General features: G+C 43.2%; 2 protein-coding genes across 2 annotated transcripts in view; both read left to right on the forward strand.

The window, feature by feature from the left end:
• Positions 1 to 45823: 45823 nt before the first annotated feature.
• Rxfp2 (relaxin family peptide receptor 2) lies at positions 45824 to 117653 on the forward strand. The gene is made up of 18 exons (XM_040751414.1): positions 45824 to 46500; positions 62303 to 62449; positions 64857 to 64934; positions 69998 to 70103; positions 71070 to 71141; positions 76641 to 76712; positions 77371 to 77442; positions 79760 to 79831; positions 81051 to 81122; positions 84846 to 84917; positions 85669 to 85740; positions 95329 to 95400; positions 95511 to 95582; positions 98470 to 98541; positions 101300 to 101529; positions 102193 to 102603; positions 107262 to 107480; positions 116439 to 117653. Exons 1-18 carry the CDS (start codon positions 46458 to 46460, stop codon positions 116696 to 116698), a joined length of 2214 nt encoding a protein of 737 aa, XP_040607348.1. The 5' UTR covers positions 45824 to 46457; the 3' UTR covers positions 116699 to 117653.
• A 25058-nt stretch (positions 117654 to 142711) lies between these two features.
• Positions 142712 to 144179, forward strand: part of Fry (FRY microtubule binding protein) — a 380830-nt gene continuing 379362 nt past the window's right edge. The window contains exon 1 of the mRNA XM_040751422.1: positions 142712 to 142855. The gene's annotated coding sequence lies outside the window, so the exon portion shown is untranslated. The remainder of the gene's footprint in view (positions 142856 to 144179) is intronic.

Here is a 144179-nt window from a genome sequence, read left to right on the forward strand (position 1 = left end):
AAAGACATTGTGTGCAAACAACCGGAAAGCAAAGAGGAAGAAGACATTGACTTTAACAAGGAGTGGCTTAGAAATAACGTCTCTGAGGGGCCGATCTTGCCACACACATTCCAGAGAAGATGCTTTCTGATGAACTTTGCAGACCTACTCACTAGTGAAGCAATTGTAACGCCAAAAACGAAAGTAGAAAGCAATTACTGTCTTCTCCATCCTATTGACATATAGAACAAAAGAGTATTTTCAAACAACCTCCTGTGTCTGGATGAAAACAGCAGAAGATGGTCACTTAATTCATACCCTACTCAGCAGGATATGAAAGCCACTCTGGGTGGGCATGGCCAAGACAAGAGTCCTCCCCCTAGAGCCCTCAGTGAAGACCGGTATGTCTATAAGAGGAACAAGAGTCCTTCCCCTAGAGCCCTCAGTGAAGACCGGTATGTCTACAAGAGGAATAAGGTACCAGTACTTTTTCATTCACAGTTTCATGTTGGCAGATGCTGAATCCAAAGAAATGTTTTAATAATGGCAACATAGACACTGGCTTTGCACACACAATTCCCACTAGAAGATTTATTCTACTGTTAGGTCTCAAACCCTGGAACAAACAGCTGAGGTGCCTATTTAACATATCAAAGCAATTGTGGCTTCCAGGTTCTGTTACAGGGCTCTCCTGGCTAGGTACGGATCCCTACCCTGAACTCTCCAGTCCAGGGGTGGGGCTGCCTTTTCTATATAATTCAGCCATCCTGGTTACCCCTTCTCTTTTGGGCCTCCTGGTTGCTGCACCTGGCTCCTATCTTTCCCCTCTCTCTTGCCCTCCCCCTTGATTATGGTTCGGGATCACGTCCATTCTGGACTCTCCTAGATGTTCCTGCCTCTGGCTATGCTCTCTCTTTTATCTACAATAAATTTTCTCCTCCACCATACCTAGGAGCAGCCATGTCCTTTACTTTTTATTTATTTTTCCATTCATTACCACAAATGTATTAGAGAATCCTGAGGCACAACTATCTGTGTGCCAACTTGTTCATAGTATGACCAGCCTTAGGCTCCCGAGTCAGTAGCTGGAATTTACTAGGTAAAGTACATACTTAGAATTGTGAGTATTGGAGCTGGAGAGATGGCTCAGTGGTTAAGAGCATTGGCTACTATTCCATATGTCCTGAGTTCAATTCCCAGCAACTACGTGGTGGCTCACAACCATCTGTTATGAGATCTGGTGACCTCTTCTGGCAAACAGGGATACATGCAGGCAGAATACTGTATACATAATAAATAAATCTTTAAAAAAAAATAAGAATTGTGGGTTTGCATTTTTCCCTGGTGGACCACGCCTTTTAAACATCCTAGTTGCTTTAATTGGTCATAAATGGTTTGACTGACACTAAATTCTTGACAGCTGCCATTTATGCCTCACCCTTCACCCAAATGTTGCAATAAAAAAGTCAACCAGGATGGATCTCACCCTGTGGCGAGGGACAATTGAAATCAAGCCAGCAGGTGGATAGTCAGCAGTGTTGAGAGGCTGTGGTGATTTAATTGGGAATTGTCACCTCTCCCCCACATAGGCTGTTTCGGTACCTGATCCCCAGTTGGTGGCCCTACTTGGGGCGTGGTTAGATAGTGTGGGCTTGCCAGAGGAACTGCATCACTGGAGGCGGGCTTTGAGAGTTTAAAACCTCATGCCACTTCTGGTTTGCTCCGTGTGCTTTGTGCTTAACAGTTCAAAACAGGCTATCTCAGCTCCTGCTTCCATTTCCGCTGTGCTGTGGTGCCCTCAGGAAACAAAGCCCAGACAAACCCTTCCTTCTATAAGCTGCTTTGGTCGTGGGGTTTTATCACAGCGGCAGAAAAGGAACTCATACACTGGGAAGGGAGAACTTAAAGGAAAGAATTGCCTCCGTCAATGAGGCCCATGACCGTGTCTGTGAGGTCCATCCCACTGTGGCCGGGATGTCCTTATGCTGGCAGGAAGGAAGGTCGCTGAGAAAGCCCGAAGGAGCACACCAGAAAGCAGCCTTCCTCCCCGTGTCTGCTTCCTGCTCCAAGCTTCTCTTTAAGTTCCTGCCTTGGCTTCCTTCGGTGGTGAATTCTGACCCAGAAATGTAAGCCAAACGAACCCTTTCTCCACTTGTCGCTTTTGGTCAGAGCGTTTTATCAATGCAACAGAAAGAAGACTAGGAAAATTACAAACCCATGTGTGGCCTTTGGGAATCATCTTGAAATTTAATTTTTCGAACCACGGATTATTTTCCATACTTATCACATCCTTTTATGTTCCCATGAATGAAGCAGAAAGGTTTCTATTTTTCCATATCCTCTCCAATGATTAGTATTTTTTTCTCTTTGATAATAACAACCTTAATAGTCACAGGGTGGAATATCTTTGTGGCTTTATTTGCTATTGTCCTCATGACCAATGACAATGTGCATCTTTTTGAGTGGCTACTGATCATTTGCTTATCTTCTTTAGGAAAATGTTTATTTAAGTCATTTGTTTCTAATTGGGATATTAGCTTTTTCTCTATTTGAGAAAGAGGTGTTATGCATATATTTTTTATTTTAAACTCTCCTAAGATATATGACTTTTAAATAGTTCTTATTGAGGGGTTGCTTTTTACAGTGTTAATGATTTTTTGGGTGCACATTTTTAATTTTCATGAAGTCTAATTTGTCTGTTTCTTTCTTTTCCAGTGTTGTTTGTGATGTCATTGCCAAATCCAATATCAGGAAAAATTTCTCCATTTTCTTTTAATATTGAAAGATATAGGTTAGTGTAGATATTTATTATACAGATAGAGATATATAATATACAGAATTATGTTTTGAGATCATCATTGTTTAGTAGCTCAATCAAGCAAACTAAACTCTGTTCTTTCAAGTGCTCTCATTTTTTTTTGTGTGTGGTAACAGCAATTTAAACTGTTTTAAAAATATTTAAATATATCATACATTGTTATTAACTATAGTGATTATGTTATACAATATTTTCAGTACTGAACTTTTGAATTCTTTGACCAGCATCTCCACAACCCATGTTTTATACACAGCCTCTGTCTCTGCTTCCCTTAGTTTGACTTCTCAGAAGTCTACAGTTTCAATTTTTATCCGTACCTGTATGATCAATCCACTTCAGTTATAGTCTTGGTTGTCTCAGATTATTGGCTATTTAATGTCCTTTGAGATTCATTACAAATTCTAAGCACATATTTTATTTCTGTAACATTATCACACTGATTTTGAAAATAAAGTAATTGAATCTCTAGATTGCGAGACAGTGTTGACATTGTATTACACTACATACACCTACCTGACAGCTTGAACTGCCTTGATATTTGGTAATCTCTTTCAGCACTTTTTTGCTTATTTGTTTGTTTTATTATTTTTCTTTTAGCTTTCATTGTACAAATCCTTCAGGTCTTGGCTAACTTAATCATTGGGTATGTCATTCTTTTTACTGCTACTATAGACAAAAATATTTCCTTAGTCTTCCTTCCCTCTCATTCTTTGTTATTATATAGAAAAACAAGTAACTTCTGGGTGTTAACTCTGGATCCTGAACAAATGCAAATTTTAAAAATTTACTTTTTTATGGATATGAGTGTTTGCCTGAGTATATGTATGTGCATACATGCATGTCATGCCCACAGAGGTCTAAAGAGGGCATCTGATCCCCTGGAATTGGAGTTATGGACAATTGTAAGCTGCCACATGGGTACTGGGAAGTAAATCCTGGCCCCCATAAGAGCAGCAAGAACTTATAACTACTGAGTCATCTCTCCAGTCCCTGGCAAATGCGTTTCCATGATTGCTTTTTGGTGTGTTTGTTTTTCAATAGTCCTACCATAAAGTGGATATTCTGCTGGTTTTATATTAGTTCCTAGATCTAGTCTAAGAAAAGCTACTCATCGTCCCATTACACAGATGGTCATGAATAATTGAGTAACCCACTTCAACCATTTCGGTTCTTAGTGGGACAACTGAGAATCAGACACAGGGTTGTGAAACCTAGAGTTGATGTTCTATTCTCTAAGCCACGTTTCCTTTCTAAGCATCAAGCTCACAATGAGTACCGTCTCATGTATATGTAGTGATGTTCAAACAAATAACAGTCCTGGGATTCAAATGTTCAGATGTAGCTGGAAGTTTTTATTCGTACCCCCCAGTCCCACAGCTCTTATAAAATAATCACTCTGAGGCTTAATATTAATTATAATTACTTGGCCAATGGCCCAGGAGTATTACTAACTAGCTCTCACAACTAACTTAACCCATTTCTTCTAGTCTGGGTATCGCCACGTGGGCCTGGCTTATTGTTAATGCTCTGGCATCTAACTCCTCCAGCAGCTGCATGGGATCTCCCCTACTCTGCCTTCTTTCTCTCTGTATCTCTGCTTGGATTTCCTGCCTACCTACATTCTGCCTGACCACTGGCCAGATCAGCTTCTTTATTAACCAATGGTAATAAAATATACTCATAGCATACAAAAGGGCATCCCACATCATTCAGATGTTACTAGTTCTTCTCACCTCCAGAGCTGGGACTGAAATGTCTGGACAAGTGTGCATGAAGTAAACTTTCTCTGAAGTTCAATCAATAGAACATGCTGGAGCAGAATTGACCAAGACACAGCTACTAACAAAGATCCTAAATTTAGAAGCAATCCAATCTAGTCAGTCATCAAGTGACTACTTTTGATGTGATGCTGGTGACACTAAGAGCTCCCTAAGAGATCCAGACCTGGGTTTTGCTGTCCCTGGAAGAGATATGGGGAATGACAAAATCTTTAGAGTTGTTTTCTGATTGGCAACTGGCCTCTTCTTCACACCTCCACCCCCAAGATGTCTTTAAATTCATCCCCAAAGATAACGTGAGGCTCCCCAAAGCTGTACTCTTAAATTAGACTTTCTTCCACAAACTCATTTGTTTCCTTGTATCTAAGAGACAGTTATGTTCCCAAGGAGCACAAACATGTGCTTTATGGAAGCATTTTCCACAGCTGTTCAAACACTAGATACGACAACATGAATAGAGTTCTTGCAATAGTATTAATTCTTAATTTAAAAATATGGAGTAATCTGTATGATAATTTGAAAAAAAATATATACCATTAAGTGAAGATGTGGTCTACAAAAGAAATATATTCATACTGCATGAATCCATGCATAAAACCAAGCATGGAGATGAAACTCCTCTCTGGACATTTAGGGCATCAACTCTACTCTTGCCAATCAGCATCATCTATGTCACCTGATAATTCCAAATCCCTGCCTTGTTTCTATTTTGTTGGCCAAAGGACATGAACAGATCAGATGACAGCACCATCTTCCACTCAATAAATGGTGGGAAAAGTCCTGAGACATATTGCCAAACCTCTGTTTCTATTACCCGAAAATTGAGGTTTCCCAACCGTCAAAGCTCTAGGCAGAAATTCCAGAGTCATGGCAATTCGGGAGACAAAGCCAACACCACTGGAGAGCACAGGGAAGTGTTGGAAATGTATTTGGAGGTGGAAGACTTAGAGAAAAGAAAGGAAGGTTGATTGGAGGGTTGATTTTTTAAGGTTGATTTAATGTGTCAGCTCAAGTGTATTGATTGGCGTTACTGCCTGAACAGTCTGCAGGTTTCTGGAATCAATAATACTGGAATCTTACAAACCAAAGTGGGTTGGAACATGAACAGTTAACAAAAGGGAAACATTACCAGAACCAGTGTCAAATGTGTGACCTCTGCCATCATGGCCTCTTTGCTGGAAAGCCACTGAGAATGTCTAAGAAAGACCAGGGAACAGAACTGATTGACATTCACCAAGTCAGTCATTTGCCTCCCTGATTCGGAGCATTCCCTGGGCTTGGGGGCTCTCAGGGAAGCACATGTGTGGAACTCAGGCTCTTACACTTTGACCTTTTCAAATATTCCATCCACATAACTATTCCCCGGCGCCCTTGTTACCACACTTCCTACTTCATTCCGTGTGCCGGTTTCCCAAAAGGGCCATTAGAAATAGAGTCACGATTCACTGGAGATCATTTGGGGCAAAATAATTTAAATTTCTGTGCACAAGAGGATTTGCACTTGCCATTCTCTTCCGTGTCACCCCAATTAAGTCCAGTATTACAGAAACCAGTTCCTGGAGTTCACATATCATTTGGGGGTAATTCCTGGAGGATCTACAATTAATGATAAATTTACTTACAGCCCAGCTGGTGATAGATAATGCCCTAAGGTTCTCTGGGAGTGGGTTGATAAAGGAGTGTGGGTCTCTGGGGTTTCCAGGGTGACAGTCGCTGAATTTCATAGATATTATTACTGTATTACTTCTCTGCAGTCTCCGGTTCTCCCTTTTACTCAAGATAATTTAGATCTTTGAAATGACTAGGAACAACTGTGACTACCATGCTAGTTCAAATCAGTCCTGTACAACCCAACTCAGGTGATTTTCCATGTTCAAAGCCCCTTTGGTTTACAAAATGTTCAACTTCCTGATTCTAGAAACTCCCAAATCATTCAGGTGCCACTAAGGCCAATCAATAGGTGTGAACTGACATATTGAATCAAGCCTAAAATCTTGTTCTTTTCTTCCATGTAGGCAGAAGTTTCTGTCCCACATGCCACATCCAATTAACCACACAGAGGCTTAATATTAACTATAAATGCCCAGTCAATAGCTCAGGCTTCTTACTAGCTAACACGTATATTTTAAATTAACCCATATTTCTTATCTACTTTGCCATGAGGCTTGGTACCTTTTCTCAGTATGGCATCCCCATCTTGTTTCTCTCTGCATCTGTTCCTCAATCCAAAAAGGCTTAGATCCTCTCATCCTACCTTCCTGTCTCTTATCTCTCCTCAGTCCTCCAAGACCTCTATGGTTAATTTTGGTTGGTTAGTGACTAGCTCCACCCTTCTGACTCAAAGCAAACTTTATTGCCAGAATGTGATCAAAATATCACACAACATTTCCATTTCCAAATCCATTTCTGGTACTTTCGGCGTGCTTTTCGGTGATGCATGAGCACATAAGCACTGTTCTCCCTAGTAAAATTTTGTCACATTCTCTCCAAGCCACATTGATGTTAAACTATGGTGAGTGATATAAAGAGAAGAGAACACAGAATGTGTTGGCTTTGCATTCCAGAGTGCCATGTCTCTTTAAAATGCCCAGCTATAGTTTCAGTAGATAGAAACTTAGATTTCAGGTTCATACAAGTAAAAGCTTGGGTGGTACATCTCTGGTCTCCCCCTTGCCCTCTCTTGTAGTCTCAGGCTCCCTTGTTCTTACTCAAATGTGAAGACAGAGTTTCTTTCCCACCTGGTTTGGTCTCGCAACCACTTTGCCCCAAATAAACACACAAAGACATAATTATAAAATGTTTGGCTAGCTCTCTCTTAATTATTAACCCATTTCTATTAAACTAAGTATTGCCACGAAGGTGTGGCTTACCCATAATCTGGCATGTTACTCCTTTGGCAGCATGGCATCTCTTTCACGACTTCTGCCTTCCTCTCCCCAGAATTCTCCTCATCTGGTAGCCCCGCTTATGTGTCCTGCCTGGCTACTGACCAATCAGTGTTTTATTCATCAATCAATAAGAGAAACATTCATACAGAAGGACATCTCCCATCACAAAGCTTAGACCTTAGTGATTCAATAATGGCCTCATAGATCTTCAGTCCAGATGAATAGTTTTAGATTTTTTAATGTGTCTTCATGGCCAAAAAATACTCTATTGCTGTTGAGTGTGGCAGGAACTATTATTAGCATAGACATAGGACTCCTGTGTTTTTAACTCAGTGGTAGCTAGATCTTAGGAATAAGCTGGAATTCTAGTTCTTAAGCTGTAGAGAAACTGTATCTATAGGTACAACGACCAAACCAATATAAGACTAGAACTCTCACCCAGAATCTATGTATCAAGTCTGAGAAATTAAATCATAACTTCTACAGCTACTGAGCCAAAGAAGACTGGGTGTGTTCATAACTTACAGCTCCTGGGTTGGTTTGTTTCCTGTTTGGGATTTGCTAGGAAAGGCCAAACCTGCTCTGCTTCTCACGTGCCCTCATCTGAGAGGCTTCATGACTTTCATACTCTCCCATGACAGCATTGTGGCCCTCCAAAGTCTAACTTCAGGTGGAATTTCATCACATATGGATACTGTTGATAGTTTGTGTTTTGTAAATTACTGTTTTAAAGGTGTATGAGTATTACACCTGCATGGATGTGTATGTGCCATGTGTATGCCTGCTGTCTACAGAGGCCAGAAGAGGACATCAAATCTCCCAGAACTGGGGTTACAGATGGTTGTAAGTTGCTGTGTAGGCACTGGGAGTCAAACCCAGGTCCTTGGGAAGAGTAGTCAGTGCTCTTAAACTCTGAGCCACTTTTCTGGGATCAACATTTTGCTTTTTTATTATTGAGAGACATAGTAGTCAGATTTCCATCCCTGAATACTGGATGGGATGTTACGGCCTTCAATTATAAACCAGCTAGATAATCTCAGGTCGCACAATGTTCTTTAAAATGTAGTGCCAGCAATCACATCTGTTACTGTGTGTCTCCATCTCATTTGGGGAGGAGTGGGAGAAGCTAAAGAGTCAGAAGATGATGAAGAGAGGGGAGACAGCAGAAAGGAGAGAAGATAGAGAAAGGAAAAGGGAGAAGACAGGGAATGAGAAAAGAGATATTACAAAGAGGATATTAGCCAGGCAGTGGTGGTGCATGCCTTTAATCCCAGACAGAGGTAGGCAGATCTGTGAATTCCAGGTCACTCTGGTCTACAAAGCAAGTTCCAAGACATCCAGGACTGTTATACAGAGAAACCCTGTCTCCAAAACCCAAAAGCCAAAGCAAAACAAAAACAAAGAGGATATTGAATCATTGTCAATCGACTAAAGACAACAGGCTTGGAAAAATGGACAAAACTGAAAAAAGCTCAAAGCAAACAAACCTCTCCTTCCAAGAAGGAGATGGGAAGCACACCATTCATTCCCACCATCAGTGGACAGGGATGGCTCAACGCTGCTGCGTGCTCTGTGATGGAAACCCCAGCGTGATGATTCCCATTGCTTCCTGCCTCCAGAACGATGCTCCTGCCTCTTCATCTGTCTGAATCCTAATCCAACATTTGAAACTGACGTTTCTGGTTGAAGAGTCAGTTTGAGCTCACCTACTCATGCCCAATCTACATGGGTAAAAAAAATATGTCAAAATGGGATTTTTAGTTTCCACAGCAGGAGGCTAGCTTCTAATGGAAACTTAGGAAATAACCAGAAAAAAAGAAAATCACGACAAATATCTATTAGAATATGTGTCTAGTGGGCACTTGATTTCTTGTGTTGGAAAAAAACCAAGGGATCAGGGCTACAGATGAATCCTGTCAACATCCAGTAATTTGGGTCTCTACACACAGGCATAGTTACCTTCAGAGAGGAGAGAAAGATACCCAGTTACAGCTACAGCTGAGGGTGTTTTTACTATTATATTTATTTATTTATTTTCATATGTGTGGGCGTCACATGCATGCATGATACCCACAGAGGCCAGGAGAAGGTGTTCCCTCAAACCGGACTTATAGACAGCTGTGAGCCACCACATGGGCTTTGTAAACCAAACCGGGGTCCCCTGCAAGAGCAGCCAATTCTCTTAACCCCCGAGTCACCTCTCCAGTAACTCCTGCTAGTTTTAAACAGTCGGGTTTCGTCCATACTGTGCAACGGTCATGGTTTAACTGATGTCTTCAGGCCTTCCCACAGCATTTCTCAGTTGATGACACAGATGAGACGCCCTGGCCTTTCTGTGTTAGTGTGACTTCAGGTGACCTGTCTGTCATTTCTCTCCTTGCATCTTTTGCTTTTGTCCTCGTTGCAGAATGGAGTTATATCTTAAATTTATTGCTTCTGCCTTTAAGAGAACTTCACACTATTTGGTTTTACTTATGAGAAAAGGCAATGAACTCTCCAGGAATGTGCAAGATCACTCTGACAGTTCAGAGGACCTGACTTTTTACTTGTCTTGCTGACAGCCAGTCCTCCTTACAGAGACCCTTCCCTGGATCTTTCTATTTCAGACCAGAGGACACTAGGGGACAGATTTCTAAATAGGCTCTTCATTCAGAAAAAGCACAGGCATTGACTTCCTACTTCCACATCTCTGCTGTTTCTTATTTTTCCTTGAGCTTTGCAACCATCTGTGCACGTATCAGGCTTTCTCATTACAATGCTTGCATTTACATAATATTCTACTTTGTAGTTTTAAAGATAAAGAAGCAGACAGCCAGAAAGACTCAATGACTTGCTCTAGCCTGTGTATCTAGAGTGTGGTGGCATCAAGACTCATTCTTGCTACACGCCCCTACTCTTCCTGGGCTCACATAGACTATGTATTAGATGCATGTTGTTTGCAAAAGTAACTTGAAAGTCAAAGAAAGCTGCACCAAAATGTGCCTTATAGTCTCTAGCTACTTGGTTATAAAAGCCTAAGATATGTAAATCAATTAATTAAAATTCACTATTGATAATTACAAAGTGCTAATTTAACACCTTCATTGTCTTGAAGGTCTGATGCGTTGGTAATTAACTCAGAGCTTTGAGAGAATTACCTTAAATTTCTCAGTGTGTTGCATGCTTGAAAAATGCAGAGGCTGTTTTGACTGCTGGTATTTAACATCGAATCAAGGAGTGTGAATGAACCTTTAAGCTCAGAGCAGATGTTCATTAAGTCTTATCTTGAATCCTAAGAAGGAGGATAACCTACACATGGATTAACTTAGCAGATGTACCAGGCTCTTTTCTTTTGGACCATCAACCAGCTTCCAAATCATGACATGGAGACTGACTGTCAGTTTCTGAATGCTCATCCCAGCTTAGCTCTTTTCTGGTTAGCTCTTTTAACTTAGGCTAACCTGTTTCTCTTCATCTGCCTTTTTGCCTTGTCTTTCTGCATGTCTTACTTTCACTGTTTCTCCTGTCTGCCTGGCTGACTGGCAATGGCTGCCTGGCTTTTTGGCTCGGGTGTCTCCTCCTCCTCCTTCTCCAGAACCTCAGTTTCTCCTCCTATTTATTCTCTCTGCCTGCCCGTCCCACTTTTCCTTTCTTCTACCTAGCTGTTTAGCCCTTTATTAGGACAATCAGGTGCCTTAGGCAGGCAAGGTGAAACAAATACAACCCATCTTTACATAATGAAACAAATGCGGCATAAACAAAAGTAATACAACTTTACAAAGTTAAAGTAGTATTCTGCAGCATAAACAAACGTAACATATCTTTGCCTAGTTAGAACAATATTCCACAACAGTGTGATGTATTTATTGAGTGACTACTGCATTACACATCTCTGAGCGAAACAGAAAATGGAAAGCAGGGGAGGATTGGTCATAAAGGACGCTGTAGGAAGTCAGAGGGAGGTAAATGCTGCAGGAAAATTAAAACAGAACAAAATGAAAGTGAATGGGTAGGAGCAAGATGTGACACGATTTTTAAATAGGTGACTAGGCTAACTAAGAACAGCTATCACAGAAGTATGGCCTGACAGTGACAAGAAGCTGCAGGAAGCCTGGAGATTTCCCTTTGTCTAGTTGCAGCTAGGACATCTGACTCATCCTGACTCGAACCAGGATTTAGCCATCTGAGCTCTTGCTTCTCAGGTCTTTGATCTCGGGCTGGAATTCATCCCCATTTGCTTTCTTGGGTCTTTAGTTTGCAAATAGGAGATGATTGAACTTCTAAGCCTTCGTAATACAAGTGGCAATCCCTCCCCATAAATCTTATCACACATCACACACACACACACACACACACACACACACACACACACACACACACACACACACAATAGCAGCCCCAAACTCTTTCCTTCATAACCATAGTAGAATTAATTGCATCCACATTTTTCTAGAGGTAAAAATTAATGATAAAACAATGGGATCTTATATAATAAATGCTGCAGCATGTTTTAAATTTTTTTTTAAAAAATCGATCCTACAGGCTATACAGCAACTATCTTTTGCTAGAGCTTTTGCAAAACTTGCTTGCCCTTCAAGCATTTCCAAAAGGTTTGTTTGAAACTTTGCTTAGGGAGTTTTCAGGTCTTTTAAGCAGCGCTGGGTAGGAGCTGGGGTAGACAGCATGGCTGTCTCACAGGGATTGGTGTCTTGAAAGCAGAGCAAAGCCCCAGGCATCCAGGAGACCCAAGTGGCAGAGGGGGAATCTGTACAAGGCTCTTGTTCTTCTATAGGCTTGCAGCAGAAAGCATGGCCCAGATTAAAGGTGTGCCTTCCTGCCTCAAGATCTGGACTGAAGGTATGTATCATCCCACCTCAGAATCCGGATCACAGGTGTGCCCTCCATTTCTGGATTGTAGTTCATTCCAGATATAGTCAAGTTGACAACCAACAAGCCCCTCCCTCAGGAAGCAGGCCAGATAGAGTCTGCTCTAGTAGTTCCCTACAGAAAGATGTTCTTGGGTCCATCCGGTTCCCCATCAGCTCTACAGCCCACTGACAGCTACTATTGCTGCACAGGCTGCTCCTGTGGAGTTCCTGGGCCCCAGTGATGCTGAGGGTCACTCTGCCATGGCCAGAACTGGCAGTTCGGCATACATGGCATGGATGAAGCTGGGTCCTGGGCTGGGATTCACACTTTCCTTAAAATAGCCAAAATTAGTTAAGATGGAGACAGAGTCTACTGTAGCTCTAGTGTTCTATAAAAACAAAAACCTGCGATTGTTTGAAATGGGAAAACAAGCAATATAATGTTTTTATTTATCCTTTTGTTGGTGGTGATGGAATGGCTCTTTCTAGGCTATTCCATGCCTGTGCCTCACGACACTTTTTAGCCGTCTTTCTAATCTTAGAGAAACAAATTATTCGGAGGCAGCTGTATCATTAGTGATTTAACTTTAAAAAAAAATCCAGTTGTTGTTTTAACTCTGCTTCTCCACCCAGTGTGAAATAACTGAAATGGGGGGGCCCATTTGGAAGTAAGTGGCCTTTCTTACTTTAAAAACAAGTCAGAAGCAAATGAGGGGGGGGGGGGGGGTACAAAGCCTAGTTCATTCACCAGCCTGTGAAAACAGCTCAATTCAGACCCATGTTCCACAGTGCCACCCAGTGGTCTTGAGGGGCAGGTTTCTGAACAGGGGCTGCATGTGACATTCTCAGACACCTGATGGGCAGAAAGCAGCTTTAGTGAGGAGGACAGGGGTGGTAGGCGGCCTGACGGACTGGACTGCTGCGGGGGCACACAGGTCACCCTTCACATGCACCTCTCAAGACTGGACTGCCTGAAGTCAGGGCTGTGGAACTGGATTGTCACCTGCCTGTTATAAAACTGCCCAGCTGATTTGGAGATTTTCTTGTCTGACGATGAGACAGAGAAAATAACAGACCAATAGATAATGTAGTTTTATGCACACATCATTGCCCAGTCCATGGATAGGATGTGTGAAGACCTGGCCTCATTCTCAAATTACGCTTCGTGTTTCAAGTGTCACTTGGTTATGAGAATGTGGCATTGCTGTTTGGTTCACAAGTTGCCTGTAGTTTCCAGGACTGCCACATGCCCTTACCCAACATAGTTAATTGCAGCCTGGACCCTTCAGAAAGCATCCCTCACTGTTAGGAGCCTGAGTTCTAAAACAGTTAAACACCAGTCCTGACGTAAACTATCTGTCTCCCACCCAGACCAACCTGGTGAGTGGAAATTGTCCACCTTGATCCACCTTCCTACCGGAATATTCTTTGTCAGGGTTCGATTTCATGGTCAACTTCACACAGCCCAGAGTCACCTGGGAAGAAGGGAACATCAGCTGAGGGATCTCCAGATCACACTGGCCAGCAGTCATATCTGGGAAAGATTGTCTCAGTTGATAATTGATGTGGGAGGGTCCAGCCTACTGTGATGGCCCCATTCCTGGCCAGGTAGGCTGCCTAAGGAAACAGGCTGAGGAGTGGCCTCCGGGGAGGGCTGAGGGGGAGGTAATGGGAGTAGGAGGAGGGGTGGGAGGGAGAACTGTGGTTGGAATGTAAAATGAAATAAAAAAATTTTAAAAGTTGGGAAATAAAAAGAAAAAAACAGACTGAGCATGAGTCAGTAGCCAGTAAGTAGTCTTCCATCGACGTTTCCTCTTCAGTTCCTGTCCTGACTTCCCTCAATGGTGAATTGTGCCCTGGAAGTGAAAACTGAAATCAACCCTAAGTTGCTTTTGGTGATGGTGTTTATCATGGCAACCGAAAGCCAACTAGGACACTCTTCCCCTCCCTGATCTCATCTGTGTCACTCCTGCTTGTGATGTGCCCACTGCCCCAGAGGGTGCCACAGATCCACAATGTGTTGTTTAATATACTGTTTAATTGTTGCCTGTATTTCTGCCCCCATTAGCCTGTTGACTCTTGGAAAATCTTGTGTCCTGCATTCAGCACCTCAAACGGTGCCAGAGGCACACTTCACCTTGATCAATACTTCAGAAAAAGAATGGATGAATGTGGCCGAGTCCCCTAACATAACCAGTCAAGCAACTTAGTTCCAAAGGTAAGTTTAGCATCAATCCTCCAGGGCCTTAGTCATGGCTATTAAACTGTAGAACCAAAAGAAATGTGTTGCTTTCCCCAAAAAGCCCACAGCAGGGAGCATTTGACCCCAGGCCTGGCACCAAGCAGGCTGTGGCTCTGCTGCCTGAGGAGTTTGGGGAAAGGTTCTTAAAGGTTCTTAATTAGGGAAATTAGTAAGACTAAAATTCCTTAAAGACTTTCCAGTAAACATGCCAGGTGGATTTGCAAAGGAATAAAGTAAAAATAGAAAAATAATAAAAAGTAATTAACATATTAGCTCTAACCAGGCTGTGGTGGCCCATGACTTTAATCTCAGCACTCAGGAGGCAGAGGCAGGTGGATCTCCAGGAGTTGGAGGTCAGCCTGGTCTACAGAGCTAGTTCCAGCAGGACAGCCAGGGCTACACAGAGAAACTCTGTCTCAAAAACCCAAACACCAAACACACACACACACACACACACACACACACACACACACCCCTATAAAAAGTTCTAAAACACCGTTTCCCTTTCAAAAATCCTATTTGAAATTGTTGTCAATATATTATGAACATAAAATGCACTACTCTGGCTTTTTCTTCTTTTTTTTTTAAGTGTCTAAAAAAGTTTATTTTTATTCTTTTTTAGGATTTTTTTTTGTTTTGGTTTGTTTGTTTGTTTTTTGTTTTTGAGACAGGCTTTCACTATGTAGTTCTGACTATCCTGGAACTCAATCTGTAGAACCAGGCTGGCCTCAAACTCACAAAGATCAACCTGCCTTTGCCCCTCAAGTGCTGGAATTAAAGGCGTGCACCACCATACCAGTTCCAATTTAAAAAAAAGTTGTACTGCGTATAAATTAACTCAAATATGGAGCCCTTCCACATTTTCCTAAGAAAAGATTTGTGGCTTAAATCATTGCTTCTTTTTTTTCACAGTAAAAAAAACAGCAACTTGTATCTGGAAAAGCTGCCATATCACCCCATCCTTGATAAATACTAGTATTTTTCATTGGTTTAAATTGAAGTCCTTTTTCTTTATTTCCAATCAAATACTAATACAGAAGTAAAGTACATTATCCTGGAAAAATCTCAGGAAGTAATTTAATGTATTTGGTGTTGAAAAAATAAGACAAATTTCCATATTCTCAATTTTATTGAAATGGAGAAAGCCACGGAGTTCTAAAATAAATATACAAAGTGTATTTCAGGTCTCATAGAAGATATTTGGAGGCAATCAAGTTTTATATTGCGTGTCAGCATTTTTATTGGACTACTGACAAGTCTATTGCAGATGGAAGATTTTGCACATTCAATATGCCAAGCCTGAGAATTTCCTCCTTAGAGAATTTCATGAAAAATTTTTTTCTTTTCGTATTTCTATGAAACAGATTGAGAGGGCTTTTAAATATCTTGAGTGGTCTTTAAACCCACCTTTGTGGGAGTTCACATAGGAATACACTTCTGCAATTGATGTTTCAGGTCCCTTGTTTATGGCACCCTAAAGATGTTTTATGGCATCTAAAAAGATCCTGTTGTCTGTTGTTCAATCCCCAAGACAGCTAACTTTAGAAAGGCGGGTGATATGGAGTCAAATTTGCTTTCCATTACCTCTACTGAACTGCTGAGCATGAATCACATGGATATCTATTTGATTTATCAAAGTATGTCCCAAATGCACAAATCTCAGTTGACATCAAGCTATTTGTTCGGTGAATATGGAGCCAGGGGAGTGAGTTGTGTATTCTGGTCTCTCTCTTTCTAAGTAGCAATGTGACGTGGACCCTCCTTTGTCACATAAATTGGACATTTAGCAATTCAGAATTCACATGGGTTGCTCTCTGTAGCGTTGTGGATCCTGATTTAACTTTTAAAAAAACATCATTGGAACTTATTAGGAGAAAGTACTGATGTCATTTGTTCGTGTGTGTGTGTGTGTGTGTGTGTGTGTGTGTGTGTGTGTGTGTGTGAAATTAGGACCTGAAGAATTTTACCCACCAGCTCATTGCCAAATCTCCCAAATTTTCCAATGGCCACTGGCTCTCTGGTAAGTTTGTAAAAGTCCACTCAAAGAATTAGTCCTGATGTCGATGGTTTGGCCAGGTATGGAGCAACAAGACTCATCACCACTTTCAGAACATTAAGCACACTAGTGTAAATCGGACGTTTCAGCGTAGGAAGCAGGGATGCTGTCAGGGGTTGGCTTGCTACCTGGTGGGCCTTATCCCATGGCTTCCAGAGTGAGTGACCAGATCTGTGACTAGAACAGCCATGTGTATATATGATAAACCAGACTCCAGTGTGGTAAGAGAAATAGGGAGAGCTGACCTTCAGTCAGTCCAGAAGGGTTTAAGTTAAGGGATCTTCAGATGAATGTAAAACAAACAAACAAGCAAAAACTCTGCAAATTAGAGATGAGCAGAATGGAAAGGACTTCTGGAGGTGGTGGGTTGTGATCCCAGGCAGCCACAGAAGCCACTGGGAATTGAAGAAACAAAGCACATTCTTCATATATGAAGAACAGAAGGGCCCCTCCTTGGGAGGGATTTCATGGTGCATCTCTGCCACCTGTTGACTTTTTTGAAAGAGTATGAAGTGGCATCTGCACAAGGCAAGAGTGGAGGTGAGGTCAAGGCATGGCTCAGGGCCAAGGCTGAAGCAGAGACCAGAAAAGGGGATTGCCATATCTAGCCCTCGGGACCCTAGCATGGCCCGGCCCCATGCAACTTCACAGAGCCAAGCTCATGAAGAAAGCAGCATAATGCAGAAATATGAACACACAGGGCCTGGGGGTCAGCTCCTGAGTGAGTCATCAACGGTAGGACAAAATTATGTGTGCCACATAAATCAAACAGAGTCGTGTCTACATGGGGTCTTAAGGTCACATAAAATTATGACCTTAAGAGCTGTCATAGAATGCCTTCCTGAGGACTGAGTTGACCCACACAAAGAAATTCATGGGCAATATAATAAGGAATATTTTGTATTATTATTGGGGCCAACTTAACTCTTGAAACATTTCCAAATCTATTCTTCTATTTGAAGAAGGTAGGGTGAGTGTAGAGTATTATGCTTGTGTTCTTGAGACCAAGAAACCAAATCACAGAACATTTGAATAACCAGTAGCTAAAAGCTCAAAAGATCAGGGAGGCCGAGTTTTGAGTCAGATTCCACCATGGACTAACCTATTAATACCGAGTAACTCAGCCTGCCCCGTCTCTGTTTTACATTCTCTAAAATGGAAATGCTGTATACCTCACACCGTGGTAGTGAATCAAAGAGTTCATCATAGAAAAGCCCTCAAGTTGGAGGAATCAGGGTTCTCGCCATTTCTCCTATACTCTCTCCCCTAACTAGTCATATTTTTGACCTTACTGTTTGGGAGAGTAATTAGTCATCAGAGATGGTCAGTCATAATTCACTGAATAAACATGGACTAGAAGAAAAGACAGAGGAGGGTCTTGAAGAAGCCTAGGAGATTCTGTGAAGGTGGTGGGACTTAGATGGGTTTCGCGAATGTTTAGAGCTTAAATACAATGTTGAGGGGGCTGGAGACATGCCTTGGAGTACAGCTCCCAGCAACCACATAAAAGTCTGGGTGTGCCCCATGCAGTGCACCTGTAACCCCGGTAACCCCGGGGCTCTCTACTGTGTTGGACAGCAACAGAAGGCTCACTAGGCCTGGGGTGCCTGCCTAGGTCAGGGTTTGTTACACCTGCTGAGCAGCCTGCATCCGAGAATGTAGAGAGGTGGTCGGGATAGATGACACAGAGACCGGTAGGTTGCTTTAAGAAAACTTTATGCTCCCCAAGTCGGCTTAGGAGAACTCCCCAAGAAAAAACACTTCCCTTTTTAAAGACTTCTGCCATCCATACACACACAATTCTCCAACCGAGCTCTCACACACCTCTCACAGCTCTCACAGACTTCTCACCCTCTTGGCTGGTGGTTAAATCTCCAGCACCAGAATCGGGGAGAAACAGCAGGGAGCAGGAAGAAGCATCTAGCCGTAGGGGGGGGGGTCAAAGTCATGGTGTTTCAGTGAGCCAGCCCTTATGGGGCCCTATCAAGAGCTTTATGGCACTGAATTGTTTTCAGTAAACATATTTTCAGTAAACATTGTCTTACAGCTGCCTACTCCCAGGCCGAAGGGGAAGTGGGTCTCTACTCAAGGTCTGGTGTCCCTACAAGGGTTCACTGAAAGGCCCTGTCTCTAAAGGATAAGCCAGGGAGTGGTGGTGCAGGACACCCAGCCTCCTCCTCTGGCTCTGTGCACACAAACCTGCACACCCATGTGCACATACACCACACAAGCATCCACATGCTTACCCACACACAAAATAAATATGTGCGCAGATACATACTCACATATCTAGAGATGAAAGGAGAAAACATATAGACTATCCATATGTTCCTCAATTACTTCAGGATTTAATCAACTCTTCATTCCACCCCTCTGTTTCTTTTGTTCCTATTCAATTAATGTCAAAACCTGTTCAAAGAGCATTCTGGGATATGAGGGCAATCTGGATGCAGCATCTGTCACCTCATTGATTGCCAGGGTTGATGTGACCAATAGCACTGGCTTGGGGGGTGCCTCCCTCTTCCTCAACAACCCATGCATATCCCCCCAGAACTGACACTTTGTTTTTGAGACATGGTTTGTACGTAGCTTTGGTGTCTGTCCTGGAGTTCTGTAGATCAGGCTGATCTCAGATTCACAGAGATCTGCCTGCTTCTGCCTCCTGAGTTCTGGGATCAAAGGCATGAGCCACTGCCCAGCCAGAACTGAGCCAACCATATACACATGGCTTCACTCTCCAGCTAGAACCTCCAGACAAGTTCTCAGAATATAAGTTCTCTATTCTAAAATAGAGCATTGTCTTATACTTAGACTTTAGTGTGTTTCTGGCAAATTTTACTTTATGTAATCTGACATCAAACTGAATTCATCATCATTATAAGACATTATAAAAAATCAAAGCAAACAACCTTAGGGATACAGTTCTGCAGCAGCAAGGAAATGATGTATAATAATTTCATGGAGAACTCTCACTTCATCTCAGCTAAATGTTAGTTTTGCTAAGGATCCCAATTACAGCTGCTTTGTTGTTGGGTTTTTTTTCTATCAGCAGGTTGGGATCTTTGTAATGGTCTTTAGGCAAAATGGTTACGTCTCATCTACCTAGACTATAACTCCCTCTTTAGTTGTCAAACACTTCAGCTATTAGTATGTTTTCAGTTGAAATTTCCTCCCTCCCTCTGGAGTCTTGATTTCTTCGTTCTCCAAGTGTTTGCCATTGCCAGTGGGGATATATTCATCACCCTGTGGCATACTTAACACTGGAAACATACCTAACACAGAAAGTACAGAGGGGCATTTTAATTTTTCCTTTTAACTTCATGCTTGTAGCTTGTCCACTAAAGCATGAACCTGACTGAAAGTTCACAAGCATGAATGCCAGTTGAACATCAGCTTCTATAGTGGCAGCCTCAGAGTAACCATGCCTGCAGATTGGACCTCCCCGCACACTTGCGTGGGTGGCTGTCTTGCCTGCACTGCACGCACATAAGAGGCGGGAAGAGAGGGGCCTGCTTCCTCTATTTTTTCCCACCTTATTTTGCAAGACAAGGTTTTTCACAGGACCAAGAACTCATCAATTGGTTAGCACTGAGCATCCCTGTCCCTTCATACCTAGTGCTGGGGTTACAGATGTACACTGCCACACCTGGACTTTATGTGGATGCTGGGAACCTAAACTCTCACATTCCTGTTGCACAATAACCACTTTACCAGCTGAGCCATCTCTCTAGTCTCTTTTGTCACTCTTGACTCTTGTCCTCGTCTCAGATCTCTCCCCCTGCGTGTCCTCAGTGTCAGCAAATCTCCTCCTTCTCCCATACCCTTCCTCTGCTAACATTCTTAACAAACTCATTGTCCACACAGAGCATTGACTCAACATCCAGGTTGGCTTCTCAAAGGCTTGGGCTCTGTGCTTCCAATGATGGTGCCCTTCCTCCCAGCTCAGCAGGGTGTCTGGTGTCTGGAACCTTTAACAGTCCTCCTCCACGACACCCATGTTTCCAGCTCAGCTCTCCTTCAGTGCCACTGGAGAAATTCTTAACTACCAGCACATCTAGCCAACTACTTCCTGCTCCCACCCTTTGTCTGGTATCCCATGGTCTTTCTAACTCAGAAGACGACAAGCTAGGTTAGGATGGACCCATTTTGCAGTCTGTTATCTGCACCTTATTTGGTGTTCCAGGACAGGCTCCAAAGTTACACAGAGAAACTCTGTCTCAAAAAGCTAAACTAAACTAAACTGAGATTCTGCAAGGACTGTGGTTGCATGGCCTTTCCTATAGGCAATAAGACAGCTACTGCAGTTGAGCTGCCTTACCCCACTCCACCAGTGATGGGAGATGTCATTCTGAAATCTTTTATGGGTTGTTGAATAAAGCACTGTTGGCCAATAGGGAAGCAAGATAGGTGGGGCTAGGAGTCAAGGAGGATTCTGGGAAAGAGACACACAGGGAGTCACGATGTAGCTTCCAGAGGAGTAAAAGGTCTGGACCCTTTCTCCAGTAAGAGAAATACTTAGATTAACAATTATGGGGTACATACTTAAGTCAGAGATAGCCAGTAAGAAACCAAGCAAACAGCCAACAGCTTCATAATTAATATAGCCTCCTGTGTGTTCATTTGGGACAGGCTGGCGGGAAGACTTCACTCTACACATCAGAAAAACCTTGCAATGAGGAAAAAGACATGCAGAAGCTGTTCTCTGCTCTAGCTTCAGAACTGGTAGGAAGGGTAGGGGGTGGGGAGATGGTAAGTGGTAGGGAGAAGGGGAAGGGAGTAGAAGGAGTGGGAAGGGCAAGGGGTAGGGGGGAAGTCAAGGGTCAGAGGAAGAGGTAGAAATGTTGGTTTATTGTTTCTTGTGTCAGAAGAAGGTGAAGGACATAGGAAAGGGCACAAAATCAGCCTGTGCTAAATAGCGCCTTGTAGACCCCCAAACTTACTTATGTGTATGTGTATATTTCTGTGAATGTATTCTAGGGGTACATGTGGAAGCCAGGTGTTAGATTCCCTGGGGCTGGTGTTGCAGAACACCCTGAGCTCTTTGATGTGAGTCCTCTGCAAGAACAGACAGTGCTCTTAACCTTAGTGTCTTAGCCCCCACTTTTTTAATTCGACCCTAGAGAGCTATGTTTTGAAGACACCATGTTACCTAGGTCTTTTTGCACATTGTGAGTGTGTGTGTGTGTGTGTGTGTGTGTGTTCTTATGTTGAGGTTTTCATCTAGTAGGAAAGATATTCCTACCTTATTTATATCGTGACCTCCTTAGAAAGCAGCTTTCTCCTGAATGTGTCTTAGTCTTGCAATGTTCCCTTGGATTCTATCTGGACACCAAAGTATAGTCTTTCTGTAGCTTATCTGACTGTGACTAATGAGTTTAGTTAACTACAGTGTGTCTCCCGCCGTCAGAGCCCATGCATGAGTGGGAGGATACTAGCCTTGCAGGTGGCGGTAATGTGGAAAATGACAGGTGTGAGGCATTCACTGGCTACTCCTACAGAGGGAAAGGTGACCCCCCCTCGCTATGCAGTGGGTCACTTCCTCCAACACTGTGGGCTCTAGTTGCATTATTGGAAAGAGAATCTGGCGGTGGCAGTCCCAGCAGTGGGCAGAGACCTAAAGCATCTGTATCCCAATGGGTCAGCACCATAGACCCACACGGGAGAGACGGCAGTGGGAGTGCAGACAGCACCGGCTCTGTGTGGGATTGGCTGTTCAGGGAAACTATAGGTGGGATACCAAAGGAGCTGTGATAGTCTGTGTCACTGGCACGAGTGTCTGCCAGAAGCAGGACACTGTCTACAGACAGACAAAGTTGTTCTTGATTCACTTCACTCCCACATCTCCCAACCCCTACCGCCCCGCTAACTGACAGCTATGCATGCCCCGGCAGGACAACAGACCAAGTCACAGAGGTCCTCGAAATGCTCTTCACACCCTGTGGACAGGGCAGCCAGAGAACTATGGGCTTTCCTCCTTCCCCGCCAGTCAGAAATAAACGCTTGAGTATGATGCAGTGGGTGGGGTTGGGGGGTGAAAGGGACAACAGGGGCTTCTGCCACTTCATTCCTGGTCATTGCACGCTCCACATGCAGTTATATTGCTTTGATCTTGGAGGGCAAGAGTCCGGATCTGATTCTCAATGGTGGTGTCCTCCATTCTCCTTCATGACACAGCCCCCATTCCTTAACGTGCAAACCTAAGGGGCTCCCGTTATAGTCACTGTGCTGGGGCCAAGTTAGGATTAAGAGGCCCCTCCCCCACAGCTACTGCCCTAAATGTTTAAGGAACCCTAGAGATGGGAATATGCAATGGTTTCTGCCTCCTACATCTGCCCATGTTCAGATAACTGCTCCCTCCGCAGGACAGCTCCTGGCTACAGTGTCCTCAGGTCACTGGGAGATGATACTGCTCTCCCTAGCTTTTCTGTTGTTGTAATAAACACTATGGACCAACATCATCTTAGGGAGGGAAATGTTTACTTCATCTTACAGGTCATAGCATGTCAGAGGGAAGCTGAGGCAGGAATCTGGAGCAGAAACTAAAGCAGAGACCTTGGAGGAACACCTCTTACGTCTCTGGGTTGCTCAGCTACCTTTCTGAGACCGCCCAGTGCAACCTGTCTAGAGATGACACCGTCCACAGTGGGCTGGACCTACCCACATCAATTAGAAATCAAGAAAATGCCCCATAGACATGTCCAGAGACCAATCTGATGGAGGCGATTCCTCAGCCGAGATTCTCTTTTCCCAGCTATGTCAGACTGACTACTAACTAAAGATAGCTGTGGCAGTATGGCATCCCTTTCCAAAGCAAGGCTACCGGTTAGGTGTCACTTCCGTGATCTAAATGGGCAGCAAGCCTGCAAGCACTGCAGAACTTTCCAGCAGTTAGTTTGCTGTGGCTCTCATTCCCCATCAAACTTTCCTGCAAGAAGGATTCCCCCTCATCTAACCATGATACCACAGTGGCAAAGGATACACAGTCTGCTTCTCTTCCGTTACTGCTGCCCAAAGTTTCTGAGTCCTCTTCTGAGTTCCAGTTCCTCTTCTGCTCATGCTGCGTTTCCATGGTTACTTATCTCAAACTGTAGCTGTACTCTGCCTATCCCTTCTTTGCAGAGGTGATTGCTGGGGGGTCCTTATTTTCCCATCTCAGCATACTTTGCTTTGGTTGAGAACCAATGAGTGCATTCATCACTAATAAGAATGCTAGGCAACGCCTCTATTTATCTTCCCACAGGCTAGTATGGCCTCACTAAGTAAGAGCTATGAAAACATGTTTCTTCTTTACGCACACATTGATCAAGGAGAATTCATAATAAGATAATTAGGCTTTGTAAATGGAAGTAGGAGAAAGAAAAATGTGTTTAATTTTTTGTGGCCTCTGGGGAAGTGATCTATCCACTGCCAAGGCTCTTACCTTCTGAAAGTCTGGGCCGTCGTCTAGAAAACTGTATTCTGCTTCTAAACACAGTCTCTGTCATGTTCTCACCTCTGTTTTCCACTTGACCTTTACCTGCTGACCTCTACAAGAATATCTGAAATATATACTCTGAAAATAAGTCCAAGTCTGCGGGACTTACAGCGGCCTTGCCAGTACCTCAAAGAGTCTAGAAGAGCGCTGTGTACTAGTCATTGCCATGACTCATCCCCACGTGCATCCCCTGGGATGGAGCATCTCATCTCAAGGGCCACACCTTGCATTCCAGGAAACAGCAACAGCAGCAAGGTCACTCTGTCCTTCCGCTTTCCCTTCACCCCTGATGCAGGTCACCGAAGCCCTCTTCCCAGTGGTGGCCTGCCTGTGGTCACAGAGAAAGAGTATCTTCATCCTCAGCGATGTGAAGGCACCAAGACAAACCTGAACAAACGTACTTCTCCCTAGTATGTCAGCATTACACTGAATCCCATTTGTCCAACTATCTAATTTCATCAAAGGGTCTCATGTTGTCCTGGGTCTCTTTGCTAAAGGCTGCCCCTCACAGCACTTAACATGGAAAATCAAAGCTGATCATGTGGTTTAATGTAGACAAACAAAGCCTTCTTATTTCTCAGCAACCAGCTATGGACAGATACAGAGACATTAACCCTTGACAAAAAAAATATTGTGGTAGTGTTTGAGTGATATAAAATTTCTTTACCTTCTCTTCTAATCCTAGCTCTCAAATGCCTTTGTTTTGATTTGATTTGACTCATATTTATAAAATATGCCTGCTACATTGATTATATTTAGTGTGACTATTGATTCTCTACAGTGTGGCTTTTCATATCATCCTTGAATCACATTTTCTATAAACAGAAATTCTCTGTATGTATATTGGAGAAAATAATAGAGGTTCTGGGCATTTATTATTAACTTGTGGAATTTTAAAAATTCATTTATTTATCTTTATTTGATTTTGTATGTTTGCCTGCTTGTGTGTATATGCACCATCTGCATGCGGTGCCCACAGAGTCCAGAAGAGAGCAACAGATCCCCTCGAACTAGAGCTACAGGTGCTTGTGAGCCACCATATGGGTGCTGGGAACCAAATCCAGGTCCTCTGGAAGATAAGCAAGTGCTCTTAGCCACTGAGCCTTCTCTCCAGCACTTATTATTATTTTGTAATGACTGTGGCTGCTGAGATTTCTTAATGAACGTTAAACTCTAAAAATCTACTTCCTCCCCTCTGAGTCATAACGACCAACAAGATAAACTTTCTCAAAGACACAACTAAGGAATTGACTGTTACAGATTCAATTTTTAGAATAAGATGATTTTCAAATTCTACAGAATGAGATTCAAAATTAAATGAAAAATGTATACCTAATCTTTCAAGCAAATGTCCTTGTTTTTTCCTTGTAGAATTCAGGCTTTGATTATCTATAGAACTGTGTATGGGAAGAGATAAGAGTATTGATTACTAAGATAAGTAAACTCAATTGTAGAAAATTTATTCTGCCATACCTAGAATGAGATTTGAAGTTCTGTTTCGTAGCTTGAAGCCATGTTGTAATAATATTCTGAAAGATTTATGGCTCCTTCCAGGAGTGAGTAAATTTCCTGAGAAACTTATGTTTATTATTGAGAAAGTGGCTGTTATTTGTAATGTTTTTATTTAATTCAGGAATCTTTAAATGAAGAAAAAACATTAACAGGTAAGAAGCATCAGTCTACCAGTAGATTAATGAGATATGGAGCAGAAAATACAGAGAAGGGGGAAATGGCTATAGACTAGGATCAATAACAACAACCACAAATGTAAAAGTTATTGGCAGAATTAATGCAGAGAAAACAGCATTGTGTTACAAACAGATGGACTAATGTTGGCCTTCAGGTATAGCCAGGCTGGGTAAAAGGAGAGCTGGATGGGTTGGAAGAAGGCAAGGAGATGAGGGAGCCTAGTTGTAGAGATGAAGGAAATAATGGGGTGGCCTCAGTGCACTGCTGTACCCAAGAAGAAAGGGGGTTAATGATAGTTTGAGGGAATAGTTGGCTAATGTTTTATTCTTATGTCATCATTTATCAAGCTGAGAGTTTCTTCTCCCATGGCCTCCTCCTCGTGCCCCCTGGGTATAATGAAAAGGAGAGGAAGGGCCCAGACCTCCACTCATCTAATCAGCAAGGTCAAGAAACACCTAGGGGACAAATGTGATGTAGAATAGAATATTTAGCTAAGGATGTAAGGATGTGTTGCTGTTTACCTTACTTGCCTAAGACACCTAACTGGCGGAATAAAACGCTGAATGGCCAATAGCTAGGCAGAGGAGGGATGGGCAGGACTGATGGGCAGAGAGAAGAGGGCCAGCCTCCCAGGGGCCAGCCATCCAGACAGGGAGGAAGCAGGAAAACGGGATGGGCAGTACATAGATGAGGTAAGTGAGCCTCAGGGAAGCACCTAGAGTAGCAGAAATGGGTTAATTTAAGTTAGAATTAAAAAGCTAGTTAGAAACAACAGTAAGCTAAAGGCCAAGCTTTCATAATCAATAAGAAGTCTCCATGTCATGATCTGGAAGCTGGCTGGTGGGACAGGGAAGCCCTGCTGCACAAATGAGCCCTCCAGATGTCTAGAAGTGGACTCAGAGGACGGTGTGTTTCCACCACCCAAATGGACTGGAGCAATTCTGATTTAAATTAGGTGGATCCAGGTGAATTCTGTTCACTGGAGAAATGTCAACACTCTACAGAGTGAGCACAGCCTTAGAAAAATAATAAAAGCTATTCAAATTAAAACAACGATATATCAGATGCTACTTAGTCCCCAGATAAAAAGCTATTCAAATTAAAACAATGATGTAACAGGTGCTACTTAGCCCCCGGGTCAGAGAGAGAAAAGGTAGAGGCTGTGTGGTCTTGACCTATAGAACACTCATACATTATTAAAGCAGTCAAACTTGGGGCTGGAGAAATGACTCAGTGATTAAGAGTCCTGCATGTGCTTGCAGAGGAGTGGGGTTCAGTTCCCAGTACCCACAGTCTCACAACTATCGGTAACTCCTGTTCTGGGGGAATCCAGTGCCCTCTCCTGGCCTCTGTGGGTACTACACACACAGTGCACATACATACTTCAGACAAAACACCTGTACACATAAAAAGCTTTTTTTCCAAGAAAAAGAACTTAGTCCACTCCAACTTTTAGAAAAATGAGTTACAATTATATACCAAGATCAAGAGTCTTGTTAAATACATCAATCTCGCCATAAGTCTTCAATGCTGCTTTTGAACTAGATTCTAAGCAAACAGTCCAAACAGGCGAACAGCAGCATCAAGCCAAAATGAGCAGGGAATGACACATTTGAGACAACTGTTGGATGCCACTTATTTGTCTTCCTTGTGTCCCCAAAATGGCATGGCAATTTCTAGGCACTTAACAACAACAAAGTATCATCTCTGAAAAGTTTACTATAAACAAGAAAAAAGTGTAGCAATTGCCAGACTATGCAGAACTAAGAAGAATAGACCCATATGTCAGCAGGAAATTGATGGACAGGTGCTCCATGGAGCCCCACAAACAAGCTCTGGGTAAACCCCAAGAGTGGGAGAGAAAGGACCTCTGGAGAGTTCTGTCGGTGTCTGTGAATCTGGACATGCAGGCGCCTGTGTTCCCAGGCCTCCACTCCTAATCCCGCTCCCATCTGAAGCACACAGATGAACTCATCATAAGAGGCATCCACAGGCGTCCTTACATCGTTACATTCAGATGCTACGGCTGGCCACACCAGATGGTCGTCTGCGATGAGTGATGGATGGATCTTGACACCGTCTTGGGTAGAAACAAGTGACAACAATCTGGGATTTCCTGCATGCACTGTGGACGTGTGTTGGCTGATGTGAGATTGAGCCAGGAGCGATTTATAGAGGGAATGCATGATTCCATTATGCAGAAAACAGAATAGACAAAAGCTGATTGTTCAGCAACTGTCCTAGCTTTCTTTCTGTTGCTGTGATGAACACTGGGACCAAAGGCAACTTGGGAAGGATAGGGTTCATTTGGCTTATGGTCAGTCCATCATTGAGGGAAGCCAAGGCAGGAATTCAGGCAGAGGCCATGGAGGAATGCTACTTACTGGATTGCTCTCTCTGTTTTGCTCAGCCTGTTTTTTTCTCCACCCAAACCGCCAGTCCAGGGTTGGCATAGCCCACAGTAGGCTACTCTATCCCCCAATTAATCACTAATCAAGAAAATGCCCCCACAGGCTTGCTTACAAGCAAATCTGATGGAGGCATTTTTTTCAACTGATTCCCTCTCCCAGATGGCTGGAGTACAAACAAAATACTCCAAGGGCAGAGAGGCAGGGGCCCAGAGTTGAAGTGAATGGGTTACTCTGAGATGGGACTGTGTTTCATCATGTATGCACAGGTCACACAACAAGGCTTGTTTGTTTTAGGGAAGTGACTCGTTTGTACAATGAAGAGTGTCACATTGTGTCATGTTTCACAGATTGGAATATGAACTGCATGAAGACAGCTCAAGGAAAGGTGATTCTAAGATAGCATGGGAGAGAGCCCTTTCTCATCATAATTAAGCTTTACTTAATTAGGGCACAACTGGTTTTGATTCTTATCGTGTGTTTCGAATAGGGATATTTTCCTAAGCAATTTCTCTCACTTTGAAAGTTAAAATTTTTTAAATGATTGATTTTTTTCTAGGCAGAGTTGTAACAAATCCTTTTCATAAAAATTAACTGAAAAGCCACTAGAGACAGAAAAAGAGGAAACTATATTTCTTGATAAACTCCAGTGGCATCTACAATAGTTTTATAGCAAAGTTAAGCCTTCTAGAATTTTACGACTTTACCTGCCTTCCATTCCATTTATAGAGTTGCCAGTTGTGAACATGGACTTGACCTCAAACAAAACCCTGAATTTGAACTCACACGCAAGAGTTCAAATTCTATCTTAATTAAAAACGCTTGCTTGGGACAAAAAATGACAAACACAACTGAAACACAAATGGCTATTTCTGCCATTTTGGAGGCAATCTCCATAACCAGTTTCTTCAGTGCTCATCTTCCTCGCTAATGTAATTTGTGTTGCCAGGAGCAGTTGTGTCTCATTGTCATGAAAAACCCTAATAAACTATTTTAAATGCCATATTCTACAGGTCTTTGAAAGGTTTTGAAGAATACTTTTCCATTTGTAATATATCTCTGTGTATCTTGAAAGCCTAGCTAACATAACTATAAGTTTTGACTATTGAAGGTGACTATAATCTGTACTTAATTATACATTGCATTTTTATAAGAGCTGGATAAGCACAATACCTAAACAAGAGTAGAAATATACATATAACAAAATTGACCTTAAATTTGTGTCACTAAACCAAAATCCATACCAAAGCAAAGTGTTCATTTCTATATCAGTACCTGTTTCCCACAATTGCACTACCAACTACCAAGAAAGGCAAGAGGATATTCAAAGCAGTGGTGCTGACCTGGTTTGTCTGAATTCGGCATCCCATCTTAGGAAAAGTGTGTTTAATTCAACAGTGCTGAGAAATTGTGCCTAGACACAAACGTGCCGGAACAGAAAGATGTACAAGGCAAGCTGGATTACAAAGCCACAGTGGGAACTGGAGGGATGGATCAACAGTTAAGAGCACTGGCTGATCTTATAGGAAACCCAGGTCCAAAGCCCAACTCTCACATGGTGGCTCACAACCATCTGTAACTCCAGCTCCAGGGAATCCGACACCCTATTCTGACCTCCTTGGGCACTGTAGGCGTGTGTTGCACAGACATATATGCAAGCAAGCCACCCATACAAAAAATTTTAAAAATCTTAAAAAAAATAGTAGAACCATAGTGCACCATTAAAAAAATCTTGAAAAGTGCATATTATGTATTGCAGTTTTCAACAAAAACATTCATTTATTGAACAAGTCTAGAAGAAATTTTGAAAGTTATTTATTATAATTTATTATATAATAAATCCATATCAACATAGCATTTTATATACATATATAAACATGTGTTTCTATATAATTGATTTATTTGACAAGCTTACTAGCTAGGATTTATGCTTTTGTGGCTCTGAAATTTGTGAGAATGGAGAAAAAAAAATACTTTTTACTACAATGTTCCATTTCCCTCCAAATTAAGAAAGCCACATTTATTCTAGGAAGGGCTGGGTATCCCCTCACCCCTCAAAGACTTCCTTCTGGGATTTTTGTTCAAGGGAGCAGAGAAACGAAGTTAATGGGATTCTAGCTTGGTACTGTATAATATCACTTTGTCAATTATTTCAACAAACAACTATATTTCACTGTTTTTACACTAACTGGTGCAACATTTTAACAAGGGACATTAAGTTCTTCTGTGACTGATTAAAATGGAACCAAACCAAACAAAAAGTCCAGTGACCTACTCTAACTATATGCAAATCTTGAATTTCACATTTCAAAATAAATTAGAGGAAGACTACCTTCAGGGCCCATGACTCTATGAAGATCAGACTATCACTAAAGGGGAGGGCGTATATGAAAAGTTGCAACAAAACATTTGGCTTATGCTTTTCCTAAAAGAAATGTGTTATCTGACTTTCCATTAAATTTAACAATTTTGCAGTTTGTTGGCAAATTAATGTATAAGATTATTTAACAGAAGAGCATCTATCAAATTTAGTAAATAAAACAAAGACATGCTTTTATTAAAATAATTTTTGAAAATCTAAATGGCTACGAGTCTTCTGTTGACAGAAATACACACACAGTCTTTGTAAGTCTATGACACATCAATGTCTACATAAATAGACACAGATAAAGGCTTGAAACATGAATTGTGATGTGATGGTTAGGTTTGGTTGACTTGGAACAAACTCGAATCACCTCAAGGGAAGGGAGCCTCAGCTGAGGAATTGTTTCCTTCCAACCGGCCCGTGGGACATTTTCTTGGTTGATGATTGATATGAGTCACTAAGGGTAGTGCAGACTACATGTGGGTGGTCTTGGGTTATGTAAGAAAACTAGCTAGCAAGCTATGGGGAGCAGCCAGTACGCAGCACCCCTCCATGCCCCTGCTTCAGTTTCTGCCTTGAGTTCTTGCCTTGGTTTCTCTCATGATGGACGGTAACAACACGCAAGCAAAACGAACTCTTTCCTCCCCGTGTTGCTTTTGTTTTATCGAAGTGACGGAGATGCAAACTGTGACTGGCAGATTGTTTAAGGACTTCCCATAACAGTTTGGAGTAGAAAACAACTAGATGGACACTTCTCAGCCCTCATGATTGAAGCTTCCAGGACAGAGTGAGCTCGAAAGGACAAGACCATGCGGTACAGTTTTCCTGTGTTCTCCTATTGTCTTAGGGTTTCTACTGCTGTGAAGACATACTGAGGCCATGGCAACTCTTATAAAGGAAAACATTTAATTGGAACTGGCTTACAGTTCAGAGGTTCAGTCCATTATCATCATGGGGGCACATGGTGGCATTCAGGCAGACACAGTGCTGGAGACAGGGCTGAGAGTCCTACATCTTGACTTGCAGGCAACAAGAGGTGGTCTGAGACACTGGGCATGGCTTGAGCATGTATGAGACCTCAAAGCCAGTCTGTACAGTGACACACTTCCTCCATCAAGGCCACACCTACTCCAACAAAGCCACACCTCCTAATAATGCCATTCCCTATGAGCTCGGGGCAGGCAGTTAGCATCAAATTACTACCCTAATGTAAGCTAAACAGTTATGTTCCCTGTAAAGCCTGACTACATGAGCTTGGTATGTGACCACTGCCTCTAGACAGAGTGTGCAATTGGTAGTCAGAGTCGTGTCTGTAACTACTGAGGACAGGAAATTCCCTCTGGCAAGGGACCAGGACATCCTCCCCTCCATCCAGCTCTCTCATCTTTCTTTGAAGTCCAGGACCCTGGAGAAGCTTAGTGTGTGTGTGTGTGTGTGTGTGTGTGTGTGTGTGTGTGTGTGTGTGTGTGTCTTAGAACCTCCCAAGAAACTACATCAGACACAGCCTCTGGGATCTCTGTAAGATGGTTAGAGGCCAAATTCAATTCTACCACAGTGGTCCCAGCTCCAAACTCCAAAGAATCAGAGTGAAGCAATTGTCCTTCATGGCTGGCTTCCTTTACACTTTCACTCGAGGGAAAATTTTGCTGATTCAATTGTGCTCCTGTTCAGTGGGAACAGAAAGTGAAAGACAGAGGGATTACTGATGGGGTCTAACTGGAACAGCTCTAGCTAAAGTCAAACTGTTTAGTTTTAAAGACAGACTAAGTAGTGTTCTCTAAATTACTCTTTTTTTTTCCTGAGAAAGGGTTTCTCTGTATTGTTTTAGAGGTTGTCCAGGAACTTGCTCTTAGACCAGACTGGCCTCGAACTCTCAGAGATCCTCCTGCCTCTGCCTCCCAAGTGCTGGGATTAAAGGTGTGCGCCACCAATGCCTGGCATAAATTACTCTTAAGTACCGTGTATGTTGCTGTTATCTGAGCATCATAGTCAGCACAGGCCACAGTAGACGGAACAGGTTTTCTCTATTGTCTGAGTGGGTGGTGGTTCGCCGTGCTAAAGTCAAGGCCGGAGGTCTGTATACAGTTTCCAGTCTCCTTGGCTGGGGTTCCCGTGGATGGCGAGCTACATGCAGCATAATGGGGTGACAGCGTGCCCCAATGCCAGCAGTTAGTTCTCAGATTTTGTTCCCTGGGACGCCAAGCATGAACTTTAACAACTTCCTTGTGTGTGTTTCCATGGCTGGTGTACAATTAACTAAAGTCAATGTGGAGAGTGAAAGTGTGGCGGGCACAGCACTGAAGGGGTTCTTCTCAGTTTGTTCTGCTGTAAATTAAGACGTGGGTTCTTTGATTATCGGGGAAATCAAGCTGGTCAGTAAATTTTCATTTGCAGTGGAGGTTGAGCACACACTGGCCAATCCTCTGTTGGGAGGCACCGTACACTGTTACAGCGGAAGCAAAGCTCAGCTAACTGAGCCAGGAAGCTGAGCGACACAGGTTCAGACGTCTAAACACAGTGAATTCCGCCCCTGGCATGTGAGCTCTGCGTTAGTCATGGCGTTCCTTGAAATTGCCCAGTCTGGGTACTGGATTTGGCCCCTTGATGGGATTGTCAACAAAAGCCACCCCTGCACCCTCACCTCCGTCGTTGATATTTTGCCCTTTGGATTTAGGACTAAGCTCTGCTTTCCTTCCCCGAACCCCCTGAAGCTTTGCCTCCTGTTCTCTCTAATTCGTGGATGATGCTTTGAGTCTTCGGAGTCTTTGGAGCCATTTTCCTTCGAAAACTCACTGCTCACGATGATTCAAGCTTTGTATGAAAACAACGATGTGAACTTTGATTTCCCTGAAATCTGGTTCAAATCCACCAGGGTCCTACACGGCCATGAAGGTGTTGGCTTGAAAAGGTAATACTCACCCGGTATTATCCATCTGCTCCACGGTGAATTTACAGGCACCACACCCTTTCCTGGTAACCTGGTTCCTCCCGATAAAATGGTGCAGATTCATTAGTGTTCTCTCAGAGTTGAAATTCCCTCATCTTCATTGATCCCCAAATACCTACTCTTAATGTTGAAAATAATGCTCACTTTACATTTTGCACGTTACGTGTGTGCAGTACCCGTGGAGACCCGAAGAGTGCATCAGAAGCCCTGAACCTGGAGTTACAGACAGTTGTGAGCTGCCTTGTGTGTGTTGGGAACTGAAACCAGTTCCTCTGCAAGAGCAGCCAGTGCTCTTAACCACTGAGTCATCTCTCCAGCTCCGTTTTGGTACTTATGAATTAACGTTATTAACTTATTATTATTATAAGGGAACTAAAAGAAATGTTTCTCTTCACTTAATTAGAAGGAATAAAAAATATTTTCTACCATGGTCTTTAGATATTAAAGAGAATAATTAATCAAGAATTAAAAATAGGCAATTTCCTGAGAACTTTCACTTTTTTGTTTGTTTGTTTGTTTTTTGAGACATGGTTTCTCCCTGTAGCTTTGGAGCCTGTCCTGGAACTCGCTCTGTAGACCATGTTGTCCTTGAACTCACAGATCCACCTGCCTCTGCCTCACGAGTGCTGGGATTAAAGGTGTGCACCCCCATTGCTAGGCTTTCCTGAGAACTTTAAGACATTAAATTTATCAATTTACTTGTGAGCTAGCAAAGAGTTATGAATACTTTAATTAAGCTCTTTGAGTTTAATCTAGTTGTGTCATATGGTTTATTCATTCCAAAATGGGAAAAGCAAAATATGAAGAATATGAGAGAATATAAGATGTGAACAGAAATAAAGAATGATAAAGGAAAATAAATCACACATCCACTCAGCTAGCAGATGCTTACTGAGGGACTCCCAGGTATTCAGCATAGTGCTAGAAGGAAGAAAGAAAAAGCAAAAGGAGGGGAAAACCCCAGTTTGACCCAGAAGAGGTCAGGGGGTTAAGTGTGGTCTGCCAAAGCTGTGGAACTTCAGGTGGTTTATCACCTGAAAGTTGTCGCCACCAGCCTTCGCCGAGACCCCACAGCACACCCTTAATCCTTCCTCAAATGCAGTAATCCCAGAAATAAAATCACAATGGCAGTTGTGGAAGCTTTTGTCAAACCCACACTCAAATAGAGGACATTGGCCAAGAACCACATGAACCAGGACCAGGAGGATCAAGTTTTGCCCATGGGCTGGAGAACTGCCAAAGTTCAAAATGCTCCAATACGCTCTCCCGACAAATATCCTGAAATGTGTGGTCATATCCCAAGTAGTTAACAGTTTGATGTCCTAGAAAGAAATGAATCATAACCCCCCAGAAAGGGCCTGAACACACAGCTGAGGACACAAAGAGTCCTCTGCTCAGGGCACTGGGGAAACTTTTCTGACGCCATAGTTTTCTTATTGACTTGGCAACTGTATTCAGTCAACTTATTCAGCATCCAGACCTTTAAGCTAAAATGAGGGTGAAATTACAAGTAGTTTTCTCATGTTTCTTCAAATTCTATTTGCAGTTTATGAAATTATTTTACCAGAATTGCAAAAATCTGTATATGTAAAATATTTAAAGGCTCCACTGTATCGCCAAACATGGTTTTTATGATGTCTCAGGGCCAAATGAATTCTGGAGAAAGACAATCCTGGCTCATAATGCAAATCAGTTGGCTTGTAAAACTCATTGGGAAGATTATTTTTACAGATGCTGTGGTGGTGAGTAGTTCAATATCTTCAATATCCTGTTACGTATTGAAAATTCTGGCAAGAGTTTTAGACAAGGCAACTACTGCTGAAATTCTGCAATGTGAGGTCTCTGAAACGAGGCAGAAACCCAACACCGGTGTGGTAATACATAGGGCGATTCTAGCATTTGGATTGCCGAAGGAAGATCTTGAGTTTGAGGCCAGCCTGGGGGGCATAGGGAGGCCTCCCAAATGTAGCAACTGGTCCCCTCACTGACTTTCTAATTAACTTTGGGGACTGTAATTTCCAGCAATAAAATACAGCACAGGTGAAAATGGTGGCAGAAGACCAATTGGTGTCATTCAGTGTCTGTGTGTCTGGTCTGAGTGAGGTCAGAGTGCAGGGAGCTGAACACAGACAGCAATTCACAAAAGGCTTTTTGCAGGGCTGAATGCTACCAAAGGGAGGAGGCTCATCTATTGCAGACAAGACTTTGCAACAGCGCTTCTTCCTCCCTCCAAGCAACTGACTCCCTATCTGCAGTCCTGCAACCAAAGAGGAAGGCTGTCCTGCTGCCCTCCTCCTCTTGAGGAGAGAATCCCTGGTGATGTGTATGGCTACTGGTCCGGCCCTAGACAATCATCTCTTTGAATTATTTTATGTGGGAAAAGAATACGTTTTCTTTTACACTGTTATTGGGAATTCATCAAGTGAGGCCAAATCAGACTGACCCTGGGGGCTAGGAGGAATAGATAAAAGAGGAAGTGGCTGGCTGAGGAGAGATGAAAACAAAGGTGTGGAATCGTGGGGAGGGCAGAGTCCTCCGGGCAGCGCATGCCTCCGCCGCTGGAGCTCTTCATGCCACGTGCCCAGCAGAGGAGGCATCCTATATCCTGCTTCAGAACTGCAGGGCAGGCTCCTCAGCCAGGAGGAATCAAAGCCCTGCCCAGGGCTGACAGCCCGGAGTGCTGGACTGGGTTTGTGAATCTTCTCATGCTCAATCTTAATCAGATTTTTTTCTTTTTTAACTGTCAGCTTTGGAAGAAAAGCAGACACTCTAAAAGAATTTTAGATAGCAAGAACAAAGTACAAGATCCCTTTAACTTAATATAAAAAGCATACATAAAAAAGCATATAACATTTATTGAAGATATTTGGTAAAGTTTTTAACAGAGTTGATGTATAAGGAAGCCCTTTACTCAATGAAGGACCCTGACAAAAGTCTCCCAGTAGCATTTGTGGTGCAGGGTGAATGCTGCCCCTGTGGGCAAGAGCAGGCACACCTGCCCACTCTAGTCACTTCTGTGGTACAAGGTGAATGCCTGCCCACCCTTGTCGCTCGGTTCAGTAGGGCACTGTGCCTCATCTATGTGACAAGACAAGAAAAATAAAAATGCTCGTCAAAGAGGTATTGCTGTTTTCGCAGACTGATGCTTTACCATAAGAATCTATAAGGGTTACCAAAAAAAAAAAAAAAACTACCCTAGTTACCGAGTGTTTAGCAAAGTGTCTATATATGGCATCAGTATGCAATTCCAATATTCCAGAAATAAGAACTTAGAAATAAATTTAAGAATACATATAGCCAGGCATTGGTGGCATGTACCTTTAATCCCAGCACTTGGGAGGCAGAGGCAGGCCGATCTCTCTGAGTTCGAGGTCAGCCTGGTCTACGAAACAAGTGCCAGGATACCCTCCAAAGCCACACAGGGAAACCCTGTTTCAACAAAAAAAAGAATACATATAACTGGCCCACTGGATCAGACATAGACACTTACCCCCGGAGCAGACATAGGTGCTTACTCCCAAGCCTCACGGTCTGACTTGGGTCCCCAGTTCCCACAATATGGAAGCAGGCAGTTGACTCGTAAAGATTGTCCTCTGACATCCACACCCACAGCACACAGATGCTCACATGAGCACACACACACACACACACACACACACACACCACACGCTCATGCGCATGCGGGGTCACACACAACAATAATAAATCAATTTTACTTTAAATTTATATAACTTACAATATCCTAAAGAATGCCACATTTAAGGATAATTTTCAACAATTAAGTACAAGGTCTGTGCAGTGCAAACCACAGAGCACTGTGAGAGAAGATTAAAAAGAGAAGGTAAATGGGCACTAGTACCAGGCCTGTCTGTCACTGGAAAGACCCTACATCGAAATACACCCTCCGATCTGTTTCTCCATAGACCCCACGCTTGGGAAGAACGACAGCAGAGGTAGAATCTGAGCTAATCTTGAGGAAATATGAACAGCCCAGACAGTTTGGACCACGAAGCAGCCTTCAGGTCTTAGAGCAGATGACTTAGAGACTTACCCTGAAGCTGCAGTGATAAACACAAGTGGCGAAACGATTGATGAGAAATCAATGGCACCGAGCAGAGAGTCAGGGGATAGACTTACACACACCCAATTGATTTTGCAGCAAAGCTCTCAGGATAATTCAATAAGGCAATGACAGCCTTTTCAACAACAGTTGCTGGAGCGATCGCATAGCCAGATGAGGGAAATTAGCCTTGATTCATCTGGCCAAAAACAAAAACAAAAAAATGCAAAATTGATCATTATGCAAATAGACATCTATCTAGTTGTACGTAATTCAAAAAAGTTGCTTAAATGCATATATATATATATGTATATCCCATTATTCTATAGAACATATAAGGACTCAGGTCCTTATATACTTAAAAACAAAACAAAACAAAAAAGCCAGTGGGAAAAACAATGACGAAGTCACCCAGTTGTTATGTGGCAGGAAGTATTCTCAGAGGCCTTACTTTGAGGTCATCAACATTCTGGAGCATCCGATATGCTCTGGCTATGTACCATTAGTATCAAGCTACTGTTTAACGAGTATTTATTATGTGGGATTAGCACACATGGACTCCATTTGGGCACAACCAGGAAAATGAGTTGAGGAAAGAACACTTAAGATGCTATGAACTGAAGATAAAGTGACATCAATAATTTCATGCTAGAGTTTAGGTAGCTACTGCAGTGTTACACATTTGAAACTTGGCATCTTGGGGGCTTCAATAACTAGCAGATGAATAGCAAAAACATGAAACGTTTAAAAATGCAGTGTGCCTGGGCGGTGGAGGCACACACCTTTAATCCCAGGAGGCAGAAGCAGGTGGATCTCTGTGAGTTCAAGGCCAACCTGGTCTACAAATCGAGTTCCAGGACAGGCTCCAAAGTTACACAGAGAAACCCTGTCTCAAAAAACCAAAAACAAAAAATTGCTGTGTGTTTTCAGGGGCAGAGAGATGACACTTTCAACACACCGAGCTGGAAAGAGCCTGGAAGCCTCCATTCATCACAGCCCTGTCTCCTAGCCTCTGTGTGTGAGTACAGTCAGCTTCCTAGGAGTCCCCTAAGTTCCAGGAAGGACCAGAAACAGAGAAGGAGGAGCACAAACTTGTGTTTTGACTCAAGAAAAAGGCAGTATATGATACAGGGAGTTTGGTCTTGAGTATTCAGACTGAGCCAACAGATTCTTGGGGGCCCAACCAAGCTTCTGATTTTCATGATCTTGTACAAAGGAAGGACTGACGTAGTGAATTTAAAAAGAACATAGATAAAAACTGCTCTGTGAGTGTTGACTTTAAATCAGAGATCACTGCCTCACCACGATCACGTTGGGACTCGATTAAGGTACATTCAGTCAGTGCCGACTCAGCACAGGTGTGTGTGTGTGTGTGTGTGTGTGTGTGTGTGTGTGTGTGTGTGCGCGCGAGCGCGCGCGTGAGAGAGAGAGAGAGAGAGAGAGAGAGAGAGAGAGAGAGAGAGAGAGAGAGGAGGTGGAGGGGAGGGCTAAACAGCCCACTAATAAACATCCCATTCATTTTGTTACCTGACACTTTAAATTGAGTCACCCAGAGACTGAAAATGTCTGCACCAAGGATCAGCAGCTGTCCACTAAGAGTGCATTTGCATTCAGTTACTATTTGCATAATTCCCAAAGAGAAAGGAGCTAGTTAATATTTCAGGAATCCTTTTGTGAATAACAAAAGGAGTGCTAGCTCTCAGATTAATTCTTGAATAATTTATTTCCAGAAATTTGGGTATGGCATATCCTATAGTGGCTATTAGGAGAAAACTCTGAATCACACACTAGCTCTATTTTCTGAGGAATCACCACACCGACTTCTGTCCCAGTTTACACTCACATCAGTGAAGAATATGTGTTCTTCCCCGCCCACATCCTGGCCAGCATCTATGGCCACTTACGACCCTAATAACTGTCTTTTTGATGAGGGTACATGAACTCTTAATGAACTTAATAACTTCTGATTTGTCATTGAATATTTTTCATGCATTTATTGAACACTCATACTTGTTCCTTTCCCCACTTACTGATTAGGTTATTTGATTTTGGCTTTACTTTCTTATTTGCATGTTCTAGAAGTTATGCCTCTACTGAATGTGCAACAGGCAAGTTTTTTTTTACAAGAATGTATGCTAATTGTCTTACCTGCTTATCAGAATATTTTTAACTTAGTGCAATCCCATTTGTCAAAAAAATAAGAGAAGAAAATGCCTATAAGGAAAATTAAATTTATATATTAACTGATTAAATCTACGTAGTGTACATCAGTTACTCTTCTGTTACTGTGACAAAATGACCAATAGACTCAGCTTAAGGAAGGAAGGCAGGCTTGTTGTGGCTTACAATTTCAGAGTACAGTCCTTCGGAGCAGAGAAAACATGGTAACCAGGGTATGAGGCAGCTGACCCCATTATGGCCACAATAAGACAGTGGAGATGGATGCTGGTTCTCAGGCTCTTCCTTCTTTAGACTGTTTGGGACTGAAGTCCATGGAATGGGACACCCACATTCAGAATGGGGTTTCCACCTCAGTAAAAGCTTTGTAGAAACCCTCACAGGCATACCCAGAGCTTTGCCTCCCAGGTGATTCTAACTGCAACCAATTTAGCAAAGAAGGCTGGTCAACACAAGCCCCCTCCCTTCCCTTGTTGTTTTGACAACCAAGCATCTCACTTTAAATCATAGCATTCTACCTCTGGTCCTCAAAGGTTCACAGCTACCTCATAATGTAAAATGTGTTTGGTTCAACTTCAGAAAGTCCCCAGAGTCTTTCATGGTCCCAACACTGTTTATCTTCATAGTTAAGCTCCTCTATAAATGTCCTCACAGACATCCTTAGAGGTGTGTCTCCTGTGTGACCGTGACTTTGAATGAGTTAACTGTAAAAATTAGCCATCATATGGCGAAGTGATTGTCTTTGTTTTCCCTGAAATAGTAAAGATGGGTTGGACCAATGATTTCCAGATATGAGCCATTACCAGGCTTTTTATGAAAGTCACAACCACAATGACATCAAATTTTTAGTACCTTCAGGGCAATGGACATACCTACCTTGCTGGTGACTCTACAGGTCATCTGTCACCCATCCAGGATGACTGGATTCAAGTTCAGGAATGCTCTCTGGGACTTTAGTGTGCTCCATGTTTCAAGTTCCTTCCTAAACATCTGTCATTTTATAAAGCCTAGATTCATCCTGAGTTCCTCTCTCTGCCCAGAAGTCCCACCTAACCTCCTCTGCCTAGCCAATGGCCATTCAGCTTTTTATTAAACCAATCACAATGATACATTTTCACACAGTGTACAAATATCCCGCAACAGAGTCTGTAGAGATGAAAGGTGTTTCCATGTCTGCACCATCCTTAGGTATAGAGGAGTGTGGTGGTTTGAATAAGAATGTCCCTCACAGGCTCCTATATTTGAATGCTTGATCACCAGGGAGTGGAGCTGTTTGAAGGGTTTAGAAAGAGTAGGTGTGGCCTTGTTGGAGTAAGTGTGTAACTGGGAGTGGGCTTTCAGGTTTCGAGTACCCATGGCAGACCCAGTTTCCCTCCCTCTCTGTCTCTCTGTCTGTCTCTTTGTCTCTCTGTCTCTCTCCCGCACGTACTGCTCACACCACTCAACTGCCATGCTCCCCACCATGACGACAATGAACTAAACATCTTTTTCCTTTGTGTGTGTGTGTGTGTGTGTGTGTGTGTGTGTGTGTTTCTGTGTGTCTGTGTGTGTTTTCAAGACAGGCTTTCTCTTCATAGCACTGGTTATCTGGCACTCTTTAGGTAGACCAGGCTGGCTTTGAACTCACAGAGATCCACTGCCTCTGCCTCCCCAGTGCTGGGATTAAAGGCGTGCGCTATCACTGTCTGTCTTAACAAACAAACCCCAGTTAAATGCTTTCTTTAATAAAAATTGCTTTGGTCACGTTGTCTCTTCACAGTCATAGAACAGTAACTACAACAGGGAATTTGGTAAATGCCTTGATTGAAAACACAGTTTGGCAAGATAGTAAATATTATAGCCAACCAGCAACAAAGCCATCAAATAATTCTGAAATGATATTAAAATCAAGGTTTTCTGAGCATAGTTAGGAAAGTTGTATTCTTGGTTTTACATTTTTTAATTTAGATGCAGGGTGAGAATTTACCTTCCACTTACCATGTGAAAAGATATCTTCCCCTTTTATGTTATTTTTATTTGAATTTGACTCACTTATTTATTTTATGTATGTATTTTTCCTGCATTTATGTGTGTTCCTGGTGTGTGCACAGGTTAGAGACAATATCAGATCCCCTGGTACTGGAATGAGCTGCCATGTGGATGCTGGGAACCAAACCCAGGTCCTCTGTAAGAGCAGCCAGTGCTCTTAGCTGCTGAGCCAACTCTCCAGGCTGAAAAGTTATCTTCTAACATGACAGAACACTGCAGCTCATTCTCTCTGTGGTGGACACACTGGTACTATGTGGAGCTCCTTGCTAGCAGACAAAAGAGAAAAGCAGTCTGTCTGCTTGCATTTATCCCAAAATTAAACTAAGATTTAGTTAATTTGAAACTAAAGCAGCAAATAGTGTATTTGATGGCCATAAACATCTGAGAAAGGGCTCAGTACCTTTTAGCACCAGGAAGATACAAATCAAAACCACACTGAGATCCTGAACTACCCATGTCATCAAGAAAGCAAACGCTAGGCTAGGTATGGTGATGCACACCTTTAATTCTAGCACTCCAGAGGCAGAGGCAGGCTATGAGAGAGAGAGAGACAGACAGACAGACAGACAGACAGACAGACAGAGACAGACATACAGAGACAGAGAGACAGAGACAGAGACAGACAGACAGACACACAGAGACAGAGAGACAGAGACAGACAGAGAGAGAGACAGAGAGACAGACAGAGGGACAAGAGACAGAGAGAACTTGGGAGGTTCCTGGAGAGCCACTGGTCCCTCCCCCAGTCAGTAATGGAAGCCTGGGAATATGGAAGAATCAGCAGCAATGGCGTAAATCAACAGAGCATGGAGAGAGAAGGGAGGGCCAATCGAGCAAAAGGCAGCCATCTTCCTTCTGCCATGCCCTTTGAATCTGAGCTGCTACCATGTGGCCCAGCAGACTGGCTACACCAAGCAACCCACCAGCCCCTCCCTCCCATTTCTGAGGTCAGATTGCTACATCGATACCTGCGTGTCTATGTCTTCCCAACCGTTAAATTGGGGACTCAGTCTAAACACCCACCAACAGGTGAATGGATAAATAAAATGCGGCACACAAACATAATGGGGTGTTAAAAGGCCATAAAGAAGTCTGACAAAATGCCTCATGGAGAGGGGAGTTAGACATCAAGTCCAATAATATTGGCAACCAAGAGATACTGGAGAAAGAAGCCAGTTTTTTAAGGGTGTGGCCCCGGCTAGGACAAGTATCCTACAGTGGATGGCTACTATGTTGGCTAGTCTTATGTCAACTCGACATACAAGCTAGAGTTATCTGAAAGGAGGGCCTCAACTGAGATAGTACCTCCATAAAATCCAACTATAAGGCATTTTCTCAATCACTGGCTGGTGGGGAAGGGCCCAGCCCATGGTGGGTGGTGCCATCCCGGGGCTGGTAGTCCTGGGTTCCATAAGGAAGCAGGCTGAGCAGGCCAGTAAGCAGCAGCCCTCCATGGCTGTTGCATCTACGCCTGCCTCCAGGTTCCTGCCTTGTTTGGGTTCCCTGTCCAGACTTCCTTTGGCGATGAACAGTGTCTTAGCTTGTGTTTCTATTGCTGTGAAGAGACACCATGACCATAGCAACTCTTCTAAAGGAGCATACAATTGGGGCTGGCTTTCAGTTCAGAGGGTTAGTCCATGATTGTCATGGTGGCATGCAGGCAGACATGGTGCTGGAGAGATAGTTGAGAGCTGTATATCCAGACTGGCATATGGCAGGGAGAGAAAGGGACACTGGGGCCTCACTTGAGCGTCTGAAACCTCAAAACCCAACCCTAGTAACACACTTCCTCCAACAAGGCCATGCCTACACAAAAAAGGCCACACCTCCTAATAGTGCCACTCCTTATGGGCCTATGGGGGCCATTTATTCAATCCACCACACACAACAATATGGATGTATAAGCCTAATAAACCCTTTCCACCCCAACTTGGTTTTAGACATGGTGTTTTATTGCCACAATAGAAACCCTAACTAAGACAGCTGCCGTATGTCCAAGGGTACACAGCAGCACAAATTGGACTTAATGGGTTTAAAAACAAAAACAGAGCCAAGCAGTGGTTGGCTTTAATCCCAGCACTTGGGAGGCACAAGTATTCTGAGTCCAAGGCCAGCCTGGTCTATACAGCAACTTCCAGGACAGCTGGGACTACACAGAGCAATTCTGTAAAAGGGTACAATATTGGGCTCTAAGTGGAGAAGGGAGGTGCGTCTTGGAGGAGTTTGTGTAAGGGGATGAATGTGATCAAAATACGTTGCACAAAATTCTCAAAGAACTAACAAAAAGTGAAAAGCAGGGAAAGAATAATGAAGGGGGTGAAGGTGATCAAAAGACATTTGCATGTGTGCGAACGTCACATTGCAACTCACTTGTCTGATTAGTAAAAATGTTCTCCAGGAAAAAGGTCGGGATTTTGTATTTACAGTGATCTCTAGAATGTATATAAAGGTCGCCACAATAGAGACAGGCAGCCTGCACCCCTTATCCAGATAGAATCAGGTTCCTAAATTTTCATCACACAAACTCCCCGCAGTTAGTAAGAACCTCGTTGAATTGCGCTGGATACTAAGTCCAGTATTTACATGAACTCCTGCAGTATTCTTATCAAAAAGATGCTACTGACAGGAGATAGTAAGTGGGGCGGGGGGGGGGCAGGTGAGTAGTGGGGTGGGGGGCAAGTGAGTTGATTCGAGTAAAGGTCCCTAAGGCACATGTGTACTTCTCTGAAGCAATTTGACAAGTTCCATCCTACCTCTGCATGAAGCAACCCCCTAGGACCTCCTTGTGGAGTGGGCCTTTATGGAGAAACCAGATCCCCTCCCCCCCCCTGCCTACATACATATATCATGTCCCTGAGCATTTCAGCCTCTTCACTTTCGGGTCATGCACCCAGAGCACATCAAAGATAAAATTCATTGACTGCCTTCAATCGTCAGTAATGAGCTGAAGGTGCTCTTAATTATTATTTATAATCGCTGCATTCTGAATCTTTCTGTGTTAACATTTCAAAGATTAACTTGGAGCAGCCTGATACAGATGAATTGGCTTTTGCAAATTCAGTTAATATTAAGCTTGGGTTTTAGCATTAATGCAGAGGTCTAAACTAAATTCTTTGAAGTCTAGACACCTTTTTCTTTCCTCAAAGATACGTGTGTGTGTGTGTGTGTGTGTGTGTGTGTGTGTGTGTAGAATATTTTCAAACTTCATATAGCCTTGTGATGGCCAATTAATGGTACTTCATTGCATTTTGAAAATGTATTCTTTAAATTTTAACACCAGAATCTCAGCCTCCCTCATCCTGGCTGCAACAAATACGAGGATTTCTGATCAGCATAGTAGGAAGTTTTGTTTTTTTAAGTGACAGGGATTTTATGTTGTTGTTTTCTCTTTTATTTTGTTTTGCTGTATCTTAAAAGACCTCAAGTTCAGTGAACAATATCAAAAAGGTTTCTTTAAGCATAAGAAAAATTTCACATTTCTATTCAAGTTTGACTCTTTTGCTTTGGCTTGGAAGTCAGAGGAGCTTGGACAGCAACGAATTGAGAGTATTGGAAGGAATTCAGCTCACTGCTTAAGAGGCACAAGAACTATCTTTATTATGTGATAAATAAAATATTTTGTGTCTCAAATTCCATTTAGGTTCTTATTCTGTCAAATGCTGGAAGGACACAGAGAGAGGCCAGCTCCACCTGCCCACAGCCAGTCTCTACAAGCAGGGTTCCCATCCCTTCCCAAACCTTCTGCTCCAATCCACACTCAGCCCTTCTCCACAGACAGTTCCAAGTTAGTAAAATAATAATAATAATAATAATCAAGAGTCCATACTCTGCCAAGGAAATGCTGCTTGTCTTTTTGGAACATTCTTTTGGATTACACTCGGATCAACCGAAGTCCCTATGGTAGCTTACAGGAAGCCTGCTGTTTAAAACGCTGCCTTTGGTGTGTGTGAGGAAGAGGCCTCTGGTGGCTTTGAGTAGGTGTGCCAGCCACAATTGAATGAGAGCCGGGAGCTCTGTGCTTTAAAACTCAACTGTGGTTATGAGGCAACTAAGCAAAGTTTACAGTTTTGGTTGAATATCCACCTGTTGAACACAAGGCCACACTTGGAACCCTTATGGACTGTCTGAATGTCACTTGAAAACCTCTCAGTGTGGTCCCTAGGGTCCTTCAAGTATGTGCTAGCGAGGAGCTCTTTTTCTCATTTGCATCTTGCTTGAGAACTGCTTCTACAGAGTTGCCAGCGCCTTCTGGGTAGATCTACATTCCTTCACACTCTGGGATCCGTACATATGTTCACATTAAGAAGGGTGCAAGTTGCTCCAAGGGCTTTGGAGAAAAGCATTGAGCTACGGAAATATTAGTATTCTAACAAGGCTAAAGTGCTATTCACATCGCCCTTCTCACAGCAGAATGAATGCAACGGCCAGGAACACGAGTCTACGTTTAAAATAAAGTGAAGCAAACAAAATATAAGGAGAGGAGGAAAAGAGAAAAGCAGGCTCGCTAGTGACAAGCGTCGGTGTCCCTTCATGCCAGGGAGGTTTCAGCTGAGCATGCTCAGACACAGGGGAGGCACCAGACTCTATCAGAACTCCTTCCAAGGAGGGGAGCGAGGAGAGCACGTCTAAGAACGCTATTGCTGCAAGCCTACAGCTCTGTCCTCCGACACTGGGCACCTCTCTAGCTCAGATTGATTGCAATGTGGCTCCTACTTCATGTCATCGTCCTGACAGAGGTCAAAGGTAAGGCTGCTGCTTTCTCGCTTTAAATGACTAGGTTCCACAAATATTAGAAAACCGGTCTGTGGTTCTGTGGTGTTTATAACAGAGTCAATGCAGGAGGGTTTGAAAACTAGACACCCCAGAGTGCATCCCATAGAGATGGTCATTAAGCACCATAGAGCCTCGAAATTTCCAGATGCAACATGCCTCTCCCAGAAACTTGACTTTTCGTGTTGTCGGGACTAAAGATGAGGTGTTTTAAAAACCAAGGTTGATATACATACCAATTATAGCAGAGAAAAATGTGTTTTAGTATTTCCTTCTGAGAGCAGGGTACATTCACGAACTGAAAAGTGGTTCTGTGTAAATTCAGCCTGTCAAGATACGCCTATAAAATTTGTGTGATCAATTGTTAGTGGATGTTTTGGGTTTGGTTTTTTTGTTTTGTTTTGTTTTGTTTTTGAGTATGTATCTGTTTGTTTGTGTTCATCTAAACCAGGGACTACAAACCAGAAGCAAATCCAAAACACCAGGATCGCTATGAGTTTACCTATGTAAAACACTTATTAAAATATAAAATGCGTATTTGCATATAACTTTCTTATCTCCTCTGAGATTTGGAAAACTGATGTAAGTGTTCCTCTCCCAATCAGTGCCTTTCATGCTTTTAGAACTTAGGCAGCTAAACTATCTGAAGTTAAAGTGAAAATCTGATTTTTGCCACAAGTTTATACATGTAACATCCACTCCCACGGCATGAGAACCCGTTGTTACTTAGGTTCAAAATGTATTCAGTTAATTCACAGTTTTTTCTTTAAAACTTTTGAAAATAAATATTAGAATTGGAAATTATCGTTTGCTCCTGAAGAAAATCTTTTTGTTGTTGTTGTTGTTGTTTTTTTACTATTCAGTTTAATCAAACAAATTCTGAGTGACTAGTTTTCATCTTTAAAACGTACGGCTTAAGAGCACAAAGAGACATAATGTAAAATTCAGTATTTAAGAACAACTACCAAAAGATTTTAAAGTATTTCAATCTTATTTTGAATTTGCAATGACAGTAAAACTTTGTTTTGAATTATGTGTAAAAGGCCTTACCTCAGGGCACACAGCGCAGGTTTGGGTTCTTGTGTTTTAACCTCTCTAACATGGAAATCTGTTCTCGAAAGAGAACGGTAAATTCATCTTTCAGGAAACCACAGTTATTAGGTATTTCTTAAGTGTTGAGCTTGAACGCTTTCTTTATTGGTGGCTGCTTTTAGGCCAACTATGGTTAATTGATTAGTCATCTTATTCACTATTTGAGGTTGAGGTCTGATTTGGTTTAAGACCTTAATTTGGAAGTCTGTGTTCTGCCTCCATCACTAACACTCGATTTTGGAGGATGATTAAGAATGGAGGGGTAAAAGAGGTCCTTGTTCTCTTTAAAGAGCTCTCGGTGTTCAGACGGTCATCAGCTTGTTCATTTTACTGCGCCTGGGTGTGCTGACACTAACCTCTCTGACTCCCAAGTCACCCTAATGATACAGCTAATGGTTTACTATAGCAATCAGCTCTGGGGGGTGGGGGAGAAATTTAAAACAGATTATTTTGGATTTTTTTTTCTGAGAGCCTAATTTTAGGCTTATACCTCAAACCTAATAAATGTTTATTGATTAATTATAATTTGCTAATAAATTTTATTTTCTAAGTTTGCATTACTATTACTCAATGTAAACCTTTGTATTTACAACCAGGAGCTTTTAGATGTGTTAGGCGATACTGGCATCTTGTGAAATTGTAATCATTTGTTCTATAATTGCTAAAGCTTTTGTATTTTCTCATACAATTCTTGACATTTGAAATAGTAAGGCTCTTTGTCATGACCAAACAAAGGCCATTATTTCTCTTTCTCGGACTAAAAATTGCTTCCGAAGTTACATTTGTGATCAGTTTTTAGGGCAGTTTAAGCTACACGATTGTTTTCTCTTTGGGCCACAGTCACCCGAGTGCTCAAAAAGTAAATTATATTCACTGTCTTAACCAACCACTTAAGTTGTCTTAGCCAGCAACCTCCAGGCCTCTATCATGATGTATACTTTATTGTTAATTAATTCACTCTGGATTATTGCTACCCTGGTACAAACCACTTTAAAAGGGATTTTAATGAATAGAGACAGTGTTACAAACCCAAACAGTGATCCCCTGTAGAAAATTAAAGTATCAAGTTCGGAGAAGCCTACTTGCTAACCACCAACCGTTAATGTCCTCAAATCATTCCCTACTCTTCAATAAATGTGATCACAGCCCTAGCGGCTTTTCGCGGTGAGTAGTGTTTGAGTGCCCCCTAGTGGCCAAACTGCAGCTAGGCCTTGAGGGGTGCTTTCCAAACCATGGGTTTTTTAACTTCGGCACTGAGACTACAGACAAGCTTTCCCAAGAACATTTTAATTTCACACAATTGCACCCATGCTGTGCCTAGCTGTGAAAATCAATTGTACTTCAAGCCAAGCCTCTTGAAAGTCTTTCTCGCTATTAATGGAAAAATAAATTTACCTGCTTGAGGCAAAAACAGAGCCTGCTAGGGGTGGGTAAGCTGGGACCCCAAAGACAGAGTACTCTCAGGTGTGTAACCTCCTAGCTTGCATGGCCCACTGCAGGTGCTTCCTCGCTGTGAAGAAGAGGGTTGGAAAGCTGTTAGCAAAGACTTCCAAAACACCTTCCACCTGAATCCAAGACACAAAACTTGGAGAGAGCTAAAGTGTGTGTGTGTGGGGGGGGGAGGCTGTATGCTTTCCAAATCGTGAAAAATGCTTTCTCAAGTAAAATTCAACTAATAACTATTACTATTTGGGGGTATAGTAGCTATGTAAAAACAGAGTCATGGAGCTTTTAGAGTGAGCCAGCATTGCCAAATTTCATGTTTTACTTATCCAGTAAATGTGTAACTTGCTAATTAAGCAGAATCAATGTGTTTGTTTTACACAAGAAATACTAGTGGAGGTACCGGGATAATTATGCGAAAGCAAAATAAATTGTTTTCTGTGTGTTTAATTTATACAGTGCACTAATTTCTCATGGCCATATTTCCAGGGGAGGGGAACTCGGAGGGTCTTTGTTTGAAATGTCCTCCGAAAACAATTGATTTTGCTTTCTCAAGATAAATAGGTGCTTGAAAGCTAACACGAGAGAGAAACTGCAGTTGCGAAATTAGCCATGTTGCAAAGAAGTAAAGGGTCATGAAAATATGTCGATGATAACTGATAGAATGCTAGCCCTCCTTTCTTCTCCGGCCTCCTGCCCACTGATCCCCGGCATGGCTCCTGATGAGGCCTGCCCCCCTCTCTCCCACTCTTAAGTAGGAATGTTCTGATTTTGTGGTGTTTTGCTTTCATTTTTACTTCACCTTTTTGATTGGCTTGTAAAACTTGTATCCATTTAAGGTGTGTGTGTGGGGAGGACTCTTGTGATACATCCGTATGTGCCCATAATGCAATGTTCAAATCAGAATCAACAAATGCTTCGCACGGACTGCCAAATCTTCCAGAAGCCTTTTGCCGTCAGGTACTGATGGTGCACATGAGTAGGACTTGGTGAGGAGGGTAATTTGAATTTCCCCGTCTTTCGCGGCTCCTCATGTTTGGGGTGTGAGCACCTGCCATCCGCACACACATTCCCCAATGCGGAAGCTAAGAGAATTCTTCCTTGAATGCAGAACACCCGGGTCGAGGAGAAGCGAGGAAGGGAGACTGACCGAAGTCACCAAGAGAGAAGGGCACATTCCGCTGGCCGCAGCACAGTGGCCTGGCCACACGCAGCTCACCATGGCCTGTTATGTATTTGAGGAATCCCTGCTTCGAGGGTTCACTTCCTGTGTATTTCCCCTCTGCTAACCTTTACCCCCTTCCTATCATGTCTACACCCCAGCTGAGACCTCTGCTTTCTTCCTGGTCTCCTTCCTCTGAGACCAGGTTTCCCAGGCCTCGTGTTCCACCAGCTCCTATTCCCCCTCTCTGGCGACCCTGCCTCATCCCGTCCTGATTCCTGGGCCTGCTCCATCAAGGATGTTCACATCTGCATCTCCACGTGGGAATCCATCCCTTTCAGCAAGACCCTTCTTCAAATACTCCTGGCCTCTCATCCGCTCCGTCTTTGCTGGCTTTCCTCCCCAAGGACTTCCTGTAGTTTTCTCCTCCTGGTTTAACTCTACTTCCTTCCCAGTGTTTGTGGCGGTCCCCGGCATCCTGGCGGAGTCAATAATCATCACTCAGATTGCGTGGGCTAAGATTGCAGCACAAAACCCAAACAGAGCCAAATGGTCATTATATCTTAGCTCTTACTACTTCAGTGCCGACATGTTCTCTTAAGGTCCATAGCGATTTGTCCACTATTCTGAAATACGGTAAGTGCTGAAAACGAAGTTTGATCAAGTTTGTCTAAAAATTGAGTCTAAATCAACCAGGGTCAATCTAGAATCCTTTATATGCATATTACAAAAATGCATCACTTTGTTCTATAGAAAATTAGTTCAGTTGACTGAAAAAAAATGTGTCTTCATCAGCAGGAAATAGCCTGCAATCATTACAGGGTTTCTCTGTGTAGCTTTGGAAGCCTATTCTGGTACTCTCTCTGTAGACCAGGCTGACTTTAAACTCACAGAGATCTGCCTGCCTCTGCCTCCCGAGTGCTGGGATTAAAGGTGTGCGCCACCACCGCCCGGCCCAGCAATCCTTTGCTTTCTAAGATTAGCACATAAATACTACTATGTGTGTTGTGTGTACATTGGAGCTAGAGAGAGTGCTCTGCCATTAAGAGCGCAGGTTGCTCTTGCTGAGGTCCTGGAATCAGGTAACCAGCACCCACATGGTGGCTCACAACCATCTGTAACTCTAGTTCCAGGGGATCTGTTGCTCACTTCTGCCTCCCTGGGTCCTGGGTGTCTGTTTTTGCCTGAATGTGTGTATGTATACCATGTGTGTAGTGCCTGTGTAGTGCCCATGAAGGCCAGGAAAGGGAATCAGATTCTCTGGAACTGGAGTTACAGATGGCTGAGAGCTGCCATTCAGGTGCTGGGAATCAACACACGTCCTCTGGAAGGGCAGCCAGTGCTGTTAACCACTGTCCCATCTCCCCAGCCACTATTCATTGAGGATTTTTGAGGATCAGATAAACTACTTCTTAAAGCTGTTTTATACCCTGCTTCTCCAATATAAATTCTCCCTGTGCTTGGCCTTGGATTTGATTGTAAGGCTGGAGATATTTTCTTTGGGCTGCTGACCTACAAGTGGGCTCATGGGTGTATCCCCATAGGCAACTCATTCTAATGCTGCAGACATTTTGTCTCGTGGACGATCCAGCCCCACCCCCACGTCCTATTTACAAAGGCTCCCCATTGCTTGCCTGCTGGCTAGGAACAAAGTGTTTTATTGAGATCACACTTTGGATAGCGGTTCTCTCCTGGCCCATTCAGGGGCCCGGTATCAGCCTCTGCTGGTCCAGTTGTGCTCAGCCTTCTCAAGCTAACACTGAACCAGACTCTGATCTTATGAACAACGGCAGACTTTCATGGGGGGAGGTGATAGGGAAGCATGTGTGAGATTTGCCACAGTGGGGTGGAGTGCCTCTCCGGAAGTCAGAAGACACCACATGCGTGCAGTGCCGACAAAAGCCAGAAGGGGGCACCAGATCTCCCTAAAACTAGTGGTTGTGAACCACCGTGGGAGTGTTGGGACCTGAACTCAGTGATCTTAATTTTGATTGCTAAGTCTGTGCTATATCAAGAAGGAAACATGAGAGGGCTCAGCTAGAATGTCACTGAGTGGAGGTTGTTCTGAGACAAGGGATAGACAAGGTGGCACTCTGACGTGGAGACAGACTTAGGATCAGGTCCGCAGGATCAGGTCCGCGGATCAATGTGAGGTCATAGCCCTGACTCTTTCTTTGGCTGTCAGCATACCAAGTGCCAAATGCTCTATATCCATAGCACTGGCATCGTCACTAGGGTTCTACTAACTACCAGTGATGACGTTAAAGGAACAGACCCCTGGGTGCCAGTGCCAGAAGATCCAATAAGTGCGGGAAGGGTCTGAGATCTGCACAGTGAAGAAGCACCCTAGGTGGTCCTGTTGCTTGTGTCTCAGAGGTCACCCTTCTGATGTGTATGAGCATGTCAAATATATTAATTTGAAATTTTAAAATTATATATATGTATATATACATACATACACACACATACATGTGGGTGTTTTTGCCTCTATGTGCACCACATGCATGCAATGCCCACAGAGGCCAGAAGATGGCACCAGATCTCATGTATTTGGAGTTACAGATGGTTGTGAGAGGAAATGTGGGTGCTGGGGGTCGAACCCAGGTCCTCCAGAAGAGCAACCAATGCCCTTAACTACTGAGTCATCTCTTCACCCCAAGTCATCTTTCCAAAAGAAAAGTATCATTATCATAATCTGTGTGTATCTGGATGGCTAATTGACTACACCTGGATCATTTAGCATGTTAATTCTATTTGTAAAGTTTTTTTTTTCATTTGGAGATGACAGGGACAAATCAAATATTTGGCAAAGGAATTCTTATTCCCACACTAGCAATCAATGTACAGTCTCGTAGCAGATATTGTAATTCAAACCTTGAATATGCAAGTTCACCTACATGGCAATCTTGGTATGAATTACCACCCCATCCTTTGAAGAAATTAATTATGTCATAACAAATTGCAGCAAAAAAGGGCTTTCTGCTTTGGGACCCGAGTATCTTGGTCATTCACCTGTCATTCCTTATCTACATTTGCTTGATTGTGGTTGAGATGGAGAACACTTGGTTGGTCACTGCTTTTACTCCTGCTCTTATTTTATAGGGAGAAGAGGGGCTGAATTTGAACCAAGGGCTTTGTCCACTCTATCACTGAGCTACATCTCCAACCCATTTCTTCCCCTCACAGTTTCTCTGGGTCATTCTGTCCCAACCATATACACTGAAAACAATATATCTCCTGCTGGAAGTATTTCTATGCAAAACTCCCTTTTGCGTAAGTGTTTGAGACAGTTTAAAATGCGGCAGGCCTAGGTCCTTTTCCATTCTGTCGGAGGGACTCAAGGAGTGACTTCCGCAAACAAAGGAGATGAGAGAGTCTTGATGTAAACCTCCTCACAGGCAGGAAGAGATTTGGGGTCTCTGCAGAGTTCACTGAAAGCTGGACTTCCTTATTGAAGCCATTTCCTTGATGGCCGCTTCCTCTTTCCCACTTTTCAAATGCTGCTCTCACTGGAACAAAAGCTAAACTCATCTCCCGGGAAAGATAAGGTGTCTCCTTAACAATGCAGGGTTCGCTAAGCTGGAGTGGGTCGGCCTCCTCGTGTGTGTGGAGTGTGTGTATTTGTTCCTCGCTTGCATAAATGCCTCTTCCTCTTCCTGAATATTCCATGTGAGACATGTGCCACGTGCTAGAAATCGAGACGTTCCTTGCCACAGGAACAGTCGAAATGAATAATTAATTTCTTTCCGCCAAACAAGGCGTGGTGTACTGAGTGAAAAAACAAACAAACAAAAAAGCCAATTAGAATCCAGTGCTGTAAGGGTCATCACGCAAGGATGTACAAGGTGGTTTGTAAGGGAAGCTCACGGTCTGGAGCGGTCCTGAAGGCTTTGGGAGGTTTTCCCAGAAATGACTTCAGAAATGAATGTCAAATAAAGAGGAAGTGGAAAAGGAAAGCAAGATGTATTTCCAATGCAAAGAACAGTGCCTGCTAAAATCTCGGTGTCTTTCCACCATAAAAGGCACACTTCCAGGAATGTTTTCATGCAAGAGACAAGATAGCCAAAAAAAAAAAAAAATGAAGGAAGTTTGGCCAGTGCTCTTGCTGGACCTGAAATCACTTTGACTGGTTCCTTTCCCAGACTGTACAGTATGTCATTGAGGGACCCCAACCCTATCTTTTACACTTCTCTTCCAAAAACATTTAGGGTGTTGCCAGTTTGGGACTCTGGTGAGTGATGCTTCTGAGAATGTCCTGGTGGGGGGGACGGTGTGAGTGTCCAGGCACACTACGGTGAGTGATGCTTCTGAGAATGTCCTGGTGGGGACGGTGTGAGTGCCCAGGCACACTATGGTGATGGGAGCAGTGTGCCAAACTTCGAGTTCAGTAGATGGTGAGACACAGTTTTCCAAAGCAGGTGTTGCTTTTAAAGTTATAAGGAGGGCTGCAGAGAAGGCTTGGGTGTTAAGAGCGCTTGCTACTCCTCCAGAGGCCCTGGGTTCTTCTCCCAACACCTACATGGTGGCTAGCAACCATCTGTAACTCCAGTTCCAGGGATCTGATGCCTCCTTCTCCTTCCTCTCTGCGGGTCCCTTTATCTCATGGCCACTAGTTTTAACCCAAATCGGCCCTGTAACCACACATTTGGAACTACCTGTTCGAGCCTGGTGGACTCATGTTGAGTACATGACTGGAAACAATGGTCCTCCCTGACCCAGAATCTTCCCATAACAAACAGTTTGGCTGAAAGAGCCCCCAGGAGGCCCGCCCCATTCCATGATTGACTGTTGGTGGGTCTAGTCTTGTGGAGGCCCAGGCAGGCAGCCATGGCAGCTGTGAGATCATCTTTGCAATGGCTGAGTTATGCCCTGAAGACAGCATTTGAAGCCCTTCTCGCTGTCTTCTAGTCCTTCCACTATTTACACCACTGCTTTTTTCCAACGGTAGCACATATTTTACATAACCACTTTGTACATGTTTTAGGCTTATCCCTCAGTACGTGGCTGTCGGTGATGTAAAAGATGGTTGTGTTGGTCATTTTACTTTCAAATTGTTTGCTATTCATACTGTAGGCTTTAGGGAAATCCTTGCATTTCTCATTATTAGATTATTCCAGCACAGTCATCATCCACAAACAGCAACAATTGTAGCCCCCTTCTGGTATTTGTTACACTGTGTCTGTCACTCTCTTGCTAACCTCCATTGGCTTAGTGCTCCAGTATAGTATTGAACCGGTAGTAGCGAGCATCAGTTTGCCTTCAGAAACATATCATGAAGCAAGCCATGATTGCACAGATTTAAAGCAAGTCAATTGCCTTTATTGTCAGTTTGCATAGTTATTTGAATGCCAGGGTCCAGGCATTTCACCCCTGGAGCCCCTCTTGCAAGTGAAGTCTCAGACAAGTGACAAATGAGGAGACTGCACGCCTGAGTTATAACAAGAGGCCTGACCTCCCTGGAGAGCTCCAGTCACATTTCCAGACTTTGTTTTCTCACACAACATTCCACACACTGTGTTCCAAAGCCCTGCTGCTGTCAGGAAGGAACTTCCCACAAGCCCCGGCTCCTTGCCCGCCCTGCCCCCAGCATGAATGTTAGTGTCTCAGAAAACCAAAGGATAAACTTGTCCTCTCTGGGGAATAGCCTTTCTAACTGTTGATAGTAGAATGGTATTTTTCTAATCAATGTGAAATGTAAGGTAACAGAGATTCTAGAGCACCCTTAAGAAGCTAAAATAGTAATGATTTTTTGCAAATTCTGGTAAATTCTTTGATTTGTTGTTCAAAACATTTCAAAAACCTGGAAAGCTCTGGCCTCATGCCTATCAAGTGACCTCCAGGATGCTGCCTGCTGCTGCAATTTTTTTTCAATTAAAAACAATAACAACAACAAAAAAGAGCAAATGATTAAGGGGATGATGGGGAACTCTGGAAGAGGAAAACAAGCTGGGCAGTGAGGGACCACAAAGCCAGGGAAGGAAGTAGCCTGTCTAATGAAGGTGCTGGAATTTGTCAGACATTTCAGGGGACCAGACAGGTAACAGAAAAGGACATTAGGCACACATCTTTAATTGCAGCACTTGGGAGGCAGAGGCAGGAGGTCTCTGTGAGTTTAAAGTCAGCCTGATCTACAGAACTAATTCAGGCTAGCCAGGGCTACATAGAGAGACTTTATCTTAAGAAGGAGAAAGGAGGACCACAGAGAAAGACAGAGGGGCAGCAGGAAGATAAGCATTACTGTTCTTGATGAAAACTCTGCCACCGGTAGAGGCAGCGGGTTGAAGGACAGAAGTATGAGAGGCAATGGAGACATTGGCTTTTGCCATTCTTCTGAGAAATGTCATTGTAAAGGGGAGAAGACTGTCTTGGTCCCAAAGGTGACAAGGTATAATAGGATTTAGAGTTTTTGTTTGTTTACTTGTTTTGAAGGTGAGATCTGATGATTTTTCTAGCTTGTTTAGGGGTGAGTGTGTGTGTGTGTGTGTGTGTGTGTGTGTGTGTGTGTGTGTGTGTACTCTCACACGCATGCACCCAAGTGGGCATTGTAATACTGAAACTGAATCTGGAACTCACTAGACACACACTCCATCTCTAAGCTAGGTCCAGCCTCTGAGCACTGACTGCATAAGGCTAGTGTGCAGAGGTTTGAGGGGATTCCATGGCAAGGAAGAGATAATGAAAATACAGGAGAGAAATGCTATAGTTCATGTGGAGAGGTCTGAGACGCTACGACAGGTCTTGGGAGTGTAGGCAGACTTTTCTGTCCAGCCAGGCGCTTCCCAAATAACCACACAGAGACTTAGTATTAATTATAAATGCTTGGCCAATAGCTTAGGCTTGCTTTTTCGCTAGCTCTGATAACTTTGGCTAGCCATTTCTATTATTCTTTGTGCTGCCCCAAGGCTCATTTACCTCACGTATGTACTTCCCATCCTGCTGGCTCTGCATCTCATGGTGTCTCCTCCGACTCTGTCCTTCTTCTCCCCAGCATTCTCTCTGCCCTGAAAATCCCACCTACTTACTGGCCATCCAGCTCCTTTGTTAAACCAATCACAGTGACATATACTCACACAGTGTAAAGGGATATTCCACATGGGGGACTTTACAGTGAGCAAGTGGGGAGGCTCTCATCCTTCAGGCATCATCCTTGATCCTGGTCCATGACCTTTCGACCTTCAAAGGGCTCAGCACAGACAGCCTATGTGAGGGGTACCTTCCCTACATTTGTGCAAGGTACATCCTGATCAGGTACCTGGCAGGAGCCCTGGGTGCGGGTGACTCTGTGAGCTGACAGTCGAGGGATGTGGATGAATCCTGCTCAGAGGCAGTGCGGCTGATGACAGTTCTAGGAGACAGGGAAATCCACACCACAGAATTTGAGGAGCAAGACATGAGACAGAGGTCCCAGTGTTACCCGGGTCTGTCACCTTCACACCCTGCCTGCTCCTCTGCCCTTCACCCACCCACTGGGCATTCTCTGAGTTCATCGTTCTCAGGCTGCTTCCGGAAAGAAAGAAGACTCTGCAATCACACTGAACAAGATGGATATTTTAAACACTAGAACACAGCCTGACAGGCATGATGATGCAGGCTTGTAACCTCAGCACCCACGAGGCTACCTCAGGAGAATTGTGAGTTTGTGGTCGGCCTGGACTCTAAACAATGCTCTTAGAGACGTCCTGACTCTTCACAGGGATAGGTTGGCTTGCCGGAGAATTGTGAGTTTTTAGTTGGCCTGGACTCTAAACAATGCTTTTAGAGACATCCTGACTCTTCCCAGGAATAGGGTGGCTTCCAGAAAGTGTACCAATCCAGTGGGGGCTGCCCAGATGCTTCTGTGTCCCACTTATATGGAATGCCCAGAGAGGGCAGCAGTGCCTGTCTTGTTGACTGGCAACCAGTTAGCATCTCCTGGATGTTCCAATAGTTAACTCTTAAATGCATGGCAAAGGTTTTGCCTGTGACGTCCGCTATATTCCTGCAGCTCCATGACCTCCCTCGGTGACAGTATCACCCTCATGGAGGGGAGCTTACCTAGGTCTCCTCAGCCAGTCACCTCTGTAGAACATCCTCTCTGGCACTGGTGTGGAGAGAGTGTTACTCCCAAAGATGGGAGGAGAAAGACCAATGACCCAAATCATCCTGGCCAATTTAAATAAAACACTTACTTAAAGCAATTACTTAAAGCAAGTCTTTTTATTTCCGTGCAAGGGCTGCTTCCCCCTGAGGCAGGGTCCGAGAGGTCAGCACTGGCTGTGTGGAAAACAAGGCTCAGGAGTCATCGGTTTCCAAATGGAGGAGTTGGTGGACAAAATAGGTGGGGTTACAGGAGCAGAACAAGTTAGGTATAACCACGTCCTGGAACTAAAAGCTGATTGCAGGATGGTCGGAACAAGGTAGTCGTAGCAACAGATTGTCAAGGTAGTCATAACCTTTTGAAACAAAGGTAGGTTTGCAGGATGGCCATTACAACTTTTTGAAACAAAGACATGATTGTCATTCCTAGAACAGGCATTTGTAGTTAAGGTTACAGGTGGGGAATAGCCCAGTCCTTGAGAAACAGGTTTAATCATAAACAGGATGAACCTAGTTTGTCTTTACTATAATAAACTTTCCAGCCCAAGATGGAGGCAGGCTGGTTCTTCAGGAGAACCTCACTCAGTTCTTCCCCCAGTTTTTGTGGGCTTCCCTCAGTTCTATTTAGTGCTACAGCTGTCAGATAATCAGGGCAGGGACCTGGCCCCCTCTAATGATTTTTACGGGGAAACCTAAACCGTCCTCCTAGGACGTCGCTTCTCAGTAGCCCAGGAAAAGTGTTGACTGGAAACCAAAAGCATCTTTGGGTGCCAGTCCAGCTGGCTCCAAAAGGCAGCTGCAGAACCATTGTCTGATGCCAGTGCATAGCCATGTCTGGAGTACTGGCTAGACTTAGCAGGGACTGTGACAGCAGTTTCCTTTCATAAGCCCAAATCGCCCCTCTGCTGTGAGTTTTGCCAAAGGGGCCCGTGGAAACCTCTGGAAGCTACCAGTTTTGCTTTGATGTTGGCAGCCTCCACTTTTACAGTCCCTGAATTTCAATAAAACTGCCTCGCTCCACTTCCGCAGCTGACAGGAGCCACAGACTGTGGAATACGCCTCCCACAGATGGCCAGTGGGTCCCCTTCAGGATGTGCCAAACACAGCAGGGACCCTTAATTATTATTTAAATTTCATGATTATGGGGCAGAATGATAAGTAGGGTACATAGAACACTGAATTTTATTCCATCAGAATTTAAACGGGAGCCCACAACTTCAGAAAGGTTAATTTTGAAAGGGACCCTTTCCTTTTTCAACCCCAATAGGAATTTATTTTTTAAAAAGTTAATTGAGCACCAAGTAATATCAGACATGAAGGAGACAGAGGACAGAGAAGGAGGAGTTGAATTCAGTCGTTGTTTTCTTTCTATATCCCGGTTATGCTTGAAATATCCCAGGAAGAAGCCACCGCAGAATGAGAAATGGGAGCTCTTGACAGATGTAACTAACAGTTGGAGTCACTTGTGTTCAGCCTCTCTCCTCTGCTTCTTTTGTCCCTCCCTCCCCTCCCACACCCCCATCCCCACCAACAACTGACATCCTCTGGTCACACTCAAGATTGGCCTCCTCGATTGGGAAAGTTCCAGAAGGTGCATCTGTGAGAGCCTCCAGGAGTGCTCCGTGACATCACTATCCCCAGGGAAGACCAGCTGCCCTGTTTTGTGCACCATCTCCAGGGTCACCTCGACTAACAAGCTTAAAGTTCACAGAAACCAACCGTCCTTTCCAAAGATGGCCTTGGAAGCTGAGTGTGTGCACTGAGTCACACAGGCTGTGTGCCCACAACCAAACACCTGCCTGTTAACAGACAGAGCTTCGTGAACAAGGAGGACCAGCAGGGAAGTCTCCAAAAACGTTTGTGGGACACAATCTCTGTGCAAGGCAGCATCCACTGGTGTTTCCCCGACCCAGATAAGAGCATCTTTCCATAGTGATCATAATGCCAGTGACTGCATTGCCTTTAGCATTCAATGAGATAATGAAGAAATATCCAACACACAGCAGATGACCCTCATGATGGCAAGTCCAGCTATATCCTATTAAAACCCATTGTTCTCTTCACTACCCCGAATATCTTCGTGGTCATGATGGTGACATCATTGTTGGGACCACTTGGCCAAAACCTCTCCCAATCCATTCAAAAAGGCACAATAAATGGGTTCTTTATGCTTGTGACATTTTCATTTGGACTTTTTATTTGTGCACTTATTTGCGGTGTCTAGTGGGGATGCTGTTGCTCTGTTATGGTGTGAACCATTTAACCTCTTTTTTTTTTTTTTTGGTTTTTACGAGACAGGGTTTCTCTGTATTGTTTCGGAGGCTATAGGTCCAGCCCAGCCTCGAACTCACAGAGATCCGCCTGCCTCTGCCTCCCGAGTGCTGGGATTAAAGGCGTGCGCCACCATCGCCCGGCCATTTAAACTCTTTATACATGTGTACATATGTGTTTCAGTCATAGGTTTCTATACGACTTTCTCGAAAGGCCTTCAGGTTACCCCTACCTCTACTCCCTCCTCCTCTACCCTGCCCTCCTGCCCCTCATCCCACTTAAACCTTTCCCATTACCCGCCCTTCACCCTTTATAGCATTTCATTCTCTCTCCCCTCCCTTGAAATCTCCCAAGGCTACACAGGCAGTGCGAATGGACTTGATGGGTTTAAACAAAAAGGAGGACACAGAGTTGGGCGGGAAGGGAGGGGGATCTGAGAGGAGATGAATGCCATTTAAACACATGGCACAGACTTCTGGAAATGTTGTGAAGTTTCAGCTTGACCTCAAGACTTCCACAGTTTTATCAGCCGATGTATAAAAAGTATGTCTATCTTGTTGGAAGGCGTGCTCTTAAACTCGAATTTGTCTGGGATTGCTTCGCGTACCCTGTTCCCTGTGCCTTGTAAATGGCCACTGGGCTTCCGGTTTATACCCTTCTGTTCAACTAGACTTCGCTTCAGCGATTGTTCATGTGTTATGCCCTCTGCCCAAGACAATGATTTGTAATTTGTCTTCATAAATGACTTCTACTCTTTGAAAGGCAGATTCCAGAATGGATCAGTTCTCTCCCAGCATAGTGGTTCTCGGTAGCCCTGGGAACCAGACGGTGGAACGAGACTTTAGCCCAGTCACCCAGGTGACAACCCCAGACAAGGTGCCTAGTTTACCCTCTGCCAAGACACGCAGAAAGATATTACACCTGCCACACTCTAATGCAGTGATTCTCAACCTGTGGGTTGTGACCCCTTTGGGGGTTAAAGACCCTTTCATGGCTCAGGGTAGGGTTGCCTAGGACCATTGGAAAACACAGGTATTTAGATTATGACTCACAACAGAAGCAAAATTACAATTATGAAGTAGCAACGAAAATAATGTTATAGCTTGGCATCACCACAGCATGAGGAGCTGTGTTAAAGGGTCGCAGCAGCATCAGGAAGGCTGAGAGGCACTGCTCTAAGGGAAGTGAAGAGAAAAGGAGATAATTTACCCAGCAGAGTGATGGCACTCACTAACTCCTTAATGTGAGAGAAGACTGCTAGGGTTGTCGTGCCTTATTTTAACGAAGGTCAGACACTCTCCCTCTCAAGCTCCCATTTAAACAGTCCTTCTGCATATGTATTAGGTCACCTTAAGTCGTTCTTATGAAAAAAATTAACAGTCGCATAAATCGATTTATTTGCTCCTATTTAAGCACGGTTTTACCCTCTGTCTCAAGCAGTAGATACCTCCCCAACTCCATGCAACATGTCTAGCTTTCTTTGCATTACCTCCCTGAATGAAAAGGCAAAATGGGTCTTCATCTCACCCAGTGTATGGCTAATGTTAGGTTAGACTGTGGTTACTGGCAGTGTTGGTCCATGTTGGGGCTCTAAGAATGACACCGGATGAACCAGCCTGGTGGAATTCTTATCACACTAAATGGAACCCTGCCGGCAAGGTCTAGATGCATTCACATTTGGTTTCTCTTACATAGAATTTTTGTATCTGCCCTGTCTCATCTCTCATGTAGACTTTGTACTGGCTGACAGCAGTATGGTGGCTCCTCTGTGCCAAAAAGGGTATTTTCCTTGTGGGAATCTCACCAAGTGCTTGCCCAGAGCCTTTCACTGTGATGGCGTGGATGACTGTGAGAACGGTGCCGACGAGGACAACTGTGGTGAGTCCTGCCCCCTCCTGTGCTCCACACACCTACCTTAACACATGTGTCCCCCAAACGGTGGGTCAGCCCGTGAGCGCGGGACTGGGAGGAATGGTCTAATAATCCATTGCATTCAGGCTAATGACCTGAATTTTAGGATACAGAACTTGCTAAAGTAAAAAAGATGGTCCCATAAAAACTGAAATGGTATTCTAAATTGTACTCTGCTTCTCATAATTCAGTTTTAAGAGGCTTCCTCGTAGCCAATAACTTTGTTCAGCTTTAAGAATATCTATAAGCTGCCATTGGGTTCGCCCAGAGAACTAATTGATCATGCTGACTGACCTTACATGTCACCTATGGGCCAGGACCTCCCCACATCACTGAGACACAGTGAACTCAAAAGAAGCAAGGAGGCAATAAGGGCCTTGAGCTCATGGGACAACATGGACTAGGAAAACAATAACGCTGTGCATAGATAACATCCGGAGGGAAAAGGATCATGAGTTGCAAAAAAATAAAGAGACAGAAAAACATCTTGGAAATTCACTTGAAGGAGAGAATCAAGGAAAAATTAAATTAAATTGACTTAAATTGAGAACAAAATAAAAGGAATAAAGGAGGGAGGGAGGGAGGGAGATTCTGCAGGCATAGAATTCCAGGCATAGGAAATAAAAGACCCTGGAGCTGACTGAAATAAGGTGAAATAGAGTCAGTCTTGCAAAAGCAATGGGGCTTGAGCAAAGCCCACAAGCACACAAATGTGAAGAGATTACACAGTTCATTACTAGGGGTCTCCCAGGCCAAGTTAAGGGCCATGTGCTGAGACCATATATCTTGCCTGATCTAATCTGCATATTTTCCCATGAGGAGAATGTCAGAGAGGTTGACACGTCAACTTAGTCACAGTCAATGCTGGAGCTCATACCTTCCTAGTATAGTATGCCACACCAGGCCAGCTCTCTTCAGCACTGGCCAGCCAGCACCTAAATGGGATAGCCGTGTCCTGGAGGGCCAAGCAGCTGCCTTGCCCACCCCTGAGTACATCATGCCCCCTTCCCTTGGACGGGAAATGACCCCAACACCTTTCCACAGAACACTCCTGCCTGTTCCTCCCTTCACACTCAGTTCAGAGGTGTGGGGGTGCAGCTCAGGCGAGAATGCTTGCCTAGTATGCAGGAGGAGGTACTAGGCTCAATCCAGAACAACTAACAGACAAACAAAAGAAAGACTCTGTTCAGGGGTCCCTCCCCCTCGAAGTGGGCTGCACAGGCATCCCTGTGGGCAAGCCTCCTGCCATGTAGAGTCCTGTCTGTGCGTTACTTTTCTCTGGGCAAACGTGAGCACCCTGAGAAAAGGCCAATCTTTGCTACCACCAGGATAGGATAGGAGCGTACTCAGTAGGCGCTCAGTCCATGCTCAGTTTAGAGGCAGTTCTCTGATTGTCAATGAGCAAGTTACTCCAAGAGAGCTCTTTTTTGCTACATGGGAATCAAGGATCACTCCCATTTCTCTGCCCGACAAGGATGTTCTGAACCCAAAGTGAACAATGCACACAGAATACCTTATAATATCATGATAGTGGCATTCAGGACTTGAAAAGGGAGCAAAGATAAATGATAGATATCAGGAATCAAAGGAACCTGCAACTGACTGTGTGAATTTACTTTTTCATTTGTGTGGAGATTGATGCCACCTATTACAATGCAAATCTTACTACTCTTATAGCACATACTCAGTTAAGGATGCTTCAAAAGAGGCCCATTTTTGTAAATATGTACATATACATTATTCATATGTGATTTTTATGATATAAAAGAATTGTCAAGTAAGAATATCACAATAGAAAATGATAAACTGACATTAAGCCATGAGAAACCAAGGCACTGTCATTTCTCTCAAAAGGATTTGACATTATTTATTAAAAGGTATTTCAGTTTTTGCTTTCTTTAAAAATAAAATCTGGCAAGAAGTGACAGAGCCCATGCTGAGAGTGTATGAGACCCTGGACTCAGTGTTCAGGGACAAAGAAAAGTAAAGAAGACCCAATTTTATCAGAACTCAGTACCCACTACACAAGGCCCTCCCGTAGTAGTCTTGTGAAACTCCCAAAATCCAAGTCGAAGATTCAAAATGTCAGCATTAGAAATGGCTACTATTCACCAAGACACTTAGGATTGCATAACATAATGTTTGCATTGCATTCGTTGTGAAGCGTACATCTGCAATCCTTGTGGGTGAAATGCCCACACGTGTCTGTTTAACTCTCTCCTGCTATCTTCATATTTAAAAAAGAAAACAGTCACTCTGTTGCTTGACCAGGTTTTTTTTTCTGGTTTGATTTCGTGAAATTTTTATATCTTTGTCTTGTGGTATGCTGTCTGATTTCTAGACTAACTGATGCGTATCAATCACCACCCCACAGGTGACACTAGTGGATGGGCGACCATATTTGGCACAGTCCATGGAAATGTCAATAAAGTGACATTAACACAGGAGTGCTGTAAGTGGTGTCGGTTCAAAGACGGTATCGGCTTTGCAAAAAAAACAAAAACAAAAACAAAAATGTGATTGTGGTGCGTGGATTTATCCGGGAACAGCAGTCTCCTCTTATCTAAGGTTTTGCTGTCAATAGTTTCAACGAACGGCCGTCAACTGCGGTCCCAAAACAGTAAATGAACATTTTCAGGGCTGGGGCTCCAGCTCACAAGAACGATGATGATGATGATGATGATGATGCCTTGAGACAGGCAGACCGCATTCGCATACCATTGGTCATGGTGTATTATTGTGATTTCTCTATTAAGTTATAAGTTACCCTTAATCTCATTGACCTGATTTACAAATGGAACTTTTACAGAGGCATGTAGACATAGGGGAATCAGGAAATACAGGATTTGGTGTTATCTCTGGTTTCAAGCATCCACTGGGCTCTTGGAATGTGTCCCCTGTGGATAAGGGGGGACTGCTGTAGTGGCTCAGTTGCCTTCAGAAAGTCAACTTCGTTTCAATGTATTTCACTGGTTATCATTCTTCTGTCTGCCTGTGGGTCTGAGGAAAAAATGGGAGAATAGACCCATGTCCATGCATGCCCATTTCTTGTGTCACTGGATCAATCATGGGAATACATAGATAATCAATAATGGTGACAAATAACAAAGTTCTATTTCCTTTGATTTCATTTCAACAAAGAGCTCATACTATGTTCCAGACACAGGAAGTACGGTGTTGATTAAGGTGTGTTCCCAACTCACAAATAGCGCATGTGTAACTGGGAAGACATTCTCACTAAGCTGTGGTGATTCCCTTCTGCACAGGGAGGCATGGGAGACCACTGTAAGAAATGAGGGCTCTGCCAGGAATGGGAATATTCTCCCAAGCAATGCATTGGCGGCAGGTGGGGGGCATTGTGAAGTCCCTGAATGGAAACAGAGAGGTAACAGGTGAACAAGGCTACTAAGAGGTGAGGTAGCTGTCCAATACAGGTTGCACAATGCCTTTGCACAAGTGTGCTAAGATTCTACAAGCATGAGCTGGGAGGGTGGAACTGGATTCAGGAGGCTGCATGCAGCATGCCCTTAGAGGGTTTGGGGCACACACTATAGAGGCCAGCCTCTGTACTGCCGGTGGAGTCGTTTGTGTGTGCGTGCGTGTGTGTGTGTGTGTGTGTGTGTGTGTGTGTGTGTACATTATAGATGAATATATATGTTGATATATGTTAGTATCCATAAATTTCATTTATGTGTGTATTGTGCATATATTAAATACTATGCTAACATTTAGCATGGTTGTGCACACCTTTAATCCCAGCACTCTGGGAGGCAGGAGAAGGCAATTTCTGTGAGTTCCAAGATAACCAGGACCACACAGTGGGACCCTGTCTCAAAAACAAACAAACAAAAAAACAACAACAAAACTCTTAACTAACAGTGTATAGTCAATGCCCTCATGCAGGGGTTACACAACTGTGCATTAAACCAAGGACAAATCAGTAATAGTCTGATAAAAACTATCTGTGCTGAACTTGTACAAAAAATTTCATTAGTACTAATGTATATTATTCTATATTGTTATGTACTGTTATAATCATATAACAATATAAAATATGTATATGGTGTAACAACTATATCATCAGAATTCACATTATTATCAGTGTCCTGAAGCCTCTAGAGATACACTAAAGGATGAGGAGTTTGCATGCAAGTTCTATGTGAATACTGCATCACTTTTAGAAAGGACTTGAACATCTGTGAATTTAGGTATCATGAGGGCCCTGAACACAGTCCCCATTCCATACCTGAGAAAGACTGCAGTGTGCACTTCATAATACAGTTCATAGCTCATATACTTATACATGAATGCATAATCTGTAAAAATGAAACTAAGGTAGATATGATGGTATGCAATCAAGAATCTGAGGCTGGAGGATCCTGAGTTCAAAACCAACTTGGACTGTGTAGTGAGTCCATGTATCCAAAGGTAAAAGAAAAATTGGGGCTTATTGGTTAAGAGCATTGGCTGTTCTTGCAGAGGACCTGGGTTTAGTACCCAGCATCCACATGGTGGCTCACAACCATCTGTAACTAAGGGGATCTGACACCCTCTTCAGGCCCACATCATACATGTGGGGCACATAGATACACACACACACACACACACACACACACACACACACACACTAATAATAATAATAATAATAATAATAATAATAAAGGAAATGTTTTATAGCTTGAGATAGAAATTGCCTAGGCAATTTAGGGTAAAGACCCCAAAGAAAATGACCAGTTTCTTTCTTGGCTAAAAGCCAGAAATGTCCTTGGGACTCATGAAGCCTTGGTAACTTCATCCTTGACAGAGGCCAAAGATGCAAAAGTGTTTGGGGTGCTCTAATCTCTGATCTGGCTCCTAGAGGATTCCACAGTCTCTGGGGGAAGGAATGTTAAAGTAGAAAGGAGGCCTCTTAAGAGAAACCTCTGCTCCAGAGAATGAAGTCTCTGGCCTGGTGCAGGCCTCAAATTCCAGTGGGTCAGGTCAACCTCCTAGCCAAGGGACCACTCACAAGGAGGGGGCTCACCCTAACCTGTGCTGGTGGAAGAGATGCAGTAATTCACTGTTTGTCCTAAGGGTCTAACCCAGGCTTCTTGAGCCAGCTGTTACTAAACTGGTGCCCCACACTCTAGTAGTTTCTTACTCCAAGATAGGACAGAAGAAAGGAGCCTGCATCTCACTGGGTTCGAAGGAAAAAAACTGTTTAAAAGAGGAGGGATTGGTGAGGCTATTAAATGAGTCTTTTCTCCTGAGTTTAAGACAGGAATTCAAATCCTTTCATCTGCCTTACCATGTATGCAAATGTCTTAATCACCATCACCCCCCACACACACACACCCTGCAAAACCTTTGTTTACACAAAGGCCTTGTAACATTCTTGAGCTAAGGTGGCTGACCCCCTTCTCCCTTCTTTTTCTTTGAGCCCATTCTTTGAAAACTAGCCAATCATGAGAGACCATGAAGCCAGGACCCCAGGCATGGGTAAAGTCACAGTCACCTGTGTGGGAACAAAAGCCAGTCACTTCCTGCCCCATAGGCTTGCTCTTCCCAGTACATCCGCTTAGCAAGACAAAAGTTTTGCCTTGTTGAGACACTTTTTTAAAGTTTTCACTGCTTGACAAAACAAAGCAACCCAGAAAAATCTAATTTAGAAGTGACAAGATTAGTAAGACATAACTGAAAATTCTAACACTCTCCTAATATGTCTAGTTCAGGAGCTCACTTCATACCCACTGGGAAATCAAATCACCAAAGTTAGGGCTTTTCTGTGTGTTTGACTGGGTTGGGTCTTTGTTTTTGTGTCTTAGTTTTTAGCTGTAAAGAGGGAAAGCTCAGCACAGACAAGATGTTTGAATTGGGCCCCTACAGAGGCAGACCACAGCTGAGAGAAGGAAACCTTAGATGGGGGAACCCTTGACTGTCACAATTCTTGGATGAGGAGGATGGGTAGCTCCTGGCAGGTAGGTCATGAAGCCTGGACAGGGACACTGCAGAGCCTTGTCAATTGGTACGGGACAAATCCACAACCAAAAGGGATCTGGGCCAAAACCATCACTGTGCCAAGTGAGCAGGAAGAATGAAGATGATGCCCACTATTGCAACATCGAGTGCAGACAAAGGCTAGGAGTCCGAGCTCAAGAAATGTCTTGGGGTGAGTGAGGTGGAAGGAGATGGGAAGGACCTGTCAGGACCGTCCTCAGAAGAGGGTGGTGGCAGGACAGGGAGGATGGAGAAAGGCACGTATTTCTGCCTTCTGAAGGATTTATTTATTTTTATTTTTATGCTTGCATTTTGCCTGCATGCCTGTTTTTGTGCTGCGTGCCTGTTTGCTGCCTGAGGAGGCCAGAAGAGGATACCAGATCCCCTAGAAACGGAGTTACAGATGGTTGTGAGCCACTATGTGGGTGCTGGGAACTGAGCCCAGGACCTCTGCAAGAGCTGTCGGTGCTCTCAGCCACTGAGCCATTGCTGCTTGAACCACTCAGCCCCATCGTGTCTCTGCATACCCACCTTGACCATACGAAATTCCTTTATTGCCGAGTACTTTTTGATCACAACCTTCACTCCAGTAATGTGGCCATAATATTCCTGATGTCAATAAACATTAAACAAAACACATTAGTGTTATCTTTAGTGGGCTGAGCTAATCATCATGCAGACCACATAATATTATCCAGAATGTTATGCACTGAAGCCATCTCTTGCATGAACTGGGGATCCAGGAATAGCTGTGGTGGCTTTGCTGCCAAAATGCCAAATTAACTTTAAACGCGATGCAAAAAAAGGACGGCCAATTAGAAAGAATTTATACTCACAGTTCAGTGCATATTAGTTATAGGCTGGGTCCACACCACAGCACATGCATTGAATACCATCACTCAGCAGATCAAGGCAGAAGGTAATGTACTGCAGAGCAAGACCCTGTATCAAAACAGTTCACTAATTAACTATAATAATAATAATAGAAATTAACTTTCACTTTCTTTACTGAACCAAATCAAATATCCATAGGGTCAGTGGAGAAATTAAAGATTGCATTAAAATCCTCTCCATCTTTCTCTGATCTTCCATCCCATATCCCACATGACCTACAAACTAAGGTCAAATCAGTAAGCATTCATTTAGTAACTACTTCATACTATTGAGTTGAATTGGTCCAGCCATCACCATGGAGACTTACTCAAACAAAGGATGCTTTTCACTGAACAGAACTTTATCTTGTTTCAGTGCATGTCTGATCTTACTTGTTTACACCTGTGGTTTCTTCCTGCTCTTTGAAATGTTAAATGTCTTTGAGATGACTGCAGGAAGAAGCTAGAGATGAGAGGAACACCCTGTGGGTCTATACTTGATTTGAAGAGAATTCTTATTTGCTTTTATGAAGGGATCAGGGGGTTTGTTAATTGATATAAATTGTTATGGCATTGATTAGAAAATTGTCAATTGTTTTCATAAATAAATGTGTTGGCTTTTTTGTTTGTTTGTTTTCTGATACAATTTTTTGTCTTTTCTCTCTAGTTCTCAACCAGTATCCACAGCACTGTTACTGTAGAGAAAATGAACTGGAATGCATAAAAGCTGACTTAAAAGCTGTGCCAAAGGTTTCTAGCAATGTGACATTACTGTGAGTGTGCTACACATATTTATTTGTACCTAAACTCACACAAAAACCCATGGAAAATTCTGTAGTGCCATAATGATAAATTATAGGTAATCAAATAAGCAAAAAATCAAAAGCACTTTTTAAAAGATTTATTTATTTGTATTTTATGTACATAATTGTTGTCTGCATGGATATATGTGTACCACATGTGTGCAGTACCCATAATGGTCAGAAGAGGGCATCGGAAACCCTGAAACTACAGTAAAAGAGGGTGGTGAGCTACTATGCAGATGCTGGGAATCAAATCCAGGTCCTCTGCAAGAGCAGCCAGTGCTCTTCAGCACTGAGCCATCTCTCCAGACCCTGGAACTACTTCTAAAAGCAGTCACCAATAAGGTTGACATGCTTCATCTTCAGGAAAATACATTTTAAATATGATCTCCAAGATAAGCCTGGTTAACGTTCACCTCATGATGTCTGTCTCTGGCCTCAAGTGCTTTTCCACTGTGCTCTGACTTTTTTACTGTTACTGCTGTGGCCCTGCTGCTGAAGAGAAGGGAGCAGATTTAAGTCATTTTGTTTTTAAAGCTGACAATCCTTCTAAGACTGCAAAGATAGAAAGATCCAAAAAGTTAGCTGTCCAAGATCATGCCAGCTCTCCTGAATTTTGCATAAAAAATATTGCAGGTCAGAAATCTGTAGTCATGTCCTCATCCGGCATGTCTGAGAGAGTAGGGATCTTCTGCAGCTGTGCCTTCATCTAGCGTGGATGAGGTGGTTGGGACCTCCTGTTGTCTTGGCATTTACTTGTTCTTATGTTTTATTTACTTATCCGGAGATTAAGGGAGGCAGTGAAATCATCATACCCAACTGGCCAAGGAGGGAGGATGGAGACCAAGACAAGACTGGGCTAGCCTGGGCTACATAGTGGGACACATGAAAATTTGTCCCAAAGTAACAAAAAAAATTTTTTGTTTTTTATTTCAGATCTCTTAAGAAAAACAAAATTCACAGACTTCCAGTCAAAGTTTTCAGCAAATACACAGAACTTGAAAAGATGTAAGTAACGATAAATAGTAGGTTTATGGGGACATGCTTGTGATGTTTTAAGGCACTTTTGATCTGAGAACAAAGTTGAATAGTTTTTATAGGTATTGCTAAATCTGGCCTCAAACCCATGATTAGAAAGCAAAGTACTGAAAAGGAGGTGTTCTCATTTCATAGTTTAGAGGATGGTTTCACTGAACCATTCTCAGGGGATTGACTTCGACTTGGAGTAAACTATCTCAATACATAGTTCCAAGTCTTTCCTTAATATTATTTGGGAATGACTGCAGGATTAGAAGGGCTGGATGTGACCTTTAATTTGAAAAAACAGTGAAAGCGTAGGTAAGAGTAGCCATTGCAGTTAAAACATGTAAACAGGGTACAGCCTGAATTCTAGGATAATAGGAGCAAAAACTGATGATGATGATGATGACAATGATGATGGTGTTAATATATTTGAAGCGAGAATACATCAATGACTAGTGTGTAAGTAAAACATAAAACATATTCAGTGAGGAAGAAAGAGACTGTATGCTTCTAGCATCCCAGAGAAAGAATAACTGAGACCTGGAACTGGTAGTTATGAGCACAATGGTAAGCTCATAATCTCCACCCCAGGTCCCTGAACTATATCACGTGACAATGACTCAAATGCCTTTGCTTAATTCTTTCCTCACAAAGCAATCCCATAATCATCACTTTACTTTTTTTTTGGTGGGGGGGAGGATTGAGAGACAGGGTTTTTCTGCGTAACAGATCTAGCTGGTCTGGAACTCACTCTGTAGATCAAGCTGGCCTTGAACTCACAGAGATCCAACTGCTTATGCCTCCCGAGGGCTGGGATTAAAGGCGTGTGCGTGCACCATCACCACCACCACCACCACTTGGCATCACTTTACCTTTTAAAAATATTTTATTTTGTGTGTAAGAGACTTTTGCCTGCCTGTGTCTACATGCACCAAATGCATACAGTGTCTGCAGAGGCCAGAAGAGGGCATCAGATCTCTTGTAACTTGAGTCACAGATGGTTGGGTGCTGGGAACTGAACATGGGTCCTCCCGAAGAGCAACTAGAGTTCTTATCCACTCTGACATCTCTCCAGCTCCTCATTAACCTACTTCAGATATTCACACAAGATTATTTAAAGAGTCACATTGAGTAGAGAATAAGAATATTTCTACTAGTCAACATGATACCTCCTACTGATATTTGTGGATAGAAAACTCACAGACTGGTAGTGTATTGTAGTTTGGGTGATTGTCTACCAGTCCTTCCAAGCTGAATTCCTCTGGGCCTCTGAAGATGCTCTACCTACCAAGAGGAGTAATAATCAATCTAATAACAATATCAGCAAAGGAGGTGTTGCACATGCTGGGCCCATGGCAGAAATGGTTTTTTGTTTTATTCTTCAACACCTAGCATAAAAGAGAAGTATCTGGAAACACTATCAGTGATTCCACATTCATGAAATTAAAGACGAAATCCCTAGAGGAAGGCCACCTGGTAGAGCTGTGTGTGGCTATGCAGTATCATCTAACCTGCTTTGGTTATCATCTGCATAACTCTAGACACCGTCAGTACATTCTGCTTTATCCTAGAGTGTGTGATCATACTGTCATCACCACACTGGCATAGCTACACATCAGCCCTAGGCCCTCTAGAGAGGAAATCAGAACCACAAAGGTTCTACATCTCAGCGATTCTTAAAGTCACCTGTTCCTTCTGTCAATCAATGCTGTGCTTGCCCTGCGTGCACAATATTTTCACCAAAGAAGCAATGTAACAGCAATCACAGAAATAATGACAAGAATTTTGTTTTCCAACCTCTGTTTAGTCAGCTTTCCATTATGTATGCAAAATAACTGAGATGATCAATTTTTAGAGAGGAGAGGTTTCATTGATCACAGCTGGGAGGTTTCGGTGCCCTGTTCTGGAATCATGCGATGAGATGAAGGACGCACCTCCTTACCGGGAAACAGATGAGAAAGAAGCTAGGGCCCCATTCTTCTCTTCAAGGGGGTGGCCCCAGTGACCTGAAGGCCTCCCTCTGGTCCGCATCTCTTAAAGTCGATGTCCCTCCCAACAACTGAGATGCAAACCTTCGGGGGACATTTAGAATCCAAACTCTAACACATTCTATTATTGGGTATCGTAGAAGTTGTTAAGAATTTCTAATTAGACTACCTTAGACAGGAGACAGCTGAAGTGTACAAAGGTTAAGGTACTCAGATAATTAGCTAGTAGGAGAATCACAACCAGAGGCCAGGGCTCCTGATGAACATGGTGATACTTAACCATCACAATGAAAACCCACGGATGGAGAGAAATTGGTTAGTATGTCCAAGAGTTTCTGCTGAGACATACAGTCTTGTCCTGGGCATGATTCCATCCTGTGCTTTTTGTCCATCTGGGGAGAAAAATGAGTACCCAGGGAGGCAGGAAGATCATTAGCTTGTTTAGACAGAAAACCCAACATAGGGCATCTCTAGCCAACTCCTTTCTCCTCTACTGTCCATATCCCTGTCTGAGGTAGCTGCTATCCACTGGAATGAGGAGTGTGGAAACAGACGCATAATTCAGCTCCCGAATTTCCTCAGGGCCCCAAAGGTAGAGACTAACCCTTCTTGCTGAGACCACTGCTGTGTATTAGCATGTCACCCCCGAGACAGCACAGAACTTCCTGTCTACAGAGTCTCCAGTCTATACCCGTCTAAATCCTCATGGTAGAGCTGCGGTCATTCTGACATGGAGAGAAAAAATTACTACATCAAAATTTCATTTTAATTGCCAGATGCACGAACACTGCTCAACGAATATAAATTTTCCTTTACTGTGGATCAATTTTGTTATCTTAATAATCTCCTGGAGTGCCAGGATTTTCTACAGTTGAAGAAGAAGAAAAAAGTAGTTTGAGATGACCTTTCAAAGAAATAAAATACAATTTATGGGATTGACTCTAATGTTTTATCATCGCTGTCATGGAAACCAACAACGATCCTCCTCCTCATTGTAACACGAGCCTTATGAAAATTAGGTATTTCTTCTTAACCTGAGTTCTTGTTGAATGCAATCAATCACTGGCAATGAAACATAATTAAAGGTGCCTGCCTGGCTCTAAAGTACATAATGTCACATTTAAAAATAGCATGTGAGTGCACATGTCATTAAGGTATTTATTTGCTTTAGTTTGGTACATAAGACCCTGGTGTTTCGCTTGAAAGGTCTTTGATAGTTGAAAGCGCTGAGATTTGTGATCCAGGAAGCTGTTCCTAGACAAGCTGTTCAGTGTGAGATACATTTAATGGACTCCTGTCTCGGTTTGGAATAGAAAGAGGCACCATTTGCCAAATTGTCATGTTTCCATCCTCAAGTTCTCTAAATGGTTCTTCTGGAAAAAGAAAGTAGACACCAAGGAGAGGGCTTAATTTTGGCAGTCTACTCCTGAGACTTGAGACCCGAGACTCGCAGTCTCTCCGCAGACACAGCCAACAGCTAAATCTAAGACCAGGGCCTCTCCATTATTAAAGGAACTGTATTCGTAGGTGATGCTGGTGAGAGGTGACCAGTTGCCAGCGACAGAGGACTCTAACAGGTCCTCGGTTTGAATGTCTTTTTCCTTTGACTTCTAATATGGAAGCACAAGGTCACATTCACAGTTTGCAATGGCATCCATTTCTTCACTAAGGAGGAACAGCATGTGCTGTCCCCTAGGGTTAAACATCATCTCAAATAAAATGGAACTGACCTAACTGAGTAGTGGATTTTATATTTAAGAGAGACTCCAGTAGGTCTTTACTAACATATTACATGCTTCATTTGTTTCCCTTTGTTTAGCAACCCAGTTCACCATATTCTATTTCATTATGTCCAAACACTCCTCTGATGTTCAAACAGATGCTGGTACATGTCCCTCTGTCCTATTCATGGTATAATCATAAGCTCAAAGAGGGATTTCTGCTGCGCGTGTCTCCGCACAGACATAGTGCAAGAAGCAATCGGGCATTCGGGGTCAGAGGGAAGGATTAGGACGCACGAGCTCACATTTCCAGTCAAGTTCCCTTTGCAGCACTGGGATTGATGCTTTGTAGGTGGGCACTGGTGTGATGCAGGTGCCCTGGATCAGCAGCTTTTCCCGAGAGGGAGTGTGCATGGAAGTGTGGTAGGTTTTGCCCTGAGGTGACTAATAAACTAGAAGCTGGTCCTGGCTTTTCACCTTACTGTCCTGAGGCATAAAGACATTCAACTCTTGTCATTTTTGTAACACACTCATGACTCTAAGCAAAGGTTGGCATCTTAGTCCCTGTTCTATTGCTGTGAAGAGACACCATGACCATGGCAACTCTTATAAAGGAAAACATTTAATTAGGCTGGCTTACTGCTTCAGAGATTTAGCCCATTGTCATCATGGTGGGAGCATGGCGGCATACAGGCAGACACGGTGCTGGTTACATCATGATCAAAAGGCAACAGAAGTGTCTGACACTGAAACAAAGCTTAAGCAAAAGAGACCTCAAAGCCTGTCCCCACATTGGCACACTTCCTTCAACAAGGCCACACCTCCCACTAGTCCACTCCCTGTGAGTTTATGGGGGCTAATTATATTCAAACTACCAGAGTTGGAATGTTCTGATAGGGAATAATTGCAGCAGGATAAAATTCAAAGTCTAGTTAGACACCAACCACATACATGGTCTGCCCATGGTTTTACAGAAACACCGTGACAATTAGCACAGCCTTGTATGACATTGTAAGGATCAATTCAAGTGGAAACCAGTGACATCAAAACCATAGATGGAGCAGTGATTGGCAGTATAATTCAGTAGTAAAGCACTTGCCTACACAAGGCTCTGGGTTCAAGCCTTAGAATAACACACACACATACACACATCAAAAACAAAACCCACTTACATAGTAGTCACTACTATTAGTATGGCTGTTTCTTGCCTCAGCTAACTTCAGAAGGTACAGATTCAGGCTAACTTCCTATTGCATAATGAGAGCAGAAAGTGTATGCTTTTTCCATTGAACCCTTGACAGTGTTGTTACTGCTGCTATTGAATCAATTCTGTGTTTCGAAGTTTTGTGACTCACAGGCCTGAAAGTTGACATAGCGTGGCGGCCAGAGTTCAGCAACTGCTGGGATCCTGAGCTCGTGGCTGATTCTCTTGCTTCTTGCTTTACATCTAGCAAAGACTCAAAGGGCTCCTCCTTTGTTCATGAGAACACACACACACACACACACACACACACACACACACACACACCATTAGACTTCGGTGGTCCAGATCACAGATGGCCAACCCTTGTTGCATACCTTGTCTGCTTTGTAGCCACTGTGTCTCCCTGTAACATATGATTAAAACTTTGTGCTTTATAATCCATGCCATCTACTGCCTTTAAGTAGAAAAAGGGAAAAGCTTGTAACACAGCGATTTAAGCTGAAAGCCTGCATACCGAAATCACCTAACTTTCATACCGCAGTCACATGACTTTCCCTCCTTGTTCCTACAGATACCTCCAGCACAATTGCATCACACACATATCCAGGAAGGCATTTTTTGGATTATATAATCTACAGATACTGTGAGTAACTTCTTCATAAGCATAGTGTGGGTATCATTTGAAGAAAAGACTACAAAGGTGGAATCAGGGTGTTGGGGGTAGAAGAAATCTTAAAAGACTATAAGGTATTCATATTAAGGCTGGGGTGTAGCTCAGAGCACTTGCCTAACATGTGAGATGAGAGGCCCTGAGTTTCATCTCTGTACCACAAAAAGCACCCAAATTCTTCATTGTACAAGAATAAGTAATTACCCAAAGTTTCTCTCTTTAATATTGTCTTCTTGCTGTTCAATCACTTCCTTAGCATCTCAGTATTTTACTTTTCTCCTACCATCGCTCACGGAATATACACTTCTTAAAATAGTAACGTACTAAGAATATGACCAAAAAAGGATAGAAGTAAGAATTGCCCTACATATTTAGTTGTCTTTCTTTCTATCCAACCTAATGTAATACCCACCAATGTTGTTCTTGGCCACGTTGCTTGTCCTAGTCACAGTGTGACCCAACTTGGGCTTGTAGTTCTAGGTACCTCCTGGTCTCTCCAACCCCTGCTTCTGCTCCTTCAGAACATGCTTGTAGAAGCAGGTACCCAGACTTCAAAATCGAATCTGTCTAATTGTGTGTGGCTGCCTGGGGTGTGGAGTTTGCCTAACGAACTCACCCATACTGTTTGCAGATATCTTAGCCATAACTGCATTACAGCTCTCAGGCCTGGGACATTCAAAGACTTGCATCACCTCACTTGGCTGTAAGTATCTTGGCTCCTCTCGCTCCTACAAATGCTCCTGGTCTCAATGATTTACAACAATGCTTGGATAGTTTCCAGGCTGGGATGTCTCTGCTTTATTATGTTCCTGACTCACACAACCGGATGCATTTTGCTCAAGCAATTCAGACCCGAGTAGGTCAGGGGGTGGTTTCATGGAAAAGACACCTGGCCATGTTATTACAGGGGAACCTCGGCATCCAATGACAATCTTGCCAAGCCAGGCAGCCATCCAGGGTCACCAAGAACAGAAAGTCCTCGACCCCAGCACTATTGACATCTTGACTTGTATAATTCTTTGCTCAAAGCAGAGAAGACAGTGTGTCCCATGCATTTCAGGAGGCCTCTCCTCTAAGTTGTGACAACAGCAAAATATCTCCAGACATTGCCAGTGTCCCTGGGAGGGTAGAATCGCCCTCTGTTAGAAACCTTTGAGTTAGGGAGCAAGCAGTTCAGGGCTTACTCTGGTCCCCAGGGCATCCAGAGAAAGGTAGAATCTAGTAACACCTGACATTTCCTCACCCCCTCTGAGCCAACAGCTCCATGCAACTCTCACCAGCTGCTTGTGTTTTCCTTGGCACAGTAAGCAAAGAGCTGTGGAAGACTCTGTGTTGTCTCGTTCATTGACTGGCTTGGGGAAAGTTCAGTGCTTCAGCTCCATCTAGACCTAGTGGGAGCCTGGTCCTGGCCTTAATGCTCCAGCCAACTTCCTTATCATGCCAGGCCTCCGCCATAAAGACTCCTTCTTTACAAGGCCCGTTATGAGCATTGTCACGTAACAAGCATGAAGTGCCCAGGGCAGAGCTCCTGTCACATGCTAGGTGCTCCTGTAACCCCCTGCTCCTGATCCTACATACCACGGACTTCTGAGAATGCAAGGCGACACCAGGTCTCAAAGGTGCCTATTTCCCTTCGCCTTCTAAACACAGTTTCAAACCGTGACTTGACTGAGTGACATGAGTTCCCTTCCTTACAAATGTGCTCAGGAAATGTGCTCAGGTCAGTTTGTTCATTTGCACAGACCTTACGAGATTTTAAAAAAATCATGATTTCAGGGCTAAAAAAAATGGCTTGGCTCAGCAGTTAAGAGCACTGACTGCTCTTGCAGAGGAGCTAGGATCAGTTTCCAGCACCCACATGGTTGCTCACAGCTGTCAATAACTCCAACTCCAGGGCATTTGATACACAGCTTCTGTGAGCACTAGGCATATGAAACAAAACTAAAATTTTAAAATATGGCTTTCTAAGAACTTACACTGTCATTTCTTCTTTTTGAAAGGCACAAGGCAGCATTTGTTAAAGGGCCACAAGTACCTGTTGGTGCTCTATACATGTTGTCACACTTGGTCCTCAAAAACATGTGCATAGCCCTTGAAAGGAAAGGAGGAAGGAAACAAGGAAAACTGAGGAGAGGGAGGGGGCAAAACTTGGGCAAGCTCCAGCCAGGCAAAATATCCCAGAGTGAAAGGGGGAGGTGGCATGAAGCCCCACCCCACTGAGCAGCTGTTGGTAATTGATGGCTGCTATGAGAGGGAGAATGGGTTATTTCTTTTTTTTTCTTTTCTTTTTTTTGGTTTTTCGAGACAGGGTTTCTCTGTAGCTTTGGAGGCTGTCCTGGAACTCACTTTGTAGACCAGGCTGGCCTCGAACTCACAGAGATCCGCCTGCCTCTGCCTCCCGAGTGCTGGGATTAAAGGTGTGCGCCACCAACGCCCGGCGAGAATGGGTTATTTCTAAGGAACTACTATGAACAATTTGAATGCCTTTACAGATCAGTTAGAAAAAATTAGGAAATGCACTTCCTTAGTGACTGGCTAGATGGGTCATTTTTTTCATGCGCTAATTTTTCTATTTCTAAAAATCTATGATTTTAATTCTTTGTGAATTTCATACAGTGTATCTTGATCTTATTCATCCCTCCTCTCGCTCCTCCCAGATCCACCTCCTCTTCCCCTGCCTACCTAAACTTTGAGTCCTTTTTTAAAAAAGGAGCATGGCGGACCCACCAGTAGCCATAGCCAGAGAGAGAGAGAGAGAGAGAGAGAGAGAGAGAGAGAGAGAGAGAGAGAGAGAGAGAGAGAGAGAGAGAGAGATCAGTTCCTGCTGGGTAAGCGCTGGGAGAAGAGCTGCAGGAACTTGGAGCAAACAGAACCCCTCCCTCCTAGAATGAGAGCAAAGACACCCATGCCCCATGAGAAAGGAGTGAGTCAGGCATTGGTTTCTCCTGGCCCTTTTATATTTTCCACGGGTTTATTTCATGAATATCTAACATTGGAAATATTTTGATGTGTCTTGTCAGAATTTTAGATGACAATCCAATCACCAGCATCTCACAGAGGTCCTTTACTGGATTAAACTCCTTGTTCTTCTTGTAAGTATCTATCTCTCTTCTGGTACCCCTGCCTAGGAAACAGAAGCCTTTGTGAAGGTGCTTCAAACCAAAAACATCAAGCCCGTCTTTGCTGAACTTCAGGCCATAGTTACTGTTGCTAAGTCAAAGGCCTAAGATTCCTGCTCAAAGCTATTTATCTCCTATCATTTCCTAAAACACCAAGTCATGTTGCTATTGGCAGTGGCTGAACAAGAGTTGTTTTTATTTCTTGACATCCTAGTTAAACTGAATGAAGTATAATAGAATCTCATAGGAACATAGTTCCAGCTCCATTTTTTAAAGAGTTGTTCCTTTTTATTTTTGTGTATATGAGTATTTTTGCCTGCCTGTCTTCTGTGCACCATGTGCATGCAGTGCCCAGAAGAAGGCATGAAAACCCTTAGAACTACAGTTATAGGAGGTTGTGTACTGCCATATTGATGCTGGCAACTGAACCAGGGTCCTCTGCAAAAGCAGCCAGTGCTCTTAACTACTGAGCCATCTTTCCAGCCTCTAACTCCATTTCCAATAGAGAAAATATGCTTTTCCCCAGAGACAAGCAATGAAAATTCAAAATCTGGATCCTACAGACAGAGATATTTTCAGAATTGTGCTTGCACTGTTAATATCCTAGGACGATTGACAGGCAGGGGGTTTCCGCGTTCCTTACAGGGCGATCCAACATCATGACTGGTCCATTTATCAAAGGGACTGCAGTATATACATTAATCATGTCTTTTAACATGTTCATGAACTGTTTGCTCTCAATAATTCCCCTTGCTGTCACATCTCAGATTTAATGTGCTTTCCCGTATAGTTTTTTTAATGCTATAAATGATTAATGCATCCCTGAGACAACATTTTGAGAACTAATGGTGCTGGAAATCATTACAAGTTTGCAGTACACAAGGAAAACGATCATGAACTTCACAGTTACTGTCTGCTACTTGCTTTAGCTTTACCTCTTAAAATTAAACTGAGCAATGATTTGTTTAAGAATGTGCAGCATACACACATAGCCATAGATTGACAGTACCTGCCCCTTAGACCTTGCCATACATATACTTAAGCACTATTTAGAAGGCGTAGTTATATACAAAGACTTCATCCTTAGATATAAATTATAGCAGACAATTTTCAAAATTGTAGAGGAGCAAAACTGCTCTCTTTGATGTGGCATAATCATTTTGTATCTAATTGCCATTTTCTCTGTGTGGAGATCCATGGTGAATAACCAGCTAGAGGTCCTTCCTGAACGTCTGTGTGCCCAGATGCCTCACCTCAACTGGATGTGAGTATTTGTTAGGGACTGAGGTTGTTGCATGCTAGGATTAAGGAAGTTAGCCATAAATTTAATTCAGAAGTATCTTTCAAATTCATCTAAGATGTCTCTCCCAAACCAAAAGCTAATTGTTGCTTCCTATTTTTAAAGACCTTGTGAGGGGAGTGAAGGTTAGCAGGGGACTGGGTGGATGTGCTTAAAGTATAGTATACCCTTGCATAAAAATGACCTTCCACAACCTTGTGAGATAAAATGATAAAATACCTTTTGAGAACAGCTGGAACACAGCACTTGGGAGGTTGAGGCAGGAGAATTGCGAATTTAAACCAGGCCTGGTTATGTAGTGAGTTCTCTGTCTCCAAAAGAAAGGGGACTGAAGAGATATCTCAGTGGTTAAGAGCACTGGCTGCTCTTCCAGAGGTCACTGGTTCAAGTCCCAGCACCCACACAGCAGCTCACACCACTTGTAACTCCAGTTCCAGGGGATCTGGTGCCCTCTTCTGTACTCCACAGGCACTGGCCATATGCTACACAGACATGAATATAGGCAAGACAGTCCTACATGTTACATAAAAATAAATGAATCTTTAAAAACTAAAGTAAACAAAAATGTCCTCAGAGTGTCCCCGAAGGTGTACGGTCATGTTCAGCCTTCTCCCACAAACCTGTACTCATCCCCCAACACAACATTTTCCACTCTTTCTTTTAATACTGGGCCTAGTCCCATGAGTCTGCTTTACCTTGATCTGTCTTCTCTTGCTTGGTCTGACCAAACTGATAAACAGCAACCAACACTGAGAAGGGACATTTCAAAGCCACCACATTGTACTACACAAAAGGCTTGCACTGTCCACGCCTTGCCCATCTGTTCGTTTTAACCCCACTTTCCTCCACATGCCCTTCTGTCTAGACACAGTAAACCACAATTACAATTCTAAACGCATCTCTAAGCTCTTGAACTTCTCGAAGACTGGAAAGTCTTTCTTCTTCATCCCTTCCAATGTCCACTGAAATATCACCTCCGGATGCTGTCTCCAGACACGTCAACTTGAGTAGATGTCTATGTGTTTCCACTGTCCCTCACAGGAGTCTAGCATGTCCTATCAGGACTTATACCACAACCACCTCATGATAGGTGATCAGTAAAACCTTACATAGAAGCACTAAGCCACTCCCACTTTCTTGCCTCATAACTACTACCTGCTTAGGAGTTTCATGACTTTTCCACCACCCATGATTGCCTGCTGCATACACCTCCTGATTTCCTCCAGCAACCCAAAGATGCCGTAGTCATCAAAAATATACATCACTCCCCATAGCTCTTCTTGTGGTCAAATTAGGTGGCTGTGCCCCTGTAAAGTGATATAAACGTCAGTATCTCAGCCTTCACCTTCTGAATGAGGGTGGGTTTGATTTGCTGACTCTAATTTCTATGTATTTATTTATATAACTTTCACTAAAAGGACCGTAAGCAAAAGAGGTTTTATGTAAGTGTGCTACTATTAAAAACAACAGAAATGATGCTCTAAAAACTATGAGAATAAAACTCATCAAAAGTTAGACGTAAGTTTCTGTAGCTCGCACCTGAAATCCCATCACTCAGGGGGCAGGAGGCAGGAGGATCAGACGATCAAGGCCTTCCTCAGCTGCATAGTGAGTTCGAGGCCAATGGGCTACCTGAGGATGCTAGAAGGGTGTGATCTTCTGGTTACACTACATGTAGGGTGGGAAAGGAGGGATCAGGAGTTCAAGGCCAGTCTCAGTTCCACAGAGTCTGAGACCAACCTGGGATCCATGAGACCTAGTCTCAAAAATGCTTAGCAATTAAACACATTCATTTACATACTGGGAAACAAACAGAAGAGAGAGGGGGCAGATGGATCTCAACGGCCTGACCAGGTTGCACAGCAAAGCTCTGCCTCAAAAAGACAGAGACCAGGCATGGTGGCACACGCCTTTAATCCTAACACTCAGGAGGCAGAGGAAGATCCATCTCTGTGAGCTCAAGGTCAACCTGTGTGCATAGTGTTCTAGGCCAGCCAGAGCTACATGGTTAGAACACACACACACACACACACACACACACACACACACACACACACACAGAGAGAGAGAGAGAGAGAGAGAGAGAGAGAGAAACACACACACACAGAGACAGAGAGACAGAGGAAGACAGAGAGAGAGAGACAGAGAGAGAGAGAGACAGAGATCAGAGAGACCAAAGAGACAGAGACAGAGAGATTAGGAAAACTAGTAAAAATGCCTAATTATTCTCACCCCTGCCTCACCACACTGCCAAAAGTGAGAGTTCCAGAGGGTGCTAGAAGGCATTTCCAGAGCATGTAGGATGCTGACTGAGCCCAGGATCCGGCTGGCAGGAAGCAATCTCTCTGCATTCCTTGGAGTTCTAAGGACATTTCTGAGCAGCTCAAAGAGGAGGGCATGCTAAGAGCGACTTCTGATGCAGCAGGTGTAGTGTGGAGCCTGGGAGTCTGCACATCTCGAAAGTTCCCCTGGCTCTGGGACTGGATCACTGCCATACTCAGAGTTGCACTATATTAGGCATTAGCATCCCCGGGGCAGTGCAGAAAGGACCTACACTTTGATATCACAGACCAAGATTTATGTCCTAAGGTTGGCAAACAGTCTGTGCGAGACAACTTTGGCTTGAGTTTCCCTTCACCAAAACATTGACTGACACTGAGAGGGAAGTGGGACAATGGTCCAAATTGCCACAAAGGCATAAGTGTCTGGGCTTCAGAAACATCTGACTGGGAAAGGTTCTTCTGCCACCTAGCACTGTATGGAGAGCTATAAATTAAATTTTTGATTATCCCAGATGCCTGGCTCATCTGTTGAATAGGAGATAATGATGGCAACTCTGCAGGAATGCTCCCCTGGCCAAGTAGGGCAGTCCCAGCCCAGGCGATGGTAGCTGATAAATCTGGTCAATACTATACTATATTAGTCTTTTATGTTGCTGTGTTAAAATACTGTTCTTACATTTCCAGAGGGTTAGAGTCTATGACACCAATGTCTAGGTGACAGGAACAGGTGGCCAGAGCATCTCAGCACTAACATCTGGAACCACAAACAGGAAGTAGAGGACACATTCTAAGTGGCAATAGTCTTTTGAAACCTCAGTGCCCAACCTCCAGTGACATACTTCCTTCAGCAAGACCACACCTCCTAATTACCCTCAAACAGCCACCAACCAGCACCAAGTACTCAAATGACTGAGATCCGTTGGAGCCATCACTTAGAGTTAACAACATAGTGTCCAGGCCAGAGGACAATTCCCATCCCAAAGAGTTAGCTGCTCTTCCCTTTGGTTTTGGTTTTTGTGGGGTTTTTTTCTTTTTTTTTCAAGACAGGGTTTCTCTGTGGCTTTGGAGGCTGTCCTGGAACTTACTCTGTAGACCAGGCTGGCCTTGAACTCACAGAGATCCACCTGCCTCTGCCTCCCGAGTGCTGGGATTAAAGGTGTGCGCCACCAACACCCGGCTGGTTTTTGTGTTTTTGTTTTTAAGTTTTAGTATCAGTTGGAAAGAAGAAGGAAACATAACGTTAATTATAGAAATACCACAAAAGTTAGGAAAGATATATGGCACACACACACAAAAATAGAATGAAGGAAAGACAAAATTCAGAACTATCCTACCAACTAAAAACACCCCTAAGCAGATGGTTTATCCAAAGGTATTTGAAGTGTTTTCCCTCCGTGGCTTTCAGGGATCTGGCAAACAATGAAATAAAGTACCTAACGAACTCCACCTTCCTTACGTGCGACTCGCTCACTGTGCTGTAAGTACACCGCACTCCAGTACCAGAGGAGCCCTGTAACTGGGGAAAGTCAAGGAAAATGCTGGCCATGGATTTCAAAGTACTGCTTGTCTCCAGCCTTGATGTGAAGGGTCAATAGTGGAAGGGGCGGGGGCGGGGGCAGGGGGTATATTTATTTACCTTGAAGTGGAGTTCTTTACGTGAAAGTGGCTAGACTCATCAAGCTAGGTCTACACACACACACACACACACACACACACACACACACACACACACACACCATCAAGAAAGTGGGAGCAATCTAATGCATTCTGATTGGCCAAAGCGTCTGACTGGCAATTCTGATTGCTGCTTGTGCCTGTCCTGGGGGTGGGAAAGAGGATGAATTGGCCAATTGGCACATTTGCATTGGCAAGCTAAGAAACACAACTGGTGTATGTGAGGGTTTTCTGGAACTATTAAGCATGCAGCAATGCTTGCTGATTAAACGGATGACTAGAGGAAAAATAGGGGGCCAGAATTTAAAAAGAGACACTTATAAACATGATCAGAAACCAGACTACACTGGGTGTCCGGAACTGCACCCAACAGTACTTCCTAAGGGACATGGGTACGACTTTTCCCAGGGAGAAGGTCTTGCCTGGCCCATGGCTCCCGTAGAGTCCTCAAAGGAAGTTTATTAAAGGCACCTGGAGCAGTGGTGTCTTCCAGCAGGACCTGATTGTGACCTCAGACTAAAACTCCCAGTGCTAACTCTCACCATGTTTTGCAGGTTTCTGCCTAGAAATCAAATTGGTTTTGTTCCAGAGATGACATTTTCTTCATTAAAAAATTTAGGAGAACTGTAAGTAGCCTGGTCTACTGGGAAGAATATGGTTGATCAAGATGACAAGGGAACTGTCTTTCCAAATGGTACAAGAAAACGTCTATAGACTATTAGATATTAAAAACCAATTAAGGAACCCCACATGATCCTGAACTAGAGAGCAGTTAAAAATCATATGCTGGGACTGACAGGGAGGCAGCCTGCCCTGCTTTCTCTGCCTATTTTCCTTGGTTCAATTTCATGTCTATGTGTGTTAGGGACTGGGTGAGCATTCCATGGCCTCAAACACGTGGAAAGTATTTTTCTAACTCTCAATGGAAGCTTGATGAAGCCAGACATGATTGCTGTGTTGCTAGTTGATTTAATCTGGCCAGAAGGATGACTGCTCTCAGTGTTCCCAAGAGGTCGTGACTTCTGTAGCTGGTGAGGCAAGGAGACATGTCTACAATGAAGACAGGTTCATGGAAAAGTTTGCAGACACCTCACATAATTCTGTCTGTCCAAACACATGTTTTATAGCTTTAAGACTTAGAACATGTCTGTTTAGCCATGAATTCACTGCTGCCCGCATAACTGAGTCATTGGAAGTTAAAATTAAGTCTGTGATATGACACACGATGGCAAGTAGGATAAAGAACTCATACTGATGATGGGGACATTAAAAGGGCTATTGATGACTTAAGCAACTCTTCCTCCATGTATTATTCTTGGCTCTGGAGGACTGGGGATAATAACCCAATAAAGGCGTTTTAAAAATAATTTTAATAATTCCATAAAATTAATGAGTATTATAAATAAAATTCAGAAATGTCTAAAGTGACTTGTATAGACAATGCTCCATTCTTAAACTAAAAATTTTGTGACAAACTGCTGCAGATGGTTCATTCAGCAGTGACTCTCCTGGTGGCTCACTTCTGGTCAGGTCTGGTGAAGGAATGTGGATGTTGATTACAGAAACTGGAGGCAGGTGCCTGGGATGGTGCAGTGTGTGTGTGTGTGTCTGTGTGTGTGTGTGTGTGTGTGTGTGTGTGTGTGTGTATGGGTGGGGGGTGGATGTGTGTGCCTGTGCGCATGCGTGTATGTGCACTTGTGTGCATGCATGTGTGTGTGTGTGTGTGTGTGTGTGTGTGTACATACCCTGTCTCTGTCCTTCCTGGGCACTCTCTTGGTCTCAGCAAACACTGTGCCACCATGGGAATCATGGTTTACTTGGCTGCAGTCCACCATGTGGAATGCTAAACAACAATTTTCTGCAAATGTGGTCATTCTAGCTAGAATTCTCCATCTTTTTTTCAGTGATGTTAATACATTAAACAAGTAAACATAGCCTGTGACTTGAAATTCAAACAGTACTTCAAGAATTACACCACCAAGGGGTGTCGGTGGGAGGAATAGGAGGACAGGAGGGAGAGGAAACTTGGATTGGTGTGTAAAATAAGATTATTTTTTATTTAAATACAAATTAATTTAAAAAGAATTACATCAAATAGAATCAACATTCTTTCCTAATGCTTTCCATTCCCAAGTCCTCACCAGAACATGCCAATTTTAGTTCCATTATATATTAGAAGAAATGTTATCACATTTTAAAACCAGTAACAGTAATGTTTTTTATTGTTTTAAAATTTTAAGCAAGATATGAATTCCTATTTTATTATTATTATTTTTTATTTAGGTTAGAAACAATCTTGTTTCACATGTCAATCCCAGCACCCTCTCCCTCCCCTTCTTCCCCACTCTCCCCACCAGGTCCCCTAGTCCCCCACCCAATCTCCACTCTGATCCCCAGGGAGTGTGAAGCCCTCCATGGTGGATCTCCAGTGACTGTCATTTCATCCAGGGCAGGGCCTAGGCCCTCCCCCAAGAGTCCCGGCTGAGAGAGCATCCCATATTGTGGCATAGACACTCAAAGTCTATTTGTATGCCAGGGATAAATACTACCCAAAGCCCCATAGATTACCTAGGCCTCCTCACTGACACCCACATTCAGGGGGTCTGGGTCAATCCCATGCTTTCCACACAGCCATCAATCTGGAGTCCAAGAGCTCCCCCTTGTTCAGGTCAACTGTTTCTGTGGGTTAAACCAGCCCACTCTTAACTCCTTTGCCCATCAGTTCTCTCTTTCTGACACTGGATTCCAGGAGTTCAGTTCAGTGTTTGTCTGTGGGTATCTGCCTCTGCTTTCATTAGTCGCTGGATGAAAGTTCTGTTTCCTATACTCTCTGGCAGTGGGATTGTAGGCTGGCACTCCCCTGATTCATGTCCAAAATCCATAAATGAGTGAGTACATACCATGTTTCTCTTTTTGCGACTGGGTTACCTCACTCAGGATGGTTTCTTCTAGTGCCATCCATTTGCCTGCAAATTTAAAGATTCCATTGTTTTTTCCCGCTGAATAGTACTCCGTTGTGTAAATGTGCCACATTTTCTCTATCCACTCTTCAGCTGAAGGTCATGTTGGTTACTTCCAGGTTCTGGTTATTACAAATAATGCTGTGATGAACATAGTTGAGCAGATGTCTTTATTGTATGAGTGTACATCTTTTGCATATATGCCTAAGAGTGGAATTGCTGGGTCTTGTGGTAGACTGATTCCCATTTTCCTGAGGAATCTCCACACTGATTTCCAAAGTGGCTGTGCAAGTTGGCATTCCTATCAGCAGTGGAGGAGTGTTCCCCTTTCTCCACATCCTCTCCAGCATAAACTGCCATTGGAGTTTTCTATTTTAGCCATTCTGACAGGATTGAGATGATATCTCAGAGTTGTTTTGATTTGCATTTCCCAGATGGCTAGGGATGTTGAGCACTTTCTCAAGTGTCTCTCAGCCATTTTAGACTCCTCTACTGAGAATTCTCTATTTAGTTCTGTACCCTACCTTTTGACTGGATCCTTTGGTGTTTTGGAGACTTGCTTCTTGAGTTCTTTGTAAATTTTGGAGATCAGCCCTCTGTCAGATGTGGGGTTAGTGAATATCTTTTCCCAATCTCTGGGTTGCCTTTTTGTCTTACTGACTGTGTCCTTTGCCTTACAGAAGCTTCTCAGTTTCAGGAGGTCGCGTTTATTAATTGTCAATCTTACCATCTGTGCTAATGGAGTTGAGCTCAGGAAGCTGTCTCCTGTACCAATTCATTCAAGGGTGCCTCCCACTTTCTCTTCTAACAGGTTCAGTGTGGCTGGATTTATGTTGAGGACTTTGGTCCATTTGGACTTAAGTTTTGTGCATGGCGATAAACATGGATCTATCCACATTCTTCTACATGCCAGCACCCAGTTATGCCACCACCATTTGTGAAAGATGCTTTCTTTTTTCCATTGTATATTTTTAGCTTCTTTGTCGAAAACCAGATGTTCATACATGTATGGGTTAATATCAGGGTGTTCAATTCGATTCCATTGGCCTACCTGTCTATTTTTGTGCCAATACCAAGTTGTTTTCAGGACTACAGCTCTATAATAGAGCTTGAAGTCAGTGATGGTAATGCCTCCAGATGTTGCTTTGTTGAATAAGGTTTTTTGGCTATCCTGGGTCTTTTGTTTTTCCATACAAAGTTGATTATTGTTCTTTCAAGGTCAGTGAAGAATTGTGCTGGGATTTTAATGGGGATTGTGTTAAATCTGCATATTGCTTTTGGTAAGATTGCATTTTTTACTGTGTTGATCCTACCTTTCCAAGAGCATGAGAGATTTTCCACTTTCTGGTGTCGTCTTTAGTTTCTTTCTTTAAAGACTCAAAGTTCTTGCTATACAGGTCTTTCACTTGTTTTGTTAGCATTACCCCAAGGTATTTTATATTGTTTGTGGCTATTGTAAAGGGTGATGTTTCTCTGATTTCTTTCTCAGTCCTTTTATCGTCTGTATATAGTAGGGCTACTGATTTTCTTGAGTTGATCTTGCATCCTGCCACTTTGCTGAAAGTATTTATCAGCCGCAGGAGTTCCCTGGTAGAGGTTCTGGTCACTTATGAAACTTTCATATCATCTGCAAATAGTGAAAGTCTGACCTCTTCCTTTCCAATTTGTATCCCCTTGATCTCCTTTTGTTTTAGTATTGCTCTAGCTAGAACGTCAAATATAATATTGAAGAGGTATGGAGAGAGGGGACAGCCCTTGTGTCCCCTTGATCTTAGAGGAAGTGCGTTGAGTTTCTGTACAGTTAGTTTGATGTTGGCTGTTGGTTTGCTGTAAATAGCTTTTATTATGTTGAGGTAAGTGCCTGTTATCCCAGATCTCTCCAAGACCTTTATCATGAAGGGGTGCTGGATTTTGTCAAAGGCTTTTTCAGCATCCAGTGAGATGATTATGTGATTTTTGTTTCTCAGCTTGCTTATATGGTAGATTACATTGATGGATTTTCAGATGTTGAACCAACCCTGCATGCCTGGGATGAAGCCTACTTGATCATGGTGGATGAGTTTTCTGATGTGTTCTTGGATCTGATTTGCCAGCATTTTATTGAGTATTTTTGCATTAATGCTTATGAGGGATATTGGTCTGAAGTTCTCTTTCTTAGTTGTGTCTTTGTGTGGCTCGGGTATCAAGGTTATGGAAGCCTCGTAGAAAGAGTTTGGCAAAGGCCCTTCTGCTTCTATTGCATGGAATACTTTGAGAAGAATTGTTATAAGCTGTTCTTTGGTAGAATTCTGCACTGAGGCCATCTGGCCCTGGGCTTGTTTTTGGTTGGGAGACTTTTGATGACTGCTTCTATATCCTTAGGGGTTATAGGTCTATTTAAATTGCTTATCTGTTCTTGATTTCATTTTGGCAAGTGATATCTATCCAGAAAAGTATTCATTTCCTTTAGATTTTTAAATTGTGTGAAGTACAGGTTTTCAAAGTATGACCTGATGATTCTGTGGATTTCCTCAGTGTCTGTTGTTATGTCCCCCCTTTTCATTTCTGATTTTTTTAATTTGCATGTTCACACTCTGTCATTTGGTAAGTTTGGATAAAGGTTTGTCTATCTTGTTGATTTTCTCAAAGAACCAACTCTTGGTTACATTGATTTTTTGTATTGTTTTCCTAGTTTCTGTTTTATTGATTTCAGCCCTCAATTTGATTATTTCCTGGCATCTACTTTTCCTGGGTGAGTTTGCTTCTTTGTGTTCTAGAGCTTTCAGTTGTGCTGTTAATTCTCTAGAGTAACTATTCTTCAGTTTCTTCATGTGGGCACTTAGTACTATGAACTTCCCTCGTAGCACTGCTTTCAAAGTGTCCCAAAAGGTTGGGTACGTTGTGTCCTCATTCTCATTGAATTCTAGGAATTCCTTAATTTCTTTTTTTTTATATTTCTTCATTGACCCAGGAATGGTGCAATTGTTCATTACTCAACTTCCATGAATTTGTAGGGTTTCTGCAATTTGTGTTGTTGAATTCTAATTTTAACGCATGATGGTCTGATAAGGTGCATGAAGTTATTCAAATTTTTTGTTCCTGTTGAGGCTTGATATGGTCGATTTTTGAGAAGGTTCCATGTGGCACTGAGAAGAAGGTATATTCTTTTTTATTTGGGTGGAATGTTGTATAGATGCCTATTAATTCCAATTTGGTCATAGCTTCTATTAGTTCCTTTGCCTCTTTGTTAAGTTTCTGTCTGGTAGTCCTGTCTAGAGGTGAGAGTGTGGTGTTGAAGTCTCCCACTATAAGTGTGTTGGGCTTTATATGTGATTTGAGTTTTAGTAATGTTTCTTTTATGAACATGGGTGCCTTTGTATTTGGGGCAAGATGTTCAAAATTGAAACTTCAGCTTGGTAGATTTCTCTTGTGATGAGTATTAAGTGCCCTCCTTCATCTCCTTTGATTGATTTTATTTTTAAATCTAATTTGTTAGATATTAGGATTGCTACCCCCACTTGTTTCTTGGGTTCATTTGATTGGAAAATATTTTCCTAACCCTTAACTCTGATGTAATAACTGTCTTTGAGGCTGAGGTGTGTTTCTTGTATACAGCAGAAGGATGGGTTCTGACTTCAAATCCATTCAGTTACCATGTGTCTCTTTATGGGCAAGTTAAGACCACTAATATTGAGGAATATTAATGAACATTGATTGCTCATTCTTGTTTGTTTTGGAATAGTTGATGGTGGTAGAATTATATGTGGATTTCTACCTCTTTTCTTTTGGCTGTTGGTAAGGTGGGATTATCTATTGCCTATGTTTTTCTGGTTGTAGTTAACTCCCTTGGGTTGGGGTTTTCCTTCCAGAACTTCCTGTAGGGCTGGGTTAGTGAATACATATTGTTTAAATCTGGTTGTGTAATGGAATATCTTGTTTTCTCCATCTATAGTGATTGAACGCTTTGCTGGGTATAACAGTCTGGGCTGGCATCCGTGGTCTCTTAGTGTTGGTAGAATATCTATCCAGGACCTTCTGGCTTTCAGAGTTTCCATGGAGAAGTCAGGTGTGATTCTGATAGGTTTGCCTTTGTATGTTACTTGGCTTTTTTCCTTTGCTGCTCTTAATATTCTTTCTTTATTCTGTATGTTCAGGGTTTTTATTATTGTGTGGCGAGGGGATTTCCTTTTGTGGTCCACTCTATTTGGTGTTCTGTAGGCTTCTTGTACTTTTATTGGCATGTCTTTCTTTAAGTTTGGAAAGTTTTCTTCTGTGATTTTGTTGAATATGTTTTCTGCCCCTTTGAGGTGGATTTCTTCACCTTCTTCTATACTTATTATTCTTAGGTTTGGTCTTTTCACAGTGTCCTATATTTCCTGGATATTTTGTGTTAGGGATTTGTTGGACTTAAGATTTTCTTTGGTTGATGAATCTGTTTCCCCTAGTGTATCTTCAACACCTGAGATTCTGTCTTCCATCTCTTGTATTCTGTTGGTTAAGCTTATATCTGTAGTACCTGACCATTTTCCCAGCTTTTCTATTTCCAGCATTCCTTCAGACTGTGTTTTTTTTTAATTGTCTCTATTTCAGCTTTCAAACCTTGCACTATCTGAATAGTTTCTTGTAATTTTTGCTTTGTCTTTTCCTCTCTTTCTTGCATTTGTTGAAGTTTTTGGTTTGTCTTTTCTTCCATTTCTTGAAATTGTTACATTTTTAGATTGTTTTTCCTCCATTTCTTGTAGTTTTTGGTTTTTTTCTCTCCCATGTCTTTAAGGGATTTTCTCATATCTTTTTTGAGTGCCTCTATCATTTTCATGAAGTTGTTTTTAAGGTCTTTCTCATCTGCTTCTTCTGTAATGGACTGTTCAGGTCTTGCGGGTATAGATTCTCTGGTTTCTGGCGGTGTCATATTGGTTTCTCTGTTGGTGGGTGTGTTTTTGTATTGTCTCCTTCCCATCATTTCTTCCTGTGGGTGCAGAAGGAGTCTCTTCCTCCCCTGGTGTGTATGTGACCACGGTTCCTTTCCAGTGGGTGGGAGGAGGTCCAATACCCTGTGGCTTTCCTCTTGCCTGGATGGAGGCTGTCCTTGTATCAGGATCTTAGCAAACTCTGAGTAGGCTAGACCCTCGCCTCACCTGTCCTGTAGGTGGAGAATGGGACTTCGAAGCTGGCAGTTTCTGAGCGGGCTGAATCCCATCAGGCTGGGATCCGGATCCACTGTGTGCATTCCTCAGCTCTCCGGTGTTTCTGCTCAGGCCACCAGAAGTTAGGCTTGCCTCAGAATTCTCCATCTTAATGATAATTGCTCCCCATAAACAGCAAGCTCTGAAGTCCGATTCCTAGCCTTCTGCTCTGCCCTGATGCTAACTTTTCTCAGTCCCTGAGTCCTGCTAGAGTTTCTGAGGGCTTACTCTCACCTGGCCTGTGTAGACAACCCCTCCTCACCTCCCTCTCTTAACCCTGCTTCTGGATAGCTGTCATTCTGTCCCTTCACCTGCTGTGTTCTCCCGTGTCCTCATCACAGAGGAGACTGGTTCAATGCAGGTTGCCAGCATTAGGGTGGGTCCCCAGAATGTGACATCTCTAGATGCATCCTCAGTGATTCCAATGCTTGAACTGCACTAAATAAGACCTTGAAGCTTGTGTGTGACCCTCACATCCTGTGTCCATGAGCCATTCCCAGTGCACTTCCTCTGTATCTCCCCCCATCCTTTCTGTCTTCTACCCATGCTGAATCATTTGTGGATTCCTGAAGATGATACCCAACCCCAAGCATGGGTTTCTCTAACATCACGTTAAAAGTTATTCTTCCTTTACTAAATCAAAGAATCCAATCCTTAGGCTTTGTCAGCCACTCCCTAATTTCCATCACCAAGACCGATGGCTCCACCCCTTGTCATTCATCTTTTCTTACTGTTTCTTCCTTGTCTTATCATATAGCTGCATTTGTCCATTTTCTGGTGAAAGTATCATAATAAGGGTGTGCACAGGGGGTCACATGGTAATACTGGATGTCAAACAGATAGTCTGCAGTGAGATTTCTTTTTTAACTTGTACACAAACTACCTGGGATCTCACTAAATCACGTCAGTATTTTCTGAGGTGTACACATTGAGGCCTAACCACCCCTCACCATGAAAGACCACGCCTCCCCTTCATGAACCACTGTGCAGTGGGTCACATCCATACCATAATAACCCTGGCTCTCACTTAGAAGTCAACTTCCTTAGGGGAAAACCTTTATAGTTATATTTAGCTCCCCCATGTCTATCAACTTCTCAATAATAATAGTTAAGATCTTATACTTTGGGGCTGTAGAGATGGCTCAGCAGTTAAGAACATTGGCTGCTCTTCCAGAGGACCCGTGTTGGGTTCCCAGCACCCTCATGGCAGCCCAAGACTATCTGAAATTCCAGTCCTGGGGGGATCTGATGTCCTCTCCTGGTGGTAATTAGTACTACACCTACATGGTAGGCACATATACAGGCAAAACACATTTCTAAAAGACATTTTACTTTACACTTAATCAGGCAATTGTACACAGGTTTAAAATCATCTCTACTTAGAAAGATATTTTAGACTGTCCCCAGATCTGTGTCTACAACTGAAGCAGAGCTCTTTGCCACGTTCTCTAGAGTCACTACCCTATGGCTCTCTCTAGATTGGGTTCCATTAGATATATTCAATTTTGTGTGCAAGACAGAGCTATATTTGTTTGTAGTCAAACCACTAGGGGATCAGCCCAGTGGCAGAGCACTTGACCAGCATGCACCAGGTCCTAGGTTCAATCCCCAGTCACAAGAGGGAAAAGACGAATTTAAGATATACAAACGTATCCACTCACGATTGTCTGAGTAGATAGTGAGTGGCTACCACTCATTTAGATGGAATGCAAAATAAATAGGAGATGCAAGTCTTGACCTCAAAAAGATTAGCTGGGCAAGCATCTGTGGAATATGTGGGAATCACAGACATGTGGGTGGGAGATGTGAACTGAGTGTGCTTTAGACAGGAAACTAATCAGGCATCTCAGAGCCAGAATGTATTGGCAAAGGGGTGAGCGGAAATTCCAGGCTGGAACTGGATGAGCATGATGCCACAAGGTCTGCCAGTGATGGAAAAACAAAACTCAGCTGACTCACGAGGTATTGTTGTGTCACAAGTTCGCAGCCTGGTCAAACTGGATTCATATTTTTTCTTGCATCAAGTGGGAAGATGTTAACTGTGAGGAGAGATGCCCATGCTATTTATTTTGGTTTTCACTGTCATCAACAGGGACCTGTCTAGCAATATGATAACAAAACTACCAGCCCACATTTTCAGCGACCTTCATCTTCTCCAAAAACTGTAAGTTCCCTGCCTCGTCATCAGATTTAACTGGCAACATCTTAACCTTCCAAAATAATAATAACAGCCATACTTATCCTCCCTCCCCTTCCTCTAATGGTAAAAAAAAGGAACCTGTCGTCCAATCCTCTTCTGTATGTCCACAAGAGCCAGTTTGGAAGTCTCAAACAACTTCAGTCTCTGTAAGTAAAGCTCTCTGATAATGCCTGTTATCACTGTAGGGAGGCTGACAACCTCACCACATATTTGATTCTAAGTGGGTGTTTCTCATGCTGGAGCAGGAGTTCTCATGAGCTGTCCCTAGGAAATCCTGATCATCACTGTCCACTGTCAGTTATGAGCTAACTCACAGTAAAGTTGCTGCTATGGCCACTCAATTGCACCACTTCTATCTGTGTTTGAATTGGAATATGCATCCTGAGATCTGGACTTGTAGGAAAATCTAATCTCATGGTCTTCACAAAGAATTAAGTATGTAATAATTTTGTTTTGGAAAAAACAAAATTGGCAAAAATAAATTCTCTAAGACTTCCTTCTTTTCCTCTTTCCCCTCTCCCTGGAGAAATGATAGGCTAAAATTTGGTTTTTACACCAAGCAGTGGTGGCACACACCTTTAATGCCAGTACTTGGGAGGCAGAGGCACGTGGATCTTTGTGAATTCAAAGCCAGCCTCGTCTACAGAGCGAGTTCCAGCGCAGGCTCAAAAGCTACAGAGAAACCCTGTCTAGAAAAACAAAAACAAAATTGGCCTTTACTTTTTCATAAATGAAAAAAAATCCCACAGAGATGAACATTCAAACAATTGGTGTTGCTTGGTATTTTACAACTTTGGCCAATGTTGGTTCTGAGGTGCCAAGATTTCTGCCAATTATTCTTTAAAGTTTGTGATTCCTTTCTCCTGGGTGACCATCTGTTGGCTAAAGTTGATTTGTTGTGACCAGAAACCATATTATATCCTCTGTTTCAACTGAAACATTTTTTTCTTTGACTCCAAGGACTGATGCCTTTGTTTTACTTTGCTTGTTTGAGATGTAGTGTCTTTGTTTGCTTAATTTTCTGAGACAGGATCTCCCATAGCCCAGGCTAGCCTCAAGCTTACTGTTCAAGGCTGAGAATGACCTTGAACTCCTAATCCTACTGCCTCCAACCTCCCCCACCCCACAGGCTAATGTTACTGGTTTGTTCCAACACTCCAGGCTCCTTCCAAAGACTAATTGTCAACATCATATTTCTTTTTGTTAAATAGATTTCTATTAGGAACTAACAAAATATTTAAATTTTTAGCCAATATTAGTGAGCATTGGCTGATGGGCAGCATGACCTTTGCCCTTAGGAAGCTAGAGTATAAATAGCCAAAATCTATAAATAAATTTTTGTGATTTTTCTAAAGACTTATTATTTATTTATGGTGAGGGTAGCTATGTGGACATGCATGCCAGTGACTGTGGAGGTCAGGGAAGGGCTTCAGATTTCAGGAACTGGAATTAGAGGTTGCTGGGAGCCACGGTGCAGGGGCTCGGGAGTGTACCCGGATCCTCTGGAAGAGCAGCCAGTGCTCTTTCTCACTGAGTCAGCTTTCCAGCCCTAACCTGTTCTTTTTAAACTTAGCAGCATATTTTAGGCTATGGACATGACTCTTCTCTAAGTGGACAGTTCAATCATATCTCATTACAAATACTCAATCTCTCATGAAGATCAGTCCTATGCAGGAAGATATTTAAAGTTCTGGGGAATGTATCTCAGTGGCAGAGAACTTGTTGAGCATAAGGTTCTAGGTTCACTAAAAGGGAGACTATCCAGCCACGGTCTGATCCCTTTCCAAAAATAGTAGGAGTTAGGCCCACAATCCTCTCTTTGTGCTCTCATTTATTTATTGTCTAATTTCTGTTTCCAAGACACCCTGGACATCAACTCATAGATTGCACTGTCTTACACACAGGATATAATGGCCTCTACGTTGTAGTAGTCACACAGTCCACAAAAATGTCAATGGTGATAGTGAAGGAAAAAGCTGAGAACAGATGAAAGAAGCAGGGCCAAAGGGCTTTTAGAAGGAACTTGGACTGTTTTCCCAGAGGGGTCACACAATGATGCTGTGGTATCAATATCTCTTCAAGTTTTAAGTCTGGTCTGGAGAGCAAGTGGACTCTTCTGTGAAGGAGCCACTTGGCCAAGAAAAACTCAAAGCTGTGCTGCAAAATCTTCATTCGGGTCAGCCGAAAGCCAACAGGATAAGCGCCTGGAATTTAAGGGCAGCTTCCAATCACACACTGCAAGCGGAAGGTTCTCATGGCTTTGCAGTGCCATTCCTTGCTTACTCCCAGAGAGGTCTGTGGCTCTTCCTCCCCAGTGTCCTGAAGGACTCTGAGATCCACACCTTTAGAAGCTCCAAGAGAAGTTTAGAATGCCCCGATGCCTGCTGGAGCCCTTTGAAGATGTGTTATAGAGTTTGGGGGGATAGCATGAATGACACCCCCTCCGGGTCTGAGAAAATGATGTCCTCAACAGTTGGCTGACTGCTCACCCCACTGCCTCTTTGGTCCCACTCTAAAGACACGTAGACCGGAGGGAAATGAACATCAAATGATCATTTCCAGTGGACTCCCTTGAATGGTGTTTTCCAGTTGGAAAAACTAGCTATGGAGCAAAACCTTTGAACTTCCAAAGTAGAAGAATAATGTTATACCCACACCACTGCCATTTGATCTATGGATTGTTTGTTTGTTCGTTTGTTTGTTTCTCACTTCTAGGGATGAATGCCAGAACCTTGTGTTTATTGGGGAAGCATGTGACCACTGAGCCACACTCTCCTGGCCCCTTACCATTTCAATATATAATACCAAAGTGTTGTATTAGAACTGCATCCTGAATTTAAGGGGCACGGAAGCTCCAACTTACAGGAGATTTTGATGTTAATGATAATTATCTCAGAATGTCTACTATGAAATGTTATCCACATTTGATTCACTAACATAAAATTTCAAAGGATCAAATTTAAGATGTGACTACCCCCAAATGAAATGGTTTCAAAGTTTAACCATGTAAAACCTAATGTGTATGTTTTCCAGAGACCTGGAAAGGATAGAGATTCCAAACATAAGCACAGGCATGTTCCAGCCCATGAAGAACCTTTCCCACATGTATGTATGTCTGAAGGGATGGAGGGAAATAAGGCATGATGAATTAATTCAAATCATCTCATGCCCAACTGTCTAATTATCACTGAACTGTGTTTGTATGCAACAAACGTCTTCTTTTCTATTGAGAACTTTTTAATTTTGTCACCTTTGGTCCCTGTTCAAATAGAGTTCAATATAATGATGTGCCGACATGAATGACCCTTCTCTCTGGAAACACGATGTTTATCCAATTGAGGCCCAATAGGAGATCAGGGTACCAGAGTGCCACACATTACATCAAATGAAGTCACTGGCTAAAGGGTACTCAGGAGACCTGGAAACATTAACTCACTTCACATGAGTGAGCAGTCGGCTGCTCTAAGATTTGGCCCATGTAGATTCCAGGTGTTGTTTCTCTTATTAAGTGCACTGCAAAATGGAGGTAATTAATCTTTATCGTAGTTTTGTTAAGTCACTTGAATATATATGACTAAAGTGCACTGTGTAAGTTGTGTTCATATATGTGTTTTTTTAACGTGATCATTTCTTTATCAACTGTATATAATCTATATGTTCCTAATTTAAAAATTAACCATTGTCATCCACAAAACTAGGGAGAAATGGATGTAAGATCCCAAGTTGGGTGCAGCCAGTCGATGAGAGAGTTGATGTGAATTCAGGTGCTCTTGGGGGGAGAACACTTGGGTTCTGTCTGTGCCGGTGTGGTACCTAAAAGTCCAATGCCTAGCCCAGTGCTTTTGCTCATTCCCCTTCCCGAGGCACCGCTAGATAAATAATTAATGAGGCTGTCCTTTACTTGCTGCAGGCAGAAGGTGAGTTTTTCATAGACTAGAGTAAATCCAGCTTTTTCAGAATTTCTAAATGCCAAAGTCAAGGTCACGGAGGGACCAGCAACAAATGAAAAATGAACTAGCTTAGCTACATTTCTGAGCTACCTTAGCTACATCATCTCTGAACTAGCTTAGATACATCTCTAAACTAGCTTAGCTACATCTCTAAACTAGTTTAGCTTCATTTCTAAACTAGCTTAGCTACATCTCTAAACTAGTTTAGTTACATCATCTCTGAACTAGCTTAGCTACATCTCTAAACTAGCTTAGTCACATCATCTCTGAACTAGTTTAGCTACATCATCTCTGAACTAGCTTAGCTATATCATCTCTGAACTAGCTTAGCTATAGCTCTGAACCAGCTTAGCTTCAGCTCTGAGCTAGCTTAGCTACATTACTGAACTAATTTAGCTACATCTCTGAGCTAGCTTAGGAAATCCCTACCAAATGGCCTGCTTTCCTTTCCTTCCTTGGCTTTTGATTGTTGAAACATCTTTACCTCTTCACCGCATCCCTCCCTCCTGCCCCTGGTTACAGTGGGAGAACCAACAGGGCTCTCTCTGAAGTCGATGAGCATAAAGAACCAAGGGCGTCAAGTTGGTGCCAGGAGTCCAGGGAGAAACCAATCAAAACAGATGTCAAATTCCTTTCATTGGATGCCAACTGCTAGGAAGCTGGACTATATATGGCACGTGGGTTAGAGATTGCCTTACTTGTCTCCAACACACCCAGCACTCAACAGTCCATGGTCCTTTGGCTGATCTAAGAAATAGGTACATAGTGGTGCTGAGGACATAGTGATGAGAAAGAGGAAGAATATACCAGATAATTTTCATTTAGCTTTGAAACCACAGTAATTGAGCCAATAAATGAATGTCCATTAAATTCCCTGAGGATTCACAAAACGAAGACATAGATGAGGGATCTGGATGGTCAGTCATGCGGCACTTGAGACAATCTGAATACATCCAAAGGAAAAGCAGAATCAAGGACCTTGGAAGGGGATGGGCCTGGCCTGTGTGGGGTTAGAAGGCCTCTGCATTTGGGTGGAAGGAGGCCAGGCAGCTAAGAACACCCAGGCAAGCAATCTGAAGAAGGCTCCACATAGTGCCATGGAGTCATCTAGTTGCTGGTGTGGAAACTGGATTAGGAGATGCTAAAAGTATATTCAGCTGGGGGGTTGGGGGAAGGCTGGAGTAATGTAAGACACAGTAAAAACACAAAAAAAACCAACCAAACAAAAAGTACAAATAGAATGAGTATTATGGGAGAAAAATCTAAATATACAAGTTTGGGGTAAGCTGACCCATTCTAACCCTCAAGATTCCCCATGTTCACGTTACAAATGCATTGACCACAAGCAACCCTTCATTGCCCTCTAGAATTTAAGTCTCTTGAAGAAACTCTGATACGAGCCCTGTGTTTAAGGTGACTGCTTCTCCCAGCTTCAGAAAGACTTGATTTTCCTAGTCTCAGACTCTCCCCTCTTGCCAGTGCAAGGAGAAGGCTAGATACTCAGTGTTTGTTGAGAATATTTTTGTGAGTTGTAGGTTCCTTAAAATGGAAGCCTGGGATGTTGGTTAGAGACTAATTTCCTGGCAGTGGTCTGCTCTGTAGAATACCCAGTGAGAACAGAATACCACATCCTATATGGTGGGGACGGCGGTAGAGCACTGTGACCTCAGATCTCTATAGTCCCCCTACCTTTGAGTCTCTGCAGACACAGTCACACCCTTCTGAAGTCTCTGTCCCTATGGTGCTAGCCATTTGAACAGCACCACCTAGGCTAACAGATTACATAAGAATAATAATACTTCTCAATAATAAATTAGCAAAGCACCAACCCCTACTTCCCACCTGTAGGCCCAATAGGAACCCCTCAATCACTGCTGCCAATGACTGTCATCTTTTTCTCCTTTTGACTTCAGTTATTTGAAAACCTTTCGGTACTGCTCCTATGTTCCCCATGTCCGAATCTGTATGCCCTCGACTGATGGTATTTCTTCATCTGAGGACCTCTTGGCTAACAGTATCCTCAGAGTGTCTGTCTGGGTTATAGCTTTCATTACCAGCGTTGGGAATTTCCTTGTCATTGCCGTGAGATCTCTTATTAAGGCCGAGAATACCACTCATGCTATGTCCATCAAAATCCTTTGTTGTAAGTATGCTTCTTGTATATATAGATTGCCTTTCCATCAGCTGATATGTATATATATATAGTATGTATGTGTATATACACATATACATACACACACACACACACAGGATTGTATATTTGACAACTATCTTTCAATCCAAATTGGCTTTGGTGGGTAAATATTTTCTAGATATGAATGGATTGGTCTTTGTGACTCTAAGTCACAGGTTCTTAGCATGGAACACACCCCTGGGAATCACATCTTAGAAATGAAATCACAGGTTAATGAGTTGGGGGATGGGAAATGGAATAAGTTTTGAGATTTGTAAACTAACTTTTTAAAGTTTTATTATTATGAATTTAATTATTATTAATTTCAATTACATGAGCCCATGTGCTTAGCAAGCTCAGATTCTCACCCACCTCCACTGTCAGGGAAAGGAGGGCTAGTTAGTCAAGAATATTTTACTAACTAAACAAGTAATATACTTTTCATTTAAGTACTAACCCTCAGAAAATCTTACCTTTTTTGCCCTTTTAAGTAGAAAACAAATTGAACCCATTGGCTGGTTGGTAGTCTAGTAGGTAGTTACATCGGTTCATTTAATACAGGAAGAAGAATCTAGGAAAAAATAAAAGGATTGATGCTGAACACAACTGCCATGGCTGCTTGGCTTCCCGCAGGTGCCGACTGCCTGATGGGGGTGTATCTGTTCTTCGTGGGGGTTTTCGACATGAAGTACCGAGGGCAATATCAGAAGTACGCGCTGCTGTGGATGGAGAGTGTACCCTGCCGCCTCCTGGGCTTCCTGGCCACGCTGTCCACGGAGGTCTCCGTGCTGCTGCTGACCTTCCTGACCCTGGAGAAGTTCCTGGTCATCGTATTCCCTTTCAGCAACCTGCGCCTGGGCAAGCGCCAGACTGCGGTGGCGCTTGCCGCCATCTGGGGCTTAGGGTTCCTCATAGCAGCCATTCCCTTCACCAGCGAGGATTATTTTGGCAACTTTTATGGGAAAAATGGAGTCTGCTTCCCTCTTCATTACGACCAAGCGGAAGATTTTGGAAGTAGAGGGTACTCCCTTGGGATCTTCCTAGGTAAATTTTATTTTTTGTTTCCCAGAAGAGACACCACCATCTTTCTAGAAATGACACAGATCATCAGAAATAAATCTGTCCATTCAGAAAGCAGAGTTCTTCACACGCATTTTATAGATGCTTTTTATTAAGTATTTTAATACCGAGATTTAGGGTGGAAAACAAAGACTGGACTCTCAGGATCTTTTTTTAAAATCACACCTGCATTTTTTTTCTTTTCTTTTCATTCATAGTGAGTGTGGCCTGGAAAAGTTCTAAGGAAGTGTTCAGTCCTGAAACCCTACCAAATTACTCAGACTCCTTAAAAATTTTAGACAATTTAGTTGCTATTTAAGTAAATATTAATAAAATTCTAGAATTTTAATATTTTAAAAAAGAAACACACAAGCAGGCTGTCTAAACGCCCACAGATTTATTGCCTTTTGTAAGCACAGCTCTTGAGACCACTCAGTACAAATTCTTTTCAGCTTTCTTAATTCCCTGATTTTTTTCCCCTTAGAAACAATGATACTATATTTTCTGTGACAAACGAATGGCAGACTTAGACCTTGACATTAGGCTCTTTATTATTATTGTGTAACACGTCTTACTTGGAATGACGGTTGTTCCCACAGCCGATGCTCTTTTAAAAATCATTTTCCTCTGCCTGTGTGCTGTCGCCCTAGTGTGAAACCTTGCCTCTGCCTCTGAGCTGTATTCTTCCGCCTCCCACTGCCTGTGATGTCACAGTGTCCCCTCCTCACGTACATCTGTTTGCCAGCCCTGTCATAACTGCCCTGGCTATGAAAACAACTGTTTCCCTCTCATCTGAAACCATCAATGCCCCAAACTACAAGTTCAAATTCAAATGGGCCACTTAAAACTCATCCTGGGGCTACCCTGACCTCTGTTCCCATGTCTCCATCTAGTCCTCCTTTTCTAAAAAAACAAACTCTTTATTTACACCATTTTGGTAATTATCCTCAGACATATATTCATAAGTACGTCCCTTCCAGGATACTGTAGACTGTGCTTTTTCCTGGGTCTCTTCTTACAGCTCCTAGCATAGGTGAGCATCACAGAGACCTTCATATATGTGTAAACACATGCCCATGCCCACCGCAGTCCACTCACACCACAAGCCCATGCCCACCGCGGTTCACTCACACCACAAGCCCATGCCCACCGCAGTTGACTCACACCACATGCCCATGCCCACTACAGCCTACTCACGGGGCCAGTGATTTACTGTGTATCTTCTATGAGATACAACCCCCCCTTTCACAGACATTAGAGAATAGAAAGCGGGATACAGACCCTCAGATGCATCCTCATAGCACCCCGGGTGAAGAAAGAGTACAGGATATCCTAGGGGCCCCACATCTGAGGACCAGGGAAGGCTTTGAAAGAGAAATGAAGCCCCAGGGATGAGGAGGCAGAGCCAAGCGAAGACAGAGGACGGTGGGAGTGGGAGCTGTGTACTAGGAAAGGACCGTGGGTTCAGAGACCCAAAGCCAAGGGCCAGGCCCAGTTGAGTTGAGGGTGGCTATATTTTACAGCGACGGCTGAGACGTGACTAAAATGGGTTAAGCACCTGCCACAGAATCGTTGTATTTTATGCCAAGCTAAACTTTCCGATGAAAGGCCTCAGATAAACCAGGTTATAAAATTCTATTGTACCACAATGTAGTAAGAGTCCATGGACTAGGATGTGCTTCGGATAAAAATAGCCTTGAATTTAAACCATGGTCCCTGCCATTACCAGTCTTCCACACAGTCTCAATTCAGATTAAGAATGTTTTTTACCAGTTCTGGAAACATATGCAAATTTTATGCTTATTAGAAAGAATTTGATAATCACTGTTTTGAATTTTCTTTTTATTACATCAAGAATAAAGCAAGCTAAAGGAACAAGAAATGGATGTTATGGGAGATATCTGTGAAACTATTTGGCCCCAAAAGAGTGATTCATTTAATTGTATTTTTAACATCTTTATTTCTTTACTAAGTTGCATTTAAAGGGATCTGAACCACAATATTTCAAATTATTATAAGCAATCTAAGCACAAGTAAACAAAAATGCAGTTTTACATTATGTGCTACATTTATTGTAGGGGCCAAAACATAAAAAAATAATGCTTCTAAGGCAGTTATATTAAATTTCTGACAAATTCTAAGATTCTTTTATTCATATGTATAAACTAAGGAACTAAGATGGTTATCTACTTTTTGAGACATACACTATAATTACAGCAATACCTTAAGGGTTGATGTTCTAGGAACTAAAAAAAAACGTGTGTGTGTGTGTGTGTGTGTGTGTGAGAGAGAGAGAGAGAGAGAGAGAGAGAGAGAGAGAGAGAGAGAGAGAGAGAGAGAGAGAGAGAGAGAGAGAACATGGGAGTGTGTTTTGTGCTCTAGAAGAGCAGTCTTGCCAGTTGCAGTGGTGCATTCCTTTACAGCATTCAGGAAGCAGAGACAAGCAGATGTCGTGAGTTCAAGGCCACCTAGGACTGCATAGTGTGACCTTGTTTCAGGAGAGAGAGAAACAGAGAGACAGAGACAGAGAGGGGGGGCAATCTTGCTTCATGGTATTCCAGATCTGAATTTCCAAGTCTAAGTGTTGGTGGCACACACCTTTAATCCCAGCACTCAGGAGGCAGAGGCAGATGGATCTCTGTGAGTTTGAGGCCAGCCTGGTCTACAGAGAGAGTTTCAGGACAGGCTCCAAAGCCACAAAGAAACCCTGTCTCTAAAAAAACAAAAACAAACAAACAAACAAAAAAAGAACTTATACCTTTGAAATTCCTTTTTAGGGCTAATCAAAACCTAATTCTTGATTTTATTTCCTCAACTTGGAGAGTTCAGCTGCTCCACACCTCTGAGCACACAGGAGAAGGTGTTTCTGGGAAACCCCAGTGCTAGACACCATGGTAACAGCCATGTAGCTGATGCTGACTTCCTGCCTGAGATGTAAAACTAGTGTGCTCTTCCTGACAGGTGTGAACTTGCTGTGCTCTTCCTGACAGGTGTGAGCTTTCTGTGCTCTTCCTGACAGGTGTGAACTTGCTGTTCTGTTCCTGACAGGTGTGAACTTGCTGTTCTGTTCCTGACAGGTGTGAACTTGCTGTGCTCTTCCTGACGGGTGTGAGCTTGCTGTACTCTTCCTGACAGGAGTGAGCTTGCTGTGCTCTTCCTGACAGGTGTGAGCTTGCTGTGCTCTTCCCGACAGGTGTGAGCTTGCTGTACTCTTCCCGACAGGTGTGAACTTGCTGTGCTCTTCCTGACGGGTGTGAACTTGCTGTGCTCTTCCCGACAGGTGTGAGCTTGCTGTGCTCTTCCTGACAGGTGTGAACTTGCTGTGCTCTTCCTGACAGGTGTGAGCTTTCTGTGCTCTTCCTGACAGGTGTGAACTTGCTGTGCTCTTCCTGACAGGTGTGAGCTTTCTGTGCTCTTCCTGACAGGTGTGAACTTGCTGTTCTGTTCCTGACAGGTGTGAACTTGCTGTTCTGTTCCTGACAGGTGTGAACTTGCTGTGCTCTTCCTGACGGGTGTGAGCTTGCTGTACTCTTCCTGACAGGAGTGAGCTTGCTGTGCTCTTCCTGACAGGTGTGAGCTTGCTGTGCTCTTCCCGACAGGTGTGAGCTTGCTGTACTCTTCCCGACAGGTGTGAACTTGCTGTGCTCTTCCTGACGGGTGTGAACTTGCTGTGCTCTTCCCGACAGGTGTGAGCTTGCTGTGCTCTTCCTGACAGGTGTGAACTTGCTGTGCTCTTCCTGACAGGTGTGAGCTTTCTGTGCTCTTCCTGACAGGTGTGAACTTGCTGTTCTGTTCCTGACAGGTGTGAACTTGCTGTTCTGTTCCTGACAGGTGTGAACTTGCTGTTCTGTTCCTGACAGGTGTGAACTTGCTGTGCTCTTCCTGACGGGTGTGAGCTTGCTGTACTCTTCCTGACAGGTGTGAGCTTGCTGTGCTCTTCCTGACAGGTGTGAGCTTGCTGTGCTCTTCCTGACAGGTGTGAACTTGCTGTTCTGTTCCTGACAGGTGTGAACTTGCTGTGCTCTTCCTGACAGGTGTGAACTTGCTGTGCTCTTCCTGACAGGTGTGAGCTTGCTGTGCTCTTCCCGACAGGTGTGAGCTTGCTGTGCTCTTCCCGACAGGTGTGAACTTGCTGTACTCATCCCGACAGGTGTGAGCTTGCTGTGCTTTTCCCGACAGGTGTGAACTTGCTGTGCTCTTCCCGACAGGTGTGAACTTGCTGTGCTCTTCCCGACAGGTGTGAACTTGCTGTGCTCTTCCTGACAGGTGTGAACTTGCTGTTCTGTTCCTGGCAGGTGTGAACTTGCTGTTCTGTTCCTGACAGGTGTGAACTTGCTGTTCTGTTCCTGACAGGTGTGAACTTGCTGTGCTCTTCCCGACAGGTGTGAACTTGCTGTGCTCTTCCTGACAGGTGTGAACTTGCTGTTCTGTTCCTGGCAGGTGTGAACTTGCTGTTCTGTTCCTGACAGGTGTGAACTTGCTGTTCTGTTCCTGACAGGTGTGAACTTGCTGTGCTCTTCCTGACAGGTGTGAACTTGCTGTGCTCTTCCTGACAGGTGTGAACTTGCTGTTCTGTTCCTGGCAGGTGTGAACTTGCTGTGCTCTTCCTGACAGGTGTGAACTTGCTGTGCTCTTCCTGACAGGTGTGAACTTGCTGGCTTTCCTCATCATCGTGTTTTCCTATGTCGCCATGTTCTGCTCCATTCAGAAAACATCCCTTCAGACTGCAGAAGTGAGGAACCACATTGGGAAGGAGGTGGCTGTTGCAAACCGGTTCTTCTTTATTGTGTTCTCAGATGCCATCTGCTGGATCCCTGTGTTTGTCGTTAAAATCCTGTCTCTCCTTCAAGTGGAGGTACCAGGTGAGTCCCTTTTCTCATTCCAAGGTATATTGTGCTTTCTTAGACCCTTTGTTTGACAAGGCCAGAGTCTGGGAGACTGCCTTCCATGTGGCAAATTCTCCATAAGTACCTGTGGTGTCAATACAAAGAATTATCACTCCCACATCAGTGGTTTATAATTAATATTGCAGTGCACAGTGGTGCAGTCCAGTGGGGAAGAATAAAAAATTAAAGCAAGAGAAAAATATCAGCCTAAATACCTTGCTTCTACCTGAGCTGGCTAGTGGCTCTTAGTCAAGATATGAAAGATAGACAGATAGACAGGCAGACAGATAGATGATTGATAGACAGAAGATAGATGGATAAACAGAGATATATAGATGATTGATAGAAGATGGACAGATGATGGATGGGTAGATAGATAGATGATATATAGATAGATGATAGATATATACATACACACATACATAAGCACATACATAAGCACATACTTAGATACATACATACATAGACACATACTTAGACATATACATAGATAGACAGATGGATACATAGATTTCCTGGTTCCACTGGGACCTCTAGATTAATTCCTGGGGACTAAAGCACACACAAAAGTATTCTGCCCAATTCCCCCACAATTCAGATGCTCCCACCCAGATAGAACCACCGGCTCTGTCCTGTAGTCCTCACCATGAAACATCATATCAAGCTTTGAAATGCTACATGACTCATGGAAACACCCCAGCGCAGCACACAATCCAATTCTCTAAGAAAATTGCATTTCATTGGTTTGGATTTTCCCTTAAGTCCTTTCTAAGATTACAGCTGCTGGGAGTCACCCAGAGATTTCTCCTCATTCTTAAATAGAACTTGGGATTATCTTAAGCTCACAGCCTGTATGCATGTCCACCTGAAGAACTGCTCAGGGTGGGAACTACATCTTAGTCATTGTGACAGCCAGGATTCCAGCACATGCAAAGCCCTGGGGCTATGAGGAGCTTTTTCCTTAGGCCTGTGCAGTTATGTGAGGTCTTTACAGATGCCCACTGTAAAGTAGCACACAAGGCACAGTAGCCTCTGGCTTATTCTTCACACCAAGCATGCCTGTCCATCAAGTCATGTAAAATGTGGAGTTGAGGACCAGGGAAGGTCAGGGCTGAGCACATGGGAGACTTTGCTGGTCTAGGCTAGCCAAGATTAAAGTATCTCCAGGTTTTGTTTTCCCAAGGCCTCTCATATTGTCTTAAAGATGGCTGCCTTAAATGCAGTCACCTTTTTGCTGTGTCTCCACCTGTGCAGCCCTCTGTGTCCTTATCCTAGGGTCCCTCCTTGTGTGTCCCCAGATACAGGGAACAGGGCCCACACTGCAATCCTCACCTGAATTTGCTTACTTCCTGAAAGGCCGTCTCCAAACCTAGTCACATTCAGGGGCCCTGGCACTTCGGCACATGGAATTTTCATCTGTGATTGTGGAAAGTGCATAAAATATGTTTAATGCTGAAAGTATAAAATCCATTGCAAAGCTCTATGGGTCCAGAAACGTTACTCTAACTTTCATTGAGAAGTTCATTGAGATGTACAGATTTCAGGTCTCGTTCATTTCAGTGTGTGATTTTTTTTAATTTGTGAGGTTTTTATTGTAATAAAGCTTAAAATTTTATGGCAATAAGAATAGAAATAGTTTGCAAAATACTTTCAGAGAATTTACTCTTGTTTTGTCTTACAATAGTCCAAATTTAGTCAATGAAACTCAAAAACACAAGAAATAAAACCTTGAGTCCATAACTCCTTAAATATACTAGGCAGCATCCATGTATACAGCATCAGTTGCAATGTGATATGGGAATTTTATGCCTATTTAAGTACGTACCCTCAGCCTATGGATATACCCTCAACTTGCCTGGCATGCATGATGCCCTGGACTCTGTCTCCAACACTGCAAAAACAATTTCACTTTCTATTCCTTTCCTTTCATTCTTTCATTTTTTTTTGTTTGTTTTTTACCAATATGTTTGGTTTTACCCTAGGTCTGTGGGATGTCTAGCCTCTGGTTCTTACTTATCCAAGCAGTGTCAGGTATGGGTTCCCTCTCGTGGAGTGGGCCTCAAATCAGACGCTGGTTGGCTACTCCCATAAGTTCTGTGCCACCATTGCTCTAGTGTATTTTGCAGGTAGGACAGATTGCAGGTCAAAGGTTTTGTGGCCAGGTTGGTGTCTATGCTTCTCCTTCCGTACCTTGCAAAGTACCTTTCCTTACCAAAGAGACTATTGTGTGTAGGGGGAGCTGGTGAGCACGCTGCATGTAGGCACCAGCTTAGCTTCTCCATGTTCAGTAAGTTTGTGTGAGTGTTGTCCTTGGCAATGGGAACTCAGTATCAGTTTATAGAGAGCAGCCTTTTGTCTTAGCAACCGCCTGGCTTGTTTGGGGATCTCTGAGGGACCCAGTTAGAAACAGCTCAACTGAATGCAATCCAGTCCTGCTACTGGATGCCCGCCCTGTCTACAAGAGGTAGCCAGTTAAGACTCTGCATCTCCCATTATGGTGGAGTCCTCATTGGGATCACTTTCATAGATCCCAGGTAGTTTTCACTGTTTCCACACCATCCCCCAAATGCCTCCCAATTCCAGCCATGTCTCTCTGCATTCCCTCCCTCCACCTCATCTCATCCCCCCTGCAATCCCCCTATCCCCACCCACCCCCTGTCTGCCCGTAAAATCTATTCTATTCCCCCCCCCCAAGGAGATCCTTGTGACCCTCCCTGCACCCAGATCCCTCATCTTTACCTAACCTCTCTGGGTCTGTTGATTATAGTTAGGTTGTCATTCACTTAATAGCTAATATCCCCATGTAAGTGAACACATGCCATATTTATCTTTCTGGGTCTGGTTTAACTCACCAAGTATGATTTTTTTCTAGTTGCATCTATTTTCCTGTAAATTTCATGATGTAGCTTTTATTAATTGCTGAGTAATACTCCATTATGTAAATGTGCTACATTTTCTTTGTCCATTCTTCTGTTGAGAGATGTGTAGGTGGTTACCAATTTCTGGTTAATACAAATAAAGCCGAAATGAATATGACTGAACAAGTGTCCTTTTTGGTAGGATGCAGCATCTTTTGGGTACTCGCCCAAGAGTGATATAGCTGGATCTTGAGGTAGATTGATTTCCAACTTTCTGAGAAACCGCCATATTGGTTTCCATAATGACTACACAAGTTTGCACTGCCACCAGCAATGGAGGCGTGTTCCCCTTGTTCCACAACCTCAACAGCATGAGCTGTCAGTTGTACTTTCAATCATAGCCGTTCTGAACATTATAAGATGGAAGCTCAAAGTCATTTTGATTTGCATTTCCCTGATGACTGAGGATGGTAAATGCTTCTCTAAGTATTTCTCAGACATTTGAGATTGCTCCATAGAGTTCTCTGTTTTGATCTATTCTCCATTTTTAACATTGGATTATTTGGGTTTTGATGTCTAGTTTATTGAGTTCTTTCTATATTTTGGATATTAGTTCTCTATTGGATGTGGAGTTGGTGAAAAACTTTCCCATTCTGTAGGCAGCTGATTTGTTTGAATGATGGTATCCTTTGCCTTACAGAAGCTTTTCAGCTTCATGAAGTCCCATTTACTAATTGTTGATCTTAGTGTCTTTGCTATTGATGCTCTGTTTGGAAAGTCATCTCCTGTGCCAATGTGTTCAAGGCTATTCACCGCTTTCTCTTCTATTAGGTTCAGTGTATCTTGTTTATGTTGAGGCCTTTGATCCACTTGGACTTGAGTGTTGTGCAGGGAGAGAAATATGGAACTATTTGCATTCTTCTACATGCAGACTGTAATGTGTATTCTTCCCACCAGCCACCTGGGTCCTGTTGCCGCTTTAGCCCCCAAATAACACATGAAACACTATATTAATTATGAAGCTGTTGGCTGTTTGCTGTGGCTTCTTTTTTGTTTTTGTTTTTGTTTTATGAGACAGGGTTTTTCTGTATTGTTTTGGAGGCTGTCAGTCCAGCACGGCCTCGAACTCACAGAGATCCGCCTGCCTCTGCCTCCCGAGTGCTGGGATTAAAGGCGTGCACCACCACTGCCCGGCTTGCTATGGCTTCTTAATAGCTAGCTCTGAATTAATTATTAACCCATAATTACTAATATATATTTCTATAAGGACTTATCTTTCTGAGGATGGCATCCTGACCCATCCTTTCTTCCCCAGGATCAAATGGTGACGACTCTCTTCACTACATTTCCCAGAATCCTCCTAGACTCCTAGTCCCACCTATCTTGCTTCCCTATTGGCCAACAGTGCTTTATTTACATATACACAGGACATCCCCCATCAGCAGACATTCAGTTTGACCAGCACCATTTGTTGAAGAGGCCATCTTTTTTCTAATGTGTCTAATTTCTAGCTTTTCATCAAAAATCAGGTGTGCAGAGGTGTGTGGATTTGTGTCTGGGTCTTCAACTTGATTCCATTGATCAACATATCTGTTTTTGTGCCAATACCATGCAGTTTTTATTACTGTGGCTCTGTAGCACAACTTGAAATTGGGAATGGTGGAACATCTAGAACGTCTTTCATTATTCAGGATTGTTTTAGCTATCCTGGGTTTTTTGTTTTTCCATATGATATTGAAAATTGTGTTGGAATTTTGATGTGGATTGCATTGAATTTGTAGATTGCTTTTGTAAAATGAGAATACTTATTACATTAATCCTACCAGTCCAAGAACATAGGAGATCTTTCTGTCTTCTGTTATCTTCTTCAAAAACTTGAAGTTTTTAATCACACAAGTTTTTCACTTGCTTGGCTACAGTTATCCCCAAAATATTTTATATTTTTTAGGCTATTGTGAAAGGCATCTCCATAATTTCTTTCTCAGTTCATTTGTCATTTGTTTATAGAAAAACTACTGATTTTTTTCAGCCACTTTTCTGAAAGTGTTTATTAGCTGTAGAGTTCCACAGTGGAATTTTTAGGGTCACTTATGTATCATCTGCATAAAGATAATTTGACTTCTTCCCCTTCCAATTGTATGCCCTTGATCTCCTTCAGCTGTCTTACTGCTCTGGCAAAAATTCCAAGTACTGTATTGAATAGATATGGAGAGAGTGGATAGTCTTGTCTTGTCTCTGATTTTAGTGGAATTGCTTTGAGTTTCTCTCCATTTAGTTTGATGTTTGCTATAGGCTTGCTGTAAATTGACTTTATTATGTTTAGGTATGTCCTTTGTATCTCTAATCTCTCCAGTATTTTTATCATGAAAGGCAATTAGATTTTGTCAAAGAAAGACCTTTTATGCAGCTAATGAAATAATCATATGTGTTTTTTTCTTTCAGTTTATTTATATGGTGGATTACATTTATTAATTTTTGTATATTGAACCATCCCTACATCTCTGGGATGAAGCCTACTTGATCATGATGGGTGATCTTTTTTATGTGTTCTTGTATTCAGTTTTCAAGTATATATATTATTGAGTAATTTTTGCATCTGTGTTCATAAGGAAAATTGGTCTATAATTCTCTTTCTTTGTTGAGTCTTTATGTGGTTTGGGTATCAAGGTAACCATGGTCTCATAAGATGAATTGGGCAATGTTCCTTCTGTCTTTATTTTGTGGAATAATTTGAGGAGTATTGGCATTAACCCTTCTTTGGTAGTATGGTAAAATTCTATGCTAAAACCATCTGGCCTTGGGGTTTTGTTGGGGGAGCATTTTTTTTGGTTGATGTTGGGATATTTTGTTGTTGTTAGGTTGTTTTGTTGGGAGAATTTTAATGGCTGCTTCTATTTCACTAGAAGCTATAGGTATATTTAAATTGTTTGACTGATCTTGTTTTAACTTTGGTAAATAGTACCTATTAAGAAAATTATCCATTTCTTTTAGATTTTCCAATTTGATGGAGTACAGGTTTTTAAAGTATATCTTTATGATTCTCTGGATTTCCTTGGTGTCTGTTGTTATGTCCCCCTTTTCGTTTCTGATTTTGTTAATTTGGATATTCTTTACGCCTATTAGTTTGGATAAGGGTTTGTCTATCTTGTTGATTTTCTCAAAGAATCAACTCTGTTTCATTGATTCTTTGTATTGTTTTCTTTATGTCTATTTTATTGGTTTGAGCCCTCAGTTAGATTATTTCTTGCTGTCCACTCCTTTTTGTACGCTTACTTCTTTCTGTTGTAGAGCTTTCAGGTGTGCTATTTGGTCACTGGTGAGAGATTTCTCCGATCTCTTTATGTAGGCGCATAGCGCTATGAACATTCTTACCACCACTTTCATTGTGTCCCATATGTTGGGGTATGCTGTGCATTCATTTTCATTGAATTCTAGAAAACCTTTAATTCTTTTATTTCTGTCTAGATTCATTCTTCATTCAGTAAAGAGTTGTTCGTTTTCCAAGAATTTGTAAGCTTTCTGTTGTTTCTGTCATTGATGATATCTAACTTAAGTCCATGGTGTCCTGATAGGATGCAGGGAGTTATTTCAATTTTCTTGTATCTGTTGATAATTGCTTTATGACTAAGAATATGTTCAATTTTGTAGAAAGTTCCATGAGGTGCAGAAAAGAAGGTATATTCTTTTGTGTTAGGGTGAAAAGTCCCGTATATATCTGTTAAGTCCATTTAGTTTATAACATCTGCTATCTCCAGCATTTCTCTGCTGAGTTTTTGTCAGGATTACCTGTCCATTGGAGAGAGTGGGATATCAAAGTCTCCCACTATCAGTGTGTAAGTGTCAATATGTGTTTTAAACTGTAGTAGTGTTTCTTTTTAAAACAGTGGGTACCCTTATAATTGGGGCATAGATGTTAAGAATTGAAATGTCAGGTTGGTAGATTTTTTCCTTTGATGATTGTATAGTGAGTGCCCTTCCCTATCTCTTTTGATTCATTATTGTTTGAAGTCTATTTTGATAGCCAATTTACTTTTTCGGTCCATCTGCTTAGACTATCTTTTTCCAATCCTTTATCCTGAGGTGATGTCTGTCCTTAATGTTAAGGTATGTTTCTTGGATGCAGCAGAATGATGGATCCTATTTTTTAATCCATTCTGTTATTGAGATCATTGATATGGATAGGCATCACTAACCAATGATTGTTAATTATTGTTATTTTTTTTGGTGGTGGTGGTGGTGGTATGGGAGGTGGTGGTGGGTGTGTTTTTCCTTCTTTTGATTTTGCTGGTGTAAGATTATTTGTTTCCTGTGTTTTCACGAGTGTAGTTAATCTCCTTCAGTTGGGGTTTTCTTTTTAGCACTTTCTATAGGGCTGAATTTGAAGATAGATTAGTTTGACTTTGTTATATAATATCTTATTTTTTCCATCTAGTCTGGCTTCTCTGGTCTCTTAAAGTCTGCAGTACATGTATACAGGGCTTTCTGGTTTTCAGGGTCTCTATAGAGAAGGTGTAATTCTAATAAGTCTGCCTTTATATACTACTTGACCTTTTATTTGCAGCTCTATTCTTTCTTCGTTCTGTATATTTAGTGTTTTGATCATTATATGGTGAGGGGACTTTTTTATGGTCGAATCAATTTGGTGTTCTGTATGTTTCTTGTCTATTTATAGACATCTCCTTCTTCAGGTTAGGAGAATTTTCTTCTATGATCTTGCTGAAAACATTTTCTGGGCCTTTGAGATGGGTTTGTTTTCCTTCCTCTGTAACTATTCTTGGTTTTGGTCTTTACATGGTGTCCCAGATTTCCTGGATGTTTTGTATCAGGAAATTTTTAGCTTTAACACTTTTTGGACTGATGTATCAACTTCTATTGTATCTTCAATGCCTGAGATTTTCTCTTCCATCTCTTGTATTCTGTTGATGAAGCTTGCCTCTGTAGTTCCTGTTTGAATTCCTAAATTTTTCATTTCCAGAATTACCTCAGTTTGGGTTTTCTTTATTGGTTCTACTTCCAATTTCAGGTTTTGAACAGTTTTATTTATTTCCTTACAACTGTTGGTTTGTGTTTTCCTGAATTTCTTTAAGGGATTTGTTCATTTCCTTTATTTTAAGATTGGTTTCTTGTGCTTCAGGTATGTTGGAATATTCAGGGCCTGCTGTGATAGGCTAGCTGAACTCTGGTGGAGACATTTTACCCTGGCTATTGTTGTTGTTTTTTGATGGCATCTCGGCATCTGGGGTCTAGGTGCTAATTTCTGGATTTGTGTTTGTTGTTTAGGTGTTTTTTCCTTGGTTTCAGTTTCTCCTCTGGATTTTTGGAATGTGATAGTTGCGTATTCCCTGTTTTCCTGGCCTGCTCACCTGATATGTTCACAAGGAATGCCTGCTGGTGTTGGGGACTGGGATACTAGGATGAGTTGGGGGAAAGAAGGTTGGAGGAGAAGGTCTTTGTGATCTGCTGGAGATGGGGTCATACAGGAAAGGGAGACCACAGCAGGTTTCCTCTAGAGAGCTAGAGATGAGACCAGGGGAGAGGGGTCTTCGGGAGCAGAAAGGGAAGTATGGGTCTACCTTCAGCCTACTTGTTTCCCTGGAAGGAGCTTCCTTTGGGTTAGCAGGTGATGCCTGCTAGAGTTGAAGTCTGGGATATAGTGACTAGTGGGGGGAAGAAGGTTAGAAGGGGAAGATCTGTGGGGTCCACAGGAAATGATATTTGCAAGGCAGGCAGGGAAGGCTGCTACAAATGCTCTGCTGCCAAGCGAGGGTGGGGGGGGGTGAGATGGGAGGTTGGGTCTGGATAGACAGAAAGAGGGGAGAAGGTCTACAGGCAGCCTACCTGGTTTTCTGTCAGGCATGGCCTGTGGTTTAGCAGGGAGTGCCTGCTGGAGCTGGGGTCTGGGATATAGCGACTAATGTGGAGGGGAGGGGAGGTGGGTGTGATCTGTGGGACCATCAGGAGATGGGACTGTGGAAGCTGGCGCACTGTTGCAATGCTAGGGAAGGGGATTGCACCTGGGGAACAAAGAGGGAGGAAGCACGTTCTATTCCTTTTCATACTCCATTTCCTTCTCCAGGTACAATCACTTCCTGGATAGTGGTTTTTTTCCTTCCGGTAAACAGCGCCTTGAACCCCATCCTCTACACTCTCACCACCTCCTTTTTTAAGGACAAGTTGAAACAGTTGCTGCACAAGCATCGGAGGAAATCGATTTTCAAAGTCAAAAAGAAAAGCTTATCCACCTCCATTGTGTGGACCGATGACTCCTCACTTAAACTTGGGGTTTTGAACAGAATAGCCCTCGGGGACAATATAATGAAGCCAGTGTCCCCATAGTGGCTCTGCATCATGGAACTCTGAGGGCACTACCTAAGACAAGGTACAATTTGGGGAAGATGGCGTCTGAGACGGTTTCCATCTGAGCCAGCAGCCACCCTTTCAGCACCAGGGACACTGTGGAATGGCTGTTGACCCTGCATTCTGGTGACAGCTCTACAACCCACTGACCAAGCTGAGAACTGCACCGAACGCCTCCCCTCTTCATCTGCCCAGGCCTGGCATGCACAAGAGAATCTATGTAGACTGATATATGGTGGATCTCCAGGTAGCCAGCACTGCCTGCCTACCCGTGACTGTCCACATGTAGCCATGACCATGGCCTTCTTTTACATCAAGTCACGCTGTCCGTAGGGTCAGGACATCCATAACATCTTCCAGTGTGCCATTGTGACACAGAATGAACATCGTTTCCCTTGTCCTTTCAGCGGCAAATGAACCATCAACATCTTGCTGATGTGATGCCTCCAACAACTTTTGCAGGCTGCTGGAATAATAACCTTGCACCTGGTTCTCCAGACCAGTTTTTCATGCCTTACATGGCCAGGCCAGCGGAAGTCATGCTGTGGGAGCTAGAGCCAGTCCCCTTTCGACTGCTACTAAGCTTCTACTTAAGCTCAGAAAAACGGAGATCTTAGATGCTTTTCTTAACGTTACCCAGGGAGCAGAGGAAAATCAGGCACCCAAACTGTAATAAGTCTCAAGTGTTTTAGAACAGTATTTCTATTGCGGGTAAGTTCTCGTTTCACTTAACACAGACAAGGAGAGTTAAAAAGAGACAAAAGAGACCGCTCTGATCGAGGGCCGTTTGCTTAGTTGCACAAACTCCCATCTCCACACAAAAGGGTCAGATTTGTGTTGTGAAACTGAAAAATGTTTATGAAGACCAGGACATTTTTATACTGGAAGTTTATATAAGGGGGAAAGAATACTAAGAGTAAACTTCTATTTTGCACTTGTTTGTGTGCTGTTTGGAGCTTGACAGAGAATGTGGGTGGGTTTGCTGACGGCCAAGAGTGTTTCCCTAGGTAAACAGTGGCACACAGTGCTGTGTCTCATGGGCCATGTCTTACATTTCTGTTCTTCCCCTTGCCAAAGCATGAAGCAGTAAGTGAATTTCATCCCCTTGGAAGAAACAAAATGCAGGCATCTATAGGAACACACTGTCTGTGTTGAGGCCATCTTCTGTTGAAGGGAAGAGCACACCCCCAAAAGTCCAGGGAAGCCTCAGATGGTAGTCTAGAAAGACTAAGTAATTTTTATTTCATTCTCAGATCTCAATTCTTTTTATGCCCACCACAATGACAAAAATGCCAGCATTTTGTTCACAGGCTACCTGGTTAGTTGTCAACCTGACACAAGCCAAGCCTGGAAACACAAATCAACACACTTGGGAAGAAGGAATCCCAACTGAAGAATTGCCTCCATCAGATTGGGCTGTGGGCATGTCAGTGTGGTGTTTTAATTGCTAATTGATATAGGAGGGCCTAGTCCACTGTGGACAGTGCCATCCTGAGCAGACAGGCCTGGGTTACATAAAAATGTAGCTGTGCTAGCCAGGGGGTGAGGAGGGGCCAAGTGAGGCAGTAGTCATTGGCCCGCTTCTGTTCCCGTCTCTCTGTGGTCAGCTTCTGTTCCCATCTCTCTGTGGTCCGTTTCCGTTCCCGTCTCTCTGTGGTCCGCTTCCGTTCCCGTCTCTCTGTGGTCTGCTTCAGTTCCTGTGTCTCTGTGGTCCGCTTCAGTTCCTGCCCCAAGTTCCTGCCTCGAGCTCCTGCCTAGGTGTCCCTCCATGATGAACTATAACCTGTAAGCCAAATTAACCCTCTCCTCCCCAAGTTGCTTTCGGTGGTGACGTTTATCAAGGCAACAGAAAGGAAACTACGACACAGACTTTAAGCTTTGAGCTTTACCTACAGGCAATGGCAGCAGGACACATTTCTCATCCATCCTTAGGCCCCACCTCAGCTCTTTGCATGTGGGCCCCGTAGCCTGGGAAAGTCACATGGCTTCTCGAGGGCCCTCTGAGGCCAGACGGAATCCGTGTTTGCTTATTCTTTACCTCTTATAGCACCCTCCATTTAGTGAACAGTGTGCAGAGTCACAGGATGACACACACTAGTGAGCAGTGTGGAGAGCTACAGAAAGAAACACACACTAGTGAGCAGAGATTCAGGAATACACGGTAGTGAGCAGTGTGCAGAGCTGCAGGGTGTCAGACCCTAGTGAGCAGTGTATAGCACTATAGGATGACACACTAGTGAGCAGTGTGCAGAGCTGCAGGGTGTCAGACCCTAGTGAGCAGTGTATAGCACTATAGGATGACACACTAGTGAGCAGTGTGCAGAGCTGCAGGGTGTCAGACCCTAGTGAGCAGTGTATAGCACTATAGGATGACACACTAGTGAGCAGTGTGCAGACCTACAGGATGACACAACAGAAATGAGACCTCGGTGACTTTAAATACACATGACCTAGAATCTCAGCTTCTAGCACCAACCAGAAACACATGTGTGATGTGGAGATATATTGTGTTAGGGGCTTTTTGCACAGCACTAGTGGACATGTGCCTCCATTGGCTCAAACGCTTGGTTGCCAGTTGGTGGAACTGTTTGGGAAGGACTAGGAGGTGTGTCACTGGGGATAGACTGAGAGTTCAAAGCCCGTGCCTGTCCCAGTTAGTGCTCTTTTCTCTTCCTCCTGCTTTGGATCAGATGTGAGCTCTCAGCTACTGCTCCAGCATCATGTCTGCCTGCTGCTTTCCTGCTGCCTGTAGAACCGTGAGCCTCCAAGCTACACACTTTCTTGTTTAGGCTGCCTTGGTCAAGGTGTTTTGTCATGGCAATAGAAGAGTAACTAAGATCTCAGTGCTTTGAAGACCAAGGCTGGGGAATCACAAATTGAAGACTAGCCTGCCCTATTGGTTGGGGGCAGGAAGGAGGGAGGGAGGAAGGCAGAGCGGGAGGTAGAAAGAAGAGAGGAAATCAAAATATTGAAGGAGTTTCTGCTTTCTCTTTCCCTCATGTGTAAGGAAATGATCACCAGTCCCTCCCTCTGTATTTATGTTTGTATGTTTCTTGCTAACATAGGTCTTTTGTCAGACATTCCATTGATACAAATAGCATATTTAATACTGATAATATTTATTTCTAAGGCTATCCTTTTATTTTGATTTTCTTATTTTAACTTTGAATATGGTTTTATTTTATTTCTTGTTGAAAATAGATTTTTTTCATATAATATATTCTGATTGCAGTTCCTGTCTGCAGCTCCTCCCTGCTCCTCCCCACCTCCCCACCCACCCAAACCCACAGCTTTTCTTGCTCTCTCTCATTACAAAACACACCTCTAAAGAAAAAAGGAAAAAAAACTAATCAAATAATCTGAAAACAAAGAACTGAAGAAAAAACGCAACAAACACATATAGATGCAGAAACACATACATTGGCAGGCACAGAAGTGCCATAAAAAACATAAAACTGGGAATCACAACATATATAAACAACAGACCTGTGGGGTGAGAAAAATGCCCAGACATTAAACAAACAAAACCATCCGAAAATACCATTGAGTTCATTTTGTGTTGGCCATCTAATGCTGGGAACAGGGCCAGGTCTTAAGAGTGATTTGTATACCCAGTGAGACTCTGCTGAAGAAAACTAATATCTCCTTTGCAAATGGTTATTAACTAGAGATAACTTCCGGGTTAGGGATGGGGGGAGGGGGGCTGTGTCCACTCCCTCCTTCAGCACTGGGCCCCCATCTGTCTTAGACCTGTGCAGGTCCTGTACATGCTGCCACAGCCCCTGTGAGCTCATGTGTGCATTGCCCTGCTGCGTTTAGACGGCCTTGTTTCCCTGGTGTCTTCCCTCCCTCCTGACTCTTACACTCTTTCTGCCTCCTCTCATTGAATATGGAGAAGTCAAACTGGTACCTAGAGCCTTCACTCCTACTGACTAGTGTTCAGGGTCCTGGAAAGTACTCTGCACTCTACCAAAGAAGAAAGATAAACACCAAGCCCCCTACAGGTCCTGTGATCTACAATCATGACCCACATGCAAGATACACTTGAGCTGTAGAGGCACAAGGATTGTGGGAGTAACCAACCAACGTCTGACTGGCGTCTGATTGTACTTAAGGCCACTCTATGAGGTGGAACCCATCTCCAACACTGCTTGGATGGACAAGAACCTGAGACTAAACAGGCCAAGTACCAAAGGGAAAACAAAACACTACTGTTCTGCTAAAGGAACATAGCAACAAAATGGCCCCTAAAGACATTCTGCTATGCTCATAGATCAGTGCCTTGCTCAGCCATCGTCAGAGAAGCTTCCTCCTGCAGAAAGTGGAAGTAAATGCAGACACCCACAGCTGGACAATGTGCAGAGAGTGAGAAAACTTGGAATACTCGTCATAAATGGCATGTCTCCATCAGTTTGCTCTCCTCATGGCTCAGGGAACCCTGTAGAGGAGGAGGCTGACTTTTGTTTCTTGTTTAAACAATCCATACTGTTACAAGCATTGAGAGAACTTGTAAAAGCACAAAGACTACAGGAATCACCATCAATATTTTCAGTTTTTCAGAACATTCTTTAGGTTGGTAAATAATCTTTGAACTAAAACAACAAAGTCAAACCGTATGCATTAAATCTGACAAAGGCACACACATGAATCTTTATTTCTGCCAAGGCTTTCATACCAGCTTGTTCCTTCCTGTCGGGAAGCTGGGGCTAGCAAACCAGGGTTGTCGGCACAGTATCCTTAGCCTTGACTTCTAGGCTGTTTTCTCTTCAACTCATCCTCCATCCCCAACCACTACATCTGGCTTGCATCCAGCTAGCCAAGCCTGGCCTCTGTGGGGTGAGGTGGGGAGAGACTACTTTCTTTACATCTGGGTCTCAATCCCCGTGACTGAGACTAGAATGTCCACTGACCTGACTTTCATAGCCAAAGTGGGGCTATTCTTTTCAGTGATTTGAGCAGAAAGAGACCAAGTTCTAAAGAAATGCTTCCTAAATTTTGTAAACTGGCTGAAACCTGTCTCCTCACAACACATCATGGAAGGGGCTCCAGGATATTTCCCCCATAAAGTCCATACAGGAAGCATAGATTACAAGGGAAGAAACTGAGAACAACCAGTACACACTATGATAGGGCAGAGCCCGGAACTGAAGTCCTCTAAAACCTCCTCAGATCATTCCAACCCACAGGGACACTACCTAAGTCCCAACCAGTCATGATAGGAGGTTCATCTAGACCACCAGAGAAGTGATAAACACATCTTTTTAATTTGTATGTGGGAATGTATGCCACATATATGTGGGGGCCTAAGGACTCCAGAGGAGTCAGATCCCCTGGAGATAGACTTACAAAGGGTTGTGAGCCACTTAATATGGGTGTTGGGACTCAAACTCAGATCCTCTGGAAGAATAATATGCGATCTTAAGCCCTGAACCATCTCTCCAGCCTGATCCAGAACCACTTATTACTCATCCATTCTCTGTATTTGAGGGACAATAGCTGTGGAGCTTGAGTCAGTATTGTAATAGGAATAAAAAAATATCTCCTGCTACAGGCAAAACACACTTGGGACAATGAAACTCAGGGTCAGAAGAAAACTCAGCCTCAGTTCAACCTATCATGGAACTGAGAGAAATCTCTTGGAGCTGCTTCCCTGGGTAGTAACTGAATTTCCTTGAAGCTGCATTAGGTAAACACATCCTATTCACTCTCTGGCAAGCCATATCATGTGTATTTAGATAAAAACCACACACTAAGGGGCTGCAGAGACAGCTCAGCAGAGGACCAGAGTTCGGCTCCCAGTCCCCACATGGTGGCTCCCAACCATGTGTAACTAAAGTTCAAAAGGATCTGATGTCATCTTCTGACCTCTGTGGGTACCAGGCAGGCACATGATGAGAGTATCTACATTCAGGGAAACACTCATAGATATAAAACAAAAATAAATCTTAAACACACGCAGACTGCCCAAGTGTTAAGCATGTAAGCATTGACTTCGAGTACAGGATAACTCAATGGTTAACTTCCTTCATTTATCACACACTCTTCAGAAAAACTTGAAGCCATGTGTGTCACAGCCTACATCACAGCTAACTGGGAAGCAGAGGCAGGCAGATCGTGAAGTCCAGGCCAGTCTGGGCAATTTGTAAGAGCCTGTCCATCTTTTGTTTTCTTGGTGCCGGGGATTGAACCCAGAGCCCTGAACATGCTTGGTTGTCTTAATTGCTGTTCTATTGCTGTGACAAAACACCATGACCAAGGCGACTTATAAAAGAAAGAGTTTAATTGGGCTTACGGTTCCAAGGGTTAGAGTCCATGGTGGGAGACAGGCACAGCATCGTGAACAGCTGCGAGCTCACATCTTGTTCTGCAAATAGGATGCAGAGAGGGAAAAACACTGGGGATTGTGGGGTCTTTTGAAACCTCAAAGCTTGCCCTCAGTGATACATCTCCTCTACAAGACCACATTTCCTAATCTTTCCCACCCGCTGGGGACCAAGCATTGACGCCTGTGAACCTACACCGGCATTTTCATTCAGAACTCCACAGTAGGCAAACACTGTGCCCACAGGCCTTGATGGCCATTTATGAATTTCACTGACAAATAACGCCGCTGTTCTGTGTACATTTCTATCCTCCCCACTGAGAGTCAGCTACATTTATGACTGTGTGTAATGGTTCACTTTATAATCCCAGCACATGGGAAGCTGAAGCAGGAGGATTACCATGGGTTTGAGTCCACCTTGGGGTATATAGAAAGATTCTGTCTCCAAGAAATTGTCATACACTGTCATGTATTTAATCAAATGGTTTAAAACCTATATAACTATTTTTAACAGGCTAGAAAACTTTATTTTTTACTTTAATTTTGGGTTTTGTTTGTTTGTTGTGGTTTTTCAAGATAAGATTACTCTGTGTAGCTTTGGAACCTGTCCTGGAACTCGCTCTGTAGAACCAGGCTGGCCTTAAACTCACAGAGATCTGCCTGTCTCTGCCTTACAAGTGCTGAGATTAAAGGCATTTGCTGCCACCACTACCTGGTGAAAACCCTTAATTTAAAAAATATAAGATCAGGCTGGAGACCAGTGATGAAGATTCAGATAGCTATAAAGTCCCTCTCAAAGAACCCCCAGTCAGGGAGGGTAAGTCTGGCCTGACATGGCCCCTCAGGGAGGGATGCCCTAGAAGTCAGCTGTGAATAGAAGAGCAGGTTGCGGGGAGCCAAAGCCTGCAGTGGCAGAGGCTCCACCAGGAAGCGCATGGGAAGAAGCCCTTAGCAGCTGAGAGCAGATCCCATAACTGAGAATAACCCTGAACTTTGCTATCTCTGAGCCACGGTCCTCAGATGGGTCAGCCTCAGCTAGCCGTCGATCTGGAAAAGCCTGGACCTCTGGCAGTGTTGTTGATTCCTCAGTTGTCTCCCTCCAACAGGGTGGTCAGCACTAGTTAGGGAGAGCATCCTGAAAACACAAAGACAGGTCTTCCACCTCCCGGCTTTGTGGTGGCCTCCCGTATTTACTCTGCACTTGGAGATCAGCAGTCTCCAGGCTAAAGCATTAGCCAAGCCAGAGAATGAATGCTGTTTTCCTCTCAGGAGTCTGCGAGTCAGCCTAACATGGAGGCTGCAAAGTTAAGTGTGGCCAGCAGAGGTCTCTAGTGGGCCGAGAAGAAAGGTGGCCAAGGTGAAGACAGAATAACCATAGAAATACAAGAGCTCACAAGTTCTACCCGTGCTGTGCAGGCTCTGGTTGTCCAGAATGTAGCTGCTTTAGACTTTTTTTTTTAGTCTACTCTTTGTGGCCCCACTTTTACTTTCCACCGCAATTTCAACAGTATTGACACTATAGCAGGCTTTAAGTTTGTGATGCTTTTCTTATTCCCCTACCTTCTTCTAATCCCATTTACGCATTCTATTTGCTATTGGCTAATGCTTTTTCTTCTCAGTTTCTCTTTTATTCCGTTTCTCTATGTGTCCTGGAATTTTAGCATTACCTCACTGGTTATTACTTTTAATTCCCCTTCTTACACTTTTTTCAGGGTTTTTTTTTAACCTTTTTATTATCAGAAAATATTTATTTTGGTCATACTTGTAGGATATATATCTGTTTGCATATGTTCTCGTGTGTGTAGGTCATGAAACTATAAAAGGGACAGTGATAGGGTAGAGAGAGATCTTAAAGGAGGAGAGAGAAAGGGAGGGGAATTAAGCACATATGATGTCATAGCCAATGGGACAGCCTGAGAAACAATGGGAAGAGGGACAAGTTAGAATGCCGTGTGTAGACACATGTAAAACGCCACCAGTGAAATCTTTACTTTGCATGATGACTCAAAGAAAGAAAAAGAAACAGAGTTTCTTCCCAACTCCTTTATTTTAGTCTCAAGATGACAACATTATGTAAAGTTCTTATTTTTTCTTTATTTTATTCAGTACTGATTATAATGCTCAAATACAGCCACTTGACGTACAAGTCCTTGTCAAGCATAGTGGTTCATGCTTGCATTCCCAGAACGTAGAGCTGATGCAGGAGGATTGCTGTGAGTCTGGTGACAATATGGACTCCAGAGTGAAAACCTGTCTCAAAACACAGTCAAGGTGTGAGACTCCGACTGAAGGTGTGGCTCAGTGGTAAAGTTCCTGCCTACCATGTGTGAAGCCCTGAGTTCCAGCCCCGGCGCCAACAAGCAAGCAAACCCACACAAGTCCTTCCTTTAGCCAATGTGTTTGTACCACCTGTCACTCCAGGGCTGGGGAGGCTGAGGCAGGAGGAACATGCTGACTTCACCACCATCTGAACTATGTAGTGAAGGTTAGCTGCAAGGTTAGCCTGGGTTACATAGCAAAGTACCGTCTGAATTTAAAAAAAATAAAAATTCATCATTGATGGAGATTTCTGTTTCATCCAGTCTAGAGGTTGTTTAGTTCCAAATAAACACAGAGAGGCTTATATTAATTATAAACTGTTTGGCCGATGGCTCAGGCTTCTTATTGGCTACCTCTCTATAAATTATTAACTCATTTCTACTAATCTGTGTATCTCTATGTGGTCTTGGTTTAGTGGTGATGCCCAGGTCTCTTTCTTCCTTGGTGGCTACATGGAGTCCCTCTGACTCCACCTACTACCTTTCTCAATCCCTGTTTGGATTTCCTGCCTGGCTACATCCTGCCTGTCCGTTGGCCAAAACAGCTTTATTCATCAACCAGTAAGAGGAAGAGGAACATATATTCACAGCATTCAGAAGCACCTCCCCCATCAAGTCATTAAGCAAAAGGAGCACCAGGAGCAAATGCAAAGAACAAGAGGTCCACAGGAGGTTAGCAGATCCCACTGAGGAGGATTTACAGACTGAAACATTGGTGCTGATTGGCTCTTCTTTTTGAGTATTTTTGTTACAAGCCTCAGAGGCAAATATTCTGTTGCCTGTGAGGCAAGAATCTTCCCAACTGGCTCTCATTCTGCAGCTTGTAGTCTTCCTTCTTATGAATTTCAAAAGATTTCTAAATGCTTTTGTATGAGTGTCTATGTGAGTCTATGGCACATGTATGCAGTGCCCATGGAGGCCAGAAGAGGGCGTCATATCCACTGGCTGGGGTTACAACGGTGTTGGTGCTGGGAACTGAACTTGGTTCATGAGGAAGAACGAGTGGGAAGTGCGCTTGAATGGTGAGCCTTTTCTACAGCTCCTACAACAGCCAACAAGAAAACAGTTGGACATAAGGTTTGACTCTAAAATAAGAATGTTTTTAAGAAAGTGAATCGCTCGATTGGGGCTGGAGAGATGGCTCAGTAGCAGTTGGGAGCACTGGCTGCTCTTCCAAAAAACCTGGGTTTGGTTTCCAGCACCCACAAAGGGCAGTCAACAACTGACTATAACTCTAGCTCCAGGGATCTATACTTGATGGTATAGTTCTAAAGACTTGGGAATTAGAATTTTAAAACCCTGTACTCATAGCTGGATATGGTTGCTCATAGCTATAATCCCAGCATTTGGGTAGCTGAGGCAGGAGGATTACATGATCGCAACTAACATGGACTGCTAGCAAAATCCTGTGTCAGAAAACAGCTGTGTGTGTACATGCAGAAATGATGTGCACTCTGTCTCCAGGAGGATATGTGCTCTACAGGTCGCTCACATGTATTCGATGAAATCCATGACAAGACAAGGATTAGACAGAAAGGCTACCAGTGAGGCAGTGGAGAAGCTGCTCTTGTACACAATGCAGTCCCCCAAGTGAGACAAACCAAATCAGTCTAGAGTAGGGCATACTGCTCCAAACCCAGCATGACTACTAGGGGTTTTATGAATTAAGGTGCAAGATGTACATACACTCCATGCTTAACTTTCTTTCATTCAGTTTCTTCTTTTTCTATTAATTTATTTTTTACATTTCAATACCGGTTCCCCCTCCCTCCTTCCCTTCCACTCCCTCCACTCCCCCCTCCTCCCATCTGCTCCATGGAGAGGGTAAGGCCTCCCATAGGAAGTCTATTCAATTTCTTCTTAAGTCTGCCTAAATTCAACTGTCTTTCCTCATCATACCTATCCATCTCCCTTTCCTAAACATTTGGAACACTCTAATCAAGACTCCTGAAAGCTGCCTCATTTGTTCAATTTCTGAGCCTCTCTGCATTCCCTGAACTGTGCTTTGGTCCTGTGGAGTAAAAGTTTCCTTCCCCTGCACTTTCTGAGAGCTGGGACCATTTCTTCCTTATGTTAGATCCATCATGCTTGGTATAGAAAGAACACTTCCATCCACACTCGCCCAAAAGGCAAACCACTTGACTCATAATAGTGGTTAGGTTTATTAAAATTAAAATTTTCCAAAAGAAAATTATATTTCTGTATCTAGAACACTGAGGAAACTGTGTAATGCCAGAAAAATGGGCATTCTTGCAAAAGGTATGTAAGTATATAAATGGGTATTCTTGCACAATATAATTGTATGTATGCTAAGACCTTGATGAAGGATGCGTGTGTGTGTGTGTGTGTGTGTACATATTAAGGTCCAAAAATTCACATCAGTCAAAACAATTATTATATTAAAATAGTGGATTTATGGATGTTTTCATTTCAATTTCTTTCAAATGTGCTGTAATTGAGTTCGTGCAATAATAATTATGTCATCCAAAGGAAAGAAAGCAAGCCACAAGTCTGTGGCTTTTCAAGCACTACAGTTGGCTCTAGAATGATCCTGGTGAGACCCTGCAGTGAGTTGGGATAAGGTGGTTCAGGACAGAACTACTAAATCCATCCAGTCAGCGACCAAAGTATTCCCAGAAAGCTGTGCGCTGTCGCCAAAAATGTACTGTCAAATTACACCCGCAGGCACCTGTGAATATACATTAGACAGTAAGTTAATATATGGTCTACATTTGACAGCAGTTTAGAAGCTTCCTGTGGAAGCACACCGAGAGTCCTTGGAAGGATTGCTGCAACCAGTAGGAAATTAAGAACCCTGCCCCCTCATATATGTGCTTTGCGGATGACTTAGTGACATCTATTCTTTTTTTCCAAGCCAGGGATTGCCAGTGGGCATTCTATAACAAAACAGACAGCATGCTAGTTTCCTGTTTCTGTTTTTTACAAAAACGCTTTCAAAAAATACATCAGAGGAAAATAAAAACAACCTCTTCAACAAATGGTGCTGGGGAAACTGGAATCCTCATGTAGAAAAATGAAACTAGATAATTATAGATATGTCCTACTGCTACTACTTCATACATATTTAGTTTTGTGCATATGAGTAGCTTGCCCACACCTATGTCTGTGCACCTTGTCCATGCTTGGTTTTGTGAAGGCCATAAGAGGGTGTTGGATCCCTAGAACTGGAGTTGCAGATGTTTGGGAGCATCCGTGTGGGTGCTGGGAATCAAGCCCAGGTCCTCTGCAAGAGAAGTCAGTGCTCTTAATTACTGAGCCATCTCTCCAGCTCCTGTTCCCTCATTATTTTAACAGTATGTTTCATCTTTCCAAAGCACAAACATGTAATGTTATGTCTTGATGATGCTTCTCCAAAAACTACCTGTTTCTGCCTTAACCCCTGGCACCTGTAATTGTAATCTTATTGAAAAACAAAGCCCTAGCACAAGTAATCAAAGAGAAGTAAGACCATTAGGTTGACCACTATGGCTGATTGACACAAGGAGAGGGGACATGAACAGACATGAGTATATGGGGAATTTGGCCATGAAAAGATGGTGGCAGAGACAGTAAGGATGGTGCCATAAGTCTGTGAATGCCTGAAGCTACTAGAAACCAGAAGGAACCATCTCTGCCAGCTTTTGAAAAGGAACATTGATCACCAACACCAAGATTTCAGCCTTGTAACTCCCACCACTTGGGGAGAATTTATTTCTCACCCTAAGCTGGAAAGGGGGGATGAAATTGAGATACTGATTCAAAGAAGACCAAGTTTGGATGAAGAATCTGGGAAGCCTTGTTCTTCGAACTATGGTCAGAGGAGTCAGCCACAACAATATTAACTGTGAAACCTAATGAAAATAAGGATCCTGGTCACCACCCCAGAACCCTGGGACATGGGTGATGGACTCAGAGATCTTGGTCTTGATGGTGGACTTGTGTGAAGTGTAAAGGTGTCTGTTCGGATGTTTCATAAGTACCTCCTCTCATTCCCTGCCTGTCTTAATCTCTCTGTCTCTGTCTCTGCCCCCCTTTCCAAAACCCCACCTCCTCCTTATCCTCTGCAGTGGCTACCAAGATATGCCACCCATTTCCATGAGCATACATGCATAGATACATATATGCATGCATACATATATATATATACATGCAGGCAAACACTCATACACATAAAATAAAAATTTTTAATCCTTTTAAAAATAAAAAAACGAGTGGTTTACCTGTGGATTTTGTACAGCTATATGTCTGTGTCTCAGTAGATAGCTACTGGAAATACTGACTGATGTGGAAATAAAACAGAAATTGGTGGTATTTCCTTTACTTAATGTTTCTGGAAAAAACAGGAGGAGCTTTTATATTAGAAGCAGTGGTGTTGCATGTGCTTAATCCCAGCACTCAGGAAGCTGAGGCAGGCAGATCTCTCAGTTTGAGGCCAACCTGGACTACAGAACAACTTCTGAACAGCCAGGGCTACACAGAGAAACCCTGTCTCAAAAAAAGAAAAAGAACAAAGAAAAAGAAAGAAAGAAAATGAAGGAAGGAAGGAAGAAAAGGCCTGTAGTATTCATTGTCCTATGACCATATAGTAGATTCACTTTTCTAAGTTGTTTTTTTAGAGACGAGATGATGTTCTGGACTCAGGAAGACAAAGCCCACACATTCTCTATCATAAGTGGATCTTACCTTCTAACTCTTTCATGTGTTCATCTATGAGACAGTGAGGATGGGAGATGCCAGGAAAAGAGAACGGGACCCACGAGAGAAGGAAAATTCCACCCAGGGTAAAATGTCTTTATAATTAGATCCCAGTCATAGTTATCTGTGCTGTGCTTAAACCTGAAAAAGTCATGATTGATTGAATTAGCATCTGAGCCCTTATGAGAAACTTCATATTTTTGATGCGGTTCCTAAGAATTGCTGTGCACATTTCCTTCCGGATGAATTCCTCTTCTCATTAGTCACGTGACTGAAGATGTTGCAGTCTCTGCACATTCCTACATTTCTAACCATCCCCGTGGAGTTTCACCTTCATTTTGAGCATGATACCTTTCATTTTTATTAGTCCTTATTATAAAATTTAAATCTTCTGATAAAGTTTTGGGGGAAATTACCAAAAACAAAACAAAAAACAAATTTTTAAAAAACCCTCATTACTACAGGAGGATGATGGGAGTTGGAGAGACGGCTCAGCAATTGATTCCGTGTACTGCTCTAGAAGCAGACATAAGTTCTGTTCCAGGTGCCCACACTGGGAGGCTTACAGCTGTTGGTAACTCCAGCTTCAAGGGTTCCAAAATCTGTGACCCCTGATGGCAGCTGCACTCAAGTCACATAATTACCACACATACACTTACATATTGTTTTTTTTAACAAACATTTTTATTAATTCTTTGGGAATGCCATATCATGTACCTCAATCCCACTCACTTCCCAGTCCCTCCATATCTGCTCTTCACCCTTGCAGTGTGCTCCCCCTAAAGAAAATAAAAATGCTAATTACAAAATCAGTAAAAACAAAACAAAAAACCACACACACTTAGCTCCTGTGTCTCTTCCACCTTCCCGTCACCTTTTCATTGTCTCAGTGACATTGGAAGCCGCAGTGTGTCACACAGTGTACCCTTTTTTTCTAGCAGCTTTACTTGCAGCGTTCATTGTAATGAGTGGTTGGTCTGGTTCAAGGCTTCTGGCTTGGAGGGACTACCAGACAAATAATTCAAGATTATAAGGATGTTGAAATAATTCAAAGGAGGCGCAAATTTATTCCAAGAACCTAAAAATGAAAAGGTGGATGAAATAGAGAAGCCAATCAAAGATGTGAAACTAAAGGTAGAATTGGTAAAGAAAACTCGAACTGATATGCTATGCTGGAAGTGAAAAACTCAGCTAAACGGAACTGAAAGCTCGGTGGAAATGCTCAGCAAAAGAATGGGTCGTGTAGAAAACAGAATTGGGGATGGGAGGCAGGGAAGAGGAACTGGAACAATCAGTAATGGTCAACAACAGATTTAAAAAGAAATACTAACAGAAAATGGGAGGATTCCCAGATCCCACGAAAAGACCCAATTTCCAGATTATGGGTACAGAAGAGGAATCGAGGGAGATTATAAGAGTCAGAGGAAGTTGTCTGTAGAGAAACAGTGCTTCCCAGGCATGACAGTGAAATTGCACACATGAACTTACAGTGGCTGTGACTGCATGCATGAGACGAGTACAAGATCAATCTAGTCAAAATCACAGCACAGATTGGGGAGGGGCTCATGAAGACCACATCAGGCTGAGGAGTTATTGGCAACTAAAGGCTGCCTGGGGATGGAAAGTCAGTTTTCTTTTGGGATGTAGGCCAAGAGTCTGCCCATGCTCCAGTAGATGGTCCTACATATGTGTACATACAGGCAGCATGAAGTGGGTTCAATAAGTATCAAAAAAGACCACATGGAATTGGGCGGTAAAAGGAGTGGGGGATAGAGGAAGAATTGAAGAGGAAAGAATATGGATTTGACCAAAGCACACATATGAATATTAAATAAAGTAAGTGTTTAAAAAGCAAAATAGAAAAATCTATGAAGGACAAGTGATAAATAATGAAAACATAATAAATAAGGAATAAATATAATTTCAAGGTCCCTTGAAAAATAATTTTTTGAGACAGGGTCTTACCGTGTAGACCAGGCTGGCCTTGAACTCACAAATATATGATTAAAGGTGTATACTTCCTCACCCAGTTGTTCCTTGGAATATGCAAATACTGAAGGAGCACATTTATATCACTTTAGGTTCTCAAGCTCCCCAAGCCGTGACCCTTTGATGCAATTCCTCATTTGTGGTGACCACCCAACCATAAAATTATTACATTGCTACTTCATAACTGTAATTTTGCTACTGTTATAAATTGTAATGTGAGTATATGACATGCAGGATATTTGATATGTGACCCCTGTGAAAGAGTCATGCAACCCCAGAGGGTCGAGATGAGCAGGTTGAGAATCACTGCTTTAGATAAGGTGCAGTTTTTCAATCGTCCTTTCTTTATTTTCAGAGGAATCGAGACTCCCTTTTTGAAGATTATACATTGCTCGGAGACTTCAAATTCATGCTCTGGTGTATAAATAGATGATAATAGACCTTGTTAATATGTTAATCTAATTCATGACAATCGGGCTGCTGTTGACTTGCCTTCTATCGCACCAATGCCTTTCTTCTGAACTATGATTGAATCTAAACTTGACCCCCAGCCCCAAGAGGAGATGCTGAGAATTTTCTATTTATTTCTTTATTGTAGTGCTGACAGTTGATCCCAGGTCCTCACGCATGTGAAGCAAGTGCTTCACCACTGAGCCATATCCGTGGCTGGCCCTTTATTTATTTCTTTATTTATTTCTAACAGCTCATTAAGCAGTATCTTCAAATTCATCAAAACTCATTTGTTGATTCTGTGACACATTGAAACCTTGTAATCTGGGTATATTTTCATCATACTCCTATAAATTCCACATTTACAATTATTGCGGGGCTGGGAGAGTTTCTAAGTCATGACCTCAAATCAGAAAACGTATGTCTTAGTTTTCTATTGCTGTGACAAAACCCTATAACTAAGGGAACTTATAAAAGAAAGCATTTAATGGGACTCGCAGTTCCAGAGAGTTAGAGTCCATGACCGTCACGGTGGGGAGCATGGCAGCAGGCAGACAGGCACAATGTTGAAATAGTAGCTGTGAGCTCACATCTTGATCTGCAAATAGGAGGCAGAGAGAAAGAGACACTGGGAATAGTAGGAGTCTTTTGAAACCTCAGTGACCCACCTCCAACAAGGCCACACCTCCTAATCCTTCCCAAACAGTTCCACCAACCAGGAACCAGATATTCAAATACAAGAGCCTATGGGGGCCAGTCTCACTCAAACCACACATTGTATCTATGAAATAGTGCTTCCAACTACAGCAGTTGGAAGGTGTTGTTCTGAGAATACAACCACGGAGATAGACTACACAGAACAACATAATCCATAGGGAGGGAATTAATAAAATTTGTAAGTATATCTCAAGAAATGCACAAGATTCCACAGATGAAGACAAACCCAATCGCATGCAGCTTCCACCTTAGAGTAACTTTTGAGGCATCAAAAAGTCAAGCCACGTGGTCTGCTGGGTGCCAAAGAAGGGCTGTGTGCAAGAGAAAGGCCAAAGACATCCTGCCCAACAGAGCTCATAAAAGCTGGACTGTAGACATGGCCAACTCCTAAAGCCCAGCCAGGGTGGAAATTTTCCCTTTGAGCAAATAAGGAATGTTGTGTGGTTCCATCTTCAAAGAGACAGAGTTTAGCCTAACAAGAATGCACACTGGTAAAGGGAAAATTAAAGTATTAGAGCCTTCCTCAGTATGCAGACGTGTGGGAAGGGCTGCCTTCTGCCCCCATTTTCATCTGTGCAGGGTGTTACCTCTGGTTTGTCTCCACAAGGGCCCTAGTCAATATACATGTTAATCAATAATATTGATAGTCAATATACATCCTAGGCAATAAATACGACTTTAACTATTCATTATCAGCAGTGTTCCAGGGGTTGGTCTGGTAGTTTCTAATGTTGCTGGGGATTAATTTCCTACAGGTCTTGCCTCTTAGTGATGAGAATGATGAGTGTAGAGTGCTTCGCATTCTAGACATGAAAATGCTGTAGTCACTTTTAAGAATGTAGGATGTGTGTGGGTCTGCCAGAAATCACATATTTGTGAGCCCAGTGCATGCTGGGAAATTCCAGGTAGTGATGAAAACTTAATTTTCAAAGCTCCTAACATGATGAAAGACAGTTTGGGAATACTTCACCAATTGTAAACCTGTTGTGGGACAGCCTACCAACCATCAGGTTAAAACTGTCAATATTGAGGCATCTACCTCTATTATATCCCTGGAATTGTCAATGTATTAAGTAGTCAAAGGTCATATGGCCATTAGAGACGTTTTTCTAATTGTTTCTCTCTTTCCTCTCTCTCTCTCTCTCTCTCTCTCTCTCTCTCTCTCTCTCTCTCTCTCTCTGTGTGTGTGTGTGTGTGTGTGTGTGTGTGTGTGTGTGTGTGTGTGTGTGTGTGCATGCCCACAAAGACCATAAGAGGGAGGGCATCAGATCTCTTGGAGCTGGAGTTATAAGCAGGTGTGAGTGTCCTGTTGCGGGTCCTCTGGAAGAGCAGCAAGCGCCCTTAAGCACTGAGCCATCTCTCCAGCCCCCACTGGAGACCTTAAAAGTAGAAAATGGTGGGAATTCTTGTCCTATCTTGATGCAAGATTTCTATTTGGCACTAAGTACTGTTTCTAACAGCCACACTCTGCTCCAGTCAGACTCCTGTGTCTATAGCCGGCCCAATCTTCACATGGCAAGCACACTCAGGGTTGTTTCTCAAGTTCAAATTCCTGTGAAAATCAAACAAAAAGAGAAAAAAAGAATAGAAATCTTGTATCTTTTAAAAATCATCCTTGTTTTCATATTTCCTGAGAAAGGAAAACATTCAACCCACCCTCACCCTCCTACACCCCCATGTCTTTTTACATATCAAAAGGGAAACAAGACACCTGCTGTTTCTGAAGGAGCTCATAGTTTGTGACATTGATTCTAAAAATTTGGGTCACTGATCTCTTGAATTTTAATGAGAGTCAAAGCTCATCCTAGGAAAGTGAATACATACATATAAATTCTCAAATATAAATTCTTGAGCAGTTGATAATCACCTGTTTCCTGTCTTTGAAGCCCATTAGCAAACGAAATGTTTGTGTTCTACTAGAACTCATATTCTAGCACAGAAATAGCTGAATCTAGAGATGGGACTTCTGGAAGTAATTAAGGACTAGCTTAGATCATAAAACTGGACCCTTGGCCTTATGTGAAAAACATAGGGGAGGGCTCCGGGGGTAAAGGAAGAGGGGAAGATAGGAAGGGAGAGATCTCGTGAGAAGCTAGAACATGCATGTCTCCCTGGGAGAAGACAAATAGAAACCCTGTACAAGGAGCCCATCTGGACTCCTGCCCGCTGCTTCTTTGGGTCTTTCCGGGTCAGATTGTGCTGTGTTATACTGTATCCATAAACTTAGTGGGGTTCAGGCGGCTCTGCGAATCCTTCAAATGGGTTGTCAGAACTCAGGGGCTTTGGTTCACTCTCACTCACCTACATAAGCCCCAGAAAATGAAGAAACAACCTGTTGAAAGGAACGGAAGTCTCTGAATGACTGCTTTGGGGAGAGAGACCTGCTAACTGGGAATGCAACTGGTTTTGACCTCATCTCCCACAATGTCATGTTAGAACCTCCGTTCCCATAGTAATTACATTTATCACTGTGACTAGAGTCCCAGACAGAAATTACTGATTTATTTGGGCTCCTGCTTTCAGAGGACCCAGGCGTGGTTCTCTGTTCCCCATTTTTGATCAGGACATCACGCCAGTGGAAGTGTAGGGAAAAGGAGAGCTTTTCTCCTCATTGCCTACCAGAGGGGACAGGCAGGAAACAAGGACAATATTCCTCATAGGACCTGCCCACTGTGGTCCACCTCCACCAGCTCAGTCTGGCTTCCTAAGGTATCCACAGTTTCCCAAAATAGCATCACCAGCTAGGGGCTAACCATCCAAGTTGAGAACCTGTTGGGTGGGGTGGTGGTGGTGGTGGTTGAGACCAATACCTATTAAACAATGACAATTCCAAGTGTCACAGAATTGAGACATGAAGCCTAAAGGGTCCTGAGGATGGGTCGTTCCTGTCCTCAGAGAAGCGGGTTCATTTTCACCAAAGCGGGTTTCTACAACACGAGGTGGGGCTGTCTCAGCTCTCTCTCCTGCCTTTTTTTTTTTTTTGTCCTTCCACTAAGTTAGGAAGCAGTGACAAGGCCATTAAGAAGCAAGGAGACCACAGAGTCATACTCTGAGACTTCCAGCATCCAGAACCATTAGCTGAACACATCTGGGTTCTCCCTAAACTACCTGTGGTAGGCACAGAAGACAGACAAGTGTGCCTGTATCTTCTTAAGACAGAAGCGTGAGCACGTTTCTTTCCTGGCTTACTTAGTCCACCAATGCTGGTTACCTGAAACGACGGTGTAGACTATCACCCTGCTTGGCTTTCTGAAACAACGGTGTAGACTATCACCCTGCTTGGCTTTCTGCCCTGCACACACGGATGCTGCTGGCTCAAAGGTTTGCAGATGTGGAACAACTGCATACATAAGTAAGAAGGCAAGATGCTAATCTCTGCGGTTGGACACTGACTTTACTGAAACCATTTAAGTTAAAACAACAACAACAACAACAAAAACCAGTAAGGGGGATGGAGAGGTGGCTCAGCCATTAAGAGCACTAACTGCTCTTTCAAAGGACCTGGGTTCAACTCCCAGTACCTACATGGCAGCTCACCACTTCCTGTAACTCCAGTTCCAGGAAATCTGACACCCTCACACGTACAGGCAAAGCAACAATGCACATAAAATAAATAAATCATTTAAAAATTCAAAACTCAACTTATGATATACTACAAGCAAAATAATCTAGTGTGAATCCTTTGCTAAATCATGGTAATTTAAGGTTATTTTCCTGGCTACAAATCTGAAGTTTAAGTGACCAAAGCACAAAATTCATTAAAGTTCAAATGTTGTACAAAGTCAGTTTAACCGTTATGACATGGAGACTTAAAGACTCAGTGGCTCAGAAAAAAAAGGTGGTTGTTGCTTTCAAATACACAGTCCTTCATGATGTCATCCTGGGGCTTGGGTACCTCTGCCATACTGGTCTGCCTCCCCTTGGTTCAAGTTTCCTCACCTCCTGCATCCTATAGAAAAGAAAAAGGAAATAGAAGGAGGGAATGGGTGTTGGAAGGCGGAAGGAAGCAATCTAGGGTCTGAATGTAGCAGATATACCTAGCCTTGACAGAGTCTAGTAAGTAGGCTCTCTACCCCAGCTGCTTGACAAACAGCTAAAGCCAGGCAATGGAAAGAAGTTGGGGGGGGGGTTGTTGGGAAGCACTCAGCAGTCTGCCATATTCGCATTAGATGGATGCATTTCTGATCTGTGGTCCTACTTTGGGGAAGCCAGAGGGATGGCAGGACATTTGCTTTTCTGTGACCCAAATTTGTGTCATTCTGGAGACCCCTGGGCTCTAGTAAAAGTTTGTGTGCCAACTCACGGCAACGGTCCTAGGTCATCGCTAGGGTCACTGTTACAATAACAGCATTTGATCTTGTTTGGAAATATGGAGTTTACTTTTTTGGTTTTACCATCTCCAGAGAGCATTCACTCCTCAGAATTCCTCGGAGATCAACATGTTGGTTTCCTTCCCACGAACTTCTGCTGCCATGAAATAGAACTCTTACAGACCAAGAGATAGAAAAAAAAATAAGCACATCATTTCAGCTAACTCTTCTAGTTGGCTTTCTGTTGCTGATAAGCACTGTGACCAAAGCAACTTGGGGAAGAAGCGATATATTTGGCGTTCATGGTCCAAATATATCCCTGGAGATATATTTGCAGTCTACAACTGGAGAAAGTTGGAACAGGATCCATGGAGGAGAGTTCCTTATTGGCTTTCTTTCCTTAGCTTACCCACCTATCTTTTTATATGTAAACAAAAATTTTGAGTTTTTATTTATTTCTAGGTGGTATATTGTGGCTTTGTCTGCCTGCATGGATGTGTAACATGTGTGCAGTACCTGTGGAGGCCAGAAGAGGGCACCGGATTCCTTGAGACTGGAGTTACAGATGTTGTGAGCCCCCATGTAGGTGCTGGAAATAGAACTCTGATCCTCTGAAAGATCAGACAGTGCTCTTAACCCCCGAGCCATCTCTCCAACTTCCCAGCTCCCTTTCTTATGCAGCCCAAGCTGCCTTCCCAGGAATGGTATTACCCATAGCAGCCTGTGCTCACCTATTTCTGATCAGCAATCAAGAAAACGCCTCATAGGTATTCACAGGCAATCTGATGGAGGCAATTCCCCAGGTGAGATCCCTTCTTCCCAAATATTTGTCAGGTTGATAAAAAAATTGTGACCATAGTCATATAAGTAAGCAAAAGGAATAGATTGAAAGATGGCTTAAAGTCTTTTTTAAGGAATGTCTGAATACATCAAGAAACACCTTTAAATCATTCATCTTAAAGATGACTTCATGTTAACCTTTAGAAGCACACATCTAAGGTGTGTCCTTTCTCCTATTATCCTCTGTGGCAGTGGTTCTCAAGCTTCCTGATGCTGCCACTCTTTAATGCAGTTCTTCATGCTGTGGTGACTCCCAAACATAAAATGGCTTTGTTGCTACTTAATAATTGTAATTTTGCTACTTTTGTGGATCATAAAGTAAATATCTGATATGCAGGACATCTGATATGTGACCCCAAAGTGGTCTCAACCCACAGGCTGAGAACCACTGCTCTAAGGTGACATGAGTCACAATCATCAACTTTGGTGAGCAATTACTCCAAAGGTTTCCACAAGAAAGGCAAGGGCTGTCCTCCTAGTCTAGGATTTTGGCTGTGTTCCCAGTCACATGTCACAACAGTAGCTGCCTTTGGGATATCTCTTCTGTTCACAGAAGAGTCTCTTTATTGGAGATTCTGAATAATTGCATATTATGCTTTCCTTTTCTTCACATGATATGAAGATGGTTAAGTTTCGTTTTCTCTGTAGTGATTGCTGGGGTATTTCAAGCCTGTGTCTGTTCTCGCTAAAGTCTGTATCTGGTTTCCCAGGGCGTAAATCTGGAAATACATATAAAAACAGAGATAAGCGGGTTAGGTTAAGGGAAGTGTGTATTTCGGGCCCATCTCTGAGCATCTCCTCGTCGACACAGTCCGCTCTTCCCTGACTCCAGTGCACACTTTTCCGTGCTGTGACTTTTCTGGTGCCACTTGTTCAGCATGGAGTGTTCCCTCCTCTGCTTCACAGCCTTTTGCCTCATCCATGTTTCCCCATCACTGCTGCATCCCTTTATATAAACATGCTCTCCAAGTGATCCCAGACAGAGCCGTGTAGTCTTGTTTCAGCTGGGAGAGCGCTGCCTACCATTAACTGTTTACAGAGAATGTGTGCTATCGCTTACTTTTGATTTTAAAGCTTCACAGTCTCACATTTACACTTCCGGGTGTGTTTTTTTTTCCATCAGATTACCCCTATGAGCCAGTATGGCTCCTGTCTGCAGGGTGAATTGATGCTCCCAGAACAGTGAGCAACCCCGGCTAGTGGGCTGAAAGCACCAGGAGGCAAACAGCTTGTCAGGGAAGCAGTTTGGTGGCCTCATAGGTCTTGTTTTCTCTTGGCTTTTCATTTACAGACACAAATCCTGTAAGCATAGTGAGGGGCAGCAGATGCTTGTGCCCATAACTCTAGCCGGTGACCTTGGAGAGGAAGGAGCCTGCGGGAGAAGGCTGCCCAGCCACGGCTGTGGGGCAGAGTTGACAGCTGACAGCCAGCTGAGCCCAGCCAGCAGCACCCTTTCTCATGCCCATAGGCTACCAGTGGGGCTCAATTAGGTCAGTCTTTTTATTCAAATTAGTGTTCTCTGGCTAGAGTGAGAAAACTGTAGTAGGAGCATTGGTGCTTGGTTCTAGGAGTGAGATGCATTTATCTATTTGCAGATCTATACAGCTATCGCTGATCCCATTTGATAACATTCACAAACTAGCTTGTGTAGTTTTATTATCTCTGTGTAGTTTTAATGTCTCATTTCTTCCAACCCATAACTCCCTGGAGTGAGGTAGCATCTGCTCCCGCAAGAGAAATAGCTGCAGCCTTCTCCTTGTTTTTTTTTTTTTTCTGGGCTTTTGACTCCGGGGAGATTAATACGCCTTCATTCTTTTGGAGTCCCAGATTTCTGCCCAGAAACCTAGAGACAGTCGATTATAATGCTGTTTGTTATATGTAAGACGCTTGTGGAAGAAATTTTTTTAAATGGGCCTAAGAAGAGGTATTGAAAAGAGCTAAGAGGGACTGGGATTTGACTCACTGTGGAGTGTTGGCCTAATATCTATGATCCCAGAAAGAGAATGTAAACAAGACAGAAATTACCGAGTGGGAATTTAATCTCAAGAGATTAAAGACCCTACATTAACTATCAATTTTTTTCTCTCCCAAATATTTAGACTATTTACTGCTAACATGCTAACACTGTGTTTTTTTTAGATTTATAAGACTAATTTAGATTTCAAGCATTTAGATTTGGTATTCAGTCCATAGCTTGTTAAAGGCACAGAAAGTGTTGATGTAATTCTCTAGTGATTTTAGAGTTGTCCCAAAGCTCGGGAGCGGGTGTGCAACGTGGGCCAATTAGTTTCTAAATTTCTTAGTGCACGTCAGCACTGTAGTCCGTTAGTGTGGAGAAATGAATTTCCTGTCTATGATAAAACGATGTTCACCCTAATCCCAAAGAGGATGGAGAACAGGACAGGATGAGAAGTGAAGAGGGGAAAATGAGGTTATCAAAACACAGTACGAGTCCTGCTTTTAAGGGGTTTAGAGTCTCCTGTGGGATGAAAGGAGAAGGGAACTGATGCGGGCGTGCTACCCATTGCACCCGCAGGAGACTAAGGTGCCTTACTTCATGAGTGAGTGTTTGCCTGAGTGCCTGTCCGTGAACCACGTGCTTGCAATGCCTTCAGAGGCCAAAGAGGGCTCTATAGCCCCAGGAATTGGAGTCATGGAGGGTTGTGAGGCCCCGAAGTATGGGCGCTGGAAACTGAACCCAGATCCTCTGCAAGGGCAGCCAGTGCTCTTAACCTCCAAGCCATCTCTCCAGCCCAGCAGTGACACATACACAGACCAGGACCCAGGGTTTTGCTAGGGAGTTAGATGAGTACCTATTGTTTTGGGTTTTTTTTTTTCTGTCTTATTTCTACTTCCCAATCAATAAATAAACAGGCTACCAGTCAATTTGAATGCTTTGCATATCTGAGGAAGCTTCCCAACACCATAGGCTGACAAGATGGAGAACAGGGGAGGCATGGTCGGGAGACAGCCCTCCAGCCCAGCACTCAGAAGTCAAGACCTTGAGTTTCGCCCACACCACCCCAGTTCCTGGGATGGAACTCTCTGTTCTGTCCCATGGCTGTTCAGCTGGGCTACCTGCCATGCCCTTCATGCTTAGCTGCCACCACTGCTCAACACCACACATATTCCACCCCCCCCCACCCCCCACCCCCCGCCAGGACTGGACCCAGAACCTTCCTCTGGTCTTCGTTCTCTGGGTCTAGCACTTAGCTTCCTTCCTTACAGTAATTGTCATCTTCTTTCATTAGGGACACCTCATCCCACTCCCATCCCCAGATTGGGCCCTTTGAAGACTGAGATACCGTTGAATCTTTGCCCTGTTGGAGTAGGTTGGTGAAGATGGAGGTTAAGTTTCTGCCCACAGCAAACAAAGTTGTGGCACACTCTACGGATCCATATGGTTTTTGTTTTGGTTTGGTTTTTTTGTTTGTTTGTTTTGGTGTTTTGAGACAGGATTTCTCTGTGGCTTTGGAGCCTGTCCTGGAACTTGCTCGGTAGACCAGGCTGGCCTCGAATTCACAGAGATCCTCCTGCCTCTGCCTCCCGAGTGCTTGGATTAAAGGCATGCGCCACCAACGCCCGGCTTTCATGTGGGTTTTATTGAACGTTATCAACTCAATAGATTTTTTAACTATTTTATTGAGAGATAACTCACCTATCATAAAAATTGTCATAAAAATGGACAATCCAGGAGCTTATAACACAGTCAAGAGGCAGGTGTCCAGAGTCCCTGGGGCGGGGGGGGAGGGGGCGGGAATGCAGTGTGCATGTACCTCTCCCAAATAAAGCCTCCCGATTCTGTGCCCCCACCCCACAACCTCTGATCTACTTAGATCGCTACAGCGTTTCGATTAACTGCTTGCTAGACAGTACATTGTACGTTAAAACAATCTCCATGTGACTAAGTCTAAAACAGAACCATCAGCTCAATGATCTTGGCCGGACAGTTTGTTTAAGTTGTCTTAGCTTCTTCATAGGATGAAGGAGTTGAGGTGTGTGAGAGCAATTTCAAGTTTGTTTAAAAGGCAAGCCGACAAAACCACCCAGCCCCCAACCTTCTAGCTATGATTTCAATATTCCACCCTAGGGAACCCGTCCCGCGGAGCCACGGCCCTCGCCCTGGAGAAGACGCTTCCTCTCTCGCCTTTCTTTGGAGCTGTCTATTTCTGGGTTGGCAAAGCAGAAGCTCCTGGTGCCCGCAGGAAGCCTCGCCCAGCTTGGGTCCCCACCCTCCAGCGCGCCCCTGGAGAGGGCCTGCCCCTAGGGGCGGAGTCAGGCACTCCCGCAGCCAATGAGCCGGCGACTGGGTCGGCTCCGGGGGCGGGGCTGCACTTGACAGTGGCGGTCGCCGGGCAGCCTAGCGGGCGCAGCGGCGGAGCGCGGCGCGGGCAGCAGGGAGGGCGCAATTCGGCGGCCCCGAGTGGAGGAGCTGGCGGCGGCAGTGCGATGCTGCGGGTGTCCCCGGGCTCTGGCATCGCAGCCTCTTCCTAAGGTACCAGCTCGGCTCAACCTCCTTTCCCCCTCGCCCCGGGAGACCCGCGCGCCTGGGCAGTGGCTTTGTGGAGCCGGTGGGTGGGGCTGGGCGGGGCCGCACCGTCGGGTCGCTTCCCTCCGAGGAAGAGGTGGGGGAGGAGGGCGGTCTGCAGCTGACGGCATCCCCACGCTACGTGCTCCTCCTGCCTCCTTGCGTTTTCGAGGAGGGTTTGTTCCGGGACAAAGTTAGGTGCGGAGAGTTTGATGGATCCCTGGTCCCCGGGGCCCTGGAGGGACCTGTGGCACACTGCCCGGTACACCTACACCATGCGCTGAACTAGAGCGCATCGGACTTTCCCACACAAGCAGCCCTGTTCACTTGGAACCTTGCAAGAAGAAATTGCTCTGTGGGACTCTCCCCGGGGAAGAAGGCTTTCTGCAGTCGCATCTACAGTTCAACCTGGTGGCTTTTGCTTGGCCACGGTGCCCCAGGATAAACTGGGTTTAACCAGTGGCCTGTAAAATAGTCTTCATCCAGATCTATGCTTCAAAGGATTCAAATTTTAAACCTATTTTACTTTCGAACCGAAGATCCCAGGCTCATTGAGCAAAACCGGCCAGCTTCGTGTGTTGCGTTTAATATTGTGTTGTTCATTGGTTCGTATTGGCTTATCTTTAATATTGGGACAGGTGCTATGAAGCAGGAAAAAAGTGATGAAGTTTTGAGTGGAGGGTGAGAAAGGAAAGCAAAAAGTACAGAGTAAGTCTCTCTATTTGAACATAGCCAAAGGTTTTAACTATCAGAGTAAGATGGACAGGATGAGCATTATTTACAAGACGTGTAGAATAATTATTGAAGTTAGACTCGACTTAACTGTGCTGGTTAAGAGAGATGGAGAGATTGCTCAGTGGTTAAGAGCACTGGCTCCTCTTGCAGAGGACCTGGGCTTCATTTCCAGCACCGCACGGCAGCTCACATCTGTCTGTAACTTCAGTTCTAGGGTATCCGACGCACTCTTCTAACCTGCACAAGTTTTGCACGACATGGTGCATACACTTATAGGCAAAACATCCATACACATAAAATAAAAACAACTAAATTAAAACAAATGAAAACACTTTTTAAAAAGCTTGACTTTGATGACTATGATGACTAGGCAGCATTATCAGCATTTAGCTACTATGGCTTGGTCTTGCAACTAGCAGATTTTAACAAACACGTCGAATTCTATCTGATTCTGATACTTTCCCAATTGCACATAGATTTTCCCATTTACACTCTGCTTATTGTAGCGCTTTCAGACTGTAAGACAACTTTCCAATCTCATTACCTAGGGACATCT

This window comes from Mesocricetus auratus, unplaced genomic scaffold (assembly GCF_017639785.1).
Source record: "Mesocricetus auratus isolate SY011 unplaced genomic scaffold, BCM_Maur_2.0 Super-Scaffold_100008, whole genome shotgun sequence".
In the NCBI taxonomy this organism is placed as follows: Eukaryota; Metazoa; Chordata; class Mammalia; order Rodentia; family Cricetidae; genus Mesocricetus; species Mesocricetus auratus.

Bases quoted from the DNA above. Each gene is read 5' to 3' on its own strand.
- Rxfp2 (XM_040751414.1), top strand. From the start codon at position 46,458: ATGTGGCTCCTACTTCATGTCATCGTCCTGACAGAGGTCAAAG. The intron at 95,401-95,510 runs GTAAGTTCCCTG...GGTAAAAAAAAG, and splicing joins CTTCATCTTCTCCAAAAACT to GAACCTGTCGTCCAATCCTC. The intron at 107,481-116,438 runs GTGAGTCCCTTT...TTCCTTCTCCAG, and splicing joins CCTTCAAGTGGAGGTACCAG to GTACAATCACTTCCTGGATA.